Below are 144,179 nucleotides of genomic sequence, written 5' to 3' on the forward strand. Positions count from 1 at the left end.
CCCCTCGTTTAAGGGTCGAGAGATTCTGATCAGCCCCAGACTCCATTAACGGAGCCGGAGAGGACGGGAGGGGTTTTCTTGTGCCGCAGAGTGGAAAATTGAGTCCATGTCACAAACTAATCAAATCGCGCCAAAGGTGAATGGAAGAAGAAGGGGAACGCACACACACGCACGCACGCACAAACACACACAAGCAGGGCTGACAAGTATCCAGGCCATCTCACAAAGTCGCTGACACACGCAGAAGATGTGGACTGAGCAGATGGCTGCAGAACAAAAGTCTGCAAGGGTCTCTGTGACAGCCTCGCATTAGCATGACTCCATGTCAGGCTAACATTAGCATGGAACCCTGTGGGGAAATGAAAACACAACCCATTTGTAAAGTATGTGCTGCAGAGGGACGGACTTGACCGCCGCACCCATTGTGGTAAGACCAGGAAGACTTTGCTCGGATATTTGGTTGACTGGAAGGACGTCGCTGATGCGTGTGTGGGGTTTCCTTCCAGCGGGTTACACACACTGTGGTGACATGCTATAGATGCTAGGCGACTGTTCACCTCTTCATGGAGTTATTGCTTTTATATCCCAGGCTTTGATAATCACAGGTTGTTAAATAAGAAGGTGGAGGGCTGGTGTGGATGGGGGTCTGTGAGGGTAAAAGGGGCTTCCCATTGGCCAACTCCCCTCTGCATGGACCTGCTCCTTTATCTCCAACTTTACACAAGTGCATTGTGGTACGTGGAGTTCTTGTGGGGTCAGTGTTGCAGGCAGCAGGTGTGTGTGTGTGGGGGGGGTTAGCCCTAACAACCGAGTTCAGGGTGTCCGCTGGTGCCCAGTGCCCCGTGTCCTCCACCCCTCCTCCCACCACCCGTGTCTCTGAGCGCTAGGAGGTGGAGGTTTTGGTTTTGGATTGAGGGTCCTTCTTGCCGTTCTGGAGCACGGGCGAGTCACTGGAGGTCTTGGGCGTTTTCCTGGGCGGGCTCTGCTCAGCGACGTCGTGTAGAGAGGGCTCCCTGTACATGGCCACTAGAGGGGGAGAAGATATAGTTCAAGGTCACATAAAATGCTCATTTTCATGTTCACAGTTTTACTTATGGTTTACTATTCAGAAATCACATTTTTTTTCTCATACTATCTTTTGCTGCAGCACCTACATTTGCACTCGTTAAGGCCTTCCTGCCGAAAACCCCCGGTCTAATCTGATTGGTCAGCTCTCACAGGCATGAGCAAGCACCACCCACTTGAGCGTTTAAATACTTTCTTAGTATTTGTATAACACCTAGATACAAAGTAACATTAAAAGCCTCTATGCCTTGCTGCTATTTTTTATTTTTTTCACAATCGCAGTGCAGTCTGTGTTTTGCTTTCAGCACTTTGTTGTAAATGTCTTGGATTACACTGTGCGCAGTAATGACCTACATTTCTGTCAGCCATTGTGTGATAGTGGCTAGTGGCTGCAACAATGTGAACATGACCTTATTCATTCAAAATGTGAGTTAGCCGCAAGTTGATAAGGAAACAGTGGTGCACAAAATACAGCAGAAGAGGGAACAGAGAGGATGTTTTATTTTAAAGCTGCACTGATTAAATTTTATAGGAACAATGGATCAAATAAGGATTTGTTGAGCAAAGCGACTCATCCCAAAAGGGTAACTCTTGGGGAGTACTACTGCATATGTGAAAAAAAGTAGTACAAAGCCTTTTGTGGCTCCAGAGGAAGCTGCTTGGAATCCCCAAGGCTCCTGCCTCCCCTGATGTCACTCAGTGGCTAAGTTGCATTGTGGGTAATGTAGGCGCCAAGTTAGCAATTTGCTTGTGAACACGGTGGAGCATTTAGCAGCTAAAGAGCCATATTTCCCTTTTAGGAGTTGGGGGAGACCAGAAAAGCACATAAAGTTTGTTTGTCACTGCCCCCTAAGTGACCCCAAAAATGAATGAATGCAGCTTTAACAACGATCAAAACATTGCCTGATTATTTACAACGAATGTTTGAGAGCGATATTATCTCTCTGCCTTCTGCTGCACCTCCTCAATTATAGGATTAGACATGCACACAACTACTTTTTTTATTTTTATCTCAGACAAAATAAGGCAGACAGAGAAAAAAAAGAGTTTAAGTATGAATGAGAAACTACTGTAACATGACTTACCTTACAATGTTTGTAATGTTAATGTATAATGGAAAATCAATATCTTGAAATAATGTAAATACAGTACAGCACGTCTTTAGTAAGAAACAAGTTACTGCAGTTATTATAAAAATGTTAAAATCCCATCCTATCAGTTCCAGTTTTTAGTACTGTGCCTTCAGGCATTTAATAGTGAAGTAAAATTCTGAAAATTCAGCATAATATTTAAGTTAAATACCTTTTGATATACAATCACAACTCAAGGTCGGCTTACTTACTTCTTTTATGCTAAGGAAAGGGGGGTGTTTTGTCAGCGTAATATATCCAATGACTATTTTCAAGGTCAGGATTAACTTTAATGCTTAAAGGGGACTATAATGTTCATTTCCAGCTTTATATTTTTATTCTGGCTCTCCACTACAGTAGCATTGCATGATATAGAGATAAAAAAAACCTCCTAATTTATCTAATATTGGCTCTTTACAGAGCCCCACAGTCCATCGTCTGTCTGAAACAAGATGTTTTAGCTCCTGTCTCTAGAAGTTGGACAAATTGTTGATATTGATATTGATATACAGGAAGTAATGTGATCCATATTTCAAGTATAGAACAAAAAAGTAGCACGGGCAGTTTTATTCACCGTGGTTGACTAATTAAAGAAAAAGCTGGCACCGAAAAACTTCCGCCACTCCCACCAGAACACTGAAGGTCAGAGACATGAGCTTTTAGCACCAGAGATGGTGACAAAATCAAAGCAGTGAGTGCGCTGCAGGATAACACTCCCTGCCTCTGGAACAGCATGTGCAGGACATCTTAATCTGCCGTACCTTCAATGAGTTTGGGCAGGAAGTGCGCGGCTCCCTTCGTCTTCTTCACGCGGTTCCCTTTCATGACCTGTCCGTCTCGGTTGATGCCGATGTACCACGCCCGGCCCGACTGGGTCTGTCTGTACAGGATGGACGAGTAGGTGACGTAGTAGTTCTCGAACACACACTCCTTAAACTTACACTCGGGCGTGAAGTGTTCCTGAAAGACAGAAAGCGCAACATCAGGTCAGAGGAGAAGAATAACACATTTGGAGTGTCTGCCATTTTTTATCTCTTCTATTATTTATATATTTACTCTCCAATTCCACCAGCTCAGCTGGGAATGGGAGGAAATGGGGCCCACATTTCATCGTGACAGGGTTACAGGAGCATCTGTGGCTGCATCAACAAACTGCTCACACACACACACAGCGACAAACTCATTCCAACATGTGCACACGCCTATTCGCCCACATGGACAAAGTGGTTCCAGCGCCGGGATGCCATAACTCAGCCGGTTCGGTTTACCTGTAACAAACAACAATCAACCGGATCCTTCACCTCCATCGTGGTTTAACGAGCCCACCGTCGGCCTTCAGCTCACACACACACACGCACGGTTCTGCATTAGACGATACGTCAACACCGGGACATCCCCCCTCCCTCCATCTCGCTCTCGTTACAGCGCTCACATATTCCCTTCTCTATCTCATATTCCGCCTCTCCTTCTCCACCTCGTTCCCTCCATCCCTCCGTCATTTGGTAACCTTGTTGAGGAACAAACCAATTTGCAGGATTGATTTGGAGCCTTGATGTGACGGGTAAGCAGAAAAGGCCTGAATAAGGAGTTTGCTCTCTCTCTCTCTTTCTCTCTCTCATTCATTTCTCACTCACCTTCTCCTCCTCCTGCTCTCCGTCTGCTATCTATTCCCCCTCTCTCGGTGCTGTCTGCCACCTCAGGCTCAGGGCCTCAACGCCTGCCTATATCCATTGTAGCGCACATAAACAAGCTAATTACATTGACTGTATCGCCCATTCTTTAATTACACATCCATTCACTTAGGCAGCCATTCATTTCCTCACCCACCCATTAACTTAGCTCTAATAGCACAGAGCCGAATCCGAAAAGGTCTGGAGTCTCTCGGAAGGTGTAATCAGATTGCTATCATTAACCGTGTTTGCGCTGCAGTGTGATGCGTCTCATCTTCTCGGCGCTCTGCATGTGTGTGTGTGTGTGTGTGTGTGTGTGTGTGTGTGTGTGTGTGTGTAGATTTCAGGGCAAGATCTTCAGCATTAGAGCCCGCTTTGTAAAGCCCGATCACCGGCTCACACACCCACCCAGACAGACCTGCTCCAGTTCATTAATCGATTAATCTGGTGAATTAAACTGAATCTGGCCGTATGAGTAGTGTGTGTGTGTGTGTGTGTGTGTGTGTGTGTGTGTGTGTGTGTGTGTGTGTGTGTGTGTGTGTGTGTGTGTGTGTTGAGGCTGCATCATTACCAATCCATGACCAGCCGTGTGCAAAGGAGGTCTTTTCGATTAGCTATTATCATCCTGGGAGACCAAACATGAGGAAGCAGCAAAGGAAAGACAGAGGCTGGAGTTTTATCGCCCAAACAAACTCCGATTTAATGATTAAAGACAAAATAATAGGTGTCCGTTTATACTGAATTTCAGTTCAATAATGTCAAGGTGGACCCAAACACGAGAGGAAAGTCAGGCAAGTGCTGAACAAAAGGCGAGCTTTTAATAACAAGCCGAAATCCAAAAGCCACAGAATCCAAAATACAAAGGGGAAACACAAAGGCTAAACAAAGTGCAAACCAAGAAATGCAAAGTACAAATCAAAGGGCAAAGCACACACCAGGAAAAACACGATTCATAAAAGCCAGAAACAAACAATGAGAGAAAGGACACCAGGACACCAGGACAGGCTCCTGTCAGGACACAAGTGAACACAGAAAAAGGTCGAGGAAATCACACAAAGGGAGGAAAAGAAAAGCAGAACGTGATACACAAGGGCAGAACTTCAAAATAAAACAGGAAATAACAGAACCACAACTAAACCCATGACAAATACTCCATATGTGGCATATAATTCAAGTTTTTGTGCCCTTTCACAGACTAAAGGTCACATGGCAGGACCAGTGGTGCAATGGTGGAAAATACATTTACTACTGTTACTTTGTATAATACTTCATACTTCTACGTGATATTCCAGAAGTAAATGTACTTTTCACTCCAAAACATGTATTTGACTGGTACTTTTCATGTTTTACCTACATTTATACAATACAGTGCATTGCTAACAGTTAAACAAGTTGTTCCCAAATGTGTGTGAGTTTGGTCTGAGCTCACCACACAAAATTTGTATCAACTATGCCAAAATGGCAACGAAGTATTGAACCTTTTGGCCAAAGAGCCTTGTTGTAGCTCCTTTTCATGTCTCAGAGACCAGTGAGTTGAGATTTTCCCTCCAAACTTCTGACACGGTTTTAAAACTCCCTAATAGTTAAAAAAGAAAAGCCAGAAGAATCATTTGGTCTTCATGAAGAAACCAGTAGGAAATGCCTGCGTCAATTTTCTAGAGCTCAAGGTGACTTTATGTCTGTTGAATATAATGTAGGATGGGGAATATCATTGTGAATGTACTTTTCCTTGAGTAAAGAATCAGAGTATTTCCTCATGTACTCAATTACTGTACTAAGTGAATAAGTAAGTACGTTTTGTGATACTTCACGTTCATGCTTCTACTCCACTACATTTATCTGATATCAACAGCTGCTACAATCAACTTCTGAAATATAATGCATCAGTATGAACTGAACTACTAACAGTGAATGAACTAGATAAAATTAGTCCCACCTCAACATGCTAAAACAAATGCGTCAGTAATGATAATCTAATCATATTTTAGACCATTCTACCACCTAATGTATGTTTGCTTTGGATATTGTTTTCTTTTTGGGTGCCTTTATTATTTAGTACAGCTGGAGATTTGACAGGAAAGGGGGGACTAAGAGCAGGAAAGCGCTGCTGCCAAGGACTCCTGGCCTTGTTGCATGGGTCATAAACTGTTTTGATATTTTAAGTACATTTCTCTATGAATACTTTAGTTTATAAAGTTATGAACGATGGACTTTTAATGTAATGGAGGTACCGATGAAGTGCGGCAATGCATCTTTGAATTAAATAAAGTACTTGACAGCACAGAAGGTCAGGCCAGTGATCATTGGAAAAAAAATCTATTTAGTTTTTAAGAGATTTTAACATATTATCATTCTTAAAGGCTGATGAAAATATGTTTGTGTATCTGTTTTGGAAAGGCAAGAACTGACAGGAATAAATGTGATAAATTTGCTTCACCTTAAATTCTTTCACAGTACTTTGCAGAAGCTAAATACCAGAAAACTTCCCATTTTATCAAATAAATCAAAGTCTATTAGCAATACAGACTTTCTTATCTGCCTCCTTTAGAGTGCAGACTGCTCTTTTTTTCTGTCCTCATCTGTTGTCTCAGACTTAACACAGGAGTTGAGCACTTGATGCCCTCAGAGTGAACATGCATAAGAAGATGGCTGACAGCACCTTTGCACGACATTTCAAATCCATGTTTAAATCGTGCTCGGAGGTGGTAAAGTAGCAGCAAACACGAGCAAAAGTCTGTCTTCAGAGAATCATTCATTTATGATTTCCCCTTGTAAAATATACCTTTAATATTTGATGAGAATTAACTCTTAGCATGGTGCTACACTGACTGAACCACCCAGCAGCGTGCCGCCCGCGTGAATGATTGCATGAACGCTCACCTCTGCAAGAGGGGGCTGATGTAATCCAATTTTTTTGTTTGCAGCTTCAGAGGAAGAGTTTAAATATTTCAGTAGTTTTTATCATTACACATTTCCTCTTTTTAATTATCACTGCATCGGGAAGTTCAACTATCACAGTTTTCCAAAAATGACTTCACTTTTGTCCCTGTCCAGAAGTCGGCCACGTTCACTCAGTCACAGACGCACACTCAGGTGCCATCAGCAATGCTGCTTTATGGGATAACACACTATTAAGCAGACACATTATTCACACAGCAGACACACAGGGGAACGCCGCACATCTGTCTGCACAGCGTTTACTCTGACTAGACTTCAGGCTGAGTCCGCTGATCACTTCCTCTTTATCAAAACCAGAGAAAATGTCCGACTTCCTGCCGCCGCTTCTCCTGCGTCATCTAACAAGATACTGAAGGAGCGGAGCCTCGAGAGTGAAAGTCACCCGAGTCCAATAACCCCTTATCTGAGAGACAACACAGACTTCATTATGGCTGCTGCAGTTCCTCTTGTGTTCACCAGGGGCTGCTGCAAACACACAGGGGCTCCTGTGGCTGCTGCTGTCGACGCTCCAAAATTAACTGGCGTCTACTTGCCACTCCATAATGCTCAGCCCTCTCCAAAGGGCCTCTTTTAGCACGCTGAAAACCACTCCAGTCGCACAGAACAGCCACAAATCCACACGAGGATTTCTCTCCGGGCTGCTTTTCATGCACTGAACTCAATGTTTTGTGTATTTTGAGCAGAATTTGCTGAAATGTTGCATTATGTGATTTAGGGTGCAGGGACGGATATAAACCTGATGCAACAACAATGCAAAATTATATCCAGGGCCTGTTAGCAGCTCCAGGAGACTGACCTTCACTTCAACTATGACGCAGATTTACAGTTTTGACAGGTTTCAGTGTCGGTGCAGACTGATTAGGATCAACGTATTAGTTGGAATAGATCAGAAAGAGAAGGAGAAAACATAGAAATACACACACTCACTAATTACATCATGTCAGGGTCAATAAAAGGGATCCATGACACACTTTTTGGCAATAAATTGACTGAAATCCTCTGTTACACACAGGAGATGAGAGGATGTGTGTGTGTGTGTGTGTGTGTGTGCGTGTGTGTGAGGGTGTGTACATCCACTCATGCGTGTCTGCTGTTGTGACAGAGAGACATGACAGATCCCTCTTACATCAGTGGGAGGCCACCCGGCGCCAGATGACATGCATATACACACACACATACGCACGCACACACACACCGCAACATCAGCGGTGACGGATGGAGCGGTCGCCTCCCTCATCACTCACTCCCACAGACAGAAGAGAGGGAGAGGGATGGAGGGAGGGAGGGAGGCAGAAAAGAGGAAGAGGAGGAGGAATGAAAAAGAGGACGGGGGAGCAGTACAGTGGGATTATTCTCCAGTAATGACACATGCTCTTGTCTCATTTCCATCCGCTGACACCTAAAGACATTATTCAGGCGCGTTCGCAGGCGCACGGCGGCCATTAACCATTTTGCCTCCCATGCGCTCAGCTGGGGAATTGATTCTATGTAAGACCTCTGTGAAAAGTCAATAGGCATTAGTCCAGAAAGAAACCCTGGCTTAGGCTTTGATTGGACGCTGCGACGCGGCGACGCAACCGAGCGCATAGAACTTAAAGTGACTTACAAGCCGCGATCGGGCAACCGCAGGTTAATCCAGGGGCTTTAAGTCGCAGACACTTATCGACCGCGTCCCAGAGGACAAATGTATTTCACTGCGTCGATAGGCCACATGTATGTGTTTGTGCTGGACGTGATAGAGGAATACAGGAGATGTGTTCAAGTTTTACAGCTTTCAGTAAATGATCTCTGTGGTTACACGCGTCAGGAAATACAAACTGATCGATACTGGGAGGTCGGATGGCCTCATTCAAGCAAAATGGGCCTCTGTAGGCCACTGCTAATGTTTGTGATCGATCAGATGGAGAGATGTTTATGCTCATGAGCTTCATATTCAACAGAGATGGGACAATGTCATTGTTAATGCTGAGTCCTGAGGCAAGTCCCAAGTCAGGACAGAGAAGTCCATGGTCAAGGCCGACATGTCCAAGGTCAACGTCGAGTGCTTCAAGTCCAAGGACCTGGATGGTAAATGGACTGGATACAGTGCTACTCACATTTACATCCACCTGTGCACAATAATTCATACACTGATGGCAGCGGGTGCCAACCTGCTCATTAGATAGAAATGCAAAGCAGCCCACAATATTCATTCACACATATACTCACACTGATGCAACAGCCATCAGGAGCAATTTCACGTTCAGTATCTGCCCGAGTACGACACAAGTAGCTGGAGTCGGGGGATTGACATGTTACAGATACGTATTATTGAGTTGGTTGAACATACAGATAATGGTTTACTCCCTCACACTTGTACTTAGGTATGATATTTCAATTCTTTTATTTCAATTTCTCCTTTAGAAATAAGTATGATTTATACAAAAACTATAATAAACTCTTATAATATGATGCATTGAAATGAATGGGTAAACCCAACAGTGTGTGAATTGGGTAAAAAAAGGTCCACCTCAACCGATCAAATAGCAAAAATGGGGCGTCCAGATGTTTTGAAACAGCAACATCTGGTGACCTTTGTTGTGCCCCTAAAAATAAATACTATTTACATATTAATGCATCAGTGATAGTGAAACAATACAATATAATACATAAAAGTACAACAACCATGGTGATACTCTTATTTGATGCATTATGAGTGCTTTGAAACTTTAAGTACATTCCCCAGAGCTTTCACCTGTAATGGAGTACTTTTACTGTATATTATTGCTGCTTCGACTTGAGTAAGTGGCTGCATGTTGCCATCTGTTTTGTTAAGCACAGCCTGGTCTGTACATCTTAACGTGATTCCTCCAGTGTCATTTTCTTGTCTGCCTGCACCTAACTCACTTTTGCCTCCAGCTAAGACAGAAAGTGAATATTAAGTTTGAATTTATGTCACTAAACCAAACGTTTTATTTGCATCTTAATCATATTCACACGTTCGTGCAGGGAATTCCATGTTGATCTCTGTTGCGAGTGGATGACAGTCATGTCATGATAAAGGTCATGAGGTCAAGTTCGCTTCACAAGTCCGAGTCTGTCAGTCGAACATCTGTCAGATCTCCAGCCTGCCCGTCTCTGCTCCGACCCTAACTGTCTCTTCACTTCACAATCCAATAAAAAAAGAAAGTGTCGTTAAAATATCCTGCGGGGGAGAGAAAAGTGTAAAGGGATGGCTCGGGTTATAAAAATATATTGGATTGATCATGAATTGAGAGCTGTTTTCTTTCATCCGAGAAGCACCGGCTGCAGAGGGTGTTTTGTGGGCAGAGGTAGTTTGAGACACGACACAGGAAATCGGCTTTAACGGCCGAGTGAAGAGATTTGTGCGTGATGCAGTTATAAGTTAAGAATTGTCTGTCATAATTCACACGTACAAGATCTGTGTGTCAGTGTCATTTGATGTTGTGAGTGATACTTTGTGCTAAATCACCGGCTAATGAAGCTTTGAGGAAACACTTTAATCAGAACATGGAGCAGTGGGAATACAGGATTTTTGGCTGAGGATAAACCGTGCAGGGAAACAAAGTAGGGCTGTTTTTGTCCCCGAATACTGAATGATGAAATATTTACCTGCAGATGCAACTCTTGTCAAAAGGATAAGAATCAGCACTAACAGCACACAGAGCAAGGTTAGCCTTACAGGAGCTTATTTACCAGCAAAGCTGATTATTATCTGAGCAAATGAGCAGGAAAAAAAAAACAAGCTTAATTGAGGACAAACAGCTGAGGAAGCATCACAGGAGCTTGCAGAATAATTGTCTAAAGATAGGAGTAATTATCATTTATTAATTTTATGCACAACATGTAGCCCCGCTGGCACTCTGTAGTGTTATCATCAGCACTGCTCTCTCAGAGTCTCCGCAGAAACCATCACTCAGCATTTAGGGGGAGAAAACTTACACAGAAAAAAAAACAAACTTCCATTTCCAAGGCAGCGCTGTGTTCTCAGGTGGGTAAAGCAGCCGGCTCGACTGTTACGTCCACGAGCATTAAGTGAAAAATAAGCTCCGCCCGTCAAAGCGCTCTCAAGTCCGACATTAGCGCCGGCTAACGGTTTGTTCGCTTGAGTTTTGAAAGGAGCATTTTTCTGGTTGACTTGCGCTACAACCGGTGAGCAGTGCTGTTAGGAAATGTTCACGGGAAAATGAAATGCTTCAGTCTGAAAAAAGAGAATGTGTCGTCTTCACTGTGGCTGCTAGATTGCTGTCGCACAACAAAATGACAAGAAGGGCAAATGATTGTAGCTCATATTCAAGCTCATTTTAAAGGCCCTATGAGTATTATTTGTTTGTTTATTTTTAAAGTTTTGCTTTAAATCATATCTGATCATATCTGTAATTTGTGTTTAGAATAATTACGGATGTAAACAAACCCCACCAACTCATGAGGGACATTCAGTATTTGGTTCTTTGGCAGCTAATCCCTCCCCTAATATTCAAGAGCAGGTCTTGTGAACTGGAAATGACCCTTCCCACTCCCACTCCATCACAGAGTGCGACTCTGTTTGTACTGTCGCCACACTCACAGGTGAATGAAGCACCTTTCATTAAGTCTAAAGGGAGCGGCGAGCTTCGGGACAAACTATTTGTTCCTTATCTTAACCATGGTTGCTTATCAGCATCTTTCGGAAAGTGGCGTTTGTGGTCGTTTTTCACCCTGATGTTCATTAGCTGCATGGGTTTTGGACAACAACAAATGACTATGTCTACCATTTTCTAGACTAGTGAAGAGTATATTTGATCTTATAGCAACACTATGTAACTTTTAAAGCTACTGACACTTTGGGTTGATGGCTCCGGCACAACTCGAACCCAAAGCGTCAGTATTTGGTGACCTGGGGATGAGACTCAACAATCAACTACCTTTCTCCAGAAAGTTACAAAATGGTCCTTTAAATAAAATGTACCATTTAGGTTGTTAACATTTGACACGTTGTTATCTCAGTTTGAGAAGTTTACGTTTCCAGTAGTCGCACACAACTTAAACTTGTACAAAGCGTCCTCCATGTCGAGCACAACACAGCGTTACACGTCAGTCAGTCGGATTTTTAACCCACTTCAACTCCAGGCTAATTGGTTTGGAGTTGCGCTTAATGTGACAGATGTGCAAATGGAGTAGCAGTGGGTAGAGGGAAGAGGGAGTAGGGGATATGTGAGTCATAAAACCAAAACAATAGGCTGACAGATGCTAAAATGCTCTGTGGAATGCTAATGGAATTGGTTGATAATTCTTTGTGGGTTCCTTACAGTTAGCTATCCCTTTTTACTTGCAAAGTCATGTGACCCATTGTTAACATGAAAATACTGAGGTAGCTCCAAAACTACAGGGGGTACAGGGCTGCTGTTGGCAAGTCGCTCAGTTAGCCATGTAGCTAAGTGGCCCTGTTAGAAAATGGCAGTCTGAAGCTACAAAGCGTCACCTCTTGCAGTACAAAGTGGTGTTCGGAGACAGGACTGGCCGGGCTAGCAGGTTAGCATCTGCCACACGATACATAGACGTCCTTGACATATCTTACATATCGCCCCTTTAAAAATAAGACATGATGTAAGTTCTAGGCTTAACAGGTAAGACAGCCGTCATTTCTGAATGATCTGACAGCCCTCCCAGCTCAGACAGACCTCACAACAACCTCGCCTGCCGACTTTAAAGGTTCTTTTCTCCATCTTTCTCCGTCTGGTCTCCACCTCTCGGCCGCTCTGCGCTCCCGCGAACTCTCATGAGTGTCTGTGAGTTGCTGACCGACAGAGAGGAGAACAAAGTTTGGAGCAGTTCAGGCGGAGAGGGGTCCGCGTCTGTGCCAACATTCTGGCATTTACAGGGACGCCCTGAGGAGCGCTGGAGCTCGACCAGGGCTGATGCACTCATAGCATCCAGAACACACACACACACACACACACACACACACACACACACACACACACAAATAGGCAAGCAGGTGAAAACCCATCCAAAAGCACATATGCAAACTTGCATGTTCCTGATATCTGAGCGCACAAAAGGACGAATAAAAACGACACATGCATGAAACAACCCTTTGACACAAACACACAGGCAGACAAATGAGTGGAGATGAAAAAACAGACACGCACACACACACAGACACTGACGCTGTAATGAGAACAGCTGGAGAGGGTGCAGGCGGGTGCACAAGGGGGAAGAAGCAGGGAGGGAGGGAGGGAGGGAGGGAGGGAGGGAGGGATGTCCTCTGCTTCTCACCTTGACTGCCAGACCCTCGCTGTGCGTTTGGGGATTTTCCAAAAGGGAACCAGAGGTAACCTGCCTTACCTCTACACTGCATTTTTCATCTCTCCTTCTCTGCTCCTCCCTCGTCTTCCCTTCCTCTACCTCTCCTTTTCCCTCCTCTCAGTATCCTCTCAGTCTTCCCTCCATCCTTCACGTTTCCTCCCATCTCCTGCCTCAAGGCCACGTGTGTCTGCACGCCCCTGCTGCCACATCAGAGGAAGGTGTGTTTGTGTGTGTGTGTGTGTGTGTGTGTGTGTGTGTGTGTGTGTGTGTGTGTGTGTGTGTGACAAGTGGGGGGGTCGATCAGAGTGCGAGAAAGGAAGGAGAGCAGAGGAAAGGAAACAAGAGTGCTGACTCAAAGAAAAAGAGACAAGCGGTTTCTGATTCGATGGGCGGGTGAGGAAGGTCAGAGGAGGGGAGTTGGAGGCAAAAGGAGGTGTGTGTGTGTGTGTGTGTGTGTGTGTGTGTGTGTGTGTGTGTGTATGTGTGTGTGTGTGTGTCTGCAGGCAGCTCGGTCCTCTCAGGTCATACTGTAAGAAGACTTTGTTGAAAGCTTTGCTGAGGGAACCGACTAATTGCCAGTTTGCCACCTGTCAGGTGTGTGTGTGTGTGTGTGTGTGCGTGTGTGTGTGTGTGTGTCCATGTGTGTGTGGTGAGGGATGGCGGCCAAGGACTACTTTTATACACCACATGCTTACACTGTCTACACCTAAGGCATGTCATCTCAATATATAAGGCAGCACTTGTGGGTATTGTAGGCGAGGTGATGAAAATACAGACATCAAAATTATTTATGACTTTGTGGACGACTGTTGTGAGGTTCAGTTATTATTATGGCGCCGACAGACATCGAGATTTCAGCAATCTTAGAAGTTTACTGTGAGCCACACTGTGCTGCATGGATCTGATATATGTGGGTACAGCACCAAGGTTGATATATGTAGACCGATGAAGCTAATGCTGTATTCCTGTTGGTTGGCTAGTAGACTTGTTCACAGCACTAGTCACATTGTGAGATCATACATTACTGGTAGTATCATAATTTTGTCCCGGGCTATCTTTGGTCTCAACGCCGTCTGCAACCGCCATCTTTGAACTTCACCCACAGTAAGATATAGAACCACCATTTTGGAGCCACGACCAAAGAACATTATGTCACCTTTTCACCTGAGAATAACAGCTTCAGAATCATTTTGATGGTACAGTGTCTTGTAATAGGGTGAATGGTGTCTGTCACTTGTTTCTGCTCATGTAACTTCAGTGAGAGGGAAGGATCACAGCGTGGTACAAGTTTTCAAGACATCATGACATTGTTCTGACGTGACGAGCTTTGTTTGTAGTCGGCGCCTACATTAGGTCCGACAAATTGTTACAACAGTGGCGTCGCACTCAGCAACTGTGGCCACAAAATGCCAATTTCTACATAATGTTGCTTTAAATAGGAAAATATATTTTTTTTTTTAATTTTCACCTTTGTTTTTATTGACTCTTACGGGATGTAAAAAACTGAACTGAAAAGCACCTAGTGTAGCTTTTGACTGGTCTTGGTCGGCGGATCCCTGCTTTGTTAGTACAGAAGCACATGAGTCATGCATTACACATTCCTGCTGACAGGGGTAATGTCTGTCTTTAGAGTATCAGAGCCCTGAAACACGAAGATGCACTGGAGGACCATGTCAGCTGGAGGGCGGTGACGTCTGCATGAAAACTGGTCGCGGTAATGCACTGAGAAATGCAGCAACATGCCAGGAAAAGGCAAAGAAGAAGATAAAATATTCAAAAAATGTGCAGATAAAGGGAATGCAGACGCTGACACACTTGTTAGGCATCAAGTATACACGCAATGTTTTTTGATGGTGTTATGGAAAAATCTCATTTTTCTCTGTGGGGCATACTACCTTACTACTGTTTTTAATGACGGCTGTGTGCTGAGGCGCTCTCCAAGGTGCTGATCCTGCTGCAGGAGGCAGCGAGGGAGCTCTCCTGAGTGCCGTCTCTCTCCCTCTGCCCACGTCGCTGGGAGACCGAGGACAGCTGGAGCACTCTGCTAACTCACCATGTCATACCATTAACGACACGTGACTTCAGAGTTTCGGCTCACTTTCACGGCTCTCACACAGCGGGCAGCTGTTCTCAACAAAAAAATGGCTTGCATTCATGAGATGGAAACCTGCAGGATACGCGAATTAGCAAATATGTCGACCAAAAAGTGCAAATAGTAGTAGATAGAAGATGAAAATAACATAAATCAAGCAGACTACAATTTAGGTAATGGTTTAAAAGTGTCTCAAGTCTCTTTTCTTTGCATATCAGTAAACAAAGAACATGATGTCGTGTGTCTGCTCTCATAAGTTTACGGTAAAAGTTTAAGAGAACATCCCCTGAACTTCTCAGAGTCTATTCCTGCACGAATCCTTCGACCTACTCTTCACAACAGCTCTGCATGAAAACCAGTGGACTAAATATCTTACACTGTATGCACACGCTCCCCCTCTCACACACACTTCCTCTCTGCCAGTCTCCACAGAGAAAGGACCTGCTCACCGTTATAGAACATGATGGATGTGCTAACTCTCTGTATCACCGAGGACCATCCAGCCCATAGAACTGGATTTGTAAGACACGGAATTTATACAGCACAAACCCACCCATATAAAGAAAATCATTTACAGTAAAAAAGCTTGTGTACCCATTCATGCTCGATAGCCTGTAAACTCATGTAAAGTGTATCTATGCCTACAGCTGTGTGTGTATGCCTGTCCTCCTGTGTGTGTGTGTGTGTGTGTGTGTGTGTGTGTGTGTGTGTGTGTTTATGGGTTGTTAGCACACATCAGAATGCAGAACAGGTCTCCCGCCTCTCAGCTCATCGGGACAGTCGTAACTCTTGTCAAAATGCAGCAAGGCTGTTGTGTTGGCTCTGGATGTAGCTGCGGCATTTTAAGGTGGATGTGAAATCCTCATGTCACCTCCTCCTCCTCCTCCTCCTCATCCTTCATGATGCCCCACATCTTCCTCTAACTGTTCCCCCGTCCTTCTTCCCTCATCTTTTTACTCATGTCTCCCTTCCCTTGTTCCCCAGGCATCCCCACCTCCACTTTTTCCCCTCGTCTCTGAGGTTGGTCATGTGAGCAGAGGTGTTCCCTATTTAGCGGTCGGTGCCTCAGTGCATCTCTAAAGGAGTCCCCATGGAGAGCTCGGAGGAGGCCACAAACGGTGCAGAGGGAAGGGAGGGAGGGGAGGGGAGGGGAGGGAGAAAGACTGAACATCAAGCAAGTTAGAGGCATGGGAGAAGCATTAGGGGAGATAAATGTTAGGGGGAACCGGTCACGGGATGAATAAGCATGGAGGCAGAGTGGAGATCAGGGGTGAGGTTGAGTGTAGAAGCCTGTTGACATGGAGACTACTCGCAGAAGTAGTTGGAAATGCTAGCACGGTTCAGCACAACAGCTTCCTGCAGTTCATAATATTTGCTCTGGACTTACTGTGAACTCTGTCCTGACATTTTGTTCCCGGGATCATACATCATTTCACTCAACAGTCTTGCTTTCAAGCAGTTTATTTCTTATTCCTATTCCTTAAATACCATTGGACGATACAATGAAGCTAAATAAATACATACACATTTTGAGCTCCATCTTCCCTCAAAGGTCAGCGGCATCAAGATGGTTTTCCCATTGATCAACTGCATGCACTTCCAAGACAAACAACAGCTTCAGTAATTTGTCCCTGAACGTCATCTATTTACTATCCAGTGACAACAGCCTGTTGCAGCAGTAGTAAATTAAGTCAGGCGCAAAGGAGGAAGTCAGATGATGTCGTCCAGGAGCAAAGGTGCCCAAAGTTTTGCTCTTGGAGGGCCAAAACTGAAACTAAATGGTGGATGATGGGCAAAAAGCATGTATACATCGCATTGTATTGTACTGTTGAATTAAAAATGGTACAAGGATCCAGGTTCCCTTAATTGACTGACTTCCTGCAGAGTCCCTCCCCCTTTTTTTTTTCTTCTAGAAACCTTATAGTGGGATAACTTTGACAAAGAGGCCCCACTCAGGGAAGCCCTGAATGACATTTGGGGAATGACAACAATGGTTCACAAACCTCAACCAAGTATCTGACCAAAACCTTGGCCTTGACCTTGGAGCAGGTCCATCGCTCAACTCGGCGCTCTAAAATGGAAATCGGCAGGTCTTGTTTTGATCGGCATGACCAAAAGTGCTGATGGAAAAACACTGCAGGTGTTGTTGTAGAGGACATGGATAAATGACGTATTGTGTCATTGAATCTGGAGGACTTTTGGGGAAGTTTCTTCCTGCATGAATCCAGACTCGTAGCACAGGGGGTGTTCTGTATAAAAAGTAAAGCCCCTTGAGGCAGTTATGTTATACTGGGTTATATAAAAAATATTGATTTTGACTTGATAGATGTACTCGCCTTCATGAATCTAATGATAATATCACTGATATGAATTTATTTGCAAAATCTTTGCACTTTTACATGCTGTTTTTTAAGGTGAGACCAGAAGAGAACAATAAGTCAGTCCAGTCATTGTCTGGTCTGATGTGTCTTTCATCTAACTTGACAACTTTATCAGAATACATTTGAACTTGCAAATGTAACGTAATGTTGGTGACCTTGGAATCGAAGTGCAACTTTAAACATCTGGACGACAGTGTGCACTGAATATGGAAAACCGTTCAGTTGACCGCGTCAGTCATCTCAACATGCTATCGATACACATGCTGTAGCTGTGTTTGTCTCTCCCCTGGAATCGCAGGTGAAAAGAGGCGGAAAATGGGTTTTATTTCTGCCTCCCTTCCTCCCCACCGTTGACGCTCAGTATTGGGTCGCTGTGGAGTTGTGTTTGTTCATCCTCACAGTGTAGATCCACAATGTCATCCGACGGAATAAAGTTTTACTTTGCCAAACTTTCCCCTGTTAACTGAGGAGAGTTTGGCCAGAGCCGGTCCTGGGTATCGGAGTCCGGCCCAATTATGTCTGCCTGCCTCTGTCAGATTGTTTATACCTGGCTGCACATGTGTGTTTGTGGGGATGTGGAGGGTGGCTAAATTGCACAGGGGGTTGTACGAGTGTGTGCGCGTGTGTGTGCAAGTTCATTTTTTTGCAATGTGTGTGTGCCTTTTACAACATCTCAAACCCCCCCACCCCATCCACACATCACTCCTCCCTCCCCCCACACCACCATCTCTCTACCCGGGAGGCTTTTCCGGAGCACACGGCTAATAAAGTGGGCCAGGTCCACGGCTGAGCGCTATTTTTATCAGAAAGCAATTTTCAGGAGGTGCCCACAGGTAAGCGGGTCCCAGTGCCTCAGACAATGGAGCCATGACAAGGAGTTTCCCCCCGCCATTAACCTCTGCTGAGCTACCCGCGAATGCCCCGCTGCTCCAGGAGCACCGCACAGCCACCGCATAGACCCGGCCCTGGTCCCTGTACTAATATCAAGACTTCCAAGAAAACGTTCATTGTGGCAAAGTCCCTGGAGACAAATGACTACATGACTGGTGACCCCAAATGATTGTTATTTCCTCTTTTATGCATTCTCAGGATGTATGATCTGAGATTTGTAAGGCGATAGATGCAAGGGCTAGCCAGCAGTGGATGGGGAATGAAAAGAGATGAACGGTGACCAGATGAATAAAGGTACTGCAGAGGTGCAGGCGACTGAATGATGAAGAGGAGGTGTGTATTGTCGGGGGTGTGTAAAGACAGATGGACGCAGCCCATCTGGCCTCTCTTTGTATGCAGCTGGACTTTCCAGCACTGCGAAGAAAAAGTTTCAGCTTGTGCATGTTACCACCAAAGAGTCAGGCTTCAGTTCTTACATGATTAATATCATCAGTGAACCGCAGCAGAGTGAAATAGAGTGCATAGATGTAGGTCACTCTGTAGGACTGTATGGGGTCTGTCCTCTCTCACACTATAGCGATGATGTGACCATATACAGTACACAATTACCAGTGATAGAATGTGTCTCAATGTAACTAAGTACATTTACTGCACAAGTTTACTTTACTTGAGTATTTTGATTTTCTGCTACTTTATACTTACACACCATGACTTTTTGGAAGCAGATTGCAGCTGCATCAGAGCCAAAGTAGCACTTTCTTTTATAGTAGCAACTGTAAAAACACTGATTCAGATTATCAGAAAAATGCTGAATATTGGCTGCGATAATTGACCAGGCCAATAATTTCTCAATTTATTGTACACAGTATACACTGTACACATAAGTAAGTACATTTATATTACACTCATGCTTGTACTTTTGATACTCAAGTACATTTAGTGATAGAAAATCAACTTAATATCAGAGACTTTTACTCAAGTATCATTCATATCTGTGACTTTTACTTTAGCCAACATAATACTTCAACGCAACATCTTAACTTTTACTCGTTTATGACTTTCTACAACACTGATTTACTTTTTAATTGACTTTTTTTTTTAAAAAAAAAACTTTTTTAACTGAGTTTTTGGTCACTTGATAGCAGCAAAACAAGCTGTAATCACAACACTGACGTATTATCACCCTATAAAGTTGATACAGCATATCCATTAAACACTGAGTCGTGTTTCTTTAAATGAATTTAAGTCCAATATTCACTTCTCTTTATGCTCTGTTTTGCAGACTTAAACAGATTATGTGTACATTGTAGATTTGGTCTTTATACTCCCCAAACACTGACTGTGCAGTCGCTCGTATTCCCACGTCTCCCGGGTATCTCACATTTCTAATCAGCGTGCGAGTCATCAAGTTACATCGTCATGTTATCCCCGAGGCATGCCACCTACATGTGTCTCGCGCTTGCTGCATTACGCCCTTACAATTAACATTCACCTGGGACGGCTGTCACTGAGTTGGCGCCGTGACAGTTCTGCTGAGCCAGCGTTAAAACGAAAGACATCAACTAACATCGCTTGATTGGTGTCTGAGGAGATGCTTCATTTCAGTCAGAATATGAAGGAGCACGCCGTCACAGGGGTGAATTTAAAGCGAGCCGAAGTGATTTAGTGCCTCCATGTGTATTTTCCACATTAGTGTCAGTTCAGATTAGATTAAGAGTATATCCTGTGTATGGACAGGGTGCAGTTAAAGGCGCCGGGAAATAAAGAGTGAGGAGGGTAAAAAAAAAAAAAAAGTGAGAGCTGACCGAGAGGGAAAGGTTTGAGGACGAAGGCAGAGAGAGGGGAAAGGAGAACAGAGAGGTAGAGGACGGAGCTAGGACGGCAGATAAGGGACACGTCAAGACAGGGATATATATTCTGAATAAAAGAGGTTCAGGGGGTGACAAGAAAAAGCAAAGGAGGAGGAAAGTGGCGATGGCGGAGAGGAGAGGAGAGAAAAAGACAAACCACAAGAGAGGCCAACAGACACAAATGGCCGGACGGGGAGCGAGACAGACTGACAGGCGAGTAAAAGCTGTACAAGAGAGACGGGGGGGGGGGATAAAGGGAGATAGGGGAGGGAGAGGGGGAGAAAGATGAGCTTGGTGGCGTTTGTTGCTCCCAGCGGAGACGTTATGTTCGCTATGAGTCTGGGCCTGTCAGGCCATCCTTCTCCTCCTCCTCCTCCTCCTCCTCCCAGCATCCATCGCTGCTCCTCTCCCCGTCTCTCTTTCCACCTTCCTCCTCGCAAGACAGCGACAACAATCAGCCCTGTTTGTTATTACTAGTGGTTAGATCCAGCCTGTCCTGTCAATCAAATCGCCCTGCCACCCCTCTTATCCTCAAGGAGTCTGAGGAGGCCCGGCCCTGAATACAGATTCAAGTGCGTGGCGTCGTATGGAGACACGCGAGGAGGCTCTGCGACGCAAGAGAAGGTCAGAACAGTTCCATCCAGCCGTAAGCTCATAGTTTAAGCTAAAGGTGTCAGTTTTAAACCAAACCCTGTCTCCATTCTGCACATTTTAATGTAAATGCAGAGAAAAAAAAAGGAAAAGCGTCACTTTGCGGTGACTCACTCCTCCCGCTCTCCGTCTCACCTCTATTATCATCTGGTTTTATCCTCCTGAAACAAGAGGCTCATGTAAGGACAAAAGGACGATCGCTCCGTCATTTAGTCCGTCACTCCCACTCCCTTATTATCGATCTTGCGCACAACAACTCACAGATTCCCAACGAGATGAAGGCGTCGGAGGTGTGTTACTTTCTTTTTACAGTAGATTACTCGGTGGTAAAGTTTGCATTTCACCGTCTCTCCTGAGTGTTAGAAGAAGCACCGACGTGTTACTTGGGTGAGTCTCTCAGGGCTGAACTGGGAAGAAAAAAAGTCCATCCCTCTTCAGTAAAGTACTTCCTGTTTACTCTCTTCCTTTGTCCTGGCAGGAGCTACTTAAACTGTCTCTGTGTTAAATGTGTCTGGAGGTTTAAAGTGTGTCGTCTGCTTGAACGTAGCCACAGAGAGGAGCTGGGGATTTACCGTGCTTGCATGTGATCAATAATTCATGCTGTGTGTTTGCAGGGGAAACACCACTGTGCAAACTTAAGTAATCAGACGTCATGTACGTGGATGTTCAGTGTGTTAAAGTCGAACTGAAATGTAAATTATACAGCAGCTATTGGGCATATTTTTTTTATAAATAGGAGGAAGTAGGGGGATCCAGCTTCCTCATGACTGTCACAATCACAGCAAAGGTTAATCCCATGACCTCAGCCTGTACCTTACTCTCTTATTGAGATCAAGACACAGTGTAGGGAGTGTTAAATTTACACGGAGGTAGCTAACAGCATGGCTCTCAAGGCAGTTAGTAAACTTTAAAGGTATAATTTGTAACATTTGTAACAATGTAGAAACACAGGATTCCACCCATGAGACCAGTGCTTGTGTCCCATGTGAAGCCAGCAGTCAGTGTTAAGACATGTAACGTACTTAACTTATGTCACATATATGATGTTATGTTTTTCAGTGTTTATTTTTGTTTCCACGATGATGAAGGTCACCTGATTCTTGTCTGCGCTCCATAGACGTTAAATTAACATTATGTAGAAACTGGCATTTTGTGTGATTTGGCGCCCCAAAAGAAATGTGTGTTGATGGGTCCCCACAAAGATCCTACGAGATGGCAAGGCAGCCCTGAAACTACACTTCTGTGAGTGAACCCTGGTTCAGAACCTTGCTGTGTCATTGAGTAAAAGACTAAACCTGTAGGAGATCCAGGACTGCTGTGCTGCAGCTCCCCCTGACCTCTGACCTCCCTGCGGAGGAGCCGGGGAAAAGAGAATTTCTCTACGGGCATCGATGACCTTGACCAAAAATTGCTTGTGGGACTCTCCTCTAATCACTTCTTTTCTTTCTTGAGGCGACTGACTAATGTCTCATACTTCAAACAAGATTATACATCGAAAACGAAGTGGAATTCATGATCAAGCACATTTCATTAAACAAATACGTAGTACTGGGTTGCAGGCTTTTTTAATTAGCTTGCGAGATAAACTGAGGTCAACACAGACATTTGAATATTTATAAAAGGTGACTTTATTTAATTAGATTAGATGATTAGATAACATTTCAGTGATCCTCGCAGGGAAAATGATTTGTGGCAGCAGAGGCAGAGAAAATAAATGAGAATAAAACAAACAGAAACTACTGAAGATAACACAAAAACAAAGGAGCTTTAAACGAGAACGATGCGACTGATAAAGATAAACGACGGGGCTGAAGAGGGCCAAGCTGCAAAACTACTTTTCTCTTTTCTCTCAGCCATTACTGGCGAACGTACAGCTGGGAGGAGGTACTTCATTTTCAAATCCTTTAAATAAGTGTCGTAATTATCTGCTTGTGTAAGTGTGTGTGTGTGTGTGTGTGTGGTCGCAGGAGGAAAACGCGTCTGCCACAGAGGCCCGTGAAAGATTAATGCTGAGTAGCCACTGGAACAGTGCCGCAGCCTGGGCGAGCCTTTGTTATTGCTACGGGAAGGTAAGAGGAAACACCTCTCTGGCTCCGTTACATGTTGTTGTTTCTGATGTCGCTGGAAGATACTGGAAGAGCACATCATGTGGTTATAACCATCTGTATGGTCTCCTACAACGATCACACGACTACTTTATAAAAGCAAATACATTTTTGCAGGAAACATTTTACCTGTATTATGTTTTTTAAATAATAAAATCAGGAAAAAAGGTTAAAGTATCATTAATTTCCATTTGATTTCTTTTGTTTTATTACAGTATCCCCTCTTGCTATATATCTATAATCTGGGCTCATTATTGAAAAAGTCAACAGTGACTTGAAGCGGAGGATACCACATAAGTGCTTATTTTACCTAAACCTACGAATTCTGTGCAGTAGGTAAATGTAGCACTTTCTCTCACTGCTCAACGGAGCATAATCCAAGCAGCAACCAGGAATTCCCTAAAAAACATACTTGGCATTTACATTTGCTTGGACACTTGATCTGTGTTGTGCTGGAAGTCGGTCGTTTGTTCATGTCAACAGACTGCATGTGTTAACGTTAGCCACTTTTGCTCTCTGTTAAAGCACTGAGACGAGGCGCTCGACAATCTGAGAGTCTGACCCGAGTCCTTCGCAAAGAAATCCACAGTCCAGCAGATCAAACACATCTTCTCCTTTGAATCTGACTGAAGAGAAAGTCATTTAGATCTGACTTAAAGAATGGATCACTAGAAGAAAAAAAATGTCTCACTTGCCCCTTCAGGGCTTCCATATAATATACTAATTAAAACATTATTTATGAATATCATATTCAATTTTTGCCATAGATGTTTTAAATTCTGCACACAGGTCTTCTACAGGACAGTAGTGGATATAATCCATTCGACTCAATCAGTTTGCAATGGTTGACCTCTTTTGCCACATTTTTGCTAAATTCGCCATGTCTCCCCTCAAAGCAGACCAAAAAAACCACCCCCACCCCACAGTCATTATCTCAAACATCTCCCTCATTTTAAATCTTTAAAGAAAGCATAAGAAATTAAACAACAACAGAGTCTCCCACAGTCCCACGATACCGTTTCCACTACTACAAGCTAAACCAAACGAGTACCCGTGACCTAAAACGGCACACGTACCAGAATATTTTCTGAACTTTTTACATGTTCATGTTAAATACATTGAGGTTATTTCTTGCTAAAACTCGCCTCACCCTTCAGGGGATGACGTAGGGGCCTTGTTCCCTGCACATGCAAACCGTTACATAACAGGGTGTTAAGGCTCTGCACCGCCTCTCTCCGGACCCTGAGGGCAACGAGCACAAAACATGCCTCCCTCCTCTATTTCTGGTCTCCATCTTCTTCTCCATCTCTCTCTCTCTCTGGTACTCACATGAGCACAGAACAATAGAGCAGGTAGTTTCAGGTAAAAAAAAGAGGGGGAAGAATCCTCCTCCATTGTCCTCCCTCTTTTCTCATCTTAGAGGGATTTTCTCGAGCACTTCTCTCCTTCCCCTCTCCCTAGTTCTTTCCCCGTGGTTCTTTCCCTCAGTGAAAATGGGTCACCTTTCTTCTGTCAGGAGAATGCCTGGGTAAGTATAACCTCTATCTGTGTGTGTGTGTGTGTGTGCATGGAAGGTTTTTACTGTCTAGGGGGGTTCCAAGCCCCAGAAAAAAAAGTCGCACAAGGACCATTTTTCTGGGGCTCATTAGGGGAAAAGTTGAGTTTTTTGGGTTGGAGGGTTAGAGTTAGGTTAAAAATATGGATTGGGGCTACTTCTGACATTTCGGGTAGATGCACTCACACTCAAGACTTTTTATGATTAAAAAAAAAAAAAAAAAAACCTTTTGGTATTCTGGTATTTTTCAGCTCGTGTCTTATTCTCATCATCGCAGCCATTTCTGATCATTTTGCCCCGGGCACCTCCATTGTAGGGAATCAAGAAGCACCACTCTGGTGTATACTGTATGTGGGCTAACCTCAGGCTTTCCAAACAAAACCAATGAATCATTTAAACGATTGTTTTAATCACAATTTCAAGTGAAAACAAAATGTAGTACATAAAAACGCCATAGAAAGAAAGAATAATGCTTTATGTGTAAGAATATATATTTTTCATAATTTCCACAGACGAATATGTAGCATTAGTAAGCCACTTGGCTAACCAGACAGCTAGCTTGGTGAGCCTGTAAATAATCCATTTGCAGTTAGCAAGCTAATCCGTGGAGCTAATTTCAGAGAGAAGCTTTGAAATGTATATAACCGAAGTAAGGGATGATCTGTAATCTGTTCTATTTAATAGCAATCACAATCCACGATCTAACTCAACCTAAACATGTCCTGTAGACTATAGCCAGACCTTAAGATCCCCTCCATTCATGTATTAAGACTTCTTTAATGTGTCTGACAATGTTTTTGCAGAAAAAAAGTACAATTACCACTTTCATTTTTCAAAATGGCACCTGCTCCTTCTCCCTTGAACCAGGATCAGCTTCCAAACCATTTGTGATGTCACAAATCATGCTCGTAGGACCGCCTTGAACTACTTGCACCAATATGCTCAACATTATTTTGCTGGCGTTTCCCAAGTCTCTACAACAGGTTCAACCTTCATCAGAATATAACCACAATTCTGAGAATCAAACCCTGGTTAAACAGAAAAAAATCCCTTAACTGCAAGTAGAGATTTGAAACAGAGTCTCATTTAGCGTGCATTCAGTATTTGATTTTTTTTGTTCAGCCATTGATGAGAAATGTTTCCTCCATAGACACAAACAAAACTTAAATAAAACTCAAGAGTCAACAGTGACCCAGTTCAAACCAGACTTGCCAACTACTTGACGTCACGTTATGTGATTTCTGACCAAGAAGGGCTTGGAAGAGCTCTGTTATGTGTCACTGCAATTTCCGGTTGGCAAACTGAGACACTACTAGAATTAAGGACAGACTTAAAGTAGTGTGCATGATTATGCCTCAACAGAATGACGTTTGCATACAGGACTCTGTTTCATGTGTATGTGTGTTCTTTCCAGGCCAATCCTCCATTGTTCCACCTGATAGAAAACCCTGTATCTCCTCTCCTCGTCTCCGGCAGTATGCATGCGGCCAGCGTTGTACGGACTTTGAAGTGAGCGCTCCGATGCACTTCAAACAAGATCTCACACACTTTGCCTGTGTGCCAAGAGGAGAAAGGCTGAAAAAAGAGCTTCTCTCTGCATCCTGATAGAGTGCACTCTGATCCACCCTCTGTCTCTTCATCTGTTCTTCCATCTACCTCTCAAACGTGTGGCTCGGCTTCACCGTTTCTCTCTGCACATCAATGAGAAATAACTCTGTGGAAGCACCGCATGAGCCGCTTCACAAGTTGAAGCGAACAAGTGCTGCTGTGACCGAGAGTGGGAAAGCGTTTCATGCGCAGATGCATGCCGACATTAGACACAGTTTCGAGATGTCACCACCATAGCCCGCCACTTTGTGAGTTAAAGAGAATCAGGTCGGGGGGGAAAAGACTCAGATAGTCTCCGACAGCAGCAGTGTGTCGTGTGATAGTGTGAGTGAGTGTGTTTTTGTTTATGTGTGTGTGTGTGTGTGTTAATCAAAGTAAATTTATGAGTGTGGAAAAAAAAACTTGGCACAATTTAAGAAGCAAGACGAGAATTTAAAAAAACGTTAGCCATTGTATATATACTGAGATATACAGTATATTACGAGCACTCTGATCCAATACCAACTTGCATACTCTGTTAATCTGGAGGAAGTGCCTATAAAACAAAACCCATGTGTTAATTTGACAAACCAGTCATTAAAAAGACAGCCAAACTGTACAGCTAGAGAGAAAAACTGTTCAAAAGCCCCCAAAAAATAAAACTTTAAGAATGACACTTTCATTTTTGACTTTGCCAAACTTCAAAGTTTGACTTTTGTTATGCAACTCGCTGAAAATTGGAATAACTTTTTTAAATGAAAAAAATACAGTGCATGCTGGGAAGTAGGCTTAATAGCTAGCAGTGTTTTCCAAAAAGCTGAATTTGATTTGTTAAATAAATGATGAGAACATTCAGTCAAAAATTTTTTATACTGATGATAAAAGTGATAAATGGACGATTTCTGTTGATCTAGACTTGAAACAGATAAACAAAAAGACCTGGCTCGACATAAATAAGCTGTTATCTGTCCAAATCTTCAATTTATTTCACTCTGTAACTCCAGCTATCCTTTGAATTTCAGCGACACGCTGGTATCAACAAAGCAAATGAGCTCTTAGCTTTCGATTGACACCTTATTTGACTCAAGCCTACAGCCTGAAGCCTACAACAGCCAATGAGTGTCTGTGTAGAAAGGAAAAACCCACCCTCTATACTGTCCTCTCTCTTGTCAGCCACCGGATGATTGACGCATCACGTAGCCAGCGAAAATTTAAAAAATGGCAAGATAGAACTTTTTAATGGATTTATTTAAAAAACAAATATTAATGGTCAATTTTTCTGGTTTAAATTGTTTTTCTTGACAATTAATGCAAAATGGAACCTGGGAAGAGACACGTTTTTATATTTTTTATACTATTAAACATGATTTTTTTGTGTATTACTTGTTTGTTCTGCAGATATCAACAGAGTGCGGTAGGTTACAGTGCAGATTTCAGCTCTAATATGAGAGTAAATAATAAATGCAGAGGGCCTATTTTGTTCTTGTGTGAATTAAGAGGCTATCACAGGTCAGTAATTCATCTAGGCGATGTCGCCACACGGACTGACTCGGAAAGCTTTCATGTAACTCCAGACATATTTCTGTATTACCTCCATTTCAACAAACACTACAGCGTCATTAAGAATGCATGTGTTGCTGTCACACGCGGCCTCTACGCTGTGTTTAATCAGCTAAGTACAAGAAAACACAGAGCCAGCGGTGAGGGTGGCAGTTTCTCAACCAGGACTCCTGTAATGAAAATCACAAATGAAAGTTTTTAAAGGCTTTGGGCATCACTGTGCTGACCGTACCGAAGTGTAGAGGTAGCCCTCGCTGTTCATGGCAACGTAGAGCCCTGTCTTGGTGCTCTGGATGGCCACTATCCTGAGCCCCACAGGAATCAAGTTGAACTGCACTGCAAAATAAAACAGAGAGGGGAGAAGCGGCGTTAGAGCAATCATTCTTTCTCCTAAACGCTCACAGTGCTTCCTCAAAGCATAAAAAGACAATTGCTTTTCAGCTGTCTCCTATTTCATCCACCCTGTTTTACAGTATATCTGTCCGAGGCGGGGGGGGGGAGGAAGTGTGTGAAAAAGGAGAGAGGGAGAGGCAGGGAAGGATTAGGAGAGGGAGATTTAGGAGGAATGAAGTGTGGTTGCCGGTACACCGGAGGTCAGACAAAGACGGGAGTGACAGTATGGAGAATTCCCCTGCTGGAGAGAGAGAGATAGAGAGAGCAGGGCTCAGCAGAGAGCTTTCAGAAATACAGTACATTAGAGGGGGGCATCTCCTGAGCCTGCTCTGAATTCATTTCCTCCGTCCCGACACAGTAAACAGCACTTTGTAATGCGGTTGGCTGGATCCCCTTCATATGGAACCTTGGATTTCTTATGTGCATAGCTCTCCATATAAACTAACTTCAACCTGGCCACTGGAGCGGCACTCACGCCGTGTGTTTGTGTGTTTGTATCAAGCGTGGAGCCTCCTGCATGGTCTTATCATTCGTTCTGGTGCTTTTCTGCTCACGCATTAGAATACATATCTGTTTCTGTGCTCGCCCGCTTATGTGCACGTGCTTTCCTCCGTATGCACATGTGTGTTTATCCGTCTCGGAGCACTCGAGTTATAAGATGTGACACGGTATGTTGAGTGATACTGACAAAATGGCCTCTGGCTGCCAGCTCCTCTGTGGTCACACTGACTGTACTGGTCATGATGACCAAACGCTACCATGACGAATCAAGTCCCTGAAGCGTTAGGATCGGATCTGGGGTGAGAGAGACAACTGAAACAGACAAGCTACAGGACTGAACACATAATTGTTGTGTGTATGGAATATTTGAACATTTTTGAACATTTCACAAATCCACAGCGATCTGGGGGCTTGGTGGACTCTCCTCACATGAGGGCTCCTCATATTTGGCCACCTTTTCCCCAGTCTGATGCACTGGCTCTCATGTATGTGTACTGGAACTTATGTACTGCAAATATTTATCTCTGGTGACTTCCTGGAATATTTTCATCTCTGAGGTAGTTAGACACATTTTAAATGTGTTATCTTTGTTTTTATTAGTGACCTTTAGAGATGTTGGTTGGTGTCTTTTTAAACTTTGAAGTGAGCAAATTCTCTATCCTTTTTCTTATGTAAATGTCTTGTAAATGTCAGTCTTGTGTAAAGCACTCTGAATTGCCTTGTTGTTAACAGGTGTCTTACGAAACAAACCTGCCTCGTCTGCTTCAAATCTTTTTGCTAAGCTAAGCTAATTGACCCCAGCTTTAGCTTCACAGCAAATTCGGACACATAACGTGTTGCCAGTCTTGGTAGAAAAAAAAACCACATAGGTCGACTGTAAAAGCAGCATATTACAAACTACATTGATGTTTCTTTTTCGGCTGCGACCTCTAGTGGAAGTGCTAATTATGACAGCAGCAAAGGAGGAAGTCAGGTGAAGTACAGAGCAATATAAATGTCCGTAAATGGAGGAGGTGGGGGTGAATGAATGGTAAAATAAGCACAGGACTTCCATCCAGGAGATTGCTGTTCTGTCCGTGAAACCAAAAGTCAGTGGTAAGTTATTACAACTAATGTAACCTAACTTTCCTATAGTACCACAGTTATCTTAACCCAAACCACAATGTTTTCCTAAACCTAACCAAGTAGTTTGTTTGTTTTTTTGCCTAAACCTCAGCGGTTGGGTTGTTTTGGTAAAGGTGATATATGTAGCATTGGTAGTCACTGGCTATCAAACTGTTCAGTTGTTTAGGTACAAGGATGTGTTGGAGAGTTGTATCAATCTTTGTGTCTATCATCAATTCTCAACAAAAAAATATGTTTTTCTGAAAATGTTTGAACTATTTCATAAATTCCTTTAAAGGGATGTTGACCTATTCCTTTAAAATGTTGGGTTGAGCATGATATTAGCGATAATTATTTAAGGAATAGTTTGACAAAATAAATTACCTTAATTTAAGCTCCCCTCACAAGCTTCTTCTGGAGCTTTCAATGTCACATGCTCTTCAGGATGGAGCACCCCACTGAGCAGCAGCTACTGTTTGGGTTAAGATATCTGCCAATGAAGAAGTCTGAAGATCAGTTCTATTTGATCCTTTTTAGTTCCAACATAATGCCTCACAACCTGTGCTTATCTTGCTCAAGTCATATTTGCACAAATCCGACAAAATTAAACATTAAACAATTTGCCGCCAGCACTTTGGAAAGTCACTAGCAGATAAGGCCGTCTGGGGATCAGCCTTTGTTTAAATTCTGGTCAGAAATACCAAAACCACCGTCAGCGTGATGCAAGTTCTTTTTTTTTTTTGTTTTCATTGACATATTACAAGTGTGCGTTATGAAGTGACAGCGTGGCTGTCAAAATGACGGATTTCTCTCACGGGTGAAAAATGAAGTCTCAGGAGCATGTTTGAGATTCATGGAGCCATTAGCTGCTATTAAACAAATCAATTTCGAATCAAAAGTTCTGCCAACATAATGGATGGAAGTGAAGTTATCAGGTGGAGATAGAAAGTCAACGCTGGCCATGATGGAAGAACAAAAAAACCTATAGGACTATTTTTGATGAATATTGAGTTCTGAAGTTGTGAATTATTTATTTATGTTATATTTTGTGTGTGTTCTTCCACATGTAGTTGAGGAAAACTTTCAGTGTTTTGCCAAGAAAGATGAAAGATGTTACTGTATCTTATCCACTTCCACCACTTATGTATAACTGAAACAAAACCCAGCACAGATAGTGATGTGTGTCCAGTTTCAGAGTGCAAATGTAGGCAATGAGAACTGCACATGCCACCCCCCCCTCTTTCTCTCTCTCTATCTTCTGGGCCCTGCTTCTATTTGCTCGATCGATCCCTGCATCTCAAATAGTCGGTTTCGCAAATGAACAAGGTGTCACCAAAGACCACAGCCGGGATGACAAATAGAGCAGGACACACACTCACACACACAAACACACACCACCTCCCTCCTTCTTGCCCTCCTCCTTCCTTTCACTGTCGTTTCTCACTCTCCTACATACACCAGCAGCCTCACCGTGGTGTTGATGACCCCACGTAACCTGCGGCACATTGCGACACACGTGGAAATAAAAAGCACCACCAACACATGCATGAAGGTTCCGCTTGAATGCTGCTATATCAAGAGTGTAAGCTAACATTAGCAGCTCCGTCCTGTTGGATTTGGGAAACTCACATGAGAAAAAGTATTACATTCACAAAACAAATGAGTTTGTCCTCATCCCAAAAACCTTAAAACATTAAAAGTGAAACCAACTTTTTATAATTAGCTAAATGAAGCATAAACCTTCTGTCTTGCTTGTCCATGTAGGCTAGATGCTAATGATCCAAACAAGTTGTGAAAAAGTCTAATCACATTCACACTAGGCCTAAAACATTACAATGAACTACACCACAATGCAAGTGAAAAACTGCTTTTTTTAATTTTGATGTCTTCTACTAACTACATGCAACATCCTCTGGTAAGGTTGCAAACTTTAAGGACCTATAGGACCTTTAGCTTTTAGCCTTTAGCATTTTAGCCTGAATGTAGCATAAGTGCATAAGACCCTCTAACAGGGTTCTTGTTTTAATACTGGCTAGCTGGAAACATAAAAAAAAAAAAAAGTCAGCCAAAGAAAATGTTGTCAATGTGGACTGAATAAATGAATGCTGGAGTCTTTGTTTACTTGTTTCAGCGGCGGCATTGCTTAGCATCGTACATTTAGCAGCCGCCATCTTGACTCTCTCGACTAGCCTAGTAGCCTACCTGCTTCACAACAGTGCCGCCCAGTGTTATAAAGTAGCAGAAACATGAATGCTGGAACCACAACACAACTCATTAACTCACTAGTGTTAGCTTAATCAGCTAGCCTGCTACAGCTCATGAAATCTGCTGGCAAAATAGACGTCAGAGGCCAGAAAAGAGAAGCCTGCTTTTGTCTAAAATCAAGGATCCACAATTGTTTCAATACTTTCTAAGAATTTTGAGCAGTAAATCTGCAAACATTATTGCAAACTCTGCGAGAATGGAAAGCTTGACCATAGCAACAATAACAGGCTTAGCAAATGGACAATTATTTCCTACTTCTCACCCTCTCTTTATTGTCTTTCTTTCTTCCATCCCTCTCTTCCTCTCCCTCTCTCTGTATCTATATTTATTTCCCCTCTCAAGAAAGACTTTGCTTCCTCAATCAAAAAGAGCCTCTGTTATCAAATGGATCACATAACTTTATGCCGGGATAATAGAGGCCTCCCATCTCTGTTTTGTTTTCCCTTTTCCCTCATCACCCTCTCTCTCCCTCCCTCCGTCCTTCCATTTGACTCGCTTTTTTTCTCCGCAACTCACAGAGGAGGTCGCCGGATTAATCAAAAGTCTTTTGAGGGAGAGACGGAGGGAGGGAAAAGGAGAGGAGGGGAGGGAAATGAAGGGGGAGGGAGGAGGGTGTTGCCAAATCAATCCCACAAGTCAATTTGAGGCTTGAGATCTTCTACACAATAAATAAACAAGGAGAAAGTGGAGATGGGAAGGGGGGGGCAGGCGGTAGCAGGACACAGAGTTAAGCTGTGCAGAGGGCATCTGCAGGCCTGCACACTGTGCTGCCGCTCTGCAGTGCTGTATTGTGCAGCCCAGTGGAATGAGAAGAGGATTACAGTCATCTGTGAGAAGTCACATAGAGTTTAACTTCTGGACAGGCACCGGCGTCCTTTATTCTATTTCCTGTTTGAAGGAAGCTGACTTAAGCAAAGAATTATGATGTAACATTAACGAGGCTCATTCCTGGATTTTCTCTAAATTGTTTTTCCACTAACGTAAGATAAGCGAAGTAACTGGACTCGCTGGGATCAAGCATCACGGTCACTGATGGGTTTTTGGCGATTGAAACACTGTTGTCAGCAGTTCAGACAGGCTGAACATAGTGAGAGTCCATATTTCCTCTTTTTAACTACATGATGACAAACACTCACAGTTGCAGTAGTAACCATGACCCAGTTCCATACTGCATGCTAATATTATACCATGTGTGCTATATGCTAACTATATACAACTACTCAACACTCACTGTATTTGCATTTACTATACAAGAAATTCATGTGTCTTGCCATATGTACTCTGTAGTCATTACTACATTATTACATAAGTACTCAGTAGTCATTACTACATTATTACCTGAATACTCAGTAGTCATTACTAAATTATTACCTGAGTACTCAGTAGTCATTACTACATTATTACATAAGTACTCAGTAGTCATTACTACATTATTACATAAGTACTCAGTAGTCATTACTACAGTATTACCTGAGTACTCTGTGGTCATTACTACATTATTGCCTGAGTACTCAGTACTCATTACTACATTATTACCCAAGTACTCAGTGGTCATTACTACATTATTACCCGAGTACTGAGTAGTCTTTATTACATTATTACATTATACATGGTAAATGTAACAAATATGTTCCCTGGTAAACTCTATAAACAGATATATACATATAAATGGGGTTATGAGCCATTTGCAGTCCGAGTAGTAGTGACCAATCACATTTGAGTGTGCTTTGGATGCATGCAGGTGAAGAGGAGAGCAAAAGAGGCTGAATGCTTTGGCCTAAATGTCATCGTGGAACCCATCGGCTATCGTCTGGCTACCATTTAGCTTTTTAAAACCTATCCCCTTTCATATGCAGATATCTGTTTATGGAGATGAGTGTCAAGTTGCGAATGGGACTGTAAACAAAGACCGTCGCACAGAGGAGGAAGTCTTGGCCTGGATATCCATCATCAGAAGGCTAAATCATTGTCAGACAATAGCCAATGGTTCCCAGATTGGAGCCCCAAGCCCTGTCTGTGGTTCAGTTCAGGCCTCGGACCTCTCTCCCTCTTGTTTCCCGTCTCTCTCCACACGGCTGATTGCTTTGGCGGTAACATTCGACAGTTCTGGTGTTTACTAGATGTCCATCTCAAGATCATTATGCTAACGGTTCATATTAATTACACTTACTTGAATAACTGTGGTTCAAAGAACTTAAAACAACATCTACATCCAACAACAAGACAGACTACAGCGCTGGGATCAGTTCAATGACACTGGAATTAATTTAGCTGTTGAAAACGAGTTGATTTGCATCGGCAACAAACGAGACGGCGCCTCTCCATTCACACTCTGTCATTTGCGTTGTAAAAAATGAGCTTTAAAGACTCAATAGTAGATTAAATGACTTGTAGCTAAGCTTCACGCCTGATTTCCCTCGTGGTCGATGGCTCTGATGACAAGACAACTACCTCCACTCTCCTGTTATTTAACTTCCACCTCTTCCCCCAGGCTTTCCTCTCCATAACTGATTTCTCTCCGCCTTTATCTGTCTTCCTTTCAGTCCATCTGTCTTTCCCCCTTCTCCTCTTTCTCCTCTCTTTCCCTGGTGCTTTCTGTCTTTTCACCCCGCCTTGTCATGAATTAACAACCTTTTTCTTATCTCGCACTGTGTTCTTTTAAACATCTCTCCATTTTTCTTCCTTATTTGTTCCCTTTCGGTTCCCTCGTGGCCTGCTGTCGTTCTCTCCGTCCTGTGAAACCAATACTCTCCCGTCGGCGTCCATTCATCTTTGTCCTATTTTACCCCGCAGCCTTCTCCCGGCTGTCTCTTCATCACTCTCTCTTCTCGTCTCTGCCTCCCCTTCTTTTGTATCTTCTCCCTTCGCTTCCCCCTCGTTTGGTATTCTTCACGCTCTTCTTCTCATCCTCGCCATCCCGCTCGGGTACTCTTTCTACCTTGTCTCCTCATCTGGCTGAGGGGAGCTTTTTGCTTTCGATGTTCACATTTCTTCCTCCTTGAACGCCGCGGCTCTCACGCAGAGCCAAGTCTCTCTCATCTGTCTTTCAAGTCTTTGAATTTTTTTTCCCTCTCTCTGCCCTCTGCGAAGAACTGTTATCGAGCACTGGGGAAAGTTAGACGGAGAGAAAAAGGAGACTTGAGATAAGTCAAATTTTCCCTCCAACAGTGGGAGATGGTAATTACAGTGGATAAAAGTCGGGGGATCAGGCTCTTCCTTATGGCTCTCCGATGTACACACTGAGAGTCAATAGCTTTCATCCATCTCTGTCTCTCTCTCCACTTCCCTTTCCCCCTTTTTTCTCTTCTTCTCTTGTTGTCTGACAAGCTGTCGGTCTTCCTGTCTGATCCTCTCCAAGAAACAGAATTCAGAAAGAGACTAAATCCAGTGGCAATCACAGCAGCAGCTCCATCCATCACCCCGTATTCAACTACAAGCACTGTGTGTATTTTTTAATCTCCCTTCAGCTCCTTTGAGATCTGTTTCCCTCTCTGTCTGTCTGTCTGTCTGTTTTCTTTTTTTCTTTCCATCTCTTAAGTGACAGAACCCTCCAAACCTCTGTTCTGTCCCTGCCTCGCTCCTGTTGCTGTCACTTTATCTGCGGTTTTCTCTCATGTTTGTTTTAATAACCCCGTATGTAGCGCTATCACACACCGGCACAGCCGGCAGAAAAAAAAAATATTGGCATTGTACCTCTCAGCAAACCTTGGATATGTTAAATTTGTATCGTTCATACGTTTCCTATCAACACTTGTACAAGACATATCATATCACTTTCACTTTACATGTATATGAGCTGAGTTCAGTGCCAAGAGCGGGGAGGGGATGGTGGCTTGTACGAATGGGACGAGCAAGGGACCACTGTTTGAGATGGTGTTTCAACATTTGTAAGCGTGAAACCCGCTGGATATCTTTTACAAGACGTCGGGATATTTTCCAGCCGTGTTTGTGGCAACGAAACCGCCGATTTTTGACGAGACTTTGGGACAATATGCAGCAGACAGTTGGGTATTCTACAAATGCAATTTCTGTATTTTTGTAGCTTTGTCTTCTGTCTTTTTGGTGGTTTGTAGTGGCCGTCGGTCACCTGGGAAACTATTATGTTGCGTTGCAGAAAGCTGATTGGTGCACAGACCAGCATCACTGTCCATCAAGACCCTCAATAAATAACTAAGTATATTTTTCCCCCAAAATATTATATTTGATTATTTTTATATATTCATCAACATTTAATGTTATTGAGAAAAACTTATTACTACTTATTAATGTCTATTTCTTGTATTTATATATGGTGCATGGAATTTAATGTTTTCTAAAGCATACTACACTATTTTAGGATTCTTAACTGTGAGCAGCAGCTGTTAAAGTTGCTCTGTCAGGCAGTCAGTCTATAAAAATGTCCCCTTGGAGGCTGAAATTTGTCATGGAGGTCTACTGTGTGTGAGTGTGTTTCTTCCCTGTCCCTCCATTTTAGCCCTGCCCCGTTTCATGACTCATGAACTATTCGCCATACACTCCTGTTGACTAAAAACTCACCAGAGTTCCTTTGTCATTGCTCTGTACCCTCCATCAATTGATTAGTCAACAAAAATCTATCCATTCATTGGTCCATGAAGCTGTGTCCACCCTTTGGCAACCACAACTTTCTCAGAGGCTCAAATTTGTCACGGAGGTCATTTGTTTGTGAGGTTGTGAACGCATGAACGCCTGGATGCCTGTGCGTACCTGGTCAGTTATTGTGAATCCATGCCTGTTTTCAGCAGGTTTTACTTCCTGTACCCTGCTATCATTTCCACTGATTACACTGAAAGTCAGAGAATAGCTCAAATTAAAGCCACAATGTGCAGATTTTGAGAATCCCTTACTGTAGGCCGCCCAGCGGAAACATCAGAAGACACTTTGGCAGACTGCTTATGCTCTCAGAGTAATTTAAAATATGCTAAATCATGTTAAAATTCTACACTTAAATGGCTGAAATCACTTGCAGACCGTGTGACTGATGGAAATAAAAGCAGACACTATGACTTAATATTTAATGTTACTTTAAGCTATTAAAGTGCACTGAAATGAACGGAAACGTATGGCTATCAGAAGTTACGAAACTGAATTAAAATTCTAAAAGTCTATATAGTTATGTTGGGAAACGGGAAATGTTATGCAGAAAGAATAAGTGATTCACACTAAGTGGCTAAAACGTGCAAAAAAACACCGGTATAGTCCTTTAAGAGCACCGATAAATAGATAATAAATCTCGGATCCCTCGTCATCCTCCCTCCTCTCTCCTGCCTTCATTCCTCTTCCAGCTTCATTACATAACAGCTCAGAAGAGCCAAGAACAGAGAAGGAGAGCGGAGCAGGGCGGGAGGAGGGGGTGGCAGCTCCTCTGACCTCCCACCAGAGGGGGGAGACACAGTGATTGAGGAGACATCAGCTGTGTGCCAGCTGCTCCTCCTGCCTGCCCCCCCTCCTCCTCTCTGTCGTCCTCACGTTTTCCCCCTCCCTCTCTCTCCCTCTCTCTTCCTCTCTCTTCCTCTGCCAGCCCGTCTTGTCTCGCTGGCTCAGTTTTCTCTGGCGTGTTCCACTGTGCCCTCTTTCTCTTTTCTCTCCACTTCTCTGATCCTCTTATTCTCCGTTTCCTCCCTTTTGTCGCTTTTTTTTTTTGCTTTAATATACAGCCACTTCCAGCTTTAGTGACAACTTCCCTCCATCGCCTAGTTATGGAAGCCCTGAGGGAACTTGGAAGGGGAAAAAAAGCGATAAAAGGATTGCGAGGCCATACAAAAGCCACGCTCGTCACTTTTTGTTCTGCAACGTCCCCTCAGGGCTTCCGTACCTCCTTCCCACTTTTGTCCCTACACCAACCTTTTCCCTTCTGTCCAGGAGAACCAGGTGAAGGCGGCCGCTGTGAAGCCTGGTAGTCCAGGAAGAGAGGGGGCAAGAGGTAGCCAGAGAGGCAGCCCATGCTCCCTCCTGCTTCCTGGAGGTCGCTGGTTCTGTGTTATTACACCGGGTCACGACGGGTCACAGGTGTAAAGGAGCATGAGAAGCAAAGGGGGCGGTGAAAAAACAGGGGGTGAAGGTAGAAAGGGAGGAGAGGTCCTTTAAAGGTCAACCGTACGTTGGAGAGTTTTTCAGCACTGTGCCTGAAAAAGTGGGTTTTGCATGTGTTTGTGTGCAGCTTCAGAGGACGCACCGGCGTATCACTCAATCAGTACAGTTAGCCAAGAACTCCATCAGGACAGCGGCCTCAGATATGAATCACACCGCTGCTCCTTTAATTATTTATCCTTTATGCTGCTGATTTGGCCCTTTTTTTGGGGTTTTCTTGGCGAACGCTGCAGCCGGTTATAAAACTGCTGCACGCACACGGATACACACACTTTGAGGAGATGAGGAGGGAGTGAAAGGTGACCCCAATAATATGCTGTTTGGATCAGAACAGAAAGATACATGTAAATGCACTATTATGCAAAATATCCACTGGCCCAGGTTTGAACCCTCACAGTCTCTAAAGGGTAACGCCACCAATTTTACACATGAAAGTGTGTTTACAGGTCTTGGGGAGTACTACTGCATATGTGAAGAAGGTAGAATAAAGTCTTTTGTGGCTCCAGACGAAGCTGCACATAACTTGATTAGTTGCCTCTAGTGATGTCACTCAGTGGAATTGCATTGTGGGTAATGTAGGCGCCCAGGTTTCGAAAAGCAGTCCACTCTGTCCAGGTCTCTCACTGCATCAGAGATATCACCTAACTTCACTTCTAACTTCATGCATTCTTCTTCTTTTTCAAATCCTGGTGCCTGCATTACCCATAATGCAACTTGACCACTGAGTGACAGCACTGGAGGCAATGTATCAGATTACATGCAGCTTCCTCAGGAGCCACAAAAAAGTACATTTGTAAATACATTTTAATGTGTAATATTTGGTGGAGTTACCCTTTAATTATGAGAACCCAAGTTGTAATAAATTAACGTTTTCCTTTCATACTAATCTTGTAAAATGATTCATGTTAGATGTCAGGGGAAACCATGAGACAGAGATGTGTGTTAATAACTACGGTGGACGGCTGGATTATGAACAGGAAAACAAGTAACTCCCCCTGGAGGCCACAGACCTCCGAGGATTAAAAAAGTTCACTGTGTGGAAATTGGTTTATGGTAATGTGATTAATCATACCTTTATATGGGAGAACCATAAAAGCACCATTTAAGTGTAATATCAACTGACATAAGTGCCTGTTTTATTGCCTCGTCCAGACCCTGTCTTGAAGCGGCACGCGTCTTGTTTTAAGAGCTACATTTAAGCTGATGCTTTGCTTATTTTTACCCCGTGGTCAGTGGTCAGGGATGCTTATCAAGATTGTGCGTACAGTTTGTACACACGTACATGATCTATATTGGCTGTACAAAGCAACAAAAGAGAGATTTTAGCTACGACTGAGACGGAGTGCAACAGAAAAGCTGTCCCGGCCAGTTTGCATTACACTGAAAAGTCTGTACTCCCAAGGAGGCTGCTGCTGTAAGCCTGACAGTCAGTGTGTTACAGTACATGCTAACACAGCTATTTCTGCCCCTTTCAATATTCTGTGCAGCCAGATGATTGTGCCGCTGATTGATGCTCACTCACAATGATGTCAATCACTCAACGATTCCTGTGTGGATGCATAAATAATGGGACATGGGGGGAAAAAAGTGCACAATTTAGGAGTTTTACAGGACTCACCCGTCAACCTCCCACACACCGTCCCCTGAGACCGCAAAGAGCCCAGGACAGCATTAAACCAGATCCCCCGGATTGATGGAATTATAGCTGTTATAAAATGAACCATGAGTCAAGCCCACGCAAACACTTTGCGGGGTGACCTCCACTGTTAAATACCCCGACACCAGGAGCGCCGTTACGCAACAGCAGTCTTTACATCCGTCTGGAAAAAGAGCCCCGCTCGCCTTCGGATGTGCCCTACAGTGTGATTTGATTAATATTTCAGATCGGACATGAGAATGTTCGGAGTTCAAAGTGCAGCGGTGTTTGTCTCGGTGTGGGTGAGCCGTTACATAAGAGGGAGAGGAGGGAGCAGGTCTGATCAGTTACTGTGGCGCTTTCTGGAGGTGTTCAGGGTCTAATTTAACCAAACAGATGTTGGAGGACTCTCTCGCAAGTGTTCCCAATAGTCCTGGATTTGTTTTTCTCATGGGATTGCTATTCCTAAAATCTTGAAACTGTCTTCTTTTAGTCCGTGCCCAAACACTGCTTCAAGTTTCTATGCCTATGTGACATAAAACGTGCTGTTAAATTTTCTTTCCCGGATAAATGCCAAGGGAAAAGCGCACAATAAATGCCTCAAGGTTAAATCTGGGTTGTTCAAGCCTGGTAACACTGCTGTTGCCACACAAACTCGGACAACTCAATGAAATGCTGAAATACAAACTTTACACAGGGAACTACAACTGAGAAGTGTAATTTTCCCCCCCGGCTCTCTGTAGACTGTAAATCCAAAATTGTGCTAGCTTCATGTTTTCCATCCAAAGTGTTGTTTTGACAGAAAAAAACGCTGTGTTGCCACGTCAGGGATATCCTACAATACAGTATTGATCTCTCCGGGAGGGTTGGAGGGCATCCAGGGACTCTGGGGATCATGTGTTATGATGCTTTTGGTCAGTCATCACCCGGGTGATGACCCCGTGCAGGGTGAGGGGTGTGTTTTCATGGTCGTGGTGTTGGTGTGTGTACGTTTGGAGACTCAACACCAGAGGACGACAGCAGGTTTTTGTGCTAATGAGCAGAGCGGCTACTCTGGTCTTGATCCAGATTATTTGAAAAATGCTGCAGTTACAGCTGAGTGCATAAAGTCACCCTAAACACTGCACTATGAATGTGAGATCTTGAGGACGGAATATGGAAGCCTGTTAATGAAATTTCTCATCAGCCTCAGCTGTACTGCGTTTATTGCTAATTAGCACGTTAGCATAGTGTCCAAACTAAGATGGCAAACATGGTAAATATAACCTGCTTAACATTAGCGTGTTAGCATTGTCACTTCGACAATGATGGCATGTTGCCGTTGGATTTAGCTCAGAGCACTGCTGCACAGAAGCTATGCTAGCATGGCTATAGACAATTAAACACTACTAGACTGAAAACAATACACACAGTGGCAGCTACTACCTTGAAATCGCCTTATTCTAAACCCCCATGATACTTTGCACGAATTATAGGTGTGACTTCCGGCGCATCCAGATGCAGATCCACGTCACTGAGTTGGAACAGGCGTTTCCCATGGTAACAGGACACTAAACCTCTTCCTTTTTTTGTTTTTAAAGAATTTTTTGGCACTTTCATGGCCTTTTATTGACAGGACAGCTTGAGAGATGACAGGAAATGGGATAAGAGAGATGGGGAATGACATGCATCAAAGGGCCGCAGGTCGGACCAGAGCCCTGGGCTACTGGGGTGCTCCCTTAAACCTCTTTCTTAAAGTGACTGATACAATATACATTCATGAAGATCAAGCTAGCTAAATTGGCTAATGATGAAGCGTGTGATGCTATTGGCAAATTGAAAAACTCTCAAGCGTACTAATACCTACACAGAGATAAAGTCAGTCAGGTTTTGTTTAAGGATGGTACCTTCTGTAACTAAAAGCAGACATGGAGCCGAGTCAGAGCCTGTCAGTATCACATCACAAAACTGGAGTACTTGCATGAATATTCAAGAACATGAAAACTACAATTGGCAGCAGAAGACACCATCAAGCTCCAGATTGTTGTGATTTAAATAAAATGGAGCCTGAATTTACACGTTCTGAATTTACAGCAGGTCTGCAAATATCCAGTAAAGATTCAGTAGCGATCGCAACATTATACTCACTTCAGTGCCTGAGTTAAGCAGGGATGTTGAGAACATCTTCTAACACTGGCTGCTTAAAATACATCCGCCATTGGGAGGTCACACGCTGTATTGAGTTACTCATAGACACACGAGGTTCTTCACTTAAAGGTAAGAATGACTGTAAGTAAAAAAAAACAATGTAAAACATGTATCTGAAAAGCTCGATGTGTGCCAGGCTCCTGCCGTGATATATTACATAACGTGAACAAATCCCATTTAGCTGGCGTTCGCCCAGTGCACCTCGCCAAGTGTGCATACATTTTCAGCCTGATTGATTCAAGTGTGAATCAACCCAGAAAGCATGACAGTGTTATTGTGCATTCACGTGCTGTCGAGAAGTTATATGACCGTCTTACCAGGAAGTCCCCTTTTTAAATGTCCTTTGGCAGGGACGCCGGGGAAACTCCCAGTGGTGTATGCACTGGCAACGCTATGAAATACGCACCTCTTTTAAACTGCCTGACAACATCTCCGTGAGTCTGATTGTTCACTTACAGAAGGAGCTGCTTTCGTCCTTTGTGCCTTCCATGGTGCCATCCGGCAGCATCTGGAGGTAGAAGCCGTGTCTGCAGTAAAGCCGCGTGACGATGCCCTTCAGCTGGGGCTCTGCAGAGCAAACACAGGGTTAAACACACGTCAGCGTCCGGCAACACACACACACACACACACACGGACACTTATCAGTGCACATATATTAATGTGCACGCCTACCTATGAGCATGCACATTGACTAAACAAGAGGCAGGTCTTGATATTTACACAGAGAAATAGTCAAACAGTGAAGTGTGTGTGTGTGTGTGTGTGTGTGTGTGTGTGTGTGTGTGTGTGTGTGTGTGTGTGTGTGTGTGTGTGTGTGTGTGACTGTGTGACTGTGGCCTTCAGCAGGATTGATGGGACCCTGGTGTCTGCTGAAAAAACGCATCTTTCACAGACAGGTTCAAGTGAGGTAGGCAAGATGTTCATTCTGTGTATGTGTGACTTTGTGTGTGTGTGTGTGTGTGTGTGTGTGTTTACACCCAGGAATGTGTGTGTGGGTGCTAATAGCAGCTGCCTAGACTCTACAAAAGGCCAAACACTTCAAACATTAACCAGCCGCCTTGTCTGAACTGGCTGTTCACACACAAGTCCAAACATTAAAATTTCAGTTAATTAGGATGGATGTTAGTGCTAAGATAGTGGCACGATGGGATGCTAACTGCTTAGCTACATGCTACTAATAATGTGTATCGTAGTGTCAGCGAGCTAATGTGTCTTGAAGTTAGCCTGTGTGACTAGGCTAATAGATAATTCTAAACCCTTTCTCTACCTAATTTTAGTTCATAAGGCTCGGCAAAAGCGCTAGTCGATCAATGTCTATGAGTTGCTGAAAACTGTTTTTTTCTAGCCACTTAGCCAGCAGAAATGTCGCATTTGAAGGTGCAATATGTAAGAACTGGCAACAAAATAGTGGTCAGCACATAATCAGAGTAAGTGCTAACTGCTACTAATTGTAGTGTGGTATTATGAAAAAGGATGGGCAAGTGCTAGCTAGTTAGCATGCTAACTCTGGTAGATATCTTTGCAACACCATACAAAGACATCATTTCAAAACTCTTTTCTTCACATTCTGTTGATTTTTTATTTAATTTTTGAATGTTTAAAACTAAATGTCTTACATATTGCACCTTTAACTGATTAGCTATAGGCAGCTAATTAAGTGTTTGTTGAGGTTAGCCAGTATGACTAGTAGATAAGTCAATGACTTTTGCTCATTTATGCAGTTTCAGGGTGCATAAGTTAAAAAAAGACCCTTTGTTGACTACTTAATTAATGGGAATATAGGATGCTAATTGTTTAGCTATAGGATGCTACTTACAGCCCCACTCAAGTCAGTGTTTCCCTCTGTTTAACAGTTTATGTTCTTTTCGAGACAGACAACAGGAGCATGGTTAATGGTCGGATGTAATCCATTACCGTGAAAACCTGATTGCCTTTCTTGCAAGATCAACATCATTAGCATTGGCAGCAATAACATGGATATTAGCATGGATAGCAATAGCATTGATATTAGCAGGGATAGTGATAGCAGCCACTTTAACATATGTCTTGTTGGGTCTTGAGAAGCTTCAGGGTCTATGCTAACACCTGTTTCCTATGAGCGCAGCCACCATCACTCTCTCTCTCTCGCTCAACCACACACACACACTTCACACTGCCCTGTTCTTAAAGGAGCCACGCTGCTCTTTTAACACCGTATACACTTGATTCAATGGCTCGCATTTTGGGGGACACTGCCAGTGCCGCTACAGCTTCTCAAACTGTCTTTTCAGTGAGCCAAGCTTGGAGGATGACACATGACTAGCAGATTCCACTGTAGTCATACTTCATTGTTTCAGCTTAGCTATAACAGCTTACATTTTGAAACATAAGCACAAAATCAAACCGAAGTCATCCAAAGAGATCAGTATGCCTGGACTTGATCCTGGATTGAAGGTCATATAACTGTGTGGGCCCTCTGATGGAGATTTGTGTCAGACTGTTACAAGGTCAGATGGCGCTATCGGTGATCTAATAACTCTTTGGATGCTTCTGATGGAAGACTTCAGCCTCCACTGCCACCTGCTACTCCAATTTCTCTGACAACAAAGCCGTCCTTCCAGGACTGAAAGAGAACTGTAGGTCAACTTTCTTTTTCTGAATAGAGGCATCAACTAAAATGACACACTTTACTGTAAAGAGCATTTTGACAGGTCCTCTGTGGTGGCTACCTGGAAATATAAACCCAAAAGCTATCTTGGGTCTAACCACAGCGGAGCACACGGCAAATTCTTGTTGTTTGCAACCGAGAGCAGAAAACTCCATTTCTTGCATGTTAGATGACAAAAACTCAAGAAACAAACAAGGGCAACTTAACCGTCATGCTGAAAGTTTAATGAACCATCTCCTATCATCTGTTTACCCTGCTCTCAAATACCAACTGTCGTCATTTACTCAATGCACTCGGAGGCATCAGACTACTATTTGTTTCTGTGAACCAATCAGGCATCTGCCACCGCTCCAGAGATGAGCTGGCGTGTCTTCCTCTAACCTCGTGTTCCAGCTTTCTTTTCCTCGCGCACGCATGACCGAGGGGGCTCTTTCACTCCGAAGTGCTGAGGGAGACTAAATAGTGGATCAGAAGGAATGTCAGAATGCTGAAGTGTTTCCACAATTAAGTTTTAATGAGACGCATCAAATATGGATGAGGACAGAGAAGTACGGGGGCAGCTGGCAGTTGGCCCTCGGTCGACAGCAGGGGTGTGTGAGCGGGAAAGAGAGAGAGACGTGCACTGCAAAAGATATCCATCCCATCATCCACACTCAGGAGATTCAATATAACATAAACACATTTTCCCAAAAGTGAGTGGAAAACAATGATATGACACAGTTTTTCAGTGTTTTTTTATATTTCAGTAGCAATTTAGAATCGCACTTCCAAAAAAAGCTGAAGAACTCGAGAGAGGCAAAGAAGGGAAGTTAAAAAAAAATGTCAGAAATAAATACAAAAGTCCAGATTTAAGCAGAACAGGCTGAGATATCAGCCATAAAGCGTGTAGATAAGCTTCATAGTTACTGAAAGGCTGCATATTGTACTTTCAGTTCAGTTGGTCTGGCCTGTGAGAGGCTAGTTAGCAGCTACGAGCCGGGCTGAAGTCAATTACAAGAGAGTAAAACAAGAGGTCTCCCAACTGCTGCTCAGAGCATCGACTCCAGAATGATAATATATACCGTACAATCTTGTTAATCACTGAATCTGGCTTTGTGGGTAGAGTAAAAAACATGTTGTGCAGCAACAACAGCCGAGTATGCATTTATGAAGATCCAGATCAGATGATTAATCGCAGAATGTTTTGTTTTGTGATTTAATCTTGAATGTATAGGCAAAACGATGCCAACAGAAACAACCTTACAGGCTTTTATAGAGATAACTACCCCAAACAGTCCAAACTCAGTTGGCGTTGGGAAAACAAGACAACTTCATATTGTTCTACTTGGGAACACTCACAGATCATTCTGAGATGGCTAGCCTTGTTTTCACAACATATAAATGGAATTCAGCCTAAATAACCATTTTTTGTTCTTTTTTATTATGTTAACCTCTTATATTAATGAAAGTATTGGACTTTATTTGTTACTTTATGTGCTGATGGCTTTTCACTCATTTTTTTGAAGGGATGCACAATAAATATTGGACCAATATATTACCAAATGTATATTATCAGGAATTTCCCTATATCTTTAAAATTCTGACTGATATATAGAACCAATATTATGAAGTCAAATTGATTTCATTGACTTAACAAGAGCGGCATATACAAACTCTGATACAGTAGGTTGCTGTTTGCAACTTAAAGTTGGTTTGTGACCCACCAATGGGTTGCGATATGTGTGATATGTATATGCTTAAGTGTGCATAGAATACAGCTTATAAGCATTTTTTTTTTAAATACAAAAACATGAAATTATTACTTTACTTATGGGCACTGGCAAGGAGAAGCAGGTAATTGTTGTTTATCGGTATTGGCTGAAAAGAATCCATATCTCAAATTTTTTCACAGCTATTAGAAATCACCAATATCTCCAACATGGAATTAAAACTTGGAGGCTGGCATGAAGTTTTCAGTCGTGGAGGTTGAGTGTCCCTTTAAATTAAAGCCTTGATTTGTATTTGTTACTAAATCAATGCAACGTAGTGCAGAAAGTCTAATTTGTGTTTATTTATAATCTATTGTGCTCTTACAGTTTAACTTTTTAACAAACTCATCAGTGTCATTATCTCATTAATTGGACATTAAGAGAAGATGACACATAATGTAAAATGTTAAGTAAATATTAGACTTTTGTTGCTGCAAAGCTAACACATCTCTCTGTGAACATCAGGAAGTTGAAGCTCATTAAGGTTTGACTTGAAGCTTTGATGTCTGTGAATTAGTGAAAGAAATGCTGGTGTATAATCCTCCCTTTCATGCTGACAGTGTGACAACACGCTTGGAAGCGTTTCACAGGTGGCCTCAGCAGCCAGACTGAGTTGCTGTAACTACTGCAAGATAAAAGCTCATCCATCCATCGCTGGCCGGCTAGACACAGAAGGTCAAACGTTGAGTGTGGTAATCTGTAATATCCTGAGTGTTAATCCCAAATTAAGCCTCAGACCACACACCGGGCCATGTGCTGCTTAACACATCTGCCAGAGCGCAGAGCGACAAACACACACACACACACACACACACAGAGGAGGCTGATGTTGACCTTTAGTGTGACTCCGCCTCCGACACATCCCTGTTTGGTAACGATTGCTGTGATGCCGCCGCCAACACAAGGACATGCAAGACTGCTGGTGCCCTCACAAAGATAACACACACACACTCTCACACCCACACACACACACACACACACACACGGCATCTCTTACTCAATCCATGTAGAAGGAAAGGCTAAAAGCAGGAGAAAAATGCCTTGAGTCATTCCTGAGGCAGTGTGTTAGTTAAACCGAGGGTTTAAATGCACAAACACACACACACAGACTTTACCAAGGTAAATGTGTGTGGAGTGACTCAAGATCTAAAGTGGAAAACTCAAGAAAAGTGCGTCGTTATCTACATCACGAAACAAAAAAAACAGCGTAATCTTTTGTAAACTCTTTCTTTTATGAGTGTCTGAAGTCAATAGACCTATATTGCTTTGGGGTTGTAGCCTCGCAGTAGTTCACCATATTCCGTGACAGCTTGTAAAACAAGATTTTCAGAGTGATGGATGCTTCGTCCTCAGAAAACAGAGCCCAGATTCTGTCCTCGCAATTTCAACACAGCGTAAAGCCTGTCTGAAACCCTCTCCGATGCCTCAAAGTCAAGATCCAGGCCAAATGGTTGCACAGGAGGTGTTCATCACAGACACGGGGATTGGACCTCCAGGGACCGTGGATATCTGATTTCACACTACCTTTAGTTTATGAAATACACTGGAGCAAATTGTTGAAACTTTTGTTTGACTGTGATGCCAAACAAAAGGTTAGGGGGGATAATTCAAGCATACACTTAAGGCATACTGATGTTTTTGAGTGAGGCTGGGATGGTGGAAGGAGCTGCAGCAGCGAACGGTGTAGGCGTGGGTGAATCAGCAGAGTTAAGGCGCATTTGAACACTACTGGACGTTAGTGGTCAGCTGATGGTAACACGGCTGATGATGAGTGAGCCAGTGATTGCAAAGTAGGAAGGAAGAAGCTGATGCTAATTAGCTAATATTATGATGCTAATATTAGCACAGTATCTCAGTGAGGTCAAAGAAGCAAAGACTAGAAGAAATATGAAAATAATAAATAAAATTAACTAAACTTAACAGAGAGTGGGGAAATAACAGTCTTGATGTTATGTTAACGATGTCTATGTATTGTGTGTGTCAGATATCTACTGAAGTTAGCATGCTAACAAGCTAGCCTGAGCCTATCCCACTCTAAAGCTCCTGTGTTAGCGGTGTAAACCCCAACACCCCTCTGGTGCTCTGAACTCTGGCTAGTTGAGCTAGCTAATTAGCTAACGGCAGTTAGCAACAGTTAGCAGTTACTCTGGTGATATGCTGCCCCGTTTGTTTTGAGTATGAACATGACAGCTGGCCAATTGTTACATATTACACCTTTTAAAATAATAAAGAATTAAATAAAGAACTTCTAATAAAGTATGGACATATTGTCGTGGTAGGAAGCTGCGTGTATTTACAACTTTTTTGATGTGGTTACATACATTGACCTTCAAACTCTTTTCAGCCCTCTGGAAACAGGAAGAACTTGGCAGTGTATTTCTATAAAGCTGCTGAACTCCCAAAAGACAGCTTAAAAGAAAAATGCCGACAATGAAAGCAGCAGGAGGAGAAATATCCTGACTAACAGCCCAAAGTTAAAAAAAAGAAAAAAACACTGACCTATGTTTCCTATAATGTAACTTTATAGTATCTTTTGTTAGTGCCCACTCCCTTTCCCTCGAGGCTAAAACACTTGGCCGGTTAAAGCGTGAATCCAACCTCGGGTTTTACTGACGGAGGCTATGAAAGCTCGCACTGACATTTTGGGATCAAAGCTTCCGATTTCACCATTTTAATGGTTACATTTTGTTATTTTATTCTTGGCAGGGTTGAAAAGCCTCTGAAATGGCATTAAGACCACGGGACTAAAACACATTCATGCTCGTAGAGACTGAGATCTCACTGTGGCATTAGAACATGTCCTGGGAATATCACAGCATTAGTCATGAGACAATGGATTTGTTATCAGGGTGCATCACATCCTTCAGCACAAGAGCATGTGGCGGTGTGTGTGTGTTTATTGCATGAGGAGGAGTTGTGCGTTTAATCCCATGGACATTCAATGCCAATTATGGAGTGACCTCAATAAAGAGCAGGATTAATTTTACTTATTAAGAATTTCAACCATTAAAGTCACCCTGAAGCCTCCGGCTGCTCAGCACCTCAAGTCAGATGACAACTGGGCAGCAGCTAGTGTTATTTTCACCCCCATTACACACTCCAGGTCTTAATGTGTGTGTGTGTGTGTGTGTGTGTGTGTGTGTGTGTGTGTGTGTGTGTGTGTGTGTGTGTGTGTGTGTGTGTGTGTGTGTGTGTGTTGGACACCTCGACCAGGACGGGCTTGGCTGAAGAAGCAGAGATGATCTGCCAAGGACAATATCTGTCTGTCTGTCATCACACACACACATAACAGACCCACAGATAAGTAATATTTTTATCCCCTTCCTTCTGTCCATCTGTCTTTCTCCTCAAGTGTCCTCTCGCCATTTGCTCAGGGAATTATATCCTTATTGGTCAATTTTGCAGGCCAACATTCAGTGGCAGCGAAGGAAATAGTGTGCCCTATATGCAAGTGTGGCAGAGGTGAAAGTTGTAGAGGTCAGGGTGGTCGATGGGCGTTCAGCAGTTGTAGAGGTCAGCAATAAGCAATTAGCAATGAGGGTTATTTGTGGTTTTGCAGAATTATCCAAACATACTGTACATCTTGTCTGGTGATAAGGTTGCATTGTCAGCATTACATTCGGTGTATGTCACCAAAATGCATTCTGGGTATCTTGGAGGCACAACCGAAGCATTGGATGTTTTTTCTTCCTCATAACACATCTGCAAAAAGCCAATTTGCAAAATGTTTTGCATTATTTAGAACCATGTTTGCTAGCTTGCCAGTCATCTTATCACTGCCCTCATTGCGCATTGCTCTCGCCACATGTCGATCAGGAGTAGGAATACGATTTGTGCGCTCTTGCTGGTGCGTTTGCGTATTTGCATATGCGCATGATATAAACTGAGCTATGGAGGCGAGTAAGGTTCAGAGCCAGACCTTCTGGAGGAATAAACACCTGGTGTCACATCAGATTTTGCTCCGATACAGAGCAGTGTACCGACGGGAGGAGAGCTCAGAGATGACCTCTTTAACTTTTGGAATTGTAAAGCAGATTTATCTTCACTCCTGTTTATGAACCTGACTGTAGCAGCAATCATGACCTTCATTTTGGGTGTTTATTTACTGTAACATTGACTGCCGACTGGAGTTAGAGGGAAAATACACGTTATAACACGAACAACATCACAGAAGAGGAGAGGGGGAACAGAGAGAACCGGAGTCTCTGGTGAGTGCTGAGTTTAGTGAGAGTTGACCTGCATTCAAACAAACAGAAACACTCACCCTCGATGTGGGACTTTGCTCGCTACCTTACAGCTAATGTACAGTAAAGTAATCTGGCTGTTTGGGGTGAATAAACAGTCACTCAAGCAAGAATTAATACAAATGATCCTTAACTGGCTTCACTAGTGGTGAACGCACCATTAAAAACCATCATTGCTGATGAAAAATCTATCTGATGTAACTCAGGTGCAAACATACACAGATAAGGTAATGTTTTAAAGGTTTATTCACATTAAGTTTAGTCTCTTATGTAATCAGGGGTATGCAACAGGTGGCCGAATGAAACGCACCGTCGCTTGAGTAGACGAAGGTCTCATTGTTTTTAGACTCAGACATCTTACATTTCATATCTTGAAGTTCCATGTTCTTTTTCACTTTTATTCTGTTCTTTGTTTAACTGATCCTCGTTAATTTCACTTTTTATCCTCCTTCCTTTTCTCTGTTCTCCTTCTCTGTCTGTTTGTCACTACTTTCATTTCTTCTTCTCACCTTTTATTCACCTACTTATCCTGTGTCTAATGCGCTCGCTTATTTTCCAGCTCCTTAACTCTAATTCTCTGCTTCCTTCTTCTTCCAAAGACTGGATTACCAACCAGATCAAGGTGGGCTACTGAGCCTAGCCCAGAATTTGTCAGGGATGTTTCATCAGTAAAATCCAACATTAACCCGAGGCACGCCCTGCATCGTTAAGTTATTCCGTTGCTGCGTCTCTGAGAGGGTTCGTCTATCAAAATCTTGTTAAAAGAGCATAACTGTTTGGCTTTATATTGTACTCACGAGGTACGTGTTCCAAAATAAAGCTGTCTTCGGTGACATAAAACAAACTCAGAAATTTGGCATCTGTCAGGCATAGTAGTGATGACTGAACTGAGTTAATGGGAACATTGAGGCCTCAGGGAATACATTGTACAGAGGGGGGTCCAAACAGTGGGCATCACATGTCAATCCGACCTTGCCTTACCTCTGTCAGTTTTTTTTCTCTCCCTTTATCCCTCCCTCATCCAGCTCTTTCCCCTTCCTCTCCCCTTCGCTATCTCATCGCCAAAAAACTGCACATTCATCCAGCAGGGAAGTCCTTACTCCGGCCCTTTTACAGAGTGAAGGAGGGTGAAGGAGTGATGCAGTGAAAAGAGAAATGGGGGGAGGAAAAAGAGTGGTGTTCGAGCAACGCATCAATAAAACGTCACTTAAAAGCGAGAGAGACTGACATCACATTCAGAGGAAGAGGAGGCAGAGAGGGCGAGGAAAAAGAAAAAGAAACAAGAAAGGAGGATGAGATATAAGAGAGAGGAGAGTAAATCTCTCTGGTTGTCCCACCCTGCCTTTATGTTTCCCACAGGTAGCCACTTCACTTCAGCAGCACTGGGATCCACTGACGACTTGATATTGATGTTTCATTTAGCGAGCGCAGTAATTCATGTTTTTTTTTCTCAGGCACTCAAGTCTGTCAGACCCCTTGAAGCTGATGGCGCTTGCGACAATAGCTGATTATTATACTTCCATCTGTTTGTCGAGGCGTCATCTTAAACGCTCGCCCGTTCAGTCTGTGTCAGCACAGACGCAGCGGACTCCGGGGAGCACAGATGTGCCACATCACTGACGCATCACTGATGATTATGGCCAATTGTAGTTCACCAACTGTTTCTGCATTTAGGCAGCTTGAAAACTTCATCAGAGAGAATCAGCAAATTCACGTATGGCAGCGCCAAGTATAAATCACAGAGCAGAGACGTAGTAAAGCTGATACTTAAAGGGGCTCTGTTTTAACAATTTGCAGCAATTTACATGTATTTATCACTTTTTTATTGGCCATATCGGAGAGATGTGTCTTTGGTTCATCTGAGTGCCTCTCTCCACCACGCTAACAGAGAGCAACAGTAGCTCATGTTAGTTTATAAATGGAGTCTGCTAACAAGCTTCAAGCACAACACAAGTTCCACAGAGAGCCTTTCAAGTCTTTTTTACCAATCATATAATTGAATCATATTTCTTGCAACACAGGTTGATTTTGCGTTTCCCTGCTGCCCCGTACACCAGTCCTCTAACCTCTACACCTCTCTCACTCTCTTCATACTTCATACGAGCTGAGGCCTCCTTTTGGATGATCCCTTTTCCCATTAAGAGTACGTTCAGTCATGCAGTCAGTCGGCACCTCATAAAAAACAAAGGACAGAGAGTCAAAGACTGTTTCCCTCCTCGATCTGCCAAAAGGCATCTCAAGTCTTCAATAGGATATCTACAGAGTTGTTGTGCACGGTCATATTTCAAACTATGATGGAACTTACTAGAACGCATACCTCAGCCAAGGCCCAACAGTCTAATTCAATCAAGCCTAATCCAATATCACACTCAAGTACTCACTCATAAATACCAGCCACTTAAATACACCTGTTTTTTGTTTTGTTTTTCATAATGATCCATGCATTATTCTCTGAGAAATTAACAACAAAAAGTGCAATGTTAAGAAAAGTGAGAGAAAGTTCCCTTTAATCAGATCTGTGCCAAAAGTTAATGGGCTCTATTCTGGGTTTAGACCCATCCCCCGTCAAAGTTTAGTGGAAATCTGTTCAGTAGTTTTTGTGTAATCCTGCTCACAAACCAACAGACAGACATGGGATAATAACTCCTTGACATGAAAACAATACGGACGACTCCTCCTCCTCCTTCTGCACACCCTACCCAGGCTCCACCCCTTGCCTAAACGAAAAGGCGTTTTTGTTTTTTTCGTCCACCACCTGTATATCAACGAGGGTATGCTAACTAACAGAAACACATCTTTGTAAAATGCAAAAACTACATCTTCCAAAATGATCATAAAAACAGCTTGAAACAGTTTCATTCATACGGATACGTTTTAGCTAGGTTGATCTAATAAACTGGCAACTGAATGCATTTCTTGTATGGTAACTGCGAAAACACCATGATAATGAGTGTTCGTCACAGAGAATATTGTATAGTATCTGCAGGGGGTTTAGCATTCAGACACAGCCTCTGTTTCTTCCTGTTGCAATAAAGGTGACGCAACAGAAAGCCCCTAGATCAATCCAAGAGTGTTTGTTTCCCTATGGATTCACTGAAGAAGATAAACATGTTTGAAGTGATCTTTTCATCACCTCTCACATGTTCAACATAAAGGAACTCTGGCAGCTCTGGCTCTGCCCACTGCTCTGTTTCGTCCCCTGCCTTTGAAAAAGACAACTTTGATCCAACGTTTTATGTCAGCCAATAGAAAACTAAGTGATAATATGAAAGACGATTGAATGGTCAAATGAACTCATTACGGTTTTAATGCAAAGACTACAAGTCAGCAACCCGCATTTGCATTTGCCTGATTAGTAGAACACTTACCACCTCAGATATCTCTAAGCTGATTTAGCTGCGCGACCTGTTGCACTTCTGCTAATCAGAAGCATCGTCCCTTCCCTCACCCACCAGATGTAGACTGTGGGTGTAAGCCTGCCATTGACCATTTCAGTTGGCATTCTCCTTCCTTCCACTATCGACGTGTTAGCATTTTCAAAATCCCTATATCTTCAGCGAACAACAACCTCCAAGCAAGCGACGTATACACTAGTCGCTAACCGTACGAACACAAACAAGCCAGCAGCTCTTACCTTTTCTTTTGCAGTGGTGAAGCCATTTTAATACCAGGGCTCGCCTCCCCACGTAAAAAAAATGTTACGTCAAAAATGGTTCCGCCTGACACCATTTTGAGTGAATGTGATTGGTTTACAGAACTACAAACAAGATCTAAATCTTCTTGTAGATGTTCGCAGAAACTTTTAGGAGGACAAAATGTCTGAAAATTCACTTCCTTTTCTAACATTTAAACTTTGACCACATTGTTTCATAACTTACTGACTCTATAAAAACACATACATGGTGTTTCCCAGTAGGAAAGTAACACCAGTGACAATATTCATGAAAATTCATTTACAAAATGGCTGCTGCAGGGCATCAAACCACATGTTGTCAATCATGTAAAGCTCACTAAACCATGTAATTAAATCCATTTCTTTTCCACTTCTTTACAATTCCCTGCTAATAAAGAAGGTCTCACCAGTGACATCAACTAAAAGCTTCATGTGAAACATCAAGATAAATATGAAAAATTTTTATACCTGAAAAGAGACAGTGGACTCAGCCATGTCATTTCTTCATAGATCTTCAGGAAATAGGTCAAAGGAAGTCAAGTGATGTCATCAGTGTGATGTTTATTTCAAAATAAGACTTTTGTCACACGCCAACAACAGTGATGATTACTTTCATTATATATTTATATGTTTTATTATCTGGATTTTTTTTAATGTAATTTCTACTAAATATTCGACAGGTATGTATACATTACTGCATTTTAAAGGGTAGAAACATGGTTTTTGAACTCAAATTTCAGCACTTAATGTAGAAGTTCTATGGTGCTTGGAATGTTAAATAACACATATTGCCTAACTGATGGCCCCAGAGGCAGTAATTGTTCAAATAACCTATTGTTTTCTTATAAAATATTTTAAAAATGTAAGTCTCAAGTGTTTTTCAGGTGTTATTTTTACATTATTTCTACATTATCAGACCTTTTATAGCTCCTTCTCTCTATCTTACCCCAGACAATAAACAGTATTTAAGTGAACAAGTAAACTCTTTCCAGCTAACTCTGAGAAAGCTGAGAACGGCGCCTTGATGGCCACAGCTGTCACTCCTCAAAATGCTCAGAAGACATAAACATTTTTTAAAAAGAGACTCAAATGTCACTGACGAAAACTGGACTAAAATGTCAGACGAACAGAAATCAAACACACAATCAGGTGCCAATACTTACACTGCCGCAGAGGCTGTTTTCTGTCCATTCTTTAAGCCATCAAGCAGAATTGAGTAGGTTTATTGTACCACAAAACTCTCAGTCAACTGGCCGACACATTGTTCTCTGTGCTGCCTGACAGGTGGAAACAAAGCACAGTTGATTTTTTTTCAAGTAATTACTCCTCGAGGCCGAGCAACAGAGCAGCAATAATTTACAGTCGCATGCTGTTCATGCAGTAAAAGAGTGTAAACTCGCTGGTGTCTGCACTGTTACCACTGTAACAGGAGGGCATGCATCTTCATTCAGCAGCTTACACAGTATTCAGCTCTTGTGCACTTCATTATTGTAGTTTTTGTGCATAAATTTCCTAAAAAAAATCCATCTCCAGTCCCGACTCCGACTATCTTGTTTTTTGCATCAGCCAGTGGACAAAGGTCATTTCAGTATAATTCTCTTTTATCAAATGTAGCACTGTGGGCGAATTCCTGCTCGGTTGCTGCTACTTAACATGCCATGCCTCTGCGCGCCGGTCCCAGAAACACTTCTCAGCTTTCTGCGGAGTTAATAAGCTTGTTACTCCCCACTGACTCTAATATTGTCTTTCTCACCACTAGCACGAGAGCCCGGAGCTATTAATCCATGGACATATGGATTTTACAACTGCTAGTATTTCATCTCCCAGCATTTATTGCATCCAATGGTAAACGCTCGACGGCAGGCCACAAAAGCAATAACACGTCCTGTATTGAAATGAGAACAAGTGGACTATAATATGTTAATTTTTTTCATATCACAGTGAAGTTTTTCTCCGTTTTGCATTTTAACTCCACTCAAAAGCTCAAAACATCTGTATTCAGGAAGAGGAGGCACCACATGTGCTCTCGTATTCTTATATTTCACCACGTTCACATTATGTGCGCAGCTAAATTGCATAAAATTAGGGCCTCGCAGTGGCCCCAGTTGACAATAAATAATGGGGATAAAGGAGGGGAAAAGCCTATATGGTAATGGCCACATTTACAAGGAGCATCAATCATCTCCAAACCGCCAGCAGCCTCATCCCTCATAGGATGGAGAGAGAGAAAGGGGCGGGACGCCTTCAAAACAAACTGCTTCTCCCTCTTTCACATCAGCTCTCTCTCTCTCTCTCTTTCTCTCTCTCACTGCAGTCCAACTTTAGCTTTTAGGAAAATCAATAGTGACAAAAGTGATGTAGTGCAATCCTGCTGAAAGTTGAACACACTCCCATGTTGTTTTGACATGTTTTTGGTTGTAATTAAAATCACCGGTAGAAAAACGATCACATGAATCACACGGCGATTCCATGAACCGTGTGACTGGCCGAGGTGAAGTCGCCGAAGAACAGCTGATACATTTCCTGACTCTGGAAGCAGCTAAAGTAGAGAGGAGAAATAAGTGCTTAGTAAGAGACCATCAAGTTGACATTTGTGAAAATCTAATTCTGATGTGTCAGACTCTGTATTCCAGAGAACAGATCAATGTCACCACACCAACAGCAGCAGAAAGACTACAGAGAGCTGCCTCTGTATTTATACCCAGTTCAAGCCTGTGGAAACACAGTGGCTGTCAGAATATTATGTTTGTAATGACACAATTACCACATAGTAGAACTTGTGGCTATGAACCTGCCTTTCATTACACTAAAGCTATTTTTCTGACAGTATGAGTAACTCTGACGCCACAGTACAAACATGAGACTGCAGCTTGTGATGCATGTAATAGATTACATTGAGAAGAGACCAAAGCCTCATTGAAATTACTTCTAAAACTAGCCCTAAATACAAAAACGATGTAAAAGCATCAGATTACATAACCGTCAGGATGCTACCAATGGACAGAGCATTATCGATTCTGGCCAAATTACATTTAGTGCTGTGGATCATTTCAGTTTAAAGGGCATACAATAACATGTTTATGTAGACAATAAAATATAAGACATTTAGAGAGCATGTAGAATAAAAGTATCTCCTTTCCTTAAAAACATTATTATGATCGTAAATTAGTCATTTTAAAAATGTTTGTCGGGTCCAAAATAATTGTTCTGTATCTCAGTGTAAGAATTCTGAGAGTTAGCTTGGTTTGTGAGCCAGTATTATACCGCTGTTGGTATCATCTGGTATCTGTTTTAATGTCAGTGATCAAAAGACTTGGTTGTTGCCAGTATGTAGGGAAAAACGTGAAAATGGCTTTTTTCCACTGTATCTATATTGTACTGTACTATTGTTAGCTAGCTAGCGTTAGCAATGTTAACATTAGCGAGTTAGCCTTAGCAACTTTAATGTTTGCTATCTATCTTGAGCAATGTTAACAATTACTAGGTACATTAGCAACATTAGCTAATGCATTAAACTGGCAACCATTTGACACAGCCGTGTTGTGAAGCGAATGCAATGGACGGCCCCATTTAGTGACTGAATGTTATCAACAGCAATTTTATCATAATGTTGCTGTTACTTTTGAATTCAGGGCATCACTTCTTGGGGCTGTTGGTCAGAGCAGTGTTTTCCCAAGGTGTGAGGAAGACTAACCCTAACTGGCGAGAGGGTTCAGGCATCCACCCCCAAGAAAATGTGTTGGTTTTCAGTAAAAAAAATATGCACTTTTACATCAATTTGGACCATAAATAACTGTACATCTTTGGATGAAATATTGGAAAAGCTAGAGTAGGTGATAAATAAAACACAAAAAGCTCAATTATAAACTTGCTAAAGAAGGCCACTATGACCATTAGATCTGGGATCCTCTTGACATTGAATTTACATACATTTACAGACATTGAACTAAAGTTGCACTGTATCTTTTCATTATTGCTTCCACTGGACTTAAAATAAATCATGCCAGAACTCAGGTATTAACTTGGTAAGCTCAATGATCTATCGCTGATGGAATGATACCAAAAACTACAAAAATAAGACTCATGTTGTGATAAAGCTGAATTACAAATGTAGTTTTTAATATTATAATGACATATTTCTACAAAATCAAACTATAGTATGGTTGAGATAAGTTTAGGTAAGGTTAATTAAAGACTTTGGTTACAATTTAATAAGAAAACAAGAAACTGTTGCGATGGGGCATCAAACTCCAGTCAGTGGCATAGAAATTGGATGCACTACACATGCTTCCACCACCTTGACCTCTACACCTCGACTGCTCACCTTGCTACATAAAAAAGACACGACTGTACCTCCTGCATGGCAATGAGAGTTGTTATCAGGCCACCACACAGGGAAATTGTGTTTGCGTGCAAGCAATTTGCAAGAGCGGGAACATTTTGAGAGAAACATGCTGCGGTCTGGATTATATTTCTGTCAGCATAATGAGAAATTATTAATCAACACTTCGCAAGATGTTGATACTGAGCGTCAGTGTTTACTTGACTTGTTTCATTTGTTTTCCTGCAATACATGCAGCAGAAATCTGCTCTTAGAGAACTTAATCATGAGGGTTGTGATGGTTATGTTTAGGCTCTCACATTTGGTTAAGGTTAGAAAAAGACTGTGACCATGATTTTGTCATAACCATAACCCCAACCAAAGTTGTTGTGTTGCTTAAGAACCTCTGTCCTCAAGTATTTACATTGATGACACTGATGAAGTTGCCACACTTGGAGAAGCGCACATTGATCCATGAGTAGACACTGGGAAAAATGTACATCTGGACAAAGAAACCACTCGAACAAGAAGTGACACAACGCGCACACACTTATAGGTCAGGCGGAGTGAGACTTTGTGAATTCATTAGAAAAGCCACGGGTGAACTTTTCAGTCTGTGCTCCGAAGCTTAATGATTTAAAGCTTAAATGAATGGCCTGATGATTAAGTCAGAGGGTGAGAGAGAGAGAGAGAAACAAAAGCAGTTGTCTCAGACGTGAGAGAGTGTATATGGAGGGGAAGATAAGGGAGAGGGATAAAGAACACGATAGAAAATGGGATGGGAAGGAGAGAGTGAGACAAAGACAGTGGGCATAAATCAAGAGAGGAGCCAAGACCAAGGAGGTTGGAAGGCGGCGACACAGAAAGGCTTAAAGAAAGATACTCTCAGGGGTTGTTCTGTTTGTAGCAGACAAACAGACAGAAATGTGGAGGGAGAGGTGCCCAGTGAGACAGGTCCAACATGGATCAGAGAGGAGAAAGTGAGTAAAAGAACAAACCACAGCAAAAAAATTAAAAAAAAAACAGCATAAGATCAGAGACGGAGAGACAGAAAACAAGAAAGGGGGAGAGAGCAAGTGTCAAAGAGAGACAGAAAGAGGAGACATAGAAGGATGGACGGATATCAGAGTTTACAGGTTCTGCTCCAGAAGTAAAACAGAAAAGGGAAGAAGATTTGAAATACAGGCCTCCAACACACTGTCACCTCGCCAACAAGTCATCAAAACTAAACAGGTTGTTTGTCATGGACCTCAAAAATGAGCTTTTTCTGTTCTTGCACCACAATTGGCAAGATGACACCCTAAAACTGACTGATCTGATCTGACTGCTCGAAACGTTCCTGGTCAAGGCCGAGGAAAGATTGAGATTTAGGTTTAAAAAAGGCTACTTTTATATTAGTGAAGTTTAAAATCACAGGATTTAAAGAACATTTGTACTCGATACTCATTTATCATAAACCTGCAGTGAGTCTGGATCGCCAACTGGCCAAAGTGGTCGACCACCATGTAGCGTTTGGGCCTGAAAAGGTCCAGGCCAACTGTGTGTCAACTGGTTTATACTTAAATGAAGATTTGATAGTATGCATCACTAAGGCACTGTATTAGCCGACATGATGAGGGCCAGAAGGTGGGTCTTGCTTTATTACCTATGTCAAAATGTAGTTTAAGGCCATTATTATTTAAGCTTTGCACAATTACGTTGCATGCTCTTAAAATCAAGTGTTTAATCAAATTACCACGGAGCTCAATTTTTCCCTGAGGCCCTCCAGCAGATTAACCTTGACAAGTAAACCTAAGTGTTATGTCCAAATTGGACAAATCTGCACCTTACATTTGACGTCAAGTGCCAACATTCAGTCAGTGCAGGAAGTAAGTAATACCCCTTTCACGATGGACAAAAGGGTTAGCATCTGGCTTTTGTCTTCAGTGGGAAGGATCCAATTGGCATTCAGTCCCATGTCAAATTACTCTGAAGTAGGCATGGGTGTTTATCAGCTCCAGCTCTGATTGGCTGTGATGGAAACATGACCATCGGGTGGACATGCTAATGCTACGATGACATTGACAATGGAAAAGGAGCCGCGTTTAAAAAAAACTGCCTATGCATGCTAATTTTGGTGCAAAAATGGTAACAGGGAGTGGCGCTGAGGGTTAAAGGTGCAATATGTAACAATTCGCAACCTGTCGTATTCATACTTAAAACAAATGAGGCAGAATATCAACCAGAGTAACTGCTAACTGCTGCTAACTGTAGCTGCTGTTTGCTAGTTAGCTCGGCAAGCCTTGCATCTAGCTGTCTGGACTGGGAGCTCAGAGCACCAGGGGAGTGTTGTTGGGGTTTACACCACTAGCACAAGAGCTTTGGACCAGGAGAGGCCAGAGCTAGCTTGTTTGCATGCTAACTTCAGCAGATATCTCTGCAACACAATACATAAATATCTTTCAGGCAACACTAACACTTATATTTTCACTCTGTGTTGATACTTTTAGCTAAGTTCTGAATTTTTTCTTAAATAATGCACCTTTAAGGATGGAAGCATGCCTGATGATACTGTTGCCATGCCCAGATTTTGTACACGGCAAGAATTAAAAAAAAAAAAAGGCATCCAGGGTTTTGCTGAATCATCCAATTTAGATGTTCTTCCCTGGCAGTAGGGTTGGTGTAACCTCACCACCTCATTTCTTCAAAAAAAGGCCAGCACCAAGGTGGCAGCCACTGGTGTTCTAGCTGTAACAGTAAACAAACATCATAAGAGACTACTGCAGAGGCCTGATCGAAGCTGGAAAAGACAGAGATAGCGAGCAGAGTGAGTCAGCCGGTGCAGAGGTTTTCAGTATCCCAGGACCCTTCTTTACTGATGTTAATTACAGTAACAATCAGCAGGGAGACCCTGCCCACCCAGTGTGGATGCAGGCCAGGACCCGATATCACCTGAGGGGGAGGGAGGAAGGACAAAGGGACATGGAGGAAGAGAAAGAAAAAGGACGGGATGGACAAGGTAGGAAACCGAGCTGTAAACGAGGGGGGAGAGGACAGAGGACATGAGTAGTGAAAAGGGGGGGAAGAGGAATGAGACAGGAGGGTTGATGGGTGGAGCGTTGGTGGAAGAAGGATGCTACAGACAGGAGATACAGAAGAATAAGAAAAAAAAGAAAAGACATGAGTGGTTAAGAGGAATGGGTAAGTTAGAAAGCATTAAGAGAAGGAAACAGAGGATGGATTGGGGAAGAGAGGGTGAAAGAATAGAGGACAGTGTAAGGGAGATAGGAAAAAATGATGGAAACACAAGAATTTGTAGGGAGGAACGATGATAAGGGAGGGAAAGTGAAGGAGACAAAGAAGATGGAGGAGCTTAGGGTGGAAAGGGAAGGAAGGATGGAAAACAAGCAAAATGACAACAGACAGTTGAACAAGAAAGGGGGAAGGAAGTACAACATAAGAGGAAAGGTGAAGAAGACAGCAGAGAGGAAGAAGCATGGAGTCAAACTGTGTGAAAACATTTGCAGAAGGAGGGGATGAAGGCAAGCGAGTGAATCAGCAAGAGACGAAGGATCGGAGGGCGATCGCAGAGGGAGAGAAGAAGGGTGGGAGGCGAGTGGAGAGATCAATCACCGATGGCCCTGGTGTTGTAACATTGAAAAGAGTCAATGGCGAGGAACCAAACTTTCCACCCACACACTTCTCCGCTCTTCATCACCAACATCTCTCTCTTACTCCTGAAAAACCCTCCTTTTTCTCCCCCGAACACTCCCCCGGTTTATCGCCTCCTTCCTCCCTCGCTCTTAACGACACCTTACATCTCTCAGCGCTTTAACGCCGCACTGTATTTCTCCTCTTCCTGGTAAGTGCTGACCTATACACAGATAAATAGGAATATTCCCTTAAGAGCCATTAGAGGCAAATACAAGCCAATTTCCTGTCTATAGAAGCTCGCTTGATGACACTTAAAGCATATTATGCCATAACTCATAGCAACGCACAAATGGAGGAAATAAATATCACACATGAAAATGTGGAGGAAATGCCCCAAAAGACACAAATTGGCTCAAAGTTTACAACTCTGACTGATGCTGTTAATTGGCTGCAAGAGTCGAACTTGCAAAAATGTTGAGCTTTTAGTCCTGAAACTTTAGTGACTCACTGCCGTGTTGTAAATTTGGGATTCCAGCCTCATTTGGAGTCGCATCTAGTGACTACTACTTCTACTTGTGAGGTGATGTATACTGTAGACATTGTCTAAAGAATGTGCAAGCAGCGATAAGTCCGTTGTCTGGTCACAGGAGAGGAAGTGGAAGAGCCAAATTCATTTGCACTTCTTCACAAGATGGAATGAGTTCTGGAAGTACAGTCTTCATTTGGACCTAACCCGAGAGGGGCCCATAAAAAAAAACAACCCAAACCTTACTTGCATTAATCATTGGGACCCCAGGACAGTATACCAGATTGTTAAGGTTCTGCTAGAAATTACTGGAAGGCAGAGGGAAAGGCAGATTGGCAGAGAGATCGGAAAGACACACTATCGTTTAAATATGGGGGTAACGGTAGTCTCTCCTGGAAGGCGTTTATAGTGTTTTACTCAGTTGTTCAGATGACAGGTGACAGAATTAGGTGTCTAAAGAAAAAACAAGACAGATCTTAAGAGAGAAGTTCAAATCCTTGCTCATCTGTCGCCTTGCAGCATGAATTTGGATTTGAGAAATTATAGAAATGGTCTGACACAGCCTCCCCAGTGGGGATGTCAGGGAGGTAATGGAGGAAGGGGGTTTCCGAAGCCTTTACATCATCTGACAAGCCGTTCTGATGAAGCATATTCACAGCTTGAATGCAGGGAACCCACAACAATGATTCGATGCCCTGATTTGTCACAGTCCACACGGACGAGGCCCTACCCAACCTCATTAGACTGAAACGAACTTAGTTACTGGAACCCTGTTGGATCCATTTAACCTCTAGCTGGAAGCTCGATGATGTACTGGAGTGACAATTTGCGGGTCGTGCAACATGATGATGACAGCTTCCTCTGTTTTGAACATATTTATATTTTTCCAACCATCAGCACTGTCAAGGCTGGATGAAATTGTGGAAGTTGCATTGAAATCAGTTCAAGTCCTAGTAGTTTTGGTTAAAGTAATGGTATGTAAACACTGAATTTCATATAATAGTGCACTAACACTTGCAGGAGTATTACGTTTTCTCATTTCCTTGTTGTCTGTCTGTCCACAGGGAGCTGAGAGGTCGATGTGTTAAGTACATAACAGTCCACAGAGCTGGTAAAACAAGGAACGGTAGAACAAGGACACTTCAGTAGGTCACACAACAGCTGAAGGATGAGTTCTCTTAATACCAGTCCACCTTGAACTGGTGTGTTCAAGGTGTGTTCTGACTGAAAATGAGGCTAATCTTGCTCTCGCATTAAACATTTCAGCAGTAGATTTTATTAACTTTATGGGCGATCCTGCAGCCTCTAAAATTCAGCCCTCCATGTTTTTGCTTTAGAAGACAGAAAATGTGAAATTTGTAGTTGAAAACAATAAAAAAAAAACTAATATTATCAACATAATGTGAATAAATAATAGTTTTGATGTTACGACGTCTATGTATTGTGTTGCAGAGATATCTACTGATGTTAGCATGCTAACCAGCTAACCCCGGCCTGTCCCGGTCCCAAGCTCTCGTGCTAGCAGTGTAAACCCCAACAACACTCCCCTGGTGCTCTGAGCTCCCAGTCTGGACAGCAAGATGCAAGGCTTGCCGAGCCAACTAGCTAACAGCAGCAAGAGTTAGAAGCAATTAGCGGTTACTCTGGATGATATTCTGCCCCATTTGTTTGGAGTATGAATACAACAGGCGGCAAATTGTTACATATTGCACCTTTAACCCTGACCTCCACTCTCTTATACTAACACCACCCTGGTGCTCTGGGCTCCCAGTCTGGACCACTAGATGCACATCTAACCCAGCTAACTAGCTAACGGCAGCTACATTTACTGTGGTGAAATGGTGCCCCCAGTTTGTTTCTTTTATTATGAGTTCAACAGGTGGCCAATTCTTACATATTGCACCTTAAAAGTTTGGGATTTTTTTAAGTTAAATGAAATAAACTAATGATAAAAACATTGAATCTCGAGTTTGATCAGGTTTGATGCTGAACATTTTAATGTTGTATGCTCTGTCGAAGTTCACCCGCTTAACAATCAGTTTCAGGGGATTCTTTTGGATGTTTGTCTTGTGGCTGTGCAGCTGCTACTCCTCAGTTGTTCAGAAGCAAGGTGAGAAATATCCACAGGCGCACACACACGCTCACACACACACACACACACACACACACACACACACAAACACACACACACACAGGTCGTGACAAAAAATAGGTCATGACACTTGCTGCTGTCATTCTCTTTCTCAATTGTCTCCCAAGAGAGCGCAAACAAAATTCATGTGAAAGTGACACCAGATGCTTTGAGGTTGCTCCATCTGTGTGTGTGTGTGTGTGTGTGTGTGTCTGTTTATGCATGTGTGTGTGCAATCATAGGCAATGCATGTCTACGTGTGTATGTTTGTGAGCACACCTGGACGCGAGAGCCTGCATGTTTTTGTATCCACCTGAGAATACCTACACACGTGTCTCTATGCATTTATGCGTGTTTGTGTGTGTGTGTGTGTGTGTGTTTGTTTTCCTGGCCGAGACTCTGACAGAGATGGATGAGGCAGAGACGGCCCTGCAAGGGACTCGTGTGCTTTTGCGTCAGCGACCTCTGACCTCGGCGAGGCCGGCAGCGGCGGACACGCTCTCCCACCGCGCATTAGTTAATGGCCAATTGCTGACGCCCTGCAAGACGTCCTGCTCACACACACACACACGCACGCAAACACGGACAGGTGGGTTTCTCATCCTCAAGAAGAAACGTGCGTGCACGTGCGCGTGTGTCAGAGCAGATGGGTAATGGGCTGGAGGGAAGGGTGAATCGACAATGACTTGACGAATTTAAACAACCCAGAAGGACTCTTTGCTCAATTCCTCACTTGGATCACATCCAGAGTCGCTGATAGAAAGAGGACGAATCAATTTACTTCCACATTATTATCAGACACTCCTCACAGCTCTACGTGTGGAGGGTTTCAACATCAGGATGTCATTAGGAAATTAATTGTGATATCTTAGTGTTCGACTCGGCGGCTGGCAGCATGTTAAATGGCTTTTAGATAAATATCAGATATTGTGTCAAGTGTTTAATGTTAAAACTATAATGTCATTATCACATTGAACACTTTTTTATATCACGATGTATGACGTTTTTTTTTCATCATTTGATTCTCTTTAAAAATACATGGAGTATTATGATATGCCATTTAAAAGGCTATGGTTGGCCATTTTCCTCCGTGCCACTGAACACACCAATGAGCCACGCCGACTCACTGAGCGACATGGTTCTTAATTTACCACGAAAACACACACTGTAGTTTATTTTGACTTAATCCCACATCAATGTTGTCAAGGGTTCATCTAGAAAAACAGTTATCATCAGTAAATCAGGTTTTATTTTAATTTTGCTTTATCAATTTAAACTGGTGTCGTGTTGTTTCGATAAGATAGCAACAATTTTTTTTATACTTTTCCTAGACTGTGCTTTTTTTATAATGCAGTCAAAGGAATTCAAATCAAAAAGATGTTCCATTTATCCATTTTAAGAATGGCTTTTATGTGTTTCTACATATGAGCTCTTCAAATGTGTGTTAATCCACAGCTAAAAATAGTCCCCTGTAAATGTACTATTTCCTCATGTCACGTTTGAGTTACACTCGCTAAAACCTACAGTGCCCAGCTGTTTCAGGAAATTACTGATCATTTTAAACAAAAAATCTAAACATACGTTTCTGCCTTTTTCCTTTTCTTTTTAAAGATTTACATCTTCAGTAGGAAACAATGGGAATGATGGGGAGTGCCACAGAGAGGACAGGCTTTACAAAGTATTGAGAGACCAACTAATGTGTCCACAGGGGTGTTTTTGGACTCTGGCTGCTTCCCAGCATTGGATGCTTTACCAACTGGGCTACACCCTCGCAAACACTCCCTGGCTGTACCCGATTGGATGAACGCCACTCGTGGGCTGTACAGTCTGGGATTTCAAACCGGAACAACATGCAGTTGCTGATTCCGTCTTCATTTCAGCAGTAAGTTTTTATAGTTTTTTGCTTTTTGCATAAAGTAACTCAGACTTCAACTTTACGCCTTGAGGAGTGGGCAGCATGACGCACCATCTTTGAAACTCTGAAACCCATTGCCATGAATGCTGCTTACACAGCTAATGAAGTGTGGAAAAGATGGATCCAGTTGACGACGAGGAAAATACAGAATATAAACAGACTTGTGTTATGCTCACACCGAAGACCTTTTACACCCTGCTATAGCAATACTGCTTTTTAATAACAGCTGCTGATAGTTAGAAAGCATATTGGAATTTGTAATTGGGTGAATAAAAATGCCGGCTCTTATTAGGGAGAAAGTGGAAAAAGATCACTGCATCTGCGAGGTCCAATACACGTGACACTGTGTGTAATAAAATCTTGGTCGTAATCTGTGTATTTTGCATGGTTTTCATTTTGAGGCTTATGAGTTGAGCATGAACGTTTGGTGAATCCTAGAATGCAAACACAAAGAATAATAACAATGAGAGAAAGAGAGAGAGACTTTGACATACAATGTGTGTGTGAAAGAGAGAGAGGACGCTGCTCCTCCTCCTATACGGCCTAATTGCTCGTCTTTTCCCGCTTTGTTCCCTCGTCTCATTCATCTCTCACCATATGGAGAGAACACCTCTCACCTCCTCTCTCCTCCTCCTCCTCCTCCTTTCTTCCTTCTTCTCCTTCTTCCTCCCTTCGAGCACGCTGCTGAGCCAGCACTTCCGCCTCCTTCACCCCTCTCTCTCTCCTTCATTCCTCCTCGTACTCCCTCGCTCTCACTCGTTCCCTCTCTCTCTGCAAGCCACAGCAGTGAAACATGGAGCACAATGCTAATCAGGCCCTCGCGCCGTACCGACACCTCCCTCCCTCACACACACACACACACACACACACAGGACAGAAAACCCCGTCTAACGAGTGTCAGGAGTTGTAAAAAGACATAAACTTTGCTTCGCCTTTTATCTGCCTGATTCTTCCTCCTTCCCTCCCTCAGTCCCTTCTCTTGTATTCGTTTTATGGCAGCATCATCTCCCAAATGGGGCAATCAGCAGCCATGGAACTAGAGTTGTGTTTGTTCTTTCTTCATATACACATCATTCATGTTTCCCCATGGACAAAAATCATCACAAATTCCTCATCCCATCTGGCCGATCATCTTTCTATCCTCGTGATTGTGTTATTTTTTGTTTATTACTGCCAAAGCACCACCGCTGATGACCCACAACATGAAGACCCCGAGCCAGAACATGTTCTCCTTCTTCATGCACCTTGAAAGATTGTAAATGAATTTCAGGATCTGGCTAAAAATCCTGGATCAGTCATTGTTCCAGACCTCTGAATGGTCAACCACATGTTCAATGATATAAATGGTCGTATATTGTCATTTCAGCCATCAAGGAAAAGAATATTTAAGCCACTTTTTAAGATTAAGATTGGGCACGCCATCCTAGTTAGCAAGCTAAATCTATTAAGGATTAACAGAAAAATGGTAAAAACCATAGACTGGTAGGAATGACAGTCTAAACTGATATATTTCTTTGATATTTGCTAAAAATGCTAAGTTAGCGGCTGCTAACAACCACTACCTCACCGTCTGTAGTGACCAAGCTGCTGTATTTGACGAGTTGGGAGTCAGAACGTGTTGGTTTGGTTTAACCACTACAACCAAAATTCATACCCCATCTTGGAGTAAAAAGTCAGTCAAATGTGACTATGACACATGATACGTGTGTGTGCAAAGTATGGCTTAAGCTTCCCGAGGATATTATCTCAGACGTCCGACTGGATAAACACGCACAGAAACCATATAATGAAGACAGCTGGGAATGAGTTGGACCTTTAAGGGTAAAATGCACATTTGTGGGAAAAGTTAGGTGTTCACATTATTTTGTCTACTTTCATTATGTGCTCTATCTTAGCAGGCAGTAGGGTGGACAGGGTGTCCAAGAGTCAAAAAAAGTGAAGCAAACAAACCTCTATAGGAGTCAGTGTAACATATCTTACTATGTAAAACTCCAGACGCTCCATGGTTCAAGCGAGGCAGCATTAAATGTAGTTCCAATTTCAAAGAGTGTTAGACACAGCTGAAACATGATTGGCTCCGAACGACCTGAATGTAAACTGGCCATGCAGCAAATACTTTTTACTTCTTGACATTAAAAGAGTCGCCCAGGGTCTGAGAGATTTTGTCCTCAGAGGGTGCAACGGGGGATTTAGTGCTGTCACGAGCAAGGACAAAGGACATACAGTAAAGTGTGTGTGTGTGTGTGTGCGCGTGTCTCGCAGCAGTTGTGTTGCATCTTGTCACCAGATTCTGTATGACACTACTAATTAGGCTCTCAGCGACAGACAGGCCGCACAGCCAGAGATGTTTCTCACACACACACACACACACACACACACACAGCCTGACTCCGGGGGTACCACGTCGTCAAGACAGGAAACACCCTGGGTGCCGTGGCAACCTGAGGAGCACCATGAGACCGGCGTGCTGTGCATCACCAGAGGCAACGACTACTTCAGGAGTCTGCTGCGATGTTGTTGTTGTTGTTTTTTTCCCCAAACCTCTCGGCATCATTCTCTCTCTCTCTCTCTTTTTTTTAACTCTCTCCTGTCCTCTCTCGCTCTCTTTATCTCCAGTCTGTGTCTCTCTCACTGTGTAATCATATCCTTTACACCATAGGCTCCCAATCTAATCTCATGCATCGGTACTCTTTAATTAAACTGATTTGCAGAGACTCTCTCTTCCAGTCTGTCCTCAATTCATTCATGCCCTCATACCAAAACATACACACACACACACACACACACACACACACACACAAACACACACACTCATGCAGTACATCCTCATCCCACTACGTTCTCGTTGGCAGCTCTGCAATCAGCCGAAATGCCACGCGGTTCACAAAATGTTACTCCTAATTATTTCCTGATCTCATTGAAGCAGCTGTTCCCCATCCAGCACAATCGCTCTTTGATTGGTGACACCAAACGGCGGCGACTCGACAGTAAACAGCCGACCAACAAAGTCCTGAAATGACACCCCCGGGGTGGGTGGGGAAGTCAAATTGTCGCCGGCCCCGCCGTTCTCGCAGCTCATTTGTCAGCTGAAATTGAAACCGAGCGAGACGGGGTTATCCTCGCAGAGCAGCGGGTTTCATTTTTTTAAACCGGCTGCAGCTAATCATAGCAAACGAGAAAACACACACACAGTTTGTGTTGTACAGTAGCTCCTGTGCCTGTGAGCCTAATTTGCTGCACAGAGATAATAGAAAGAGTGAAGCTACAGTACGCTCCCTTCTCCTGCTCTTCCTCTCTTTATAATTTCCTCTTTGTTCACCTGCTTATCTTCCTCCTTCTCTTTCTCTCACCGTTTCTTGCCCTGGTTCTGAGGGATTCAATTTCCCTCCAGCTAGAAAACTGCACTGTAATTATACAAGCTGCTTTACTGAACTGGACGGGGATAATTCCCTTTATGCGTACAGAAGCGGGGCCTCCCATTAAAACCCACCCGGGCAACCCCATCAGCTCCAGCCGTCCCGGTGATCTCCTCCTACATCAGTCCATCTGTTCATCTGTCGTCTCTCTTCTCCCAGTCGTGCCTTTAGCGACTCTCCTCTTCCTCTTCTGTCGGCGGGTCAGCTTGTCTGGCTCGAAGCTGGCGATTCTATTTATTGCCGTCGTGTATCTCCATTACGCCGCAGCAGAGCGGGGCTGCCTGCGAGGGTACAAAACCCTGTGATAAAGCTCAGCACACAGAGCTGGAGTTGGGTTCAGGTGAGGCTGTTGCATTATCCGAGAAGATGAAAGTAACTGAGTACATTTACAGAGGGAGTCAAAGACTTGAGTTTGTACAGTAAGTGGGTGATTTACTGAGATGTTCAGGCAGAACGAGATTTAGTCACGTAGCTAAAGAAAATTCTGTCTTGCTGCTGAAAATAACTGTGCTCCTCTGTTTCAAGAAATACCCCACGCACTCATAAGAAGAAAAAAAAAGAAACATTCATGCATGCATACACTTCATTGCCTCTGTGATGAAGTGAAGTCTGACAATCAAATAGACTCGACATCGACATTGCTGTACATAACGCCTGAGCCCACCGGCTCAGGCGGTTAGACACAGACCAGTGCACACATCTGACAGAATCAGGGGTTTGAAAAAATAAATCCAAATTGTATTTGTGACATTTTAGTCTACAGATAGCTCATAAAATCCAAATAATTTAAATTTATAGCAAATAGTTTAACATTTTTGGAAGCGGGGTTGTAAAAATATTTCAGTAAAGTCGAAGTAGGTACTTTTTCATGTAGGTTAAGCGTATACTGGACGAAAATACAATAAAAGAAAACGGAGAAAACTGCAAACGGAACAGTAATGGGGCCAAAACACATCAGGCCTGAAAATAGTACCAAAGAAAAGTGCATTGGGTCACTACAATCAAAATGGGTGAACTCCCTGGGATCAGGAACATGCTTGATGTGTTGACCAGCAACGTTACACTTGCCATATGGAAATTTAGGCCTGTTGGTGATGCTAGACCAGTGGTTTCCAAATGGTGTGGTGAGGTACACTGGTGTGCCAGGGAGCAAGTGCAGGTGTGTTTTGGGAAATTGTAACAACTGCAGATTATTATTGAAATTTACAAATATAAGTGTTTGACAGGCCAACAGATCGAACAATTGGCCAAGCTAAACCCCCCAAAAACCCACCCATATCTCACAATGTTAAAGAAAGTGAGAAAAAAATTACAGTCATTTTCTCTTTTACCAGATCTGCACCAAACGTTAATGGGGTGTAGTCTGGGTCAAGACCCAACCTCCATCCAAGTTTTGTGGAAATCCGTTCTGTAGTTTTTGTGTAATCCTGCTGACAAACCAACCAACAAGCAAATGGTAATAGGTGAGGTAATTAGAGCAATACAACTAATGGATATCTAAAATACATCAAAAATACCATTAAAAAAACTACTAAAACACAATAATGATGTGATACCTTGTTGAGTCCATCCTCTCACCTTCTCTACAGGAAGTCAGAGGTTGAGGTGACACACAGAGAGCATCTCTGAGAGTGGCAGCTTGTGACTGCCTCTCTAAAGGACACTCAATGACACTTCAGGGCAGCAGATGCTTCCCAACAGGGTGGCTTAACTGCTACTTACTTAAGATCATCTTCCAAAATCCTCAAGAGCCTGAGATTCCTTAGTGGCCGACCCGATGGCTGTTTAAGCAGCAGTATGCAAAGGACCTGGCAACCGCCTCACAGAGCCACACCAACATGTAAAGCCATAATGACTATCGTCAGGCCGATCATTACTGTCATGCAACAGGGAGGCAAAACAGGACTAATTGCTTCCTTCTAAGTTCCCGGGAGATTCACTGTGTACAAAATGATGGCTTCTAGAGGAGAGGTGGGAGGGACGGAGAGGCAGGTTTTCAATAAGGTGATCAGCTTTCCCATGTTGCTTAGCTCTCTCTCTCATTTTCTCTCGCTTTGATTTAATTGGGAGGAAGGTAAGGCGGGCAGGAGGAGGCGGCGGTGGAAGGGAATCCTCAGCCATTTTGTCTATCTAATTGCTGCGGGTGTGGGAGTAGGGTTTTAGTAATTACAGTTAAGTCAAAGCCCCTTAGGCTGCAGGAGGATTGAGAGCACGGGAGGCTGAGAAATGTGGAAATGGAAAGGATATTAGACGCTTAAATTAAAGGAGAATAAAGGCTTTGCAGTTATGTCAAAAATCACCTCGCCACCATCTGGTGCACCGTGGAGGTAGCCTGGAGTGAATAACAAGAAGGTTAAATAATCATAATACTGTTGCTTAATTAAAAACGATAAGTCGACTAGCACCTAGTTTCTACTGCAAAACACTATTGTAGCTCGGGCAGAAGTAGCTAGGCTGCTTTAAGCTGAATACAGCTATAGCTGGCTAACTAGCTGCCTTGCTAATATAGCAAACACTGAGATGAAACTGAGATGGTAGAGCCTTGATTTCCTTAAAGAGGAAGAACTCCGACTGCAATAGAATGGAAACCTTTCTACGAAGTTAAGCTAATTCATCTCAACTCATCTGGCCTGTAACGTGTACCTTGGTGGCACTTTAATGTTAAATTAAGGATATTAAAGGATATAAAAGAATAAAGACATCTATATGTGGGTTGCTTTTGCCTTGTTTGAATATATGCTATCACACTCAGCCATGGTCGTTGCCGCATCCCACCTGCACTTCACCTGAGCTAACATCCTGTAGCCTACTTGCTTAATCTGAATCTTACAGGCTACAAAAGTAGCTAACATCAAACCTAAATTCAGCCCAGGTTCATTTAGATGTCTTTTGGCGATCACGACCAATATGTCCATATTATTTTTTACACTGGTGGGCTAAAGTTAGCACGCCCAATAGCCACTACTAATGCTTCTATTAGAATACTTAAGCTAACACAGTTATTTATAAATTGGTGTTTTTTTTAAATAGCTCTGTCCATCAGTTCAGTTTGAACGGTTATACTAAAGTTTACAAAATTTTTGAGCTCTGGGAACACAGAGACGTTACTAAAAAAAGTATATGGGACATAAAACACGAGCAGTCAGATGAGCAAACACGTTGGAAACCAGGTTAGCCAAATGTGTTTATATGGGGAACAAAGCAAAACAGTAGATTTTGTACCCAGACTGGTTTTAACATACTACTGAGGTGTGCTCTCTTTCACTTTTACCTCCAGATAAAGTAGTATTTATTTGCTAAATTTAGCTAATTTGTTAAAACGTTAGCATGTTCACAAAATCTATAACGATATGCTTAGTTTCTTTGACTCTTTTTTTTAGTAACGGAGTTCTGTTCGAAGATCTCAGCAGTTGCCTACCAACATGGAACCGACATGGCCGTCGCCTCAGCACAGAAAAAGTAGGCTATTGAGAAAGTTAAAAATCACAAAAAGCCTGGTCATACTGACAGCTGCAGTTATGTGAAAGGAGTTAGACAGTTCCCATTGTGGTCCAATGGAGGTGGAGTGATGTTGACTCATATGGATGTAAAAGGACTCCTTTCAATATCCATAATATCCAGCAATAATCAATAATCATATTGAAAAGTGAATGCTGTAGTTGTACAGCATGTGGACTTCTTGACTGAAGTTATACTGTAAGTGTACTGACATGGTGTCTCGTATTTTACAACCACCATTATATACTATACAGACTATTCTGGCAAATAAACACATGAGGGACTTTAAGGCCATGTTGCCAGGATACATTTACCATTATCAATGTACATTTAGGCCCATTCATTTGACCGTATCTGGCACTGGACTCTGGCAGTGCTCTGCAGGTGATGAAAAGTACTTGTGCTTTTGGACCGATTACAATACCACAGCAAATAGCCTGTTCTGATGTATAAATTCAGACAAACATTGTGTGAGTCCACAAAGTCATTGTCAGTGGACAACCTCCAGACTGTACATCATGTTGACATTACAGATTACAGTGCGGGCGCTGTAGCTCGGGGCTTCCAGGGAGTAGTTGCTCCAGTGTCCAAGGCTATAAGTAAAACCTGTGAGTATTCTTAAATTGAATGGCAATCCCTTTTTAAATGGCATCCACGGAACAAAACACCATGTCAGCGTAAAATACATTTCCGCAGCGAGCTTTCACTTTCGCACGTCTGTTTCCGAACAGCTTTTTGGGCATTTTAGTCCAGAAAACCCGAAGGTAATTTTCATTTTAACACACTATCATTCAAGGCAGCGACTGTGATGGCAGCAGAGGGTAAAGCAGCACGAGCTCCGCTTCATCTGTGCACGTGCCACAAGTCCAATAACATATTTAGGATCAATCTCTCTCTGTGGAGAGGGGAATAAATTCACAGCAGCAAACTCTCCTCTTGTTTCTTCTTTACCGCTCGCCGACTGTTTCCCCGAGTGACGCCCCTGCACGCAATCCCCGGGTCCCACTTCTTCACTCGCTGAACTTCACACGTGTTTAAATGTAAACTGTGATCCACACACACATGCTTGAACTTTCTATGTCACATCCCTCTCTGACATAAGCACTCCCCAGCTCCCTGACTGACATTAATCTAACATTTATACTTCGGCTGAAAGCCTCGCATAACGCTACACAACCCTGAGGGTGTGTGTGTGTGTGTGTGTGTGTGTGTGTGTGTGTGTGTGTGTGTGTGTGTGTGTGTGTTGGTCTGAGCTGGTTAATATTTGAAGCTGCTGTGTCTAAGGCTCGAGTGTTCACTTTACCTTGACATGTAGTGGGCGGAGGAGTGCTCTATATGTATAAGTTACACCCAGCTTATCCCGCTGTATAATAGGTACACTTCACGGTGGCTTCATTCCACGTGACGCGGCTTATTAAGGTCCAGCTCGCAGCCTTCATTTCTGTAAGAACAGCAATCTGTAAAATGTAAACTTTTTTTTCCCCCCCAAGTCCATATGCAACCTTTAAGCCCATTAGTCACCCAGCTGGGGGACAAGTTAATGGAAAGTAAGAGACCAGTTGCCAATTTTTCAACGATGTTCTTTTCCAACAACATTTAACAAAATGTTTATGTTCTCTGTCATTTTCGACTTCATTTCCCCGCTGTCAATGTTGCTTGACATGTCATTATTAGGTATTTTTTCCGATCAAGTGTATTTACTCCCAATCCTGGCAACATCTGGCAACACAGAGTCTGATTAAATTTTTATATTTACCTATATTTTAAATATAATCTGACAAATTAGGATACCAGCTGCAGATTAATAAATCTGACACAGTTTACTTTTCCACTCCAAGCTACTTCATCTAGAGGTAAGGTTCAAAATATTAAGTTGATCAGCTTATAGGTCCAGTGTGTAGGATTTAGGGGGATTTATGGGCAGAAATATTATGTTTATTAGTGTATAATCACCTGAAAATAAGTTACCTTAGAATGAGTCTTGTATATCTACAAAAGGAGTGGGTCCTCTTCCACAGAGTCAACCATAGTGCAGTGCCATGTTTCTACGGTAGCCCAGAATGGTCAAACCAAACACTGGCTCTAAAAAGATGCCACTGAATCCAACACACTTTCTGACCTTTAAATCGCTGATATGATGTGAATGAAAGTTTGACAGGGAGAATGTGACGAATGAAAATGATCTGATGCAACTGGCTTGAAAGAAGACGTACCGGCCTGTTAACACTTCACGTACAGTTGTGTTACTGAGCGGGGGTTCTTCCCTTGCTCACAAGTACAGCTATAGTAGAGTTTAATAGCTACAAGTACACAGAAGAGCACTGGCACAAGCCATTAAAATATGGCGGGATCATCCCAATATCTGCTAATGATCAGCTTGGACAACTTGACTTATTATACTGTCCAACAAAGTAGATGCTAACAAGCTAAGAGGTAAGCAAATAAATACAATCTATTTGAATGAACTGAATACGAAATTAAGGAAATTAGAGAGGCATGATATACAGTATTTACATAAAAATGGCATTAAGTGAATTGTCCTAATATTTGTGTTAAATAAATACAGTAGTGATGATGGTAATACTTTCTTTTTACAAATTTTGAATGTTAAAATCAATAACCGAAATAGCAAATTTTAATCAGGGATCACTTTCACACTTTTTCTGGATAATTCAGTAGTTTGGCACAGTCTTCTTTAACTACCTGAAACTTGCTTAGTGTCGTAGTGAAACAGTACAAACAGTACAACACATCCTCATACATACATGACAGAATATGTCATTTGCCAATGACTCCCAAAACATCCTACAAGAAAATTCTCCAAAATGACATATATGTCCATTTCAGAGTGTCAGTGACAGGCATACCAGACAAAGGTGTAGTAAAGATTGTGAAATGGTTGCAGTTTGGTTAAGTGTAGGCATCAAAACCACTTTGTTAGTTTAGGGTAAAGATAATGGTTTGGGTTACAATAAGTATTTTAGCTACAATATGTACATGATGTAAGTTCATTTCTAAACAGCGTTCTCCTGGGTGAAGGTACTGTGGTTGACCTTCCAACTCGACCTCCATACAGACTTTGTTGCTCTTTACACTAAATCACCTGACTTCCTCCTTTGCTTCCATCATAATCACTACAACCACTAGAGGTCTCTGCCTAACAATGCATTTAAATATGGGCTCTTGCACTGATGACCTACAGTGTGAAGTGTTAACCCTTACCCTGGAGAGGACACGCCACCATGTGCAACCACTTGTTTTCACATGACCACGGTTTTTCAGAAAAATCTTGAATTTAGAAGACAGACACAGAATGTGTTTCCAAGGTCAAGAATAAATCTGATTAATTTACATGTGATTGTGTATACACTTGCTATAATGTAGCAGAGGTAGTAGTATATTTCCATTATGTGTCAGTGGAACGGATTCCTCTTCCCCTCCTGATTATTTAGATTTAATTCTACATTTACATTTTCTACTTCTTGTAATAAAGTTAATCCTTCCATTAAAACACAACTATATGTTGAGCAATTAATACATAATGCATATGTGTGTGGTGTCTGTGCGAGTGCGTGGATGTGTGTGTGTGTGTGAATTGACTAATGCAGCGATACTGTCATTGAGGGTACAAGGGCATCGCTAAAAGCCCTCTTTATGCAAATGGAGTGGAGATGACAGTGTGTATGTGTCACAGGCAGGACATATCTCATAATGATAACTTATCTCAGCCAGCAGATACGCCTGATATGGAATATGAGAGACACACAGACACTAGACTGTGCCTCCCCTCCTCACACACACACACACACACATGCACACAATTACGCATGATCTCCCGCTCCCTCGCTCGCTCCCTTTCTCCTCCTCTCCCTGTTACATGGAGTGCTCATTAACAAATTTATTAATGGCCTCTTAATTATGTCTGCTTATCTTCTTCTAAAGCACCGGCGCTGCCCCCAGACTCCAATCTCAGCTGAGCTATACACACACACACTCCAACGCTCACACACAGTATGTACATATTTACATAAAACCTTTCTCACACACTCTATATACATAACTTATATATGTGTGTCTCTGCTGCTGAAACTTCATTACACACACACACACACATTGAATTACTGACATTTTTCAGACTACATTATCTGATGAAGGCTCCTATGAGAGTCATGAATTGACTTCAGCTTCTTTCATTCTTTGACTCCCCCTCTCCCCTCTCCCCTGCCTCACCCCACCTTTCTTGATATAATTGAGCACTGCTGCTAGCTTCATCTTTCCCAGGCCTATCTCTTCCCTCCTTCCCTCCATCACTCTTTACCTTTTCCTGGTATTTTCTCTTACGCTATCTTTTCCCCACCCCCCATCTCTCTCTTCCTTCCCTTCTTCATCCCCCTGTCTATCAGCCCATCTCTCTGACCCTCTTACCTCCCTCCTCGCCTCCACCTATATACCTCCTCCTCTCGTTATCCTTCCATCTCTCTATCACACCATCTCTTCCTTGCTGTTCTAAAGCTGCTTTTAGTTCTTGCTTCCTCTTTCCTATCTGTCCATCTCTCTCTCTGGCTCTCCAAGATATATCTGTGCCTGCTCTTCCTTCCTTACCTCCTTACCTTCTTACCTAACCCGCTTCTCTATCCTACTGACTCATCAGCTCCTGCAGAGCTGCATCAGTCCTTTTTTTAAAATCAAACTGTGTAGTGAATTAAAAAAAACTGCGATCCTCCCCTTGAGTGTCCTAAAATGTCATTAGCGATGATGAAAAATGACCTTGTTTGAACAAAAAATGTTCAAATAAGGTAATTATATTAATTATATTAATTAATAAAACAACTAATATGTTGCTAGTGAAGCATTAAGTGTACTTAAATGCACTTAAAAATATACTTTTATAGACTTTTTAAGAAGTTGGAATGTCTCTACTGGTAAAATTACAGAAAAATGATAAAATAATCAAAGGATGTTTATGCAAAAGTACATGACACAATCATTAAAGAAGCAATGAATTGAATACTAAGTTGAAAAAGAAATCATCAAATGTTTAGTGTAATAAATATTTGACTGTAATTTTAATGTGCTGTATATTAACACACACAGTAAAGGATGCACAAACACACTTCATTTGATTACTGACTAACAACAGCAGCCTTTCAGCAGCTGTCTGTACCCATGATGCCTTGCTGCACCCTGACACAGATGGATAATGGCCGTCATTTTCTGTAAAATAGTGCAAATTGCACACCGTCTCTTTTGACGGTGGCTAAGTGTACAGTACACAATGGACACGCACAGGTATGAACGCTACATTCTCCGGACAGTTTCGGCAAGACAACACACTCCGCTGCTGGTTGTGCTTTTATAACCCCAAACCAAATAGAGATGTCCTGATATCACAGCTGTTTAAAGTAAAAAAAAAAACTCCTAAACTGTCTGGTTCAACAAGAGCTGACAAAAAGTCAATACCCTCCACGGGCTCACACTTTGTAAAAGAGACGCCTGAAAAATCCAGACATGGCAAGCTGCAACCAAAATAGACTTTCATCTAACCGCTGAAATACTCCAAACTGTCCGATTCATGCTCAGTGAAGCGATGCTCAAAACTACATCTCCAAAGTGTCAACGTATGCAAAACTGGATAGCAAAAGGAAATCTCGCCACCAACTTTAATGATACTAATGACCTGTCTTCCCCGGCCCCCCCTTACTTGTGGCATCCAACTCTTTATCCCCTCCATCTTTCTCCTCCTTTTAACCTCTAGCTGGAGGTCGGACGTCAGTCTTTCCCTATCTGCTCCAATCACACCATCTCCTAATTCACTACTAGTCCCCGAGAGAGAGAGAGAGAGAGAGAGAGAGAGAGAGAGAGAGGGAGGAGCGGGTGTTCCACCTCACTGCACATGTTTCTTTAAACTGTGATATGTGAATTATTTACGTCCATACACTTTAAATGAAATCAATGGTTTCTTTTTTCACACATTCTTCTTGTGGTTACTTCACAGAAATGACAATATATTTGTAGAAATGGTTGGATGTGGATGTGTTTTTTTAATGTAAATCACAATGTCTCAAAGTGCTGAATGAAAATGGTGATGAATTAAACACAAAAGGACTGTTACTCTGCTGACGGTGTGTGGTAAATGTAAATGTATTTACATTTACTTGAATCAAAACAGTATCTTCTGGCAGCATGTTCTGTTTAATGTTGTCACAGTGGTAACACTAAGAAACACACTTTACATGTAGCCTAACGACCAGACTGAATCTTCATTTTGCAGCCCTGTACAGCTGCATCAGTGTCTATAATGTGTTATTAGTAGTCTGAGCTCATTTTACATCATTGACCATATGAAATATGGACAGAGCTTCAGGATCTAAAAAGAGTTAAGCCAATGCAGAACTGCCCTAAACCTGCATTCTGTCTAAAGAACGTTGGTTTCAAATATAAGTCTGATTTCATGTAAGCTTATGAGGAAATTACCCTGCTTTGCATTCGATTTACCACCTTAGTGAACAGTTTCCTGATGAGTTTATGGTCTCAGCTGCTAATGACAAGTCTTCTTCAATACAGCATGAAGTTCATTTTTTAAATTGTGCTTTCATTTAGAGTAAAAGAGAGTACAATGCAGGGTGTACCACCTTGTGACCGTCAAGTCGCTACCAAGGCACATTCTCAGGTCCTCAGTCAGATCCAGTCAGGATATTCTCCTCAGCTCCACCCTCTTGTTCAGATATGATCGCTCATGACTCCAAAAAAACAAGATGGCGACAGCCGACAAACTAATCTATGACTTCAAGGTGAGTTTACACTTGTCTTGCACTCATCTATGGACAGGTAAACCCACTATTCTAATGCTGTTGTAGCATATAGAGCTTGGAATTTTATATAAATTGCTCTGGGGATTAGCCTAAGATTATTTGCATGTGCCTGTTAAGAATCACTGAAAAATACATGCATTTCATGAAGTCACTATGCTATTGTCAAGGTTCGTTTAGAAAAAACTTGGTTAGTTTACGAGAAAGATCAAGGTTTGTGTTGCAAAATGTACTCTGTTAAGGTTCAGGGACCTTCGTCATCACTGTTACAAAAATAATCCTGTGGTTAAGATTATAGAAGGATCACGGGCCAATATTTTGTGACAGTAATAGACTATATTTTACTGAAGCTGACCCTGAATAATCTTTCAGTTTGCTTATTTAATGAAAACTGATGGCTGACTTTAAAAAAAAAAAAAAATAGGCTGAAGACGAAATTAGATTCAGGGGAAAATAGTGACGGAGGCTTTTCTGAAAGCAATTTAAACTCGCATACAGGCCGATGGACGCAAGCAATAGATTAAATAGATCTCTCTCTATCTCTGTCAGTGCCGGGTGCTAAGGCTAAGATGGCATCCTGCCACAAAGTCCCTGTTCAGGGGAGTGGAGGCTTTGGCAGAGTCCGTCCTGCTGGAAGTGAGCAGGCAGAGGAGTTTAGCCCTGGGACTGTATTTAGACCGGGGCGGGAAGCTCATAGGACGATCATGAGCCGAGTCGTGAACGTACAAGAGAGTCTCACAAATCAAACACTTTACAGTAGCATATATGAGTCCGTGATGGACCTGTCTAATTAGGATACAGCTCTCTGAATACAGCTTGTTCTCTGTCACATCCAATTTCAGCCACTGAGTAGCTCTACCTCTCCGTCATCATTATCTGCCCACTCCCATCCACTCCAATGTAAGCAATCTGTTCCATCTTCAACATAAATTCTTCTCATATATATATGATGAACTCCTGACATTGAAAGATACAGCCAAACCTGTGATGCTTCAATAAAAAATGACGGTTAAAAGGATTGCGTTTTCCTCACATATTCTGCATTATACAGTGTGTACATCTAGAGCCTGTTTTAAGTCGTGTCTTTAGGTTAGAATCAGATCCTCCGCAGTAAGACATATTGAAATGATGAGCCTCGATTTAAGAGTGTGACGTGAATTTGCGATAGAAACTGAGTTGAATGAGTTATATCATCTGGTTTCATTATGAGGATTTAATGCTGCTGCCCTCCATCTATGCATGTCCTTAAATGGATTACACGAAACACACTGAACCTGAATACATATGTTAATATATCCATTTATGCATGGAGCATGAATTAAAGGCGCAAGCGGTGGATGTTCTGTAGATATGAGTCATCGGCGTAGACAGCATCATGGGTTTGAATCTGTCTTGTGACCTTTGTGAATGTCAGCACCCGAGCGCCGCTCCATCCCGTCACTTACCACTTCAAAACGTCTAATAAAGCTGAAATGGTTCAAAAATAATGATGATAAATATCTGCGAATGGCTGTCCTTCATGGCCTGGTGGCCTTAAGGGGCTTACAACGTCTCAACTTGCAAAGATTTCAAGCAGCGCTCCCCTCCCTCTGTCTCTCCTCTGCCTTTTAGCTGCCTGGTGATGGCGTGATTCGAACGTGCAGCATGAAGCCGTGAGGTTCATAATTGGACATAAGTTGATAAAAATGATTTTAACTGACTCCCAGACAACCTACAGGACTTTGATCTCGAGGATTTAGTGAGACGTAGCACTCTCTCTCAACATCTGTCAGCTGCTGTGAGGCAAGACAAGAGTAAATACATACAATGACCTATATGAGCTGTAGGATGACAAAAAATGATCTTGAATAAAACACATTTGCAAGCTACAGATTCAGCAGCTGCATGCATTTCATGTAATACAGAAGACAACAGCTGGTGTCACTGTGCTCTGAATGTGTGGTCCCCAAGTGGCATCTTTACTTGTTTGCTGTAATACTGTCTAATAAGCTAATGAATTTGAAGCTGATATTTTGAGACACAGAAGACACTGTGGTCTCTTAGTTACCCACCGTTATACTGGTGAAGCTGAGGGTGATATATGACTCGCCATATTTTCTTGTCTTTGTTTTGGCTGTCTGGTAGCTTTTCCAGAAAAAAGACTGTCTTTCATCATTTCTGCTACTATAAATGCCAGTTCAGTACAAAAGTCATCTTTTCCTTTATCTAACTGAGATTCCCTTAGATTCCTAGGTAGATTTCCTTCTAAAGAGTAAGTTCTGCCACTGCTTCCTCCACTGATGTCACTCAGTGGCTAAGTTGCATTCTGGGTAATGTAGGCACCAGGTTTTGAAAAGGAAGAAGAATGCATGGAATAATACAGGTGATATGTCTGGTTCTGCTGTATCGCTTTAGGTCATTTGTTTTTCAAACTATAAAGAGTCCAACAGTGTTCCAGTGGACTGCTTGTCAAAACCTGGTGCCTACATTACCCACAATGCAGCGTAACCACCACATGACATCACTGGAGGCAATTTATCAGATTACATGCAGCTTCCTCTGGAGCCGCAAAAGGCTTTATACTCCTTTTTTTTTACATATGCAGTAGTACTCCAGTAAAGACCAGTAAACACACTTTCATGTGTAAAATTGGCGGAGTTACCCTTTAAGTGTACCATTTTATATTTGGTAGGTTAGTTAGTGTGCTACAAGTCTTTATTTACTTCTTTTTTCCTCCTGATCAATGTTTTTAGATTACACTCTATTGGACAGTGCATTCTTAATGCATTCTGCATTGATTCGATTGGAATAAGTAGAGTTTTTTTGTTTTGTTTTTTTATTTACTCTACATGTAGACAGGCTAGCTACGCTAATGAAAAGTATCCCCATTATGTCTTTGGCTGTCTGCTACCTGCTCTGATCTGTCAATGTGCTTTGTCTTTAAAGAGGACTTTATAAATACATTTGACTTGATTTGTTTCCTTCTGTCGCCTTTGAATATGTAATGATCACCTGTTGAATTCATACTCCAAACAAATAGGGGGCAGCATATCACCAGAGAAACTGCTAACTGCTGCTAACGGTGAGCTCGTTAGCTCTGTTAGTCATACAGCTAGCAGGCTGGAGTGAGAGCTCTGAGTGGTATTATGAGATATCACTGCGACGCAATACAAAGACTTTTCAGGCATCAGAACTCTTATTTCTTCACATTCTTTTGATAACTTTAGTTCATTTTTAATGTTTTTACACTGAAATTCTTATATATAGCACCTTTAAACGTTTTGACAAGCTTCACTTCTGTTCTCTTGTGTCTCAGACAGAGTAGTTCTTCAGTTGCCTTTAATGGCCCCCAGTGGGTACACGTGTAATTTCAAATAGCACCCGTGGACCTCTATTATTAAAATGCACTTGCAGTTACCATCAGTGTCGCAAAATTGCCCAGGACTGAAATCTTAAAGATTGAAGCTTAAATAATCTGCCAGGTGGGTGTAATAATTTAGATTTTATTTCAGAAAAAATAATGAAAATGTATCTAGATATTAATCGAGGTATTGTTTAATGATAAAATCACATATTAAACAGGTTGTACAGCTTTAAAAATTCAGTATTACACGGTCTAATTAGATGTTATGACTTAATGCTAGACTTAATGAATGGCTAAGAGTGCTTTCTATCTCTGTCTGGCTCTATCTTTCCCTCCCTCCCTCCCTCTCTGCAGAGTGGGACTCTAATTGCATGATAGATAATTTAATGGCGGAGGTAAAGCCCCAGTTTTAGAGGAAGTTCTCCTCTCATCTGCACGCAAAATCTCTTCAGAGAGTACAGCAGACATTTCTAGAGTCCTGTTCAAATGTGCATGTGTGTGTGTGTGTGTGTGTGTGTGTGTGTGCAGGGGGGGCTGGAGGAGGCAGCGCTCTGGCTCGTCTCCAGCTTTACAGATTGATGGCACATTAAAGTGAAGGACGCGTCACGCACCTGTGCTTGTGTACCACAGGGGAACAACACACAGGTAGACAGGGTGCTGCAATCAGCAAGGTGCCCCCCCTCCCCTACCCAAACACACTCCGAGGTACACGCACATGGGAATTTGCGTTGTATCTCACTCGTGTATTTTTCAAAGGGAGCAAACACATGCCAGATTCTGACACAAAGAACACATGCATGTGCTGTAGGTCCCGAGTCAAAATCTACACATGTGCTTTTGAAAGCGCACATCATGCCCAGAGGGGGTTGATACAGTATAGATCACAGCTCTGCCTGCACCGTGTCCCCTTTTATCATCACTCTGTGTGTGCGCATGTGTGTGTTTGTGTGTGTGCAGTCGGTGTGAACAAGTGAGCAAATGTAAGCCCCACGCCTGTCTGTGTGATTTCTCTTCAAAACAATACAGCTGCGTCTGCATTTGTATACACCGATTGTGTGCCTGTACATAACGTGAATGCCCGGACTGTTATATCTGTTCAGTGTCTATACAGTAACATAATGGATTATTTCTATACGACCGAAACACTCGCCTCGGCTGTCTGTCTATAGGAACACGCAAGTTACATTATTCAGTGTTATTCATGTACTGGTTTGGGAACAGCACTTTAAGTACAGTAAATGCAGCATGCATGTTTAAGCACTCCATGTGTTAGTAAAGGGGAGGGGAAGACAAGTGGAGGGAACACAGGAAGTGGATGAATGGTAGAGAAGTGGTGACAGAGACAAGAGATAAAAACTGGGGTTTTAAAAAAAAAAGAAAGTATATCAAGACACATCAGAGTGGAAAAAGTCAAGGTGGCACACTGTGATTGGTGTTAACTTCCTGAATACTTCCCCAAAACTTGCCAAAATCTTGTCCCATTCATTGGGGCGCATATAAATACTTGTGACATCCTCAAATGTCTGTGTGTCTTTGTGCGTTTGTTCCTCCACCATAAGCTACATGAGATCCTCTAGATCTGCACTATAAAGAGCGCCATATGCTCCCATACAGTATAACCACTTTGACGTAGAACTGTTAAAGAGGTCATATTATGCTAATTTTCAGGTTCTTACTTTGACTTGGGGGTCCTTGTAGAATAGGTTTACATACTTTATTTTTCAAAAAACACATTACTTTTCTCACATGGTGCATTGCTGCTGCACCCCTATACACACTGTGTCTTTAATGCTCTGTTTTAGCTACAGAGTGAGACATCTTATCACCTCTGTTCAATCTTTGGTGAGAGTTGCACATGCGCATCACTTAATGGGCAGGATGGAGCCAATCAGAGGCAGAGTAGGGCGGGCCATGCCGAGCAAGGTAGTGTGATCTAAAATAACGCCATAACAGCAGCAGCGTAGTGTATATATTTTATAATAAATATATAAAAATACATATTTATATAACGGCTGTTACATAGTGACGCACATAAGTGGAAGTAAAGACTCGACTCCAAACCAGGTGTTTGGAGTCGAACCTTGGATGTGAATGGATTAACATTTGTGATACACGAGTCGTTAACAAATTACACTGCGAAAAGTTAGTCACTTTTTACATAAATATTTGAGGCAAGCAAGAAAATACAGTATGTCTCTTTCTAATTTTGGTGAAACAGCCCTTTAGTGTATCAGTCATTACTCTGACAGGTATTGATTTTTAATTACTGAAAGCACAACAAGCTCAAAAACTAAAGCTGACAGTCAGTCCTCTGTGAAGAAAATACATTATATGTCTCTGCGATCCTCTAAACAAATCTGGCAGGTTTATATTCACTACTGTAAAACTAACAAACCATCTAGTTAACAGCTGCCAGAAGCTAATGATCGCAAATAACTGCAGACTGGAGACTCAGAACTTCAGTCAAATAGCTGCTGTACTGTATTCTCTCTGAGTTCATTTACAGGCTGCCTCTCCAATAACAAAGAGATCAACAGACAAATATGAGGCCGTGCTGTGTGCTGATCTCTTGGTCCACGGCACCTGTCAGTAAATCCTACACCGGCCCTTGGGTGCTACAGTCCGTGTGATCAAAGTAAATTAACACGTAATCAGATACGGACGCAAGCGGGAAGGCATGCGCGCGCAGACTTTTCCCCGTAAGGCTGGTTTATTCTCGCCGTTTGAAGTGTTGGAGGTGGTGTGAGAGTGAGAGGTGAACACACAAACACACACTCGACACACACACACGCAACACACACAGATGAAAAGAGAGAGATGGATAAAAATGTCATATGATTTAATGAGTTTTCTTTTAGAAGACGATGTCACTTCGGTCAGGGACACTGTGGCTGGAGTTGAGGGATCAGAGTCTCAACTCATGACGCAGATCTGTGTGTGTGTGTGTGTACGTGTGTTTTCACTGCCGGTGTGGATCTCTGTGCCTTTGCGTGCCTCCATGTCTTGTTCACGATCCAGCCAGAAGGCTTTCATGCTGTCTGTGTTTTCCCTCAGTTGTGTGTCTGCCTGTATGTGTGTGAGTGTGTGTGTGTACATGTGTGTGTGTGTGTGTTCTGTATCCCTAGACTTGCATGTCACACACGTCCCGCACAGCTCTGCACACAAACCATGCGGCAAATTGATTACATATAAAATGCTAATGCTGCCTTTACTATCCTCAGCATGTTAATATTGCGGTTTAACTATAGGCATTGATTAAAGGGGCAGTGCGCTGTTTCTTGGGGGTTTTTTTTTACATTGAGGAAAGCAAGGTTGGGTTGGTGGTGGGGGGGGGGGTGTGCAAGATGCTGACTCGACGCTCACCAGTCGTTTGTTACCTGGGCCTCTCAAGACGGTGAGCCCCGGCGGAGCGGAAATTATCTGATGCAAAATAAGATGTTGAGCATTGAGAGATAAACGTGTTTGCATGCGTGCATACATGCTCTGCTGTCAGTGTGTGTGTGTGTGTGTGTGTGAGGCACGACCAGCCGGAGGTCATTTGAAGAGCAACGACACCCTTCGACCTCGCAGCCCTGCTCTCATTACACTTTGGTGTTCTCAGTGCCGTGCCGTGCCAAGAATGTGCCCAAACAGCTCGCCCCTCATTCCTACCAGGGCACTGCAGCCTTCATAATCCAAACAACAACAACACCCCGACACTCACACACACAGCTCACACACAAGCAAACTTTTATCCCACACTGAAGTACAGCAGGAACACACACACACACTCAGCGCAGCAGAAATATTCTATTTTGTCTGATAATGATGATTGATGCCCGTCCAAAAAACGCTCCGCGGCAAAGCAAATGGTGGTCGGCTCCATAAATCAATTGGTTGGGAGGGGCGGCACTGAAAGCCCACATTGATCATCTCACAGGCCAAATGTTAGCATCTCCAAATCATTTATTCCGGGCACCATTTCATACACAACATCTGCCGCACTGGCAGAGACAGAGGGCGGAACCTGTTACAGAACAACAGAGGCCGTCGGGCTGCTGGTGATGCACGGCGTAAAGCACGTGGCGACGATTCTCTCTCTCTCTCTCTCTCTGGTGATTGATGGGGGACGGTCAGGTCGTCTGTGGCTAATGAGCAAAAGATGTGAGTCTGCACAATTTAAAATATTAAATAGTCTTGGTGCTCAATGTGACAGATGATTACCGTAGGGGGAATTTGCTAAAGTTGTCTCCATTTTGTCCAAGAAAGCCTCCTCGAGGGAGTTATCGGATCGGATCTACAGCAAGCCTGCTGCTTGATTCCTGAGACTGGGGTCAGAGAGGGAGCAGAGCAGAGGTGTGACACGTTTAAATGTGCCACATCTTCATGTAGTCTGGTGGACCTCTTTCAAAGTCCTTTCATGAGCATCCTTTCGGAAACAACGATGTAACGAAGCAATTTCAAATGCCCACTGGCTTGTAGCAGGTTAATTTACTGTGTTTTACTGTACAGCTGTTCGTTTTCTGCATCTTCACTGTTTCAGAGCAGGCAGCACAGTTTAACTCTTTGAACACTGGGCCATTTCTGCTTGGGTTTCACTCCTTTTATCTGCAGGCTTACGGCACTTACTACATTATTCCTTAGCTTGCACTTGGTATGTGTAGTACTATATGAGTGTCAGTGTTCAGAGGATACGAAGCCAAATGGATGAGACATTCAGAGCCTTCAGTTCTGTCATAAACTGACTTGATAGTACAGAATTTTAATGGAGTTCTTCAGCCAATTGTTCCTTTTTTACTTGTTTGTATTTTTGGATGATTATGCTTTTAATCGTGCTTTGAGGGACGTAAGCGGGAGCTGTTGTCGAGTCAGTTTGGGCCGTTTCAGCCCTCCTTATCGCCCTTTAGTTTAAACAAAAGATACATTTGGGCAGAAATACGCACCCTGCAGTCATTCAGTCTTAAGCTGTGCAGACGCTGTTAGTTTTTATAATTCGCAGTGCAAGTTTTGATTGGCTGTTTTGTCTCACAGTCACAAATGTGTGACGTCAATGCTGACACTACACAGGTCAATCAACCGCTCCCAGTGTGGGCGCTCGTGCTGAATGTAAAGTAAGAACCCCCATCTGTTTTGTCCATTGACAACAATAAGACTGCTGCGTCCTGAAGAATGTCAAAGGCAGCATTACTGCAGATCTACTATATATGGAAAGCCATACAGAAACAAGAAGAATACGGAGCCATGGATGGAGAGGAAACGATGCAGACATTATGGTTTATCTGCTGCAGAGCTCAGTTTCATTTCTATCTACATGTTAAATACTACTGCTACAACCGTTTTTAACAGGACAGCAGCCATGTGGACAACACAGGTTAAACCAAACTGCTACAAGATGGCCGACATGCTGGGCGTCCATTCGATCGTCTGACAACCAGACCATTGATCATTCAGGCAATTAATCAGGCACCCTGCTCAAACGCAACATCAAACGACAATCCATCCAGCGTGACGTTTGGCCTGAATTAGTCAGGATATTAAATAAAGTTTAATATGTGTTCAAGCCGCAGCTGCCATTAGTGTTGGTGTATTAATAACAGCAGTTTACAAAGGCGTTTCCGTTTCGTACCCTTTCAGCCCCAGCGGAACCCTGGCATCCAGCCAACTGTTCACGTAGGGCGTTCACACAAACTGATTGGTCTATCTCACTGTCAGTCAACACACGAATAGCCCTGGTCCTCATCAGAAAAGCAAGCTACCATGCTTGTTTACAAACCCTCCTGGTCAGTGGCGGACTCAGGATGGTTGAAAGGCAGGGGCAAGAAAAAATAAAAAAGGCACCAGATGTATACGGTGCCAGTGCGCATCATGTTTTATCTACCATAGGGGCACCCAAGAGGGCACCAGGGGGGCAATTGCTTTTCATGATGCTTTTGTAAATAACGCTGACTTTATTGACCCTTGTGATGTTATAAAAAACAGCGACATGGTTTAATTTGAGTAAATCTTGAGTAAATGTTTCTTTGAGTTAATCTAAGTTGTGTTTAGTCCACTTTAGTCCACTAACACCTCACAGATGTCACTGTGAACAGTTGGAATACTGTTCTGTACTGAGCTTTAGCTAGGGTTGAGTGAGAACTCGGCGGAAACAATTATCTTGAACAGATAATGTACTTTTTGGTTTAAGTATCACCTAAACAAAATGTGTCAATATCAATAGGCGATAGTTTATTAAAAAAAATTATAAGTTTATTAAAAAAAAAAGCTTGTTTTTTTTTTACTAATAAGTAATAAACCATATCTATTCCAGGCTTAAGCCCTGCCCGCTCCATGTACGGATACACAGTTCTGGGCACATTCTGTTGATACTTTAAGTTAACTTTTGAACATTTTCAATTGAAATTCACACATAATGCCCCTTTAAGTACGTTTTCATGATTATACTTATATACTTTTCCTTAAAGGAGATCTATTATGCTCCTTTCCTTCAATGTTTTATATATTTTTTTTGCCGCGCCAACAGAAGTTACTCTCCCACAGAAAACACTGCTCCAGAAACGCCTCGTTAGTAGTCCCGCCTTTAATTCCGTGACATCACCATGTCACACATTTGCATAATTTATGCCTAGCACAGCTTAGCACAGCTGCTCTGTTGTTGTTAGCAGTGCTGAGTCAGGCATGTGTGAGCTGACCAATCAGAGGAGACTGGGTATTTGGTGAGGGGGTGCCTTAAAGAGACAGGAGCTAAAACAGAGCGTTTCAGACAGGGTTCTCATACAGTATGAGAAACCTGTTTTTTGAGCATTAAAGCATGTAAACCTATTCTTGTAGTAACCCAAAATAAAATTATGAACCTCAAAATGAGCATAATACGTCTCCTTTCAAGAATCTGAATACTGTCTGCATCACTGTAAGATTCACACAGGCATCCTTCTGTCTCCTCAGATGAATCTCCATAGCATCATGACGCCGCTCCACAAATACACACCAAGAATGAAGGAGAACAATAGTAAACAAACTCCAAAACTGAGTGATCACAGTTGCACGCATAAGACGCGCATCACGCTCGCTGCTGATCCAGTAACAATGGAACTAGGGTTACATAACATGGCAGCACAATACCTCCAGTATCTTTGCTATTGTAGCACCCAGTGACTAACTGACTGGCCCAAAGACAAGATGATTAGACACCATGGGGAAAATACGGCGAGCGTAGGGAGACAGGCAGACACCGAGGGAGGGAGAGAGAGACAGTTAAAAGAAAGCCAGATGTCCTTGAGAAGATAAGTGAGTGGTGTGGAGGGGGGGAGACAGGGAGGTGAGATAGAGAGAGAGGATGTAGGATGGATTGAGAGGACAGAGGAGAAAGGGAGGACTGATAAAGGAGAGAGTCAAACAGAAAGAGAGGGAGAGAGAAATATAGTCCTCCCCTGGTGTAGCCCGTCCAGAGTGTCCGGCCTACGAGGCAGTAAATCGCCCCAGTCAATGTGTGCTCTCCAAACGCTGCCGCACATTATTGATAAATCAGTGTGTGTTAATGAGAGGAGCTGGTGTGGCCTGATGAATCACGGCACAACAATGAGCCACACACACACACAACCCCACACACACACACACAGCCTGGTCGAGATGCCTGCACTGACTGCTGTCACACCGTCATTTGTCGTTTGTCTCCTCCACGAACGTGCACTCTCTTCTCCTTCTCCCACACACACACACACACACACACACACACACACACGGACCAATTTGCAGTAGCTGGATGAACACTTGGCCCCCGTGCTGCAGTCACAACTGCGAGTGTTTTTCTATCCTGTTAACAGAAGAGAGGAGGGCTTCCACAACCGCTCCAGCAGGCAGTCAGAGGACAACACAAGCTATTTTGGTTTGCGCTTTGATATCCAATAGGCGGCTTAACATCCTCATTAGATCATATCAGCACCGCACACACACATAAATACACACACACGCAAAGCCATGGCGAAATTATCTCTCTCCCACACTCCCTACGTATCACGAAATCTCATCATTTGTTTGTGTTTGCGTGTGTGTGTGTACTGATTTATTAGTTTGTGCGAATGTGTGTTTTTATCTATGCAAGAGTGTGTGTTCATAATTATAGATATGTACTTGTGTATATCTGCGCTTGAAAGTGTGTTTGTCTGCTAAGGCTAGCTTGTGTGTGTGTGTGTATGTGTGTGTGTGTGTGTGTGTGTTTGTGCAGGGCGAGCTGACCTTGTTATAAGCTGAGTGGGCTGTAGTGCTGGGGCATCATTAGTATGGGTTAGGTGAGGGTTAGAGGGTGTGTGTGCGTGGGTGTGTGTGTGTGCGTAGAGGTGAGGGGGTGACAGAGTGGGCAGAGATGCGGGTTGACAGTGCGAGAGAGGAGGTAAGGGGGTCAGGCCGGGACACGCAAACACACGTCACCACCCCACCCCGCAGCATCCTTCACTTTTACGCAGGTAAGGTAGCTGATGTTTGAGGACACACACACACACACACACACACACACACACACCATCCACACACTCGTTCTTAGTGCACCTCCTCTCCTACAATAGCCTCAAGTGGCCTTAGACAGACACAATGCAGTGGCGCACAAGCAGACAGTGTTAGATGCATGATAACATCTACACACACACACACAGAAACACTTGAGTATTTGAGGTGCCATCAGTTCATCTGTGTGCAGTGTCTTAACATACTGCACTACACATAAGGTGACCACATTTTTAGAACTGGGCCACAGGAGCTTAGTCTCAAGGTTTGAACTCTTATTAAGGTGAAAGAAAAAAAAGTGTGATTGCTTTTGCTTTCTGTTGCGCGCCAGGGTTTCACAGGGACAAAAATATGTCCTGAAAGGACAGAACCAAACAAATACCTTCAACCAAGTATGTTCAAGAAGATGTGACAAGAGTTCATAATTAAGTGATGCATCAGGGATTTCATTGCTGTTTCCAACCTATGATGTTTGTTTATGTCTTTTTAGCATGTGCGTTGACATTTAACAATGACCCCAACTGGAAGTCACTGCTGCTATTCTTTATTCTTTGGACTATCTGAAAGAGCAGAGCTATAAAAACACAAAGCCTTTTCAATTGAAAAGCACATGAAGCCAAATATGGCACTTGTATGACATATGTCCCGTGCCTTCCCCCCAAAAGCCAATTGTCTGCTTTATCAAAGCCAAACCGGCAAACCCATCAGCCAATTATGTTGTTGCACGATACGAGTGCACAGCTGAGACTTTCACAGCGGTTTCAACCGATTTGGTCCGGCTGCAGTAATAGGAGGAGAATATCAGACTCATGCACATGATTACTAAGAAAGGTGAGTTTTCGTTCAACTGCTCTGGTGGGATGAGCTGACAACTCCACGTCACGACACTCTGTATTGAGCTGTAAAAGAAGTTGGTGTTGTGCATGAGTAGTAGAAGTATATCCTGTGGGGGGAAAAAAGCATTTTATACCTTGTTTTTGGGCAAAATCACCAAACTTTTTAAGCTTTTTTTTTTTTTTGGTATCAGATCTGATGGGCGACCATTGAAAGCCTGAAATAATTACCCAGTTGCATTTCCAAGATGGCTGCCAAGTAGCGAGACTTACCTAAGTGGAATTTGGTAGAGTTGTGTAACAGTGAGTTACAGCAGGATGAGCTTTCTTACCTGCTCCTGATTGGGATTTTAAAGTAAAACCGAATGCTAAAAAAAATAACTTGTTTCAGGGTTCCCGTACTTTTTCACTTGGGGCACCAAAACCAAAACTTAATGGTGGGCCACGGGCCAAAAGAAAACACCTTTTGTATTGTTTCATTTCGGGGGAAAATGGTACAACCATGTTACCTTATTTGACCGACTTATTGAGTTGATCCTTTCTCAGATAAATGAAAAAAATATTAATAATTAAGGATCCTAAAAAAGGACAGGTCATATTACAACTGACAACTGTTAAACCACTGACCCAGAAAGTAGCCTGTTGGTCTTCTGGTGAAACCTTCCATGATAATTGGTGTAACCTGCAACCGGAGGGTGATCATATTGCTTTGGTGCTGCTGGGTGTTTCTACTGGGAACTGACTTGGGCTTGTGACTACACATGTTGTTATAGATGTCATTTGACATTTAACTGACATGCAAAAATAATAATGATCCTTAATGCCTTCATTTATAATACTGACGTGCTGTCCCTGCAAATTGTCATATTTCAAATGTGGTGTTGGTCCTGCATTATAAATTAAAAGCCTGATGCTGGAATAAGTCACACTGTAATCAGTTTCTGTGGTAGAATCTTTATTTATTTATAAGCCTCAGGTAGTTCCTAGAATCTTATCGTCGCTGTTTTTATTTTCAACTGTTTACATATGAGAAATGTAAATTGGGAATCTGTGTTTGACAACAGAAGCCAAGAGAAGGCAACCGTAGCTAAAGGAAGCCAATGCTACAATGGAAGCCATCAGAAAACAATGATAACCAACCAAAACACAAGACAATGCGAGAGACTATAAGCCCCCGGATGCAGAATAAGCCAATAGCAGCCAAATGATGCCAGTAAAAACAATGGAAGCCAGTTGGAGGCAATGTGAACGCAAGCTGTAAGCAGGCTGCTCTGAAGTCCTGCCAGGAGGAGGACGAGGAGGAGGAGGTGGAGACTACGGCTCAAGAATATTCTACTCGTTTATTTCTGGCCAGGGGTCAACTGTGGCCTCGGGCTAAAGCTCGGTAAAGGAGGGAGAAACTCACACGAGGAGAATACATACTCACATACGCCAGCTAGCACACACACATTCATGGTTAGGGTTCAGCGGTGTCCTCCATATGCTGAACACACACAAACACACACACATGTAGAGACTCCTTGAGAGAATGATGAAGACGCACACTGCCACACACAGGCACTTAACACAGACCCCTGTAAATCACAACCTGAATCGGTGAAGCTGGCGACGTGTCTCTAACCACAGTCTCCACACCTCGTCCCACGATTACCATAATAAATCCATAAGAGTGTGAGAAGCACTGACACCATTAGGGTGGAAATGGTTTCAAACAATGGGCACGATGCACGCGTGGCCTTTTCCCAAAGATCTGGCACTGCCACGACCTGTCCGACATATTTTACAACCGTAATTACAATGTAGAGAGCAGCCGCCTCTATGGCAGATGCTGCTTTCAATGTTAGATGTTCCACACGTAATTATCATGATGAACTTGGCACATCGAGGTAATAAATATCACAGAGCGCACACACACAAACACACTTGCATGGGAAGGACATGCACGTACTGTACATGGATGTGCAGGAAGGTGTGTGGGGAGAGGACAGGACACACACATGCAGACTGGTGAGGCGAGGACAAGCTCATTCAGGGAAAACACACATGACGATACACACTTACTGTTGTATAGATGGACCAGGATCTATGTGACACGTACTACTGAATTTAAAGGGGCACTACGTAGTTTTGGAGAAGAAATTCAAACTCAGAATTTTAATATTTACAATATTAATGAGGTAATAATACAAACTCAGAAATACCCAGAGGAAAATAAGGTCCTCAGAACACTGTTTGAAGCTAGAAAGGTGGCAGGGTCTGCCACATATGGAAAACGTAAAACAGTACAGAATTGTGTTGTCCTTTAAGGTCAGTTTGTTTATTCTGCTTATTCAGTCACGAAACTGAAGCGAGTTTGTTTATTTAGCTTATTTAGGCATAAACAATCTGTCAATGAAGATCTTTCTCTCTGATTATAATTTCACTCGAACCTTATCTTAAAAACTAGAAAGTAGAAAAAGCCTTTATGACTTCCACAACAGCAACAGAAATTGAAAGAAAATAAACAAACAAATGAATTCACAAGAAGCAAAAAAAGCCAAGTTTACTTTGTCTTTTGAAATAAAATGCTTGTTATCCCAAAAAGAAAAAAGGCCAATTATTTATTATTTAAATCAATGTCTGAATGGAGAGCAAATAACCTAAGTGTAGCTCTAATATCACTAATTTAAAAACAAACCTTGGCACCAAAACGATCTGCCCTAAAAACGTACATTTCCTAGACTAACCCTAACCCCAACCCTAACACCTCCACTGGTGTGTGAGTGTGTGTTTTCACTGCTCAGCCCTGACTCCCTCATCTAAATTTAGAAGCACATTGACAAACAGATCCAAAAAGGCTTCACCACGACCACATGACCTCTGAGGAGCCATATTATCGTAAGGTGCCGACATTAGAGCCATCATTAGGACATTATAGAGGAATTATTCTCAAAATTCTATTTATCTTTGACTCGTAATGTCGAAAAACCATCACCATATGCAACACAGACACACTCATCACGCAGATCAGCTGTCCCCGTCTCATTTAGCGTCAGTGAATAATTTTGCAATTACATTTAACATGCAAACACACAAGACAAATTAGACCACACTGTGTGTTCACTTGCCTTGAGGGAAGCACAGGGAGAGTAATGGCCCCCAGAATTGCAAATGAGGCGCCTCTTGACATTTTTATATCATAGTAAATCACCGTATGTATGAGCCAACTTCGTTGTGTGCTTGCAGATTACCAGCATGTGTCTGGATGTGTTGACATGCACCTCAACAAAGTCATCACTACAGTCACAACACAGGCTAGGACATGCCCCTGGTCAGTGGTACAAATCTGAGAGTATTAAGCTGGAATTTACTCTTTCCATTTCCTGTACTACCATAAATACAGGACATGCTGTTTACAGCTACCAGGAAGATGGGCTGGGATGTTTCCCAGATTCAGATTAAGTCCTGAACTGAAAATTACAGGCTGGGGATGTTCTCTATTGAGGCTTTACAGTTGAGGATTAATCTGTAGTCTGGCAAGTCAGCCATCAAAATCCAGTTATCCAGAACAGGCAGAAAACGGAGCAAAGAAGAAGGGAAGATGAAGACGGTGTAGGAAGGAAGGAAGAAATGAGAGATTTTAATAGGAAGGCCTGTGGGGACTCACCTGGTCTTTTTTCCATTTTTCTCCCTCGACTGCCACATAGTCGAACCTTCGATATTAATATGAGGATTTGCTTCTGGCAGAGCGACTTGTTGCTCTTTGGGCAAGGCTTGCGCTTGCTGGCGATCTGCCGGTTTGCCTGGGGGTCCTTGACCTCCCTGCGCTGGCGAATTAGGGAGCTGGCGAGAGCGGCCATCTTCCCAGCACTGACCCTGCCGCCCCCTCACCAGCCTCTGGCGGCTCGGTGGCGCCCAGGTGTCGGGGGGTACCGTGGGCCACCCCCCTGCCCACTCACCCAGGGCGACGGAGCACCGCTGAGGGAGGGGTGCAGAGCGGAGGAGGGGGCTTCTGAGGATGGACCAAAGCAACGAAGGGCAGAAAAAGAGGGAGAGGAAGGGAAGACGAGGTGGAGGTGGAGGAAATAAGGGTGGATTCCTGAAAGGCCCACCCCTGACAAACTGACAGCTGGCTCCCGTTGGGGTTTGGATTGATGATGGATACCCTTAAATGTCCTTCTGGTTGTTTGTGTTCTGGTAGGGAGTGACGTTCAAGTGAAGCCTTGATACGTCACTGTTCCTCTGTTGGGACAAGTCATGTTGCTATCCACCCAGAAACCAATGCACTGTAGCCGATGTCACTCCAATGCCTCTGACCCAGTCCGGTTGTACCCTTACCTCCCAATGCCTCTGTCCCAGTCCGAGTGTACCCTTACCCCCTTCCCGGCGCTCCAGTGAAGTTTGACTCAATCCTGTCCGAAAATGTTCAGCATCACAACCCTTCGTTGCATGATGGAACCAGACCCAAACAAAAATCCCGTCAAGTCCTCTTAACCCGCTCAGTCCCCAGATCAGAAGCCAGAATCAATTCAGTGGGTTGAAAAGAATTCTGAATATCAACTCTCCAAAAATAACAAGTGACACTGTTGAGGGACACACTGCAGCTCCTTTCCGTTCTGTCCCTCACCTGTAAAAATGTCTCTATCCGAAACAACGACAGAGAAGTAGAAGAAGAAGTGGGGACCGTCCGACCTGAGGTATCAGCTCCGCAAGCTGGGAAGAGGATGAAGGGATTTGGACGGTCGCTGCCGGACGGAGTGCGGCTTGTTTCCTCGCTGTCTTTCAAGCTCTCCTGGCATCACCCTTGCGTTCACCCGCACCCTGAGAGAAGAAGGGAAAAAGACAGGGGCTTGATACATCCAGCATTTCCCAGAGATAGAGGTGACATTCATGAACGAGAGAGCGCGGGGATAGAGAGACAGACAGGGACACAGAGAATGAGGAGAGAGAGGGAGGGAGGGAGTGCAGTGAGTCTATCTATCCCCTCTATCGGATCGGGCTCTCCAACTCTCTCGGCGGCGCACTACACCACAGCAGAGCGCAGCGCTGTGTCCTTCAGCCACGCATGCCGCCTCACAGCTGGGAGAACAAGGGATGAATGAATGGAGGGAGACAGAGAGGGAGGGAGGGAGAGGAGATGAGGTGAAGGGGAATAGGAGATGGGGGGGTGGTGCTGGCAGGTAGCCGTGCCTTACGGTAGATGCTGTACCGCCGCTGCTCATGCGAGAGTCTCCACTGGTGGGTGACAGTAGTCCGGTCTGGTTCTGTTGAGTCCAGCTGCACAGTGTGTGTCCATGTGTGCGTCTGAGAGAGAGAGACAGAGGAAAAGTCTCCGAAGAAGAAGGCACCTCTCAGCCTCAGCGCACACGTGTGAGGGAGTGTGTGTATATGTGTGTGTGAAGGAGCGGCACAGTGTGAAGGTGTACGGGTGTGAGGGTGTGTGACAGAGGCAGCATGTGCGTATGTGAGTGTGTGTGTGTGTGTGTGTGTTCGCTCTCTCGCTTGTCCCTGTTCACAGTGCATTACCGAGAGAGCGCTGGCAGCGTGCTTCACATGCTCTCTCTCTCTCTCTCTCTCTCACACACACACACACACACACACTCCCTCACTCTCCCTTTCACTCTCTCTCTCAAATCTATTTCCCTAAACCCTCCCCTTTGCTCCTCACTCTCCCTCCCTTTTCTCCTCCCCCTCTGTCACTCTGATCCCTCCTTCGCTGTCTGCGATTCAAAGTCCCTTCCTCCCCGTCTCCCCTATTCTCTTCATCACTCCTCAGGTACCGTAACCAAGCCAGGCTGGGCCGGGCCGGGCCAGGTCAGAGCTGGGGTGCCCCCGCCGGCCCACTTTCGCCCTCCCACTCTTCCGCCCCTATGCCACCATCTCTGATGTGATGTTGGCTTAAAGAGACAAACTAAGCGAGGTTGTCAGTGCTGTGCTCTCAGCTATGACAAGGACGTATGGATGCCGGGACACAGCCTGAGTCAGTCAGGACCTTGCGTCACTGCCGACACATCCATCCATACATATTTTAAAGGCATCCGTCAGTCACACAAACACAGTATATCACATACACAACACAAAATCAAGTCACATACAGAACAAGAAACAACAAGACAGCTGACAACACATTTGTCAGATTATCTGGACCAAGTTATTTGAAGGTTAAACCAAATGTTTTTACACCCAAAGTCCAGTTTATAGAACCAAGAAGCCGGTCCATGATGGATGGTTTGGGCAGTAATTTTAGGATTCATCTTATTTTTTTAATAACCTGGAGGCTTGTTTGAAGTCCACTATGATTAAATTTTCTGAATTTATTTAATTAAATGTACATTTTATATTTTTTGGTTTCATGAAGGCACCCTAATTTTGCATTAATTCGTAGGAATACTGTTTGTTCTCTGCAACACAGGTTAGCTTCCCTTTCAAAGTGTACTTCTTATCTAACTTAAAAATATGAACACACCACACCTTGTTGTCACATGAGCTTGTAGCCATCCAACAATGTCGCATCCTGCTAACATCAGTTTGCAGGCAAGATGGCTAATTAGCTGATCAGCCCGTCAGCCCGTTTAGATATTGGTGAGGTCCTTAATACCTCTGACAACACTCTGTCTGCCCATGATTTGTAAGTTATAGCGCAAATTTGCTTCTTTTTTCTCTTGTTCCCCAGTTGATGTCAGTCAAACAGACACAGACACACCCTTAGCCAGCTGAGAGGAAATGGAGCATTTCTGATATTTCCCCAAAGACCTTTATGTCTTCCTTTTAATATGAAATCAGCAATGCATTAAAAAAGACACTGACGTTATTGGGACGACAAAAAGACACAACTAACTGTGATTTAAAACCTGTCTGATCATGTATTTGCCTGTGTTTTTTATCCTCTTGGAGCCATTTTTAGCAACATCTCTGCATTCGTCTAGCAACGCTAGTAGTACAGCTTTATGGATAGCATCGTCGATCTGTCGTCTGTTGTTCAGTCGATCGGTGCAACACTTTATTGCAGACAGATATATCTCAGTAGCGGTGTAATGGATTGCCAATTTATGGTCCCTGGAGAATTACTCCTGCTTTGGTAATCTCTAGAAATTGTCCTCCAGCAACAGTAAGGAAAAATAAGTAAGTAAAATATCTCAACAGCTACTGGTTGATTTGCGACTGAATTTAGTTTGATGTTCAAGGTGCCGAGAGGATGTATTCTGATTTTGGCAATCCCTTTGAGCAAAACCAGGTCTGAGTTATCGTGCTCCCAATTAAAAATCAGCATCTACTTGAAGGATTAGCATGTGTTTTTTGTTAGATTCATGGCCCGTTGACAATGTAATCGACTGATTTTGGTGATCCCCTAGCCTTTCATAACTAGTGACATTCCCATCAGCCTCAGCTGTACTGTATTTGTCACTGCTGAATAGCAAGAGGTTGCATGCTAACAAGCGCTAAACTAGGTGGTTATTGAGGGAAACATTATATTATCTTAACATCAGCATGCTAGCATTGTCGTTGCGACCATGTTCGTATGTTGACATTAGCATTTGCTCAGAGCACCACAGTGCTTAAGTATATTGCCTCGCAGAACAGTTAGCAAGACTGTAGACTCTACAGATTACCTCCCAATTAAATTTAAATCCAATCCAATTTGTTTGTTCACAAAACTTGGATAAAGATGTGTCTCTGCCCAGAATAGACCCAATTAACTTTGGTGCAGATCTGGATAAAGGGACGGATCCAGGAATTTTAACTCACTTTCTTCAACATTGCAACATAGGGCATTTTTCAACATTGTCATAAATTTCTCAGGGAATAATTCATGGATCTTGATGAAAACCATCAGGCGTATTTAGGCGGCTGGTATCTATGAGTAAGTACAATTTGATGCTGGTCCCGGATCTGTTGAGCTTAAGGTAGTTATGGGCAGTAAGATAAGTAAGATGCACCTTGAGTTAGAGTGTTTGTGGAATTGAATTAGTGTAAATCTCATTTCAAAATCAGTAAAACAGCTAAAACCTCTTCAACAGAAAACACATTTTTTCTTGGAGCAAGATTCAATTACTGATGTCTGAAACTTTGCATTAGATGAACAGAGGGATAAACGATGCCTCCTGGAATGTGATCGATTGTAAATGTCAGGAAAAAATGTGCTGGCACATGTTTCTGCACCAAACACGTCTTTCAAGACGGCAAAAAAGAATCAGTGAACTACAATCACTACACACACTTCCTTTAGTGGATGTTTGCTCGGTGTTGGTTCATGTAACACACTGTAATTGGGCTGCCATTTTGTCCAGGACTCTACAGCCCTCTCACGAAAAAATACGATTTCAATCTCAAGAGACCATCCTGGCTGAATTAAGGCCGAAATAAAAATAAATAAACCAGGTAAAACACTACAGGGGCTTGGGCCAACAACTGCAAGAGGCAATACCAGCATCAAGACTGCAATTTAATCTGCTGAGAGCAGTGGTATTTCCACTGACTTCAGTTGACATCTCTATAACTTCACCGCTGGCCTCCATTCAAACTCTGGTCTGTGGGGGCAGATTTGTTAATGTCCAGGCTGAATAACAGCGGTGATAAGCTGGCAGCATGGTTAAATTTTCATCAGCCTGTGGCCAAAGATATAGTGATATGGTGAGAGTATAACAATGGATCACATCAATTATCTAGCACCATCTATCATTGATCACTGGAGTAGTAGGTTAGTACAATATCTTCATTTTTCCCAATAATGAGTTAATAAGGAGCAATGATATTACTACAGTAGCAATATAAGAGGGACATGAACTAGCCAATGACCACTGTTCTGCCAATTTTGATGATGGGGTATTTTTTCAGCTAAAGGGTAGCATTGCCTTGGTTTCTTCAACAAAACACTGGTTGGATTTTCAAGCTGGATTTTGGATTATTGCTGAATACAAACCAAAAGGAAAACCAAAGTTTATGACACTTGCATGTTTTGTTCACAAAGATAATCTTCACAAAATAACTCCACTTCTATGATTTTAGAAGCGCCAATACAATCACCAGAAGTAGCCTAAAAAGCTAACATTAGGCTTTAAACGAACTACTTCACCAACACGTGATTTCAACATCACCACCGCTAAACGTCCTACTACACTATACTTCACACACTTTACTATAAATTCATCTATATACAAGTTGGAAACTTTCAGCTAAAATAGTTTGCAACTCAAGTCCACCTATAAAGACGGACTAGTAAGTAAATGAGCCATTTGTTAGCAAACGCCGTTTTTAAGACATGTAATTGCTTTAAAAAGTGGGGTATTTACTAACACATTTTATGTTGTAGAACAAAACGTGAAAATCTCTTAAGCTTATGTCAACCACAGACTTTATCTAAGTGAATACCATTCAAAAAACGTATTGACTCTGAGAAGAGTGAACCCAAGGGCAAAAATGCTCACTTTTTTCTTGGTATCAGGACTCATTGTGGCACTTTATTGTGAGCTATCTATCTGAAATTAACAAATAGCTAGCCAGATAGCAAATAGCACTTCAGTCGATATATTAATTTCTTCTCAGTAAATCAAATTTCTGTAAAAAAAACGCTAAAAAACCTGATTTTCCACCGATTTTTTCAGCAAAACATATCCATTCGGTGTTGTCATTGACCACTGTTTTCCCTGTTTGAAAAATAATCGGTGTAATTACAGATTTGCTGACGAAAAATACAAGAAAAAGGTTAAAGAATTGTCTGATGCACAGCTAGTTTGGAGTAATATTCTTTTAACAACAGTAGACTAGACCGGTGAAAAATTAACCAAGGTTAGCTCTGGTGATAAGCAGCGAACAGTGCTGTTAAAAAAAAAAAAGAGTAATTCCCTTCCTGTTTGTGATACAAGGTTTTGCATTAAACTGTGATGACAGCAGAGCAACAGTGCCTCAGCCCCCGGAGCAGTCAGCGTTCCCCTGAGAAAGCAAATGTAAAATGATAGCGGGATTCTGTGATTGTAGGCAGACCTGCTACTGGTCTCTCCCCCTCTGTTTCTGCTGGCCTAGCAGGGAGCGAGAAGAGAAAACCCTGCAGGATTTCCCCTACGCACACACACACACACACACACACACACACACACACACACACTCAATCACCTTTCACTACCGTATTGCAGTTTCCTGAGCTGTTAAATAACGTAATTATCTCTCTCTCCCTGTCCTGTCCTCTTACTGCACCATGGCTATCTTTCCCAACTCCTCACTCAAGGGCATCCCTGAATCCTCTCTGCAAAACTAAACCACCTAGTTCAGAAGTTACCCCACGGTCTCCAGCTCCATCCCCGCCTCTTTAATCACACACTAAGGCAGACAGTCCACTAGACTGTGGGGGGGGGGGAAGCCTGGCAGCTTAAAGGACACAGTTTCAATAAACGAGTGGAGGATGGAAACTGGTATGGAGGCGAGATATGGTTTCGAGGGGGTGTTGAGAAACAGACGCCGGTGGATTGCAATGAAGACATCACTCCGCACAGGCGAGCCAAGACATGGTACAGAGAGAGTGCCAGGAGGGAGAACAGAGCCGCCAAGGAGACAGACAAGAACGCTGGCCAAGACACAGAGACAAGAAAGAGAGACAATCAGACAAAAAGGGACAGAGAGGGCAGATCTGAAGCCAGTTTGTGTCCGTGCTTGTTTTACTTGTGCAACATCTGTGCACGAGCCTGCATGTGTGCATATACTGTAAGTGTGTGTGTGTGTGTGTGTGTGTGTGTGTGTGTGTGTGTGTGTGTGTGTGTGTGTGTGTGTGTGTGTGTGTGTGTGTGTCAGTCAGTGCCAATGCCATCCACGCGTGGCTGGACGAGAATCTGTTTCCTGAGCGGGTCAGTTTCCATCGGCAAATGCCTCTGAGGGTGAGGCCGTGATCTGGCCTCGCCAGCCACAGGGCAGCCACAGCGTTGTTTTCCATCCCGCCCTCCACTTCATCCCTCCATCTATCCCTCCACCCCCCACACAGACAGGCTGGCCCAGTTCTGTCTGCATGTCCCTGGGTTCAGTTCAATTCACAGGCGTCTTTACTGGTGTAGTAGGAGGAGTTTTAACACTTTCACCAACTATAAAAAACACACGCAGGACAGATTCTGTACAACTCACTGTATATTTAACTTGACTCAACTGTATACAGAGAAACCGACTACATGAGTTTCAGTGTACACTTTGTTTATAACAGGGCAGCCTAGTTAGATTAATTGATCGTGTTCTACATGTGGGGTTTCACCAATTAAAGATTATACGTCTAACCAGCAACCTTTATTCCACTTGACACTACTGCAGTAGAAGTCAAGTTTAAACTGAAGTCCAGGTCACAAAACATTTTCAAGGTGTACTCAAATAATTTCACTGGTGACAAAGAGAACAGAGACCCAGAGAGTCCAAAATAAAGAAAGCTATCACGATTGTTGCTCTTTCCAGTTTTATTTAACTTCCTTTGTCACCTGCTGACTCTCCAGTTACAGTAGATCACCATCTAGCCCTGTGAGGCACGCACAGATTAACTTCGCTGTGACTGATGTGACCATGTGACATTGGAAAGTCTGAATTTCTGAGTTCTCAGTCCACAATTTCAACTGGAACTTCCCCTGACGTCGGACACACCTCACCAACACCCGACATCAAAATCCAAGATGTCTGTTCTGTGAAGCAACAGCTGTGAAAGCTGTGGAGTATATTGTTTATTAGCATGTTTGTCTTAACTGTGTCTCATGAAATCAGTCTGACACACAGTACTTTCCAACTCCTCTCTGCGGACATGTTGCTCTGGCGTTTGTATGCGCAAAATACCATGTAATGCGTTGTTATCAACTGGTTCTGCTAACAGTGGCTAACATGACTGTTTTGCCAATATGTTGTACTGGAGCGCAGTCGTCTTGGGTACAAAGTCATCCCCTGCTCCAATTCCGACTTCTGTTGCAAATGGATTACACCAACAGTGGTCCCAGAGGAGAGGCCATTTTGTTGTGTGAAACTAAATATTCTCTGTACAGTGCCTTTGGAACAACTTAACATTACATGTAGACATGGCACCAGTCTTCAGCTATTTTCAGCCTTTACGTGTATCCTACTTTGTCAACCAACCAAAAGCTGGGATGCTAATGTGCTGACGTTGTCATGTTAGTATGGTTGTTAGCAAAAATGCTGATGTTTAGGTCATGTTAGCTTAACTTTCTCACAATTAGCATTTTAAAAACCTAACCCTAAGATAGTCAACATTTTAAGAGTGCTTACATTTAATATGGAACATTTTACATGATAGCATAAAAGGCGTACATTAAGGATATAACTTCCCATGCTAATTGGATACAGTTAGATTATTAGCACAGACAGGAAATAAGTACTGAATTTATTATGTCATGAACTTAGCGTGTTTTACAAATGGAGAGATTAACCCTCTGACAGTGCTAGGTGAGCACTGTGCCAATGTGTATTTAATTCTCTGTGGAACACGAGTTTCAGCTCAAACCGCCATTGTCTTTACTAATCAGACCACCTCCACCACCCTTCACATCCTCTTCACCATCCGTCTGTCTCTGTCTCTCTGTTTTGCTGTAGCTCGACGGCTTGGAATGACCTTTAGCACAGACAATATGCCAAAGCACATGAGACAATGTGTACTTTACCACACAAATAACTGCTGACAATTCAATATCCATCAATCTGCATCGTTCTCTGTGTCTTCATCTTCCTCCTCTCCACATGTAACCCATCCTAATCTCCCTCCTCCTCCTCTTCATGTTACTCATCTCATCGTCTCTCCCCCCCCTCCCGCTGTCTCTCCTCATGTAACCCTCTTTATTTCTCCCTCTCTGACACTGTAGAGGTGACTGGTCCTGTTTTGCCTCTCAGTCTAATCTCGGGCTCATTATGTAAAGGCGTGTTGGCTCATTTGTTATTTCTGGCTCCAATAACCCTGATTAAGGCTGTTCCTTTTTTCCCTCTTTCTCTCAGCCGCCTTCTTTCAAGCCGTTATCAGCCGACATTAACGATAGCAACACTTCTGAGCGGGGTTCCTCCCCTCTATCCTGAAATGTGCCATATACATTTTGATTGTAAAGTAAGTGACTCTGACATTACCCCGACAGCGATTACACTGATTTAAAGCTATCTTTTTTTGGCACCGTGGTTGCATTTAAAGTATTTTGTCATTGTATCTGTTTAAATACTGAGGAGTGAACATTGATTTTTTTTGTTCTGTTTTCCCTGAAACAGATGGGAAGTATTTAGTTTAAAAAAAAAAAAATCCCACTCTGAGTCTGCATGATTAATCATACAGAGAGTACAGTTCGCTGTGGGCAGCTCACTGATATTCAGATTTCGGTGGTGCAGCGAGGGTTGCAAAATGCCACAGGACCAGCAGGAAAGGGAAAGGGTAACATTGCTCTATTTAATGCAAATAAAACTAGGTGCGCACTGGGGGTCATGTTTGTGCAGTTATTTCTATTTCTTTTACAGGACGATGATGCATTTTCACCAGCCATGGCAGTGGAGACAACTTTCCTGGAGGCTGCGTTCAAGAGTGCTCTGACATATGACGGTTAAAGGTTACGCGCTACTGTACCATGTTCAGAAAAAACAAAGCAAAGAGGACACACTTGCGGTGACGTCTTTTAAAGGTTAATGCGGATTTGGTTGTTTCTTGTAGCTCTTCAGCAGCCGACTCTGAAATCTCCTGTGGTTGGAGCATCCTTGAATGCACCACGAGGGAGACTTATACAAAACTTATTTTTTCAGTCATTTAATTAGATACGTTATAGATGTGACCCAACGACGGAAGGACAAATATCTGTTCCTGCTGCAGAGCGAAGCAGGCTGCAGGAAGTGTAGACGATAGAGGGACAGAAGAAGGGATGAGGAAGGAGGCAAATGTTGGAGGATATAGAGTTAGAAGCCCAAGGCTAACTCATAAGGAAAGGATGATGCTAGGGAGGAGAGCAGAGGAAGGGATATTGGAATGTGACAGATACATGATGAAAACGCACAAAAAGTGTGTGTGTGCTCTGCATCACACGTTCAAGCACCCGCATCCTATAGAGAAAAGCACGCTTGTACAGTGCAGACGGAGCTATATAACATATAGCTCAGGATTTGTCATCTCGACATCAGCAATTGCATGGGGGGAGCTCAGGGCGCTAATACATTATGACTTCATATATCAGCCTATGTCCTACCAAGACTTGGTGTCACAGATAAATACACCCAATAAAGATAGAAAACACCCACACTGCATCTATAAAACCACAAATGGAGCCGCGTCAGAGCTGATACAAGAGGTTGGAAAAGTGCGTGTTTATCATTTGCGTGTTTTATGAACTGTGTTGAACTGAGTTTGTGACTGTCAGTAAGTTTGTGTGTGTGTGTGTGTGTGTGTGTGTGTAGGCTCCATCTGTGTGTTACCCCCCGCTCACCTCTAAATCCCCCGATACAGCTGTGGATTAGACGCTGGTAAATTATGGCTCAGCGGCGCTGTGCTGCCTCAAATAATGCAATAATGCACCATCCCTCTGTGTCAGTCAGTGCCTGTTAACCGGCACCAGACTGAGACAAATGGGCCCCAAATTGGGATTGATATGGAGGGCTTTTCTGTTGGGGGACTTTAATGAACACATAATGCAGGTATCCGCCGCTTTGGCCTCCCTTGATGCTGCAAATAAAACTTGGTGACAGCAAGTGAGCCAGGACCGGGATGCTAATGCGTAGTCGACATGTTTGTCTCCACACTGGCAATTCCTCATGAATTTACTGGACGTCGAAATATTGGACAACGCTGATCCACAGCCTGGAAGTTGTCCCAAAGAGTATTTTCTGGAGAGTATTTTCACACCAGTTCGAAGTAGTTTTGTGGAATTTTCTACAAGCCACAAATGAGGTGATCAGAATAGTTTAAAAGATGTCACACACTTATGCATAAAGCTCTAATCCTTTACATTATCATTATATCCAAACCCGTTTTTGCATTATATTCAGTAATGACTTTATTCGTGGCGGAGTCCGCCGTTCCTGCTGTTTTCAGATCGCGTACCTAAGCAGGATTCAAAGTGAAACGATGCGCTGATGTAACCCAGCGCAATATAATCTCATTATTATCAGCCTCACTGTGTACTGTTCTGTCCCTTCATACCGCGTCGAGGCTGTTTCGAGATACTGCTAATGCAAACCAACCGTCCTCCTGCTGCCGCTTTAAATTAAGAATGTTCAGCTGGCAGAAGATGGAGGCTTCTATTGCGAAGCAGCCAACGTGATGGTGCTGACGCCGATCACTCATCAAGAATGCATCTAGAAAAACAAGTCTTTTGTTTTTGGGGCAAATTATTTGAAATGTTTTGCAAGTAATGGAAAAATAACAAGCAGCCACGGTGAGCAGTGAGATGAGAATAAAGAAAGTAAAGACAATGACAGGCTTCAGAAACGTTGTGGACAGTATTCATACTCCTGATGACCTCTGCCAACACTCGATGTATGATGTAAACTGCAGTGCTCAATGAACCTCACACTTAGAAAACAGTTTATTGTGAATTGGCAGACTCATAGAGACAGTAGAGGGTACGTTTGTTGTCTGAGACGGCGAGAGGCGTGACAAAACGTCTGTATATGACGAAATGAGAACGAATGAGTCTGCTAACATGCACTGTGAGCTGTACCACTGACTACCACTGATTAGACTGAAGTGAACCGATGGCAGCAATGCACTGAAAAATTTTAGCTGCATGTAATGTGATGCTTAACTGACACATTTCATGTATATGACGGGACTGTTTTTTTGTATTGTCATAATCGTGGATCATGTGTAAAATTAGGCTATTTTTAATGTATGATTTGCGCATGAGGGTGATTCATCACTATTTCACTTTAAAAGGTCCCATATCATGAAAAACTCACTTTTTCTGGGATTTGGGGTGTTATTTTGGGTCTATGGTGCTGCCACACGCATAAAAACTTTGAAAAAAGACCATCCGTGCTTTTTTGAGTGAGATACAGATTTCTGACGGTGTCTTGCCTGCAGTTTCCAGATGAGCGAGTCAAATTCTGCATCGGTCACCAACGTCATTGACCGATCATTTGAATATTCCCACCCACAGCGTCTCCACCCACCAGGTACAGCATTACCGCCTCGGAGATCCGCCATTACACTATCGAAAGCACCATATCTAAGTTTAATGTTAATAATATTACGAGGGAGCTTGGTAGTCACAGTAAAAAGTCTGGAAACGTGCAGACTGGAGACAGAGACTATGCGAACAGTGTCCAAGAGTTTGGAGACTGTGTTGGAGACAAACACAGCTTTCGCTAGCTGTTTTTAGATGTTACCTGTTGCAGGTCAGTGGGGGATGGGAGCCGGGTGGTTGTGTTGGGGAGTGGGGAGTCCTGCTGCAGCCGCAGAGTCTGTATTTCTTCAGGAGCCTCTCCTTCTGGGTCCAATTCTGGGTCAAACTGGTACGGTTGGACGACAGCATCTCGGCGAGCCACAGCGATACATCCACGTAAACATTAGCACATGCTACCGCTAGCGTGAGTGGCATCCTCTCCCTGAGAGGCACGTGTAGCAGGCAAGGCAGGCGTTGACAGACGGAGCTCATTAGCATTTAAAGGTACAGGCACAGAAACAGCCTGCTCTCAGTAGAGCTCACTTGAGCGACTTTTAGACAGCTGAAATTCAGGACCACGGATGGGTTTGGGGCAGTACATTTCGAATACAGTGTTGTTGGACCTCTGACAGCTGTGTGAAATTGATGAAAAACAGTATAATATGGGACCTTTTATAAAGATGCCGGCCTGCATGCAATTCTTGTCCTCACCATTGAAGCGTGGGGGCGCTATGTCTTAAACGTCACTTTAAATCAGACATCGGACACGGAAAAATAAAAAGACCCGCTCTGGACCATTTTCGCTGGAGCCGCTGGACCCACTGGACCCGCTCAATTTCGGTACTGAATCGTATTTACTGCCATGTTTTGCAGTCATTATGTCTAAAAAGAAACAGGGAAACCTACTCGCAAATTTCGGATTTACAAAGAAATCGAAGAAGAATGACTCTGAGGAGCAGCAAGAGGCGAGTTCTTCGGCAGATGCTAGCTTGAGGACAACCGACACCACCGCTGCACCTGCGGGGACTGCTGCCGGTGAAAGCCCGCCAACATGGAGAAAATGAAGTACGGACACTAGCTAAAAAAACTCGGCGAGTCATTAGAGAGGCAGTGGATGAGTTCCGCGACTGGAAGTTACGAGATAAAGCACCAGGCAAAACATTGGAAAAGCTTTGTACAGCAAGCAGGACATATCTCCCCGCCTCATCAGAGTGTGAGAGGGGGTTTTCTGCCGTCAATGACACTGACAGCAAGACCCGCAATAGACTGCGTGAAAACAGCCTCTCATCGCTCCTTTTTGTGGAACTTAATGGACCCCCTTTGGAGAGATTCGATCCAGCACCCTTCATCACATCCTGGATTAAATCAGGTCATCGCCTGTCCACATCATGGGCTTCTGGACCAACAGCAAAGGAAGCTGATCCCAGGCCTGTGTGGTCGCTTCTGTTTTAAGGTAAGGGCTAATCTGTATAAACTGTACTATTAATTGTTAACACTGTGTTGTATATGATGTTGCTGAGGATTGGATCTCTTGTAGGCAGCCTGGCCGATTTTTTTTTTTATTATGATGGTCATGCCTGTGTGGTGTCATTGATTGGTTTGTTGATGCGTGTTATAGTATTTCAGAGGTTATTTTGCGCATGTTAATGCGGACTTGATTCCTTGTAGCCAGACTGGCATGTTTTGATTTAGATTTGATTCAGATTTGTTAGCAACCTTCTCATGTTAATACTGTTTATTATTATGAATTTCTAATATTTGTAATAATATAGAAACGTTCTAAATAGTTGTATTCCTTGTTATTTTATTTAATTTGTGACACAGGAAGAGCTGCATCTACTAAGAGGTGTGCTGATTTGCATCATTTTTCCAGAAAAACCGCCAAACACTGAATATATTCAGGTGTTGGATTGTTTGTCAGATAGACATTTGAAAATACCTTGCACTGAGGGAAACAGCTTGGAAACTGACATCCACATTGAAATGTATGAAAATGGAAAACTTATTTCAAAAATCAATTAGTTTCCGCTGAGTATACAACAGAGGATTGAGTGTTTACAAAATCTTTGTCAGCGCAGGTATGAAGTAAACTTAGATGAGTTATTCTCTGTCATCATACTCAAGTCGCACCAGTGCAAACACTGTAATTTGCTGCCTCTGAGAAAGTGTGGTCAAAGAGCAGTGACAAGAACTCAACCTCTGTGTGATTAACTCTGACTCCAGCTAATCAATCAGCCGTTCAAGCAGTCAGTCAGTGGGTCAACCACCAGCCAACCATCCAACACGCAGGTAAACAGACATCCAAAACCAGCCAGATGCAGCAGAGTTTGTGGAGCTGAGCCAGCCTCACAATGCTACTCGTACAATAACAAGGTGCAGAGTAAAGTCAAGTTAACTATCTACAGTACAGTGTTGAATTCTTATTGTCAGTCATCCAGTCCCATCACATTGACACTGTGTGGCTGTGCGAGCAAAGGAAACCCTGATTTTTATTTTTTTTTCTTGTGATTGTGAGGGTGCAGTAAAGCATTCCTTCCCTCATTTGTGTGTCTGCTCTACAAGACAAGTAACAAGACAGAAGCCCACAGAAATACATTAAAGATTCAATGAACGAACTCAAGTCTTGCTTTACACAGCTCAGGGCTGCAGACTGGAACCACAATGACAGTTAATGTGAGCATAGGTGCTGTTAAGGCTTCGGTTAAAGACAAAGATGCAAGGTGTGACATGTTATCTGTGTAGCATACATTTGTTCAACTATCATATGATTTTTAACAATAATCTGTCCACTTGGTAAATAGATGTTGGAACTGTTGCTTGTTTTGCTTCTTCGTATAAAAATATTTTCTATCAACCAAATTTTCACTACATTTATATAGGTAGTAGTAAATTCTGATAGGTATTTCCAACCTGACAGAGTGAAATACTTTATGTTTAATTACATTTAGACAGGTAGTAGTTCATTCTGATCAATATCTCCTACCTGTCACAATGACTTACCCTCTGTTTAACCACATTTATTCAGGTAGGAGTCCATTGTGATAGATAATTCCTACCTGGCAGAATGACTTACCCTATTCTTAACCACATTTATACACATAGTAACCCATTCTGATAGATATTGTACCTGACAGAATGACCTACCCCTTGTTTAAAGGTGTTATTGATAACATTCAACCACTAAATGTGGCATTCTGTCTCCCCTTTATCATTGCATTCAAGTCCAAACACCACTGTTGTTTGAATCATCTGCCAATTTGTTGCACTACAAAACGTTGCTAACGCTAGCTAGCTAACATTAATGTTGTTAACTCTAGCTAATGTTGACATTGCTAACGCCAGCTAACATGAGTGTTGAAAACGCTAGCAAGCTAACATTAACGTTGCTAATGCTAGCTAATGTTAATGGCGCTAACACTAGTTAGCTAATGTTAGGCCAGTCCAGTATGCTGGACACTATACTATACTGGATACTATAAAACTCAATTTTTAAGGTTTTTTCCTAAAACTGGCAACAACCAAGACCGTTGATGCTGACAAAACCTGAACACCACATGATGCAAACGACATTATACAAACCGTGTTAGTAGCTGGAACTGTCAGAATTCTTACACAGAGATAAACAAAACAAAAATTGTGGACCTGAAAAATATTGTAAAATGATTCATTCACAATCAAAATGTTTATTCTGCACCTTTTCTACAAGATCTGTAGATGTATTATTTAAAAAAGAAAGGTTTGTCTACATAAAAGTGAGCTTTAATTATATAAAATGTAATCCACAGTCCAAAATCCTAAAAGTCCTAAAAACTAAAGCAAGCAACAAAACTAACAAAAACCGGCAAATCCACAAAAACATTTAATTACCTAAAGAATAACCTGAAGCTCGGGGAACACAGGGAGGAGCACCAGGAACACAGGAGACATGGGGACTGACATAGAGTGAGGGAACAACTGGAAACAGGGCAGTGACACTGGAAACTGGGCAGTGCTGACAAAACTGATATGAGACAGGTGTCGGGGAACAATCATACTGGGGAGGAACACAGGAGAGAAACAGAACACTGGGACCACAGATGGAAGTAGAAAGTAACAACAAGACACACAAGGATAGAACTACAAAATAAAACAGGAAATCAAGAATCCAAAAAAACAAACCATGACACTTTAACTCCATTTCCTACCTGACAGAATGATGTACCATATTTAATTAAAATCTGGATTCAGGACCCTGGTAAAAACTGAAACTTTTTAATAGCTTGATGTTAACGTCAGATATTTAAACACACACTTTGACACAAAATGTCTGTATTTGTGCTTACAGACACACACAGCACAGCCTCGAGTCAACATTTAGCTATCAAGAGCTTCATTAGGTCTGAGGCTTGGCTGGACCTGTTAGTCATGTACTTGTCATAAATATTGCACTGCCCTCTGTCACCATTCATTTCAGCAAAGCCAGACCTTGGACTGTTTCCGTGACATTGTGTATTTACTGTGAGACAAAGGTGTAATGACGCCTGGTCAAGGTTGTTTTTCCTGCCTGTCGCAAGTAGTAACATAGCAAGCCAATCAGCTATCAGGATTGTGAAAGAGGAGACTTGATAGGATAAAGGATTGTTTGACTGTTTTTCTAAGAACTGAATGCATTAGATGTTTACCAATGTGATTTGGCCATTCAGACAGAATGCTGGAATGAATGGGAAAGGACAAAAAGGGACAGAGGAGAGGAAAGGACACAGGAGCCATTTAATGACAGATGACCTTCATTACAAAAAGACAAGATGCTAAATGAAACAGGAAATGACTCAACGTGAGGTGACCCGCTCACAAAAGTTCCTATCAAATAGAGCAACAGTAGCGTCCTCCTTCCGTCTCTCAACTCTGTGAGTCAAGACAGTCCAGCTGCTGCGACTGAGAATCCATTGTGTCTCACACGGTCTCCGGTGTTGGCAGGCATGTCAGGTTCTGCAGTTTTAATAAGGCCAACCCACCCCTGATACATTACTTTCAGTTTAAGAAATAAAAAAAAGAAAATCTAATTTTTCAAAGTGTCCTTCCACTGTCTGTGGTGGTTTTAGATTTTCACAAATCACACAAGGAAATAGTAGTTATAATTACATTTACCTGCTCCTGTCGACAGTTTGTTGGCCCACTTTGAGAGATCCAAAATATATTGGCCTATTACAGCATTAAAAGCCTTGTTGTGGATGGGAGGGTGATTTTACTCATCTTGTCTCATTACGTTAATGTTGAAAAATCCCTTAAAATCAGTTTCTGTCCGGCGTTTTAGTACAAAACTAAAATATAGCACTGAAACCCATGCTGCCTTACAAAGACGAAACATAATTATTTAAGTGAATTAAGACCAAAAGCTGACTTTTTCACATTTCTACCAATAAACAGTACAAAAAACTTGGAATGGGATCACACCAGTTGCAGTGGCTTCATATCCCACCGGGAGCGTTTGAGAAGTGGAGCATCGTGTCTGCCTGAGTTTGCTGACCTGCTCAGATATTGTTGACGTGATCGGATTGTGTTTATTTTGTAATTTTTCCTTGATTTTTGTGCTTTTACCATGGCTGAGTAGGCTACATTTGTTTAGCTTTTTGTCTGTTTTGAGTGTGTTTACTGTTAATAGCAGAGAGACACTTTTGTGATGCTGGTGAAACGCAGTGGGGAAACGTGAGCATTGGCTCTGGCGGCCGAAACGCTTTTATTGTTGGTTTGTTTTGTTGTTTTATTGTAAAATGACCAATAAATGAATCTTTAACCTTTATCATTTGAAACATGCCATGCTGATGTCATGTGGTAGTGAGGTTAGCGTTGGAACGCATCCAAAGTTTAACCGTGAAAGACTTCCAAACATGTTATTGGCCACCTTTAGGTGATTGATATTGCGTTCAAAAACCAATACTAGCCTTGATTACAGCTTAGCTAAAGCTAGAATTACCTACAGTACATTGTTAATGGTTCAGGCTGCTGGTGCACGGTAAATATAGTATTATAATCATTAAATTTGCTTTTAATTACGTTGATGTGAGGCATCCGTGTTTGATTGCTTCTCAGTCAGGTAGCCTTTAGTGAAGCTTTCAGAGAAATCAGAGTTGCAAACGTCACCTTGATGTGAAGGGTAAGTGGTAAACTGGTAATTAGCTGATTGTTAACTTTAACATGTTTGTGGCATCAGGATAGCCTTAGCTTATAATGTACTTTCCATGTTCAAAATCAGTTTTAATGAGCAGGACTTTGTATTTTTGCTCCCTCTCATGTAAGAACACACGCTTTAGCACAAAGGGGTTGATATACCTAAAGAATCAAGCCAATTAAGGCAGGATCCTACGAGCCGCTACTCCCCCAAACCCCTCTCTTTGCAGCGAAATGAAAGCGACTCTGTTCAGAAGGCTCTTTGGCAATCTCTGAAACAATACACGGATCAAGAAACAGCCCTTTCCTCTCATCTGCAGTGCGTATATGTGTGTGCTTGTGTGTGTGTGTGCGCGCCTGCTGCTGAATACACTGTATGTCCAATAGAGTTGAGCTGAGCAGCAGTCGCTCCATCTGTGAACCAGTCACTCTTCTCCTCACACAGTGTCACAACTACAGTCTATCCCCCCTCTGCATGTGTCTCTTCTGCCGACGCAACCATGAATATTCACAAGAAGTCTAGACTCACGAGCAGAGCTTAAAAACATTAACGGTTCGTCGAGGTTTTATTGAAGAGACAGGACGTGACAGGACAGGATAACAGAGGAGCCACGCAGATTTGAAATAAATACAAAAAGGGAAAGGGAAGCAAGGAGACGGGAGGAGATGCTGACATTATGTCCAGAGACAGAAATATGCTGATGAAGGGAAGAGGAAATGAAAGGGAGAGATGGAAAAAAAAAAGAGAAAGACAACGAGGGGAAGCTGACAAGGGACGGAGCATTAGGCCCACTCAAACAGACAGAAGAGGGGAGAGGAAGAAGAAGGCTAGCAGCTCTAAATACTTAAAGAGCCACAGCGGACCGAGGAAGACGGAGCGAGAGGGAGAGCCCCGACCCGTTGTCTTGAGGAGATACAACACCCAGTCGAGCAGAGCGGACAATCTCTCTGCAGCACAGGACTCAGCTCTGTGGCCTCCAACAGCTCCGCAGCCTTCACGCTGTTCATTAGAAGTTTCTTTGCTCCCTCTGAGAGTTGTGGAAGAAGTGGGGCAGACACCATGCAGCCAGTAAAAACTTTTTGTTTTCTCGCACCATTTTCAGCACACCGTCCTTGCAAACGAGCGTTATTTCTTCATTTTTAATCAAAGCGTTTGATGGCTCCTTACATAATGGTATTACCAGCAGTGTGTGCTTCTCTCCTGGGTGATCAGGAGGGCAATGCACAGTGCTGCGATGATATCGATATCCAGAGAGACATGCGGGGTGTTTTCATAAACAGACAGGCGGGGAGATGGAGGCAGTGCAGATTCATTTCAGTGGGAAATTAGGACAATTTCATGGTCAACGGCGAATTTGGTTCGAGAAGACGCTCCCCAGAGGGTAAAGCTGGATGCTGATTCCCAGTGCTGCAGTTGTCTTCACAGGTTAATAAAGCTTCACTTAAAAGGATAATTCAGTTTTATTACAGCTTGAGTATTAAGTCCAACAGGCAAGAAACAAGCAAACGGTTAATCTGGAGCAAATTAAAGAAGAAAATGAGTTATATCAAATGTAGGTGTGTCGATGAGGGGAGCAAGATGATGATTATTTCTGCTACACAAGATTATGTGATATTTTTTTTTCTCCATTTGCTTAAAGCTTGTCACCAAATAACTTTACATCTTCAGACCACAAAAAACAGTATTCAGATACAACAATATGAGTCTTTGATTTAACTGGCTTCTGTTAGATGTTTGAAATCGGTGATTTGCCAAAAAGTTAAGACTTAAGGAATCTAAAATTCAAAGTTTTAAAAATATTTAAAGAGTTTGGCGCAGCAGTGAAACTCCTTTTATATCTAATGACCTCGTCAAAACGATTTGATCTGGTGTTAAATAGCTGTAGTCTTTCCCTCCAGTGGTTCAGTGTAATTAACAGTCTTGCATTGGTAAACAGTGATGAAAGGTACAATAAAAAAAGAGGGAAATCAAGGTGCGAACACCTGGGAAATCCAACACAGGCACAGTTTTACAGACTGTGCTCACACTTCCAGTAACAGACAGCTCGGAAAGACAGAAAGAAAACACACACACGCTGATACACACACTGCAACATCTAATTAAAAAGGTTTAAGCAATTGTTCACAGAAGAGCTCCCATCATGCCCTGGTTCACTGATGATATATTAACTTGAGCTACTCAAAGTGAGACTGCCAGTAAGAAACAGTGGGATTTTGAAAACGTCGCAGCTTTAAATCTAACCCATCAGACCAAATCAATTTCTGACTGTGTCTTCATTACTGATGCTTGATCACATTTAGCTTTTGGAAAACAGACACCGGTGCCAGAGGCTTGCTCAGAAGCCTACGCGTCTGCTTGTTTTTCTTAAGTGCTCTCGCTGCCATTGGGAAGCGGAGCATGACACCTCGGTGTAACATGCACTTCAAAGAGAAACTAAATGTGTAGAAAATGACAAAATACTCTGGAGGAGGACATTACAAGCGGCACAGCGGCCGGGACACAGTTTTGTAGCTGAGTGTTTGGACGCAGCCGACGGAAAACCCCACTAAAGCGTGGAGTTGTGTGGAGAGCCAGAGCTGCGAGCCGGTGCCGGCTGGCAGACAGCGAGAGCTGGCGCTGGGGCAGGCGCGCCCAATAGGCTGGCACGGCTGCAGCTACAGAGCTGTTGTGTGATATCACAGTGAAACAGATTGAGATTAGCCTGCCATGATCCACAGAGGAGAAAAGAGGGATGGAGAGGGGAAACAGAGATAGAGCCGTAGAGCAGCTTTCATTATTTGGGAGGGGAGTCCTCTAAAGTAGGCAGGGAGAGTAGAAAAAGAGATCTTTTCTTTCTTTTTTTTTTTTACATCCTCTACTCACACAGTTGCACTGTGGTTGCACTGATTGGACAAAATCCACTATATCACTTCAGCACTCACACACATATATCAATCTATTTCAACTCTTGTTCTCGTTATCTCTCGTTCTTTGTCTTCTTCTCCGGTCTCGCCTCAAGTTCCCCATGGATGTAATCTCACCCCTGCGCTACCTTGACAAGGCAGATGTGCCTCCCAGTCAATCCTCGGGGTAAATTAGCCGTCATTAGAAAATTTGAAAGTGTCTCCCTGCTGCTCAGCCCATCTTTATTTCATAATCCCAACAATTATGTCATCTCCTGGTGTGAAACATCCTCTTGTTCTTCTTCTTCTTCTTCGTCTCCCTTTTCCTTCACTCTCTGCTCCCATCATGTCCTATAGGAGGTGGTTCAGTGTGTTCCAGCACGCCTGGCACATGAAGAGAGACAGCAGAGTGGCCTTTGATGGTATTAGCTCCGTGTTACACGAGTGTGTGTTCGAGAGGGAGAGCGATTCCTCACAGCATGATATCCTATGTGTATTCTATATTTATTTCCTATACTGTATGAGGCACTCTATAGTTGAGTTTTTTTTGACAGGAGGGATTTGCTAAATTGGATTAGCCATTATCACTGAGGATTACAAATCTGATGGCAGTAGCCAGGGGACAATCCTCTATATAGCATGATTGACAGCCGATCAGCTCTGTCATGTGAGGCCAACGCACTGAGTGGGCCGCGCCTCGAGGAAAAGCAGCAGCTTGGAAAACTTGCAAGCCGCAGCTGATTGGCTGGCAGGTGAAAGCCGAACAGCGGAGATCACATTTAGTTGAGGATCGTGAGCATGTTCCGGATCAAGATACCAAGCTTTTCTCTCCTGGCTGTTGTTTTTGTGTTTGCTTCTCAGCTGCTTGTATGGATTTTCATTTAAATTATCGCTAGTTTGTATTTATCAGAGAACTTCAAGAAGATAATTAAGATGAATTCCTTAATTTATCCATCGATAAGCCAAAACACTGGCTGCAATATTTAAAATTAAACAACTGAGCGACAGTGCAATGTGAGGTTATGATGGCGAGAGGATTAAATTAATTACAGGCTGTGACCCTGATGCTGAGCCAGTCGAGCTCCTGGCGGGGAGAGGGTGCGCTGAAAGGTGAAGATGATGATGAATATGTGGGCATGTAGTGTATATTTTCCAGTTAGGTATGATTTGATTTCATAAAGTTAAAATTTCATTTTACATTTGTGAGCTGAAGATATAGTAAAATCGTTTATGCTTATCAAAAACACACTTCAATCAATATATATTAACATATTTGGCATTTTTCGCCTTCCACTGATGTCCGACACTCTCTTGCTCTTCTGCCTCTTCATGCCTCTCCTGTCCCCACTTGACGTGTCTTCTCAGCCATGGAATCATAGTCCTGCTCAGAGCCGCTGTAAATCGCCTCCATACTTTATTCCCTGTCTCCAAACTGGCATCTTGTCTGTCTTGGAGGTTGTGTTCATGCCTAGTCTGGTGTCTGGCGACTCAGCCCAATTCCCCCCGTCATCTAAGGTTGCAGTACGGGTTGACGCCCATTAGCTAATATGCTCACTTAGCTTCATGGCTAGCTGAACTACTAATTATTCATTAGTTGTTTTTTGAAAAACCTGCATTAATAATAGTAATTAGTTATCGATCTCCAAAAAGCTATTATTCTTCCATGTATGTATTTATAAATCAAGCCACGTAATACCTGCAATTACATAGGAGTGTAACATTTTGTGATGTTCCTGTTCCATCTGTCTGTTGATTGCTTCAGACTGATGGTGCTAAAGATGGTTACTAAAGACGGATTTACTCATAGCAAAGACCTTTTTTTAAATTTAAATGGTGCAACCTGACTAGTTTGACACAAGCTTCTTGTTACTCAGAACTTAGGAAGACTACCTGCCTTGTCAAGAATTAACAAATAGCTGGCTCCAAATACTCTTTTTTTTTTTTTTTTTGAAAGTCGTTTTCTTAATGGATAATGTTTTGTTCTAGCACAAAATGAAAAATAAAATGTTTAAGTGAGTGAATGATTCAATTTGAATCTTGGCAGCCTTGGACTTCCCTAACTACTGACCCCCTTTGTGGCTCTTTGAAAGGTGTGAATTTCACTGCTGGAGTAGTGTCACTGAAACAGCACTCCATTGCTCGTCACAATGGCCATTATCCCCTCCAGACCTGAGTGACTCCTCTGATGACTAGAAAACAAGTGTGTTTTCACCAGTCTGTGTCTTAATTTATGTCCCGGGATGAAACGAGCCCTTCAGGTCTAATGTGGTGTAATGAAAACAAAAGGACCAAGCAGGCGCCGTTAAATATAGTTACATCACGCTGCTGCGGTGAGTCACAGTGTGTCGCCGGGGCTGATGGGACGGTGGGGGGAGGTGGGGCTGGGAGCTCTCCGGTGGTTAAGGGGGTAATAAAGGGTATGAGATGCAGCGCGGCTGTGACCCCTGTCAATCTGCTGCCTGTTAGAGACAGACGATTGCTGGGCGGGGGTCAGGCTGTCAACCTTAGTTGACTTCAGTTAAGACTGAATTATTTCCTCTGGTGTGTGTGTGTGTGTGTGATTGGGTCTATAAAAATGCATGTGTTTCTCTCATGCAACAGGCTATGAGGGTCTATGTGCGTGCATGTGTGTGCTAGACAAGAAATGGAGGAGAGGATGACCAGAGTCTTAAATCATGCAGCCCTCGGTTGTCACGACACAGCGTGTGTGTGTGTGTGTGTGTGTGTGTGTGTGTGTGTGTGTGTGTGTGTGTGTGTGTGTGTGTGTGTGCACTCGCTCTCTCGGCCAGTGGAATAAATAGCACTAATGTTTTCCGTGCGCATGTCACCTTCATTTGCACAGTCAGCACTCTCACTTTGCGGCTGAGGCACGTACACAATGTAAAAACACAGCCACACAACGTCTCTAACCTTTATTGAGAGGTGTAACAGCAGGGAGATGAAACAATGGAGTCACTGTGATAAATCACACTCATCAAAGTCCATTAAAAGTCAACAAAGATAAAAATTCACACACAACTCCACAGAAATGCAATAGAAATCGAATCAATCGGATCCAAGTCAGCTGTCTCTGCCAATCAGTAATAGAAATAACCATTTTAGTAACAATTTCCCCGTCATGTTAGAGTACAGAGTTCAAATAAATACAATTCTGTTGGATGTGCACTGCAGCAGGAAGTTAGTGACAAATCAAAATTGTATCGCAGGAAAAGGTAACATTGATATTGTTACATTTGGACTGTATTTGTGGACTGTATTTGTGGCCGTGTGTGTGTGTGTGTGTGTGTGTGTGTGTGTGTGTGTGTGTGTGTGTGTGTGTGTGTGTGTGTGTGTGTGTGTGTGTGTGTTTCAGAAGTGCTATGGAGTTGCTGGGCTGGCGCCGGTCACACACCTACAGCGCATTGAGGCAATCATTGCCAGGTTAGGGTTAGTCGTTTTTCTAGCATTCTTGCAAGAGATCTAGATTTTCTTGCAAGAAATTTGAGGCGGAAAAAAGATATTGATTATTGTAATTCTTACATTTTGCACCTCAGTAGCGAAGCACTACAGTGACATAGTACAGATTTTAGACAGCAAAGGCTTTTTAAAGCTCCCAAAGGTGCACAGATGGATGCCAAGGTGAGCGAACAGCATCCAGAGGAGCTAAATGTGACAGCTGCTGACATCTGTCAATCAAGCATCAACACATCTGGAAGTACTTCTAATTCAGCCTTTATAATATAACAAAATGAAGCTGTTCTGCCAAGTCAGACAGGAAGATTGATACCACTGCAGGCAGGTTAGGAACAAAAGTCAAGCTTTAATAAAGCAAGCAGTGATATATATATGTCCTAAAATGCAAGAAACAGAAAGGCAGGTGGCCAAAAAGAGGACTTAATTTCGGAAAACATAACAGGCGAACTGACAGACAAAAAGAGGAGAGAGGTGAAGACAAGGACTTAAATAAAAAGGAAGTAATAACTAATGGAACACAGGTGAGGAGCAAAAAGGAAAACAGGAGAACAGACAAAGGGAGAAAGTAGAAAAGGAGACATAACACTTGAGGATATAATTACCAAAATAAAACAGGATATGACAAATGACAAAAAGTCCAAACCATGACACAGGCAGATAGAAATACAAAATGCAAGCTTTAATGATAAGAAGCTGGAGTCCTGGGGCAAATCCAAAAAAACTAATAAGAAATACTAAACCACATGAAGTAAATATAACTGGCTGAGGCTTGGGGGAACAGGCAGGACTGCAGAAAGCACGAGGAGCAGATGAACTGACAAGGAGAGAAGACAGACTAAAATATACAAGGGCTACTGACCAAATGAAGCACAGGCTGTGTCCAAATTCAGGGGCTGCAGCCCACGAAGGGCGCATTTGAAGGCCAATTACGTCACAACGCTGCGCGAAGGCTGTCCAAATTCGAAGGCTGCTCCACATGCAGCCCACAAATGCAGCCTTCCCTACCCTCGTTTAGGAGGACGCACCGCTACTATCCTTCGCGGCCTCACATATCCCAAGATCCTTTGCGCACCGCTGCTCAGTCCCGAAACAGAAGAGGAAGCAAGAGAAAATGGCGACATCAAGTGGCGCAGACATGACATTTAAATTTAAGTAATGGGTTTATACTCGGTTTTTACTCATTTGAACATCCAACGCCAGATATGTTAAACTTCAAGAGACTATAAAACCTCCAAAGTTTAACTTTCAGTTAAAATACGTGACGCTGGTAATGCTATGGTAAATATAGTTGTTATTCACCAATGGGTTAATGTTTATTTTGTAATGTTGATAATTCAATTTAGATTTGACACATTGTACACACACAAATAAATGTACACGTTTGATAGATTTGAACCAAAACAGACTTTAATGCATGAACACCTGGTGACGCAAGGACCCGGCCTCCGTGGGCCGCAAAGGCCGCGTCCTTGAAGGCTGCAGCCCCTGAATTTGGACACAGCCACAGACTTACACAGAAAAAGGGCGGGATGAAGACAAAGACAGGAAGTGGAAAGTCACAACAAGACACATGGGGGTGAAGACTTTTGGAGCGGCTCTGATGAAACCATGTCACCAGACTTTCTGCCTCAGCCGTGCTGTATTTCATTCCATGAACATCCGTCAGCTCTCCAGAAATAATCCATTTATAAACAGCGTTCGGGGAGAGAAAAGATAAAATGTGTGTGCCTTGAGGTTTTAGCTCTCATAAAATATTGATTGGCTCTTTTTCATCTGGTCTTTCCCCGTGCTCCCGTAGACCCGCATGTCCTCACAGAGCGGAGGAACGAAACCTCAGCTCGGAGGCCGAGGGATCTGTGGCACGGCACCACACTGTAACACACTCACACACACACACACCAGCTGTTACATCTTTTCTACTTGCCGACAACAAACTCAAGTCAAACTGTGAGTACAGACAGAATTCAACAAAGTGTTCACACAGGCCCGCGCACACAGACACACAAATAAGCAGGCTGTATAGGCAGATGCCCCACAGCGAGAGACCGGCGTCGTAAATATTCATACGTTCCCATGATTGCAGAAATGTAAATAAGTCAACAGTCGTGAAATTGCCGGCATCTGGTCACTCTGGGGGGAGCGAGGGTGAGAAAGTGAAGGGGAGGCGTGTGAAGAGGTGGAGAGGGATGCAAGAGGAAGGGGAAGGAGGAGGTGGTGATGGGATAAGAAAGAGGAAGGCTGAAGGAGGAGGGGGGGTCAAATCACCCAGATTATTTTCCACTTTCAACATAATGACTCTCGCTTGGATTCACGCGCAATTACTTAACGATAAATATCCTGGAGAGCCCATCCATTTTGTGTTCTTCGGGTGGGGAGCGGCAGCTGCGGCGAAGGGCTGAGGAATGAGGAACATCTGTTTGACATGAACAGAGCTAATGTCTCTCCGAGCGCCAGAGAATCACAGGTTGGGATCTGCTATCACGGTCTGGAGTCAGCAGCCATGTGCTGTGAGGCCAAAGTGCAGTTTACTTGCATCCTGTAAACTGAAGCCAAGTCTGCATTATGAAATAAATGTCAATTTAAAAACTGTACTACCGATATAAGGCTGCAATTTCTGGTGACATTTTATTGAGCTTGCTGCTGAGATTTTCCTTTAAAACATTTGAAACAGATGAAACACTGATGCAGTTTTAATTTGATTTAAGTTTACGTACTGAAAAAAAAAAGCTCCTGGAAGAGCTGGACAGAGAAGGTCAGCCTTCATAGCTGTTTGACAAGAATGTCACACTGGAGGGCCTTCAGATTTTCCTCTCAGTTGTCCGCCCAGGAGCAGAGGAGGAAGTACATTCCTTCATACGATCCCTGCACAGCAAGCTGCTGAGGCTCTTTGGTGGCATGACAGATCACCAGCCACGACCTGTCTGCAGGGGACGCACAGCTCCAGGAGCTCAGACGTACTGCTGCAGCCCTGGTGTCGAAGGTGGCAGACATCGCTCTGAAGTTCCTCCTGGAGGAACAAGAGCAGCAGAAGAAGATTGAAGATGCCAGTGCTGAGATCAGCAAACTGCTGTCAGACTCAGCAGCTCCCTGCTTCTCTCAGCTCTCTATGTCTGAGATGACTCTGCTTAGTGTCTGCACCAACGCAGCACGACTGATGGTCAAGGCCTGATGACCAACACTCCGAGTCCTTCCACCAGATGGATTATGATGACAGCTTTTTCTCTGCCAGAGAGAGTGTCATCTCTACCATCCAGGGTAGGGACCATGGAAAGCAGCCTGCATTGTCCACCCAGGCTCATCCTGAGCCAAGCACCTCAGAGGGGCTGGAAGAGGGATTGGTGGAGGAGAGGGTGGCTTCTCCACAAGTCTTTCTGGAGGAAGAGAGACTGGATACCAATGTGTCTGTGCATGCTGTTAAGTTGGAACAACTGCAGCTGGAGGAAGTGAAGGATTCTGAGAAAGAGGACATTGTTGACCATGAAGTGAAGACTACAGACTACTAAAACCACCCAGGACAGAACCGCAGATTATCTGGACGGTGGACTTGTGGAGGAGAACTGGGATTCTCCACAAGAGGGAGTCTCCGGGAGTCACTGTGCACAACGAGGTGGCCAGGACGCCAGATGAGGTGACTAAGGAAACATCTTCGGCCAGACTGGAGGACAGTGTGGCCATGCACTTTGATGATGAGACAGCGGAGACATCTGCCACACAGGAATCCCTAGTTCAGGGCCCTGATGTTAAGAAGAAGAGGGGAGTGAAAGCCCTCTTCCGTGGTTTTAGGGAGACGATGACGTGCTGCTTTCCCTGTTCCCCAAGAGGACTAAACCACAGCAATGTCTCTTCAATAACATTGTTAAATGCATTGAATATATCGTCTGTATTTACTGTCGATGTAGATGTAACTTAATATTCAAGAAATCCAACATTGAAAACAAGTTTAAGGTTATACAAATGGACACGTCTCCTCAAAATCCATATCTTTAACATTAATTCCAAAAACCTCAATACACATTAAGCATACACTATATAAAAAGTTGATAGGTTGTACAGCTTAGTAAGAGAGCTTTTGAATCATGAAGCCCTATAATGAAACACAGAAAATATAAATCTTTCAAAATAATATCCTTTTACTTGTCAGGGAGCATTTAATTCCCCTGCTCATGCTGTATATGCAACTAAAAGTCCAGCGGACTGTACCGGACAGTGGATGTATTCATGTTTCACATTTTCATATTTTGATACATTTCGGCTCTATATTTTAGTCAGCTAAAAACCAGGAGTCTCTGCTTCAAACGGCCTACATTACCACAAAGTTTGGATTCATAAGACTTCACACTGTTTGTGTGTGTGTGCGTGTGTGTGTGTTAGGGTGGAGGATTTTAATATTAAAAAAAAAAAAAAAAAAGAATTAAAATATAAATTACCGTAAGAGTATTTGCTGTTATCACGAGAAGATGCATTTTGCTTCTCGCTAAGCTGAGCCAAACTCATCTGTGCAGCTCTGACCGGGGCTATGCATGCATAAGTAACCGTAGTGCTGATACTGTGCTGGAAGGCACAAAGAAAACTCACACAATCTAGGCCAGAGCACTTATCATCTCCGTTTGCCTCGCTCTCTTCAGTACTATGTGAAGTTTTAAAACCTCACACAGCCCAAAGAAAAACTTTTGACCCTGCCGTAGTCATTTCTTGAGCTTTTGATTTATTTTGTTCAAGATTTTGTGTTGGACTTTGCTTGAAAATCATTTGATGACTATGGAATTAACTTTTTTTTCCATTTTGTTAAAAAAAACCTTCAAAAACTTTAAAACAGCAGCATCAAACTTTTATCTCTACAAAAATGACAGAGATAAAATGGTAAGAAGTGCAATTTTCCTTAAAAGTCATGTTTTCAGCTTATCGCTGCTTCACTTCGGGTTTCTGAGTTGTGTTTTGCGTTTACTCTATGCATGTTTGGTCCATGCATTTATTGAGCAAAATCGATAAAGGGCAGAGTTTATTCATGGTGTGGTTGTGCTGCCTATTGGGGTTGAAAAACTACTTATATTCTAAATAAGAAATAGAAAAGCGTGAGTGATCAGGGTTTCAGGTAATACCATAAAAAGTACATAAAACACATAAAAATACATGGTTCACATTAAGAAAAATCTTACCCACCTGCCATTAAACTGCAATACAGAGTCACCTAAGATGGCTGGTGACGCCTCATTTGAACAGTTTCGGAGCATCAATGCCCGCCCCGTGGCCTGCAACAGCCAACAAAATATAATTTAAAGGGGTTTTAAAGTTTCTCTTTGTACAGGCTGTTTTTTGCCCTCAGCATTTGTTTTTGTTTTTTAATGTTTCATATGCCAAAGTTAGTGTAAATAAGGAAATAAAGAACTATAATGAGTTTAATGCTCCTGTTACTCTCAAGCAGGGGTAATTTGAGGACACAAAAGGGCATTTTTTCCCAAGGGCCTGGATTTTTATTTAGAAAAATGTGTGAAGTATTCATTATTTTCAGTGATATTGTTACTAATATGTTACCAAATTGAACTTGGACCATGTAAGAATATATGATGTGGGCCCATTGTGTTTTCCAGCCAACAGGAGCAGCTATAGGTCAAATCAGCCTGAAACCTTTCAAAACTGTCCAAAACCATGCTTGTACTCCAAATGGTTCAAAGACAGCTTTGAATTTACTTTGGGCTGGACTGGCATAGGTGTGTTGAGATAATTTTGAATACATGTTCAGGAAGCGTAAGGTTCAATAACAAAATCAGTGCTTCTGTTTGTTTTATTAAGCATCTAGGCGATTACATCTAAAGATAACACAGACAGAAAACCCTGAATTTGAAACCTGAGGTGTGTATTTGGTCTTCACTGACCTGAACAGCTTTCTGTTTGTTGATGCAAACCAGAAAACATGAAATTACATAAAATGATAGAAAGTCGTCTTCGGTATCGACACCACTCTCATCCCACACCATCTGTAAGTATGTAGCTGGAGCCTGGACGCAGTGTCCCACGCTTGGCATTAAAACTGGAAGCAGGGAACATAACTAGCCTGGCAAGCTCAATAATGCACCACCGTTTCTAATTAACACAATTTATTCTGTTTGTACAATTCTGTTAAAGTAAGTATTAAACAATCGACATTTGGAGGTTCTGAAGGAGAACCCTCTCTTTCAAACGTGTAACGGCTTACACTGCTAAAAAAGCATATTTCTCCAAATGTGGTTGTAGCCCTCCTCAGTTCGTGAACAAAGTACTTAATCAAAATAAGACAACTCTGTTTTTTTTTATCTATAGTAGCAATACTCACTCACAGGAGGATCACCCCTCTCGTCCTTGTGCTTTAACACGTTCCACAGGGTGAGGAGGGTTTACAGACGTTACTGTGACTGATGAGGACATCAGAAACAACCTTGATCTCTTTATCATATGGCGTGACATTTCCCCCTCGCTGATAACGAGCCAAAACTAGCCGGCGAATTGCAAGTCTTGAGTTAAAACATGTAGGCAACACTGATTTCTATAGCACTGTATTTACCTTTTAAGATCCCCTCCTGAAAGGGTGCATCTCCCATGATGGAAGAACACAGCGCTCACGCACTGATGGGGTGGCCGCAGCCGTCCTCATGGCACATTATAGTGCTGTAGTGTTAAGGTAGCGCCGTGTGTTCGTGTGTCCAAGGTCTGTAGTGATTGATGTTCCTTCAGAGGCCTCGGGGCTTTGGGGACCGCAGATATGACCTCTGCGGAGGTGAGTGGATCAGCAGCTCCGCTATGACTGACTGCCTACCTGGAGGAACGCTCTAGATGCCTCCTCTGACCTTCTCCTGCATGGAAAACACATGGGACACTTTGTATGTTGAGGTGAACTGTGCACGTGTGGGTGCGTGTGTGTGTGTGTGCCCTAATGTACTAGCAGTTATACACCAGTACACACACACACATCCTAAAACATCCAGTGGACATCCCTTGTCTTCCTATGAGGGTAATGGACTGATAACCAAAATGCATTGCACCCCCTCCTCTGAAAGGAGCATCTCTAACCCAATCATTCTGATGCATCTCGGGCTCTATACACACACACACACACACACACACACACACACACACACACACACACACACACACACACATACTCAAAGATGTAGAGAGACATGCAAAGAATCAGGCAAATACACAAGTTAATCACCATCTAAACAGTCCCCTACTTTAATTCTTATGCATGTTGACACACACACACACATACACACACCATGAGCGTGCATGTGTGTGTAAGCCATGTGAGGCTGAGAGGCAGCCTGCGCACATGACAGCATCCCCAAGGTCGGCTGGTGTCTGTGCGACGTTAGATAACTTCATAAGTTGCGAGTGTGACATCTGCCTCTCCCTGTGTGAGCCTCCATTACACAGACAGACACAGTAAAGTAACTGCTAGCAAAGGGCAACACACACACACACACACACACACACACACACACAAACACACACACACCTGGGGTTGAGGTCCTAAATCTTCATCAGCGGTGCAACCTCGCCTGAGGATCAGAGCAGAAAAACTCACTGATGAATGGCTCTGTATTAGAGAGAGAGTGTGTGCAGAGGAGTGTGTGTGTGTTTGTGTGTGTGTGTTTGTGTGTGTGTATTCATCTGTGTGAGGATGCATGTTAGTACTAATGTTCCCACAAGGATTAGCCTCAAACCAATCAGGACAGCACGGTGTGATTAACCCCAGTGTGATTGAACAAAGAGGGGACATGCACACCTCATGCACATCAACAAAGTAAACATCCTCCTCAAATGGTACACACACACACACACACACACACACCTTCCTCTGGCGTGGCTTTTCACATTTTTGAATTTTGACCTTTAATTACAGCGTTCCCTCAGGCCAGTCGATGTAATGTTTCCAAGCATCAGAGCCAAAACACGCCTCCATCTTCTGTCAAATGTCAGTCAGCGATGACTTGACTTCCACGGTGAGTGTACCTTGTGTAAACTTTGTACTTCTATACTTTGATTTGTCTTATAACAATTCAACTCCTTTTTGTTTCCCATGAACATTATATTATTGCCTTGTAGGGATAGTGACAGGAACCCGTTAATTTTTCCCTCCTCCTGGAACAGCCACTGCGAACTAAAGGGAAGCCTTTTATGGGTCTGTGCCCAGGGGCCCATTGTCTAGTAATCCATCCATTGACTTTTTGTAATAGCAATATCAAAGTACTGTTAATATTCACAGATCACATAAATTACTTTGACATGGACAATGTTAAAGGAAAATGATCTACTCGCCTTCGTGCCGATTAAAAACAACGGATGAAGTTTTCATCGTCCACAAAACATTTCTGGAGCTTCACAGTAAAACAGCATTAAAGCATTCTCCTGAACAACTGAAGATGGGGACTGTATTATCCTCATTTTCAAGTTTAAACATTCTTCTCATACTATCAATTGCTGCAGCACCTCTATTCACCCCATCTGAATGCTCGGTTGTAGGGCCCGTCTCTTTAAGAGCCTCCCTCACGAAAAGCCCAGTCTAGTCTTATTGGTCAGCTCTCACAGGCCTGAGCAGGCACCTCCCACCATGTTTCCCCACTAGCTCTGCCAGTATTTTCACAACCACGGACGTGCTGGGGGCTTGGCTAAGGGTGGTGACTGTATAGTTGTGACCTCACAACCTTATGAACGTTACATTGGCTCGTTTAAAGGGACAGTGCGTAAATACGGGCCCATTTCTCTGCTGATTGAGCGTTTTGATACTTTCACAGTATAGACTTGATTTATAATCAGACATGGAAATCTCAGTTTCACAGTATGGGAGCTTTAAAATGGAAAAATACATTAATAACAACATAAAATGGTTCCATACAGCTCGTCCAGTGTAATCCAAGTCCCCAGAAGCTTGAATCGATTTTAAAAAGACAACATTGACACCATTTTTTTAATGAAAAATAAAGCCTGCAGTGGATGCATGACTTTGACCATAAGTCGATGGTTTAAATTACATTTTGTTTTGTTTTTTTCAGAACAATTTGGGATCTTGGGGCAAGTCCCCATCTACTTCAGGTGTTTTTATGGGAATGCTGCAACACTGTTTTGCCGTAAAGCTCCAGAAATGTTTTGTGGCCTATGAAACTTCAACTTTCCATCCACAGGGCGGTAATTAACTCCTGAATGAAGTTTCATTTTTGGGTGAACTTTTTCTTGAAGGTGAGAACCAAGTTGTAGTAAGCTGGTGTCCTCCATGCCTTATTTAAACCCACACAACAACAAAAGAACAGAAAACACTGAGTGGACAGATTGTAAAGAAGCGTTATCTCCAGTTCTGTGGTCCTGTGGGTTTAACTTCACAGGAATCAGATCCATAGATCTCAATCCAGCTTCACATCTTCGACCCAACTACTGGCCCAGCAATAGATTTCAATTCATGTCATCGATCTCTCCATTGTTTGTGGTTTTTGTTCTTTTTCGGCATGAACAGACGCGACCATCAGCATTTTGATATTGACAGCTTTGCTTTGATTTATTTAAATGCGTAATAGCACCACTGTTTTCCTTTGACTTTCCTTTGCTCTTTCTCGCTAACTCATGTCTTTTTTGGCAGTGTCCCCCTTGGCACTGGATGAGAGGTGGTGAGCTGTGACAAATGACTTTACAAGTGATTGGTTAAAATAACCGATTGATGGGTTGATTGATTCAGTCATTGACCTCTAATTAAAACCAGTGCAGACCCAGAGGCTAAACACCTAAAGGTAAGGAAGAACACCTTCAGATAATTCAACCTAATATGCCATTAAATGCACCAAAAATAATATAAAAAATTACATCTAGGAATAAATTAATTAATCAAATGTGTTGCTAACCTCTACATTGTACTAAACACGTGTAAAGCGATCGTGGACTAACATAACTCAGAGAAGATGTTTAAAAATATATTTCAAGGCAGATTTCTGTCTATTTTCTACAGCATCAGCAGCAAACCGCTTCAGATATGGGATGAAAAGGTCCCCTTCAGAGTGGATGCTATGAAGCTTATCAAGCTTCCTTAGCTGGTCGTGCTAAAGCTAACTAACTATATTTCCATTGACTGCGCAGCCTTTATATACATAATTTTCTGTGTGTACACAGGCGAGGAATGGTCACATCGAGAGAGTCACAGACGATGACATCCGCTCCCAGGTGTTGGAGGTCGAGGGGGCAAACGTCTGGTGAGTTTGCCTCTGTTTAACTGATTCTTCAGCTCAGGGCAACGCATGAAAGCACCCTCATCTCTTCTCGTCTCTGTAGTACCACCTACATAACATGTCCTGCAGACCCCAAGAAGACACTGGGCATCAATCTTCCCATTCTTGTTATGATCGTCAAGAATCTGAAGTAGTATTTCACCTTTGAAGTCCAGGAAGGTATATTCACTCTCACAGATACCGACCTGTTCCATGTTTTGGTGGTATAAACAATTAAAGTGGACATATTCTCCCATCTTTAAACTATCAGGTGTTAAATGATACAAACGGTCGCCAGCGGTTTCGGTTGAGTACCTACTGAAGCACGACGCGAGTGGATCCGTTGCTCTGCACCATGCCAATGAAGCTGGACGACGGCTGGAACCAGATTCAGTTCGACCTGTCGGACTTCACCAGGAGAGCCTATGGAACCAATTACGTTGAGACAGATTAGAAACCAGCTACAACTCTGACTGTATTCTCTTTCAGTTGCTAATGTCTGACCTGCTGTTTTCCTCTCAGATCCACGCTAACTGTCAAATTAGGAGTGTATTTCTCAGACAGACTGTACTCTGAGGATGAGCTCCCAGCAGAGTTTAAACTCCGCCTGCCTCTCCAGAGCCAGAAAGCCAAGGTGAAACACACACATCCACGCACACATCCACGCACACACATCACTGCATTTACTTATAACACCACATATAACTTGTCTTACCCCCTGTCTGTTTTTGTGTTTGGCTCTTGCAGCAGTAGATATTCTCAACCTGCTCTCTTCCCCCTGGACCTGATGTGGAGTTTTGTGTGTTGTTTGTGTGTAAGGTTTTCTGTAAAATAAAGTTTTTTTGTCCTCAATTTCAATGCATGCTGTATTTTAAAGTGTGTATGTGTATATACAACATGACTTGCACATGTTTATGTGTGTGACTGTGGAAGCTTTTATGCATTTGTCCAGTACTATGTAGTGCCCCCATAATGAATGACGTAGTAGTTATGGACGTACATCAACACAGCGACAGGCTGGCCAATGATGAGGGAGATCCACACGTTTTCATACCCATAACCAAGCTGTGTTTTTGTCAGTGCTAACCAGACCTTTACCCGACTACTGTCGCACCAAATTGAAAACCGAAATGTAAAGAAACATGACGTTTCAACAAATGTTGTATGATGAAGAATGTACAAATGTTATAAAATGTACAGATACATTTAAATGGCATTAAATGCACCAAAAACAATATTAAGTCATTTATTTATTTACAATTTTGGCAGTTTCAGTCCTCTGTATAATACATCAGTAGCTACAGTATAAGTTAAATCATTTTCACAAGTAAAGTTCCAGTGAGTGGACAGCTGTTTACAGCACGACTATGAAATATTGCCACCTCTCCCCCTGACACCAGCGCTCAACTGTGCACAAGTGCGTCGTCACATGAATTCAATCCCATAACTCCCCTGCATACACTCTGTTCCCTCCCTCCCTCCTGTCTGTGACTGGCACTCGTCCCTCCTCCCACTTTCATTGACAGAATCTGAGGTAGACATCATGTGCTTGTTGTTGTTTTTTTTTCTTCTCTTCTCCTCAGCGAGTGTGTAACGCTTTCCCTTCCTCTCTCTCACACACACACACACACACACTCCACAGCCTCTCTCTGCAGGTGTCCCTCCCCGTTCTGTTTCATTCACAGCGCAGTGCCGAGCGAGATGACTCATCCTACGGTGTGAAAGACGTGGATTGCTCCCTGTGTTCATCCCAGCACTTGGTCCTCTTCCACTCTCCCCTCACTCTCACTGTCCTTCCCCACCCATCCACCCCCCCTACCCCTCTCCCTCCCCCTCCCCTCTCCATCTATGAGGCACCGATCCGTGGCCCGGCTCGAGTCATAGACGCAGACGTTGATGGACAGGGCGAATAAGTGGCTGCGACAAAGGAGCACATGTTATATATGCAGATGGAGCTGTGTGACAGTCACCTCATGTCACCTCGCTGTAGCTGACTGTTACTGTACACATCACTGGATGCCTCAGCAACAAGAGCCTGATACGAGAGTCAGAGTCCTCATACTTACACTCTTCACTTCACACAAATTCAACTGAGACAAAACTAGAGATTGGAGCCACAGCAGAGAGTTTCACGAGGATGAGGAGGATGGTGTTTTAAACAGCCTCGCCAGTAACGTATGCAGGTTTTTTCAAGGTTTTGGCCGAAGCACACCATCTTTAATTATCTATGCTTTGCCTCTCTTATTGGCTGAATTGAGTTCAACCAGTAGATTGAACCCCCTCCTCCTCACCCCAATCATTTTTGGTAAATCCCTATTTGGATGTGGAAAGGATCTGCGGTGTTCCTCTCTATCTGTGCACTTACATGTTCTACATGTAGTTACAAAACCGGCGTGTCACATGTTCATGTCAGTGTGGTACTCCAGGAACACGCTGAACAAGGCAGCTGGGTGTGAACAGCATTCTGCACTTAGTATGTCTGAGCTCTAATGTAACTGTGTGTGTGTGTGTGTCCATGTGTGTGTGTGTGTGTTACATGGAGGATTTCTAATAACGGTTCTGTTGTGATCTACAGTGTGTGCGCTGTAATTCCTGTGTATGTTTGCATTGTGGGATTGCTCTGTGCTTTAAGCACAGATTCTGAAATGATGGATTGCCAATAAACAAAGAACATGTGGAGATATGTATGCACACACACACACACGCACTATCTCTCTCCTCATGCTGCCGCGCTGTTTTAATAATAAGTTCACACCGGTGCCCTTACATAAAAAGTCATATTAGATTCAGAGTATTACTCCATTTCATACCTCCACATTCTCCTTCTTCTCCGCTTCCTTCATCTGTTTCCATTATCTCTCCCTGGAGTACTCTCACTTTTCCTCCAATCACACCTTTTCCTTCTTCACTCCACCCTCACATCCTCTCCTCCTCCCCCTCCCTCAACACAACCAGAAAAAAAGTGTGCGAAAAACGAATTACCTGTGTTTGAATTATTTCTTAAATATATTTCTTTGAGCTCAAACTGGAGCTCTGCAGGAGAGGCTTATAGTAGAACAGTGTGTGTGAGTGCAGGAGTGTGTGTGTGCGTGTGTGTGTGTGTGTTTCATGTCTGCAAATATGTGCTCATGTACACACAGTACACATGTATATTTTGGGAGGCATGAATACACACAGAAACACACACACACAGACTTCCTTCTCCATCCATTTCAGCCTCCTTTTGTCCCTCCCTTAGCCCAATGTCAATACAAGCTGGGACAACACACACACACACACACACGCACACACACACATTGACCAAGTCCTGCATCACTCAATCATTGTCTCTCTCTCACACACACACACATTGCCTGAAAGTGGAGGGACTGGGCATCGCATTAGAAATCCATTTAACTTCACCACGTGTCTTATTTCATTCACATTCTGCGCGTGTGTTTGCGTGTGTGTGTCTTTAACGCTGTGTGTACACAGTGTGTTTCGCTCCAAGTGCACGTGTTTCTGTGCAAATGTATAATTGATTTGTGTGTGTGTGCGGTGCGTGTGCACATCCATCCATATCTACATCCATTTTACATGCGCAAGGATGCCTTTTTTTTTGTTTTGTTGTGTGTGTGCGCATGTGTGTGTGTGTGTGTGTGTGAGAAGGGTACACATTTCCATTCATGTCAGCGAGCTCCCGTGTGTGTGTGTGGAGAGGAGGAGTGATAGAGGAGAAAGGAATGGATGGAGGAGAGGAGATTTCACAATCATTTTCCCAACACACACCTACACACCTACACACACACACACAGGTATTATTCACCAGTTCCTATTAAACTAAGTGCAATAATAAGTACTGTTGTAGAATTATTCATGTCCCCGTCCTCCCCCGGCCTGAGCGGCCCATGTAGGAGGAGAGAGGGGTAGAGGGAGGGAGGGAGGGAGGGAGGATAATGACAGAATGAAGAAAAGATGATGGCAGCAGGTTAGCCTGGAGGCAGAGACGATGACTGACAGCTTAAAGGTTATTAGTTCTGTCAGAGGAGGTGGTGACGCTGCGAGCTGGTGAATGGCGGGCGGCTGCCACGGCTGAAACAAAGAAATGTAAACACCTAAAATTGGCTTTGACCTTTGGGAGTTTTGATATTGATTTCCATTTTCCTTAAAGGTGAAATATGTAAGAATTTTAGTGTAAAAGTCTAAAATTATCAACCAAATGTGAAGAAGCAAAATTTTTTGGGGGGGTATTTCAAAGAGATCTATGTGTTGCGTTCAAGCAATATCTTTAAATCTACTAGGTTAGCACGCTAAACAGCTAGCCCCCTAACCACATTCTACCTCAAGAGGCGACAGTACGATAGTAAACAACACCAACAATCCGCTCGTGCTCCCAATCTGGGCGGAGTCAGCTCATAAGATCCCTAGCTGCACGGCTAACTGAGCTCACCAGTGAACGGCGGCTACAGTTAGAAGCGGTCAGCGGTTACTGTGGTGATATGCTGCCAGCTATTTGTTTGAATTCAACAGGTGGCCATACATGCTGCACCTTAAAGCTTCAACAATCTTGCTGTTTTCAACCTCAAACAGCGTCAGACTATTATGAGACACTCGAACCATCCAACATGAAACGGCAGCTAGCAGCTACCACAGGGGAGGAACATTAATCATATAGGAAAATGACACTAATGTGCTATTATTTGAAAGCTAAAGGGGAACTTCCACAAAATTGGGAGGCATCTGAGCGACACATTTTGAAAAAAGATTGATTACGATTGAAGAAATAGAGGATGAGATATCCTGACTTTTAGATCATAGTATGGATCCAACATCATCGCAGAAAACAGCAGCTGAGTCCGTGCTCTGAACGGACAATATACATCTGAGACCAGACATCTAGCTGCTGTCAGAGGGGTCAGCAACAGGGTCAAAGATCTGATGTCTGACTGCAGTGATGATGAAACACTACAGCATGTCACTGTTCATTGCCAGCACTTTTGTTTGTTTCTTTGAAATGCTTCTTTAGACAAATTTAAAGTCATTTAAGCAATAACCAAAAGTTGGTTTTCCATCTAGAAAGCATTCTACAACCCTAACCCTAACCCTAACCCGAGGTTTGGCCAAAGTATCTCACCCTGAAAAACCCAAAAATGGCTCAACATGGGCAGGGCTGGCAGGGGGTCGTAAGACACGTTCATTCAGTACTTCAGTTGTTCCCTCCAGCCCATCACCACCACCGCACGTACACCAACACACTATTAGCTAGCATATTAGCAAGGGTCTGTCACCACCAAACACTATGTTGTGAGTTCCCGGTTCAAAACGCCTGAGGGTTTTTTGCCACAAAACAAATTATTCACTGGTTTCACACTCACAAATGTTGAAAGTGCGGTCACTGACCTGTCCTATAACTCCAGCACCATCACCTCCACCTCTCGATAGGAAAGCCAGGTCATAAACATGTAATGTGAAGGAATGTAAATATGGTGTGACCGTGTCAGTGGCAGAATTCAAATACTTTTTTTTTTACTTACATTTTTCTGACAAATGATCACCTTATCAACAAGTTCATTCGGTCAACATGCTAGCCAGTAATGTGTGATACCTCTGATTTGCATTAGTAGTAAAGGAAAACAGTTAAGTTGTGGGCTGTAAACAACCAAAACAATCAGCTGAAAGACGCAAAAATGGCGATATGCTGCCCCCTATATTTTTGGAGCTACCGTTTAAATCCTGGCCACATCTTACATGTGACGCAGCCCTGGTCCATTACAATGTGGGATATTTAATAACTGGAGTCTACACGGTTTAACTCAGAGAGCACAACGGAGTCATGACTTCACATAAATGCCCTCCAGTCCCCGTGGCAGCTGATGAATAATTACAAGCTGTTTTCATTAATAAACTATAAAAGATGCTAAGGGGAAACATTTGCTGTACGGTCGTGAAATTAGGACAAGCCTTGATATCCTGCCACTGAAACAGATCATCACACCATTTTATTGATCTCTGTGGGGGGAAACAGTCTCCTCTCTCAGCCCTTCCAGTTTATTACTCTTTCCACCCGCCCGTGTCCTCACAGTGAGTTCAGATCTACAGGTAGCTCAGTTTAATTGTGAGCCCCCCTACCTTTTCCTGCACGACGTTACAGTGTGGCGTCTTTTTTTTTACTCCGAGAGTAAACTTTGCTCAAGTAATTTCACTTCAAAGATACGAGGCCGTGACCAATTTTTCTTACTCGCCTCAGATTCCCTTCTCTACGCTGGTAATTACACATGGATTTAATTAATGTGGGAACAGGGCGGGAGGAGCGGGGGGGGGGGTCTTTGAACTGTATGTTTGGAGTATGCGGAGAAAGAGATGGAAAAAAAGAGAAAAGAGCGAAGAGAGATTAGTGAGCGGCGGCAGAATGACTTATTTTAGATGGCAAATGTGTGCCAGAGCTTAGGCCAAAAATCTCTGGTGGATCCGTAATATGTCAGTCTTTCTTCTGTCAGCCCCTTTATCCATCTGTCCCTTCTGTCTAATCTTTTTCTTGTCGGGAGTTTAATGTGTCCCATTCGCCTCTCCATCACACGTGCCTTTGTTGGCCCGCCTTTCTCCGAGGCCCCTCCGGGACGGTAGCTTCCCTCCCTCCCTCGTTTCCTTTTCTCATGGGCGGAGAAGGGAGGAGGGAGGGGGTGGTGGAAAGCAGACGGCACAAGACGACTCCTCAGCGCTGCGTCAGCACCGGCCGCCTCTGGAGAATGGTAAAACGGCGGGATAATTCGGCACTGACGAAGGGCTAATGAGGGAGGGAGAGGCGGTGGTGCAGGTGGTCTGCCATTCAGGTGAGATCGGACCACAAAAAAGTCCAGAATTTGGTTAAAAGACAACTTCATTGTCATGTCTCGTCATTACACCGTTAATTCATCCAAAGGTTTTAGTTTTCACGCCGTTAATAGCGAGCACCGTCTGATGACTCTTCCAGGCGTGGGTGTTGTGTGTGCGCACACAGCAATAACCTCATCAGTTCAGAGAAATCACAATAAACATTTTTGTTACTGATCGTTAAAAGCTGTCCCTCATTCCAACCTGCACGTTAATAAGCAATGAACAGAGAAACATAACAGTAAAGATGCCGTATGTTTCTCAAATGACTCAGACGTATTAATAATGTAATCACCTCGTAAACCAAGACAGTTTTCCAGTCTGAAATAATGCATGGATGCTATTTTTGAACCTACATGTTCAGTATTATTGATCCTATGTCCACATTCTGGGTATTAATTGTAATTGTGTTACATTCACCACACAAAAAACCAACGTTGCTTTTTATCTGTTTCCTTCTCCACTGAACGAGTCCTCTCCTACGGGCGGCTGATAAAACTTTCACGTCCGCGCGTTTGTACGCGGCGAATTAGTATGGGCCATCTGTCTGCAGCGTATTTGTTAATAATGCGAGCGCAAATGAAAGGGGAGAGCGATCATAATGTATCTGGGATGCACAACGCCTTTTAAACACCGAGGGTTTACATCAAAGCCGCTGCGTGGCTGAGGAAGTGACACACACACACACACACACACACACCACGACTGTAGCGGGGCGCTGACGTGAATTAGCAATTTACCACATGGATTAGAGCGTTTCTCTGATGTAAAGAGGCAGCGTTTTGTCAACAGGTGAGTTTTTTATCTCCTATTTCACACACACACACACACACACACACACACACACACACACACACACACACACAGCATCTGATGCCAACAGCAGCATCTGCAAAGTTGAGGAGGAGAGCAAAGGAGAGGAGAGGAGGCGGAGATGTTGATCAATAAAAGTAATTGCGTCCAATGACGGACATGACTGCCAGCATTACAATCAACAGTGACGTCACCGATCACCTTCTGCAGGAGCCACACACACACACACACACACACACACACACACACACATATATGCAGCAACAACAAAGGAGACGAGAGGAAGAGGTTCGTACAATACGGTGAAGGAACAGAGATGTGACAAAGATTAATTCTGCAAACACTCATTTGAACCTCACACACTCTTTATCTCCCACACACACACACACACACACACTCATACAGCGGAAACAGCAGACTAATGACAACCCCGACAGAAAAAGTGCTTATGTCACGAACAGCAGGGGAAACACTCAGCGAGAGGAGGACGTACTTAGCCAAACACTCTGTGTGTGGTTTTTTGTCTTCCCCTCCCTCCTGAGCACCGGGAGACGAGAAAACTTGAGTCCGGAGGCTTTTTTCTGGCCGAGCCACAAAGTCAACAGTATCGACTGCAGTGTCAAAAATCAATGAGCGCAAAAATCATTTTGGCGTCTCCGCTTCAGGTCGGAGCCAAACATATGGCGCCTCGTTTGTATAAGGCATTCATACCTTACACAATGAGGGAGATTAGTTTTAGCTTAACACACACAATGGGTGAAAATGTGACCCACTGATATTTCAGGGCATTAAATCAGAGCCGCTGCTCCGACGTGGCACAACATTGGCCCAGGCCCCAGGTGTCCCGGAGAATTTAAGGCAGAGCTGACCTTTGATGGAACCGGCTCGGGGCTTCCAGGCCACGATTCCCGTCCAAATGTTGTTGATCATCTGTATCAGCTCGCCGTGAGTGCCAGGAACAGCCTCTCACAGTCAGTGATTGATGAATAAGATGAAGACGAATGAATGCAAAGAAGTTATGACCCCGTTTAGACAATCATACTTAGATTCAGACTTCAGATTTGAGTCGCAATTCAGTCAGATAATACAAAGGGTCAGCAGCTATTGTGCTAATGTTAGCGTGTCAATCGCGGTTTTATGGGGGGGTCGTGTGCGGGACTACTTCTTGGCGAGCTGCAGTGACTTCCAGGTAGAGAGGTGACATTGAGGTCGGGCAGCTGCCCAAGAAATAGTCCCACACTGAACCAGTGTAACACTGCAAATTTTTGGTTTTCAGTTTTTTTGGATTAACCGGAGATTCGAATCAGCGACCTTCTGATTACTAGACGACCCGCTCTACCTCCTGAGTTACAGCAGTTACAGTGAAGTATCTGCATTTTTGTACACAGGTGGTATCTTTGGGGATTTCTCCCAAAACCCTAGACTCCCAAGACACGCCGTCGCAGAACACACAGCAGGTACAGGACAGCACCTTCACACACTGTAAGATGGTCAAAAGAGTGCATTAATCAGGGATTTTACGACGGCTTTAACGTGCGTCAGTCAATGAGAAGTGAGAGCCATCAGCTTAATGATGTGGGATTTACAGTCAGCTATGACGGGGGGCCATTATAAGGACGTGTGCTTCTGCAGCTCAGCCAGAAAAGGAGCAGCTGAAGCTGGACAAGGGTAAAAGGTGGGGAGACACCCGCACTGTGTGATCTGCATGAAAAGCATGCTGGGATGGATGCAGAGCTCTCTCCTGGTTGTCCTCCCCTATCTCTCCCCTCCAAACTCTTAATACACGTGATCCAGTAATGGAGATTAATGCACACTGGCACTGGAACAAGTTTAACACACACACACACACAGAGGGTATGATGGTGAGAAAGGCAGAATATAAAACAACAGAGTGTGTGTTGAGGGGTGTCCTGTGCGGGAAGAAATGAGGACAGAGATGAAAGATAGACCAGATTCAGGAAAAAGGAAAATGCTGCACCAGACAGTGACAGGGATTACACCAGTGTGGGGTCTCACACACACACACACACACACACACCTACAGACTGTGTGTGTGAACTCCATCAGGTAAGTGAGGTGTTAAGGAGGCTGCAACATCCAGCTTGCCTTCCTAAACGCTTCTAGGTCGAGGTTATGGATTTATGATAGCTCCACTGAGCACTGTGGCATTTTTTTTTCTTGACTTTTGGGGCATGAGCACACACACACACACACACACACACACACACACACACACACACGACGGCAGAAGGACACGGACAAACCTCTTCATTTATGCAGGCAGTAACTAGGATGACAGGATGAGATCACAGTGGCCCGCCGGCGCTGACTACTGTTACTGTTGTGTGTGTCAGGTGAACACATGTCCCCGTTCAGCCCCAGTTTCTCAGTGACAGACAGCCCGGCGCTATAGAGTTACAGCCTGGCCTCGTTCACACCGCTTCATTCCAACAAACACACATGAACCGGCGAAGGTTACAGTTACAGTGGCCTATTTACAGGGGAGATTTGGTAACAATTACTGGCAGGAAACACTGATGAGGACAAATGAATGCAATGGGAGATGCAGTAAAAAAAAAAAAAAGAGGTCATTTAGATATACTGTATAGGTTATGTGTAAAAATTAGGGATGGCAAAAAATCAAATAATATGCATCCCTCATAAAAATGTATGTATTTTGCTTTAGATGTTCTTCTTCATTAGCTGTTTTTGAGCCTTGATCAAATCCCACTGAGGTTATCAATGTGACATCGAGTGAACCGGAAGCGAAAGTGCGTACAACACTCGCACACTGTTTTTCATGGTCTATAGTTACGCTAGCTGCACTTTGAGGCTACTTAGGTACAGCTGCGCTCTGAGCTCGATGCTAACGTCAGCACGCCAACATGCTCGAAATGATAACGCTAACATTGCTGTTGTTTATAATGTTTACCCTGTTCACCAGTTTAATTTAACACTTTAGCATAGTGACATGCTAATTAGCACAACACAATAAGTAGCCAACTTAGAGGGGTTTATTTTGCCTTTTTTGCGGCAGCAGAAAGACGTTGTGAACACAACATTGGCACGTCACCTTTTCAGCTAATATGGCTAACTTTGCAAAGTTGCTTATTTACACATTCAGAAGTTATAGAGCAACATTAGCATTCACCTGGTGTTGTGCACCTGGCAGCCTGATGAATGTGAGTCCAGTTTCCACTCTTCACTTCCTTTTAGCTCTACTTTTGGTCTCCACCGTCTCCTGGGGGAAATATCTGGCCTACGAGCCGCTAAAAGCTCTGCTATGTTCACAAGCTAGCTGCTATCAGTTTGGTGCTAAGCGGATAAGTTGAGAAAGATGAGAAATGTAAGTTTGGACCAAAGCAGAATATTACCCGACCAGCTACTAGCATGGCTAATTTGAGCAGGATTTAGCAGAAAATGTTGATGAAAGAAAAAAAAAATGTAAAACAAAGACCAATAATAAGAGTGGGGAGTCTGAAACAAGCAAATTAGAGGCAGTTACGAGTTTAAACCTGGACTAATGAGGTTTTCAATGGTATATATTTAATGGTCTCACCCATCCATGAGGTCAGAGCGTAGACGGTCACATCTGTATTTCACACGATCCAGTGAGTTCCTCGCTTCCTAATCTGCTTAATAGACATGAACAGATTGGTGCTGTCGGTGCGTGCATGTGGTTTGAGGTATTAATAAAAATGATATGATGTGTGTTTGTACGAAAAACATCTGTGCCATCATCGAGTAACTAATGACAGACTGGCTAAATATTTCTAAATGTCAGGGATCGCCAGGGGACACGAGCAAATAAAATATTATGTCCTCAGCATGTGCACAGACTTCGATTACGAGTTACAGTGAACCTTTTTGGGCTCTTAAATTGTTGCAATGTGCAGATTTCTTCAAGGTTCTTCAAAGGAAATGACACTGTGACCTTGAATATGACACCCTGTTTGTAAGGACTACAGTAAACAACTCCATTTCCTCCATTTATTTGGACCTTGTCTTAATCTTTCTGTAATTGTGCATGAAGTTGAGTATTAAATCAGATATTTACTGTCTCTTTTTGGATCAGCTGCATTAGAGGATAAACAGGTAAAGTGAAACAAGGAATTCAAGGAGTCAACATTGCCTCCAAATTCCCCAGATCTCAATGCGATCAGGCATCTATGAGACGTACCAGAACAGTGGTGACAGAAAGCACAGGACCTCTGGGAGTGTCCTGTGGTTTCTGTCACCAGGGCGCTGGTGCAGATCCCCGAGTCCTGTGGGTTGTGAGGTGCTGCTCCATGATTGTGAATTGGGGAGTGCCATTGCCATGAGGGGGTGTACTTGGTTTCCTTGCAGAATGTTGCATGTAACAAGATGATCAATCTTACTGACTTCATCTGTTAGTGCTTTTAGTGTTGTGGCTGAGTATATCAACGGTCCATTGAAACGCCACCTTATAGGTCATGAAAGGTCGAATCAAAGTGATTTTAGTTTACGTTAGAAATGTTAAGAGTGGTGGCAACAACACAGTAGAATACTGTGGAAAATCCACAGCAGA

At 43.1% G+C, this 144,179-nt stretch overlaps 1 protein-coding gene and 1 pseudogene across 1 annotated transcript; one reads left to right on the top strand and one right to left on the bottom strand.

Annotated features, from left to right (window-relative positions):
* Nucleotides 1-883: 883 nt before the first annotated feature.
* fgf11a (fibroblast growth factor 11a) lies at nt 884-97,028 on the bottom strand. The gene is made up of 5 exons (XM_073475116.1): nt 96,836-97,028; nt 42,434-42,544; nt 28,016-28,119; nt 2,957-3,155; nt 884-1,026 (listed from the first exon to the last, which is right to left on the bottom strand). Exons 1-5 carry the CDS (start codon nt 97,026-97,028, stop codon nt 884-886), a joined length of 750 nt encoding a protein of 249 aa, XP_073331217.1.
* A 34,637-nt stretch (nt 97,029-131,665) lies between these two features.
* On the top strand, nt 131,666-132,763 carry LOC141003897 (cilia- and flagella-associated protein 20-like; annotated as a pseudogene).
* Nucleotides 132,764-144,179: the final 11,416 nt, after the last annotated feature.

Source organism: Pagrus major, chromosome 10 (assembly GCF_040436345.1).
Source record: "Pagrus major chromosome 10, Pma_NU_1.0".
NCBI classification, from domain to species: Eukaryota; Metazoa; Chordata; class Actinopteri; order Spariformes; family Sparidae; genus Pagrus; species Pagrus major.

Coding starts and splice junctions, on each gene's coding strand:
- fgf11a (XM_073475116.1), bottom strand. CDS start 97,028: ATGGCCGCTCTCGCCAGCTCCCTAATTCGCCAGCGCAGGGAGGTCAAG. Junction 28,120..42,433: donor GGACGAAAGCAGCTCCTTCT/GTAAGTGAACAA, acceptor TTTATTTTGCAG/TGCAGTTCAACTTGATTCCT. Junction 1,027..2,956: donor CCTGCCCAAACTCATTGAAG/GTACGGCAGATT, acceptor CTCCCCCTCTAG/TGGCCATGTACAGGGAGCCC.